The 144,179-nt window shown below is 46.2% G+C and overlaps 2 protein-coding genes across 6 annotated transcripts; one reads left to right on the forward strand and one right to left on the reverse strand.

Moving 5' to 3' along the window:
- Nucleotides 1–9,905: 9,905 nt before the first annotated feature.
- Nucleotides 9,906–88,386, reverse strand: LOC137348029 (glycylpeptide N-tetradecanoyltransferase 1-like). Its single transcript, XM_068013115.1, has 12 exons — nt 88,219–88,386; nt 55,525–55,627; nt 45,287–45,431; nt 41,741–41,859; nt 38,601–38,692; nt 36,123–36,239; nt 33,954–34,124; nt 32,668–32,776; nt 29,378–29,548; nt 20,663–20,830; nt 15,407–15,544; nt 9,906–10,314 (listed from the first exon to the last, which is right to left on the reverse strand). The coding sequence occupies exons 1-12, from the start codon at nt 88,314–88,316 to the stop codon at nt 10,294–10,296; spliced, it is 1,452 nt and encodes a 483-aa protein (XP_067869216.1). The 5' UTR covers nt 88,317–88,386; the 3' UTR covers nt 9,906–10,293.
- Nucleotides 88,387–88,620: 234 nt separating this feature from the next.
- On the forward strand, nt 88,621–120,508 carry dcakd (dephospho-CoA kinase domain containing). Of its 5 annotated transcripts, none has more exons than XM_068013120.1 (5): nt 88,621–88,638; nt 96,446–96,564; nt 104,043–104,246; nt 115,680–115,767; nt 117,349–120,508. In XM_068013120.1, exons 2-5 carry the CDS (start codon nt 96,453–96,455, stop codon nt 117,632–117,634), a joined length of 690 nt encoding a protein of 229 aa, XP_067869221.1. In that variant the 5' UTR covers nt 88,621–88,638; nt 96,446–96,452; the 3' UTR covers nt 117,635–120,508. The 5 variants fall into 5 exon arrangements, with proteins under 5 accessions (XP_067869221.1, XP_067869217.1, XP_067869220.1 ...); XM_068013116.1 differs by lacking the exon at nt 88,621–88,638 and adding an exon at nt 88,763–88,857; XM_068013119.1 differs by lacking the exon at nt 88,621–88,638 and adding an exon at nt 88,864–88,929.
- The last annotated feature ends 23,671 nt before the right edge of the window (nt 120,509–144,179 follow it).

A 144,179-nucleotide genomic window follows, 5' to 3' on the forward strand; every position in this document is an offset into this window, starting at 1 on the left:
CCTCTGCCTCCCCACTTCCCAGCCGATCACTCCCTCCCTCGACACTTTCTCCCACACCACACCCCACTGGCCACTTTCCCCATCAGCCTTTCACTCCAGACCTCGCCACTGCACCCCCTGCTCCCCTAGGCCAAGCGTTCCCCACTCCTCCCCCCCACCCCCTGCTCTCTGGCTGCTTGCCCCCCCACTTCCCCCTCCGCCCGCACCCCCGCCACCGACTGCTCTCTCACCGCTTTGCCCTCTCTGGCCTCTGGTCGCTCGCTCCACGCTTCCACCCCACTCCAGTCGCCAGCTCCAGGCTGCGCCACTTCCCTCCTGTCGGCTACTCGCTTCCACATCGCCCCGTCACCCCTCGCGGCTCACCTTGCTTCTTCGGGTGGTGCAGCAGTGAACGATCAAACATGGGAGCGAGTGTCCGAGAGGAGGGAAGCGGCGCAGTCTGGAGCTAGCGGCTGGAGGGGGAGCTGGAAGCGGTGGGCGAGCGGCCGGAGAGTGGGGTGGGTGGGGGTGGGGGTGGGTGGTGGGAAAGCTGTGGTAAATAAAAGCAAAATACTGCAGATGCTGGAAATCTGAAATAAAAACAAGAAATGCTGGAAATACTCAGCAGGTCTGGCAGCATCTGTGGAGAGAGAAGCAGAGTTAACGTTTCAGGTCAGTGACCCTTCTTTCACCCCCTTGCCTATCAAGAATCTATCTACCTCTGCCTTAAAAATATTCAAAGACTCTGCTTCCACCGTCTTTGGGTGCGGGTGCTGAGGAGATTTACCAGAATGGTTCCAGGGATGAGGGATTTTAGCTACAAGGTTAGGTTGGAGAAGCTCTGGTTTTATTCCTTAGAGCAAAGGAAATTAAGGGGAGATTTGAAAAAGAGTGCCAACACCTTGAAGGAGTGCAGTTCACACCAATGAGCAAGTGACTACACAGTAGGAAAATCAAAGGTAGAAATGCAGTGGTTATAGGAGATTCCATTGTTAGGGGGACAGACAGGCATTTCTGTAACAGTCATTGTGTGTTGATTATGACAGGTTTAGATAAGGTAAAGTTGTTCCCATTAGCTGATGGTGCAAGGACAAGGGGACACAGATTTAAGGTTTTGGGCAAGAAATGTAGGGAGGATGTGAGGAAGAATTTTTTTCACAGTGAGTGGTAATGACCAGGAGCACTCTGTCTATGATAGTGGTGGAAGTGGAGATGACGAATGATTTGAAAAGGAAATTGGATGGGCACTTAAGGGAAATAAACTTGTAGGACTACAGGGATAGAGCAGGGGAATGGGACTGACTGGATTTTCCTACAGAGAACCATTGACCTGATGGGCTGAATGGCCTCCTTCTGTGCCATAATGACGCTATGACTTTATGACCTTAATGGCCTTGATCCTAGGGTTCTGAAAGAGGTAGATACAGAGACAGTGGATGCACTGTTTCTGATTTTCCCCAAATTCCCTAGATTCTAGAACAGCAGATTGGAAGTTAGAAATTCTAACACTGCTATTCAAGAAAGGAGAGAAACAGAAAACAGAGAACTACAGGACTGTTAGCCTGACATCAGTTGTCAGAAAATGCTGGAATCTATTATTCAGCAAGTCTTAACAATGCACTTAGAAAACCATAGTATGATCAGACAAGATCAATATGGTTCGACAAAAGGGGACTCATGTTTGACACATTTCTTAGTTTTTTGAGGATGTTACTAGTCGGGTAGATAAAGGGGTATCATTAGGTGTAGCATACATGAATTTCCAAAAGGCAGTTGATAAGGTGCCACACAAAAGGTTAGTACACAAGATAAAGACTCACTGAGAGTAGAGATAAACAGGGCATTTTCAAGTTGGCAGGCTGTAACTAATGTAGTCATAGTTATACAGCACAGAAACAGGCCCTTCGGCCCATCGTGTCTGTGCCGACCATCAAGCACCTAACTATTCTTATCCCATTTTCCAGCACTTGGCCCGTAGCCTTGTATGCTATGGCGTTTCAAGTGGTCATCTAAATACTTCTTAAATGTTTTGAGGGTTCCTGCCTCTACTACCTCTTCAGGCAGTGCATTCCAGATTCCAACCACCCTCTGGGTGAAATTTGTTTTCCTCAAATCCCCTCTAAACCTCCTGCATCTTACCTTAAATCTATGCCCTCTGGTTATTGACCCCTCTTCCTATCTAACCTATTAATGACCCTCATAATTTTGTATACCTCAATCATGTCTCCCCTCAGTCTTCTCTGCTCCAAGGAAAACAACCCTACACTTTTCAGTCTCCCTTCATAGCTGAAATGCTCCAGCCCAGGCAACATCCTGGTGAATCTCCACTGTACCCTCTCCAGTGCAATCATGTCCTTCCTATAGCATGGTGCCCAGAACTGTACACAGTACTCCAGCAGTGGCCTAACTAGCATTTGATACAGCTCCATCATAACCTCACTGCTCTTATATTCTATGCGTCGGCTAATAAAGGCAATTATCCCATATGCTTTCCTTACCACCTTATCTACCTGTGCTGCTGCCTTCGGTGATCTATGAACAAGTACACCAAGGTCTCTCTGACCCTCTGTACTTTCTAGGGTCCTACCATCCATTGTATATTCCCTTGCCTTGTTAGTCCTCCCAAAATGCATCACCTCACACGTCTCAGGATTAAATTCCATTTGCCACAGCTCTGCCCATCTTCCCAGCCCATCTATATCGTCCTGTAATCTAAGGCTTTCCTCCTCCCTATTTACGACACCACCAATTTTCATGTCATCTGCGAACTTACTGATCACACCTCCTATATTCACGTCTAAATCATTAATGTACACTACAAACAGCAAGGGTCCCAGCACCGATCCCTGTGGTACACCACTAGTCACAGGCTTCCACTCGCAAAAACAACCCTCGACCATTACCCTCTGCCTCCTGCCACTAAGCCAATTTTGGATCCAATTTGCCAAATTGCCCTGGATCCCATGGGCTCTTACCTTCTTAACCAATCTCCCATGTGGGACCTTTTCAAAAGCCTTACTGAAGTCCATATAGACTACATCAACTGCTTTACCCTCATCTACACATTCCGTCACCGCCTCAAAAAATTCAATCAAGTTAGTCAGACACAATCTCCCCCTGACAAAGCCATGCTGGCTATCCCTGATTAATCCCTGCTTCTCCAAGTGGAGATTAATCCTGTCCCTCAGAAATTTTTCCTTTGCTTCCCAACCACTGAAGTTAGACTCACCGGCCTGTAATTACCCAGTTTATCCCTGCCACCCAGTGCCACAAAGATTACGGTGAGGCCTCAGCTATTTAGAATCTATATTAATGAGTTAAAGAAACCAGGAGTAATGTATCCAAGTTTGCTGATGATAAAAATCTAGGTGGGAATGTAAGCTGTAAGGAGGACACAAAGAGGCTTCAAAGAGATATAGACAGGTTAAGTTCGTGGGCAACAAGCCGGTAGATGGAGTATCGGGTCGGAAAGTGTGAAGTTGTTTGATAGTAAGAGTAGAAAAGCAGAATATTTTTTAAAAGGTGTGAAACTTTTAAATGTTGATATTCAGAGATACTTGGGTGTACACATACAAGGAATATAAAGTTAGCATGCAGGTACAGCAAGCAATTTGGAAGGCAAATGGCATGTTGGCCTTTATTGCAAGGGGATTGGATTACAAGAACAAGGAAGTTTTGCTAAAAATGTATCTAGCTTTGGTGAGGCCACACCTGTACGGTTTTGCTCTCCATATCTAAGGAAGGATATACTTGCCTTGGAGGTGGTACAGCCAAGGTTCACTAGATCGGTTCCTGGATGGGAAGGTTGGCTTATGATGAGAGGCTGAGTAAATTGAGCTTATACTCTCTTGGAGTTTAGAAGAATGAGAGGTGATCTTATTGAAATACACAAGATTCTGAAGGGGCTTGACAGGGTGGACACAGAAAGGTTGTTTTCCCTGGTTGGGGAATCTAGAAAATGGGGCACAGCCTCAGAATAAGAAGCTGATCATTTAAAACTGAGATGAGGAGAAATTACTTCACTCAGAGGATTGTGAATCTTTGGAATTCTCTACCACAGAGGGTTGCAGATGCTTCATCATTGAGTATATTCAAAGTTGACAAAGACAGATTTTTGATGTCTCAGGGAATCAAGGGATACGGGGAGTGGGTGAGGACATGGAGTTGAGGCAGATGATCAACCATGATCGTACTGAAGGGTGGAGGGTCATATGGTCTACTCCTGCCCTTATTTTTTATATTAGGTCATGCCTCAGCTTTCTCTTTTCTGGAGAAACGAGCCCCAGTCCATTCATTCTTTTGTGATAGGTAGAAAGGAGTCCTGAACACACTGTTTAAAAACTCCATTCCCTTTAGCTTTTTCCTACCTCTTCTTTCCATTATACAGAGTCTTATCTAAACTAAGCTCGCTGACTTTACATCAGTCTTGGATATTGACGACAACCTCAGCTTCAAATAACAAAAATATGAGTATAATACCAATCTCTGGGGTAAGCAGGATTGCTTTTCGAAGGTATTTGGATATGAACTTGACAGACCAAAACTATTCAACAGGTCTATTTTTCAAATAGGAATTTCACAATAAGGTTTAAACAGGAGCATTATTACTTCCATTAATCTAACAATTCAAATAAAGAAAATGATAAGAACAGTCTTGTTAGGCAAATACTCTAAAGCACAAAGTCCAAGCACTGGTTTTGCATTACTAGTTTATCACAAACTGTGATTCATCACTGCAATATCCTGGGGAACATATGGAAGCTCAAGCCCAACTAATCAGGTTTCACTGCTTACATTATGAAACTGATTGGCACGAGAACATCTGTTGCTTCTTTGTTTCTATGAAGTGATTTAAGGTTCATTCAATTAAATCATAGAAATTTCAGGGAGTGTTTGAACACCCTGCGCCCATGACCCCCATATCCATGATGAAGTCATAACAATGAGAGACCAGCTAATGCTGTGTTCATATGATATACTAGAACTGGCTGTGTAACCTTGGATGTTACAGATGTACTTATGTACCTTGCATGTTCTTACTGTTTGACATTACGGTGTGTTGAATAAGAATGTTGGTTCATGATTCAATGGTCTTTGTTTCCCTTTGGTAACAATGGCAAGGAGAGCTAATTGAATACAATATTGCCTTGCATCAATTACAGTACTGTCTATCATCTTTCCATTTATTACTGCCTTCAGTCTTTCTATTACAATTTCCTATTTATTTTGTTATTGTACTGCTTTCCATTGCAGTACTGACTTGCATCTCAGTACTACCTTCCATCTCTATTGCTGTACTGTTTTCCATCTCTCCATTAAAGTCCTCCCTTCAATCTTTGTTAGTGTACTCTTTCTATGTTACAGTACTGTCTATTGACTTCAATCAATTAGAAAACTGCACTCCCATCTTGCTACTGTACTGCCTTCCGTGTTACAATACTGCCCATTGACTTCCATCTGTTACAAACTGTCTTCAATCTCTAAATTACAGTTCTGTCTTCAGGTTTTCCATTATGGTCAACAACTACTTGTATTTATATAGCCCCTTTAATGTAGTAAAATGTTCCAAGGCATTTCACAGCAGCGTTAAATAAAATTTGACACTGAGCCATGTAAGGAGATATTAAGGCAGATGACCAAATACTTGGCCAAAGAGGTAGGTTTTAAGGAGCATCTTAAAGGAGGAAAGAGAGGAAGACAGGCAGAGAAGGTTAGGGAGGGAATTCCAGAACTTAGGACCTAGACAGCTGAAGGCACAGCTGCCAATGGTGGACTGATTAAAATCAAGAATGTTCAAAAGGTCAGAATTGGAGGAGTACAGATATCTTGGGAGGGTTGTAGGACTGGAGGAGATTGTAAAGATAGGAAAGGCCATGGAGATATTTAAAAACAAAGATGAGAATTTTAAAATTGAGGTGTTGCTTGACGGGGAGCCAATGTAGTTTAGTGAGAACAAGGCTGATGGGTGAATGGGACAGTGTGAGTTAGGACATGGGCAGCAGAGCTCTGGATGACCTCATGTTAAGATAGAAGATAGAACATGGGAGACCAGCCAGGAATTCATTAGAGAGGTCCTCCCTTTATTCTTTCAGGTAGTGTACTGCTTTCCATTGGTATTGTCTTCCATCTCCATTACTGTCCTCCCTTCACGTTTTTTGGTACAATACCACCTTCCATCTCTCCGTTATAGTAGTTTCTACAATCTATTTCTGTACTGCCTTCAACCTCTCCAGTACATCACTGCCAAGCAGATGAGGTACCAGATTCTGGATTTTTTTTGAAGGCAATATTCTAATTTATAGATGCCCTCTTTCTGTCCTTGCTCACTGAAAATACATCCAGACTGAAAGTAAGTTAACTGTTGTGGATGGGTGGGTGGGAGGTACTGTGACATACAAACAGAAGGAATGAGGAGTAGGTCATACTTCCACCTTCCAATGTCTGGTTACAGCTGACACACACACTCAATTTCAAATCATTAAAACTGGCGGTGAGGGAGGAGCTTCATCCATTTGCATTGGGTGCAGGTTGCAGAGGTCATTGGATAGAATCATAGCATGGTTACTGCACAGGAGGCCACTCTTTGGCCTGTGGTGTCCATGTCAGCTCTCTGAAGGAGAAAATCAGCTCGTCCCTCTCCCAGCCATGCAAATCTTTTCTCTTCAGGTGCTTATCCAATTCCCTTTTGAACACCACCATGTTCCAACCCTTTTAACCCAGTTCTGAATCAATGCTATGCTCATTCATTGTGTGGTGTCACCCTCAGCTCCATTAATGGGACTATTTGGTGACTATTCAAACAGCCTGGGGCCTCGCACTGTTCAACAGCTGCTATCCATAATGTCTGGACTTTGCAAACTACCACCTAACACAATCATTTACTTGAAAGATTTTGACAAAATCAGAGCAACAGAGACATATTTCAACAGTCGATACAAAGGCTGGGTTATCCTATAGCTAAGGAATTTTTAAAAACCTCTTGGCTCTTGCCAGGATAATGCTACCTTTTTGCTGTACTATCCTGGCGATCCTCTCTTTATCCAAAGCTGTAATCACATCTGCAGTGATTTAGTTTTTGGCAATGTACAGCATCAACATCTCATCATTTCCTCTCTCGCTTCTGTCAACATTTGAACAAAAAGTCCCTGCAGCAAGAGGTTCAGTGAAGTGTTCAAGGCTCCATGAGCTAATCATTGGGTGAGACTTACAGTTCTTGTTATTTCTAAGACAGATCCCGAAACCTGTGCCAGTGTGTCAAAACACATTGCGTTAATGGAGCCTCAAGTGAACTTTAGAATAATTCCAGCTAACCTAAATCAACTTCATTCTTGTGAAGCGACACTGAGCATCTCACTGAGTGTTCTCTCCTATTGAGATATTCAAGATTATGAATTATTTGTTGAGGATAGAAAACTGATTGAGGAGACTTAAATACTGCGGGTCATTAAAAGCCTGCCAACAGGTTTATAGGCCTATTAACATACCCAGCAATATCCTCCAATTATGTGATGGGACCCACTTTCCTTGGAAGCCTGTGATCCAATTGAAGTCTAAAAGGTAAGGGATCAGAACAAATTGAGAGGCCTGGTGACAAGGTTCAGTCAATGAAGGAAAATGGGGGCTACTCCCAGTTCCTAATAACATTTTTTCTTCATTTATTCATGGGATGTGGGCAATATGGGCAAGGCTGACATTTATATTGCATCCCCAGTGCTCTTGAAAATATGGTGGTGAGCCACCTTGAATTAATTGATTAACTCTTAACTGCCTGTGACGTGGTCTATCACATTGGTGTAGGACTGGAGAATACATAGACGAGACCAGGTAGAAATAGGCTTCCTTCCCTCAAGGGCATTATTGAACCAGTTGGGATTTTAACAAGAGTCTTGTAGCTTCATGGTCACTTTTACTGATAACAGCTTTTTATTTCTAGATTTTTAAAACTGAATTCAATTCTTCAAACTGGTGGGAATTCATGAAATAAAAACAAAAAATACTGAACCTGAACTGTTAACTCTGTTTCTCTCTCCACAGGTGCTGCCAAACCTGCTGAGTATTTCCAACATTTTCTATTTTTATTGCAGATTCCAGCATCCACACTATTTTGCTCTTGTTCTGGTAGGAATTCATGTTCTTTGGATTATTGGCCCAGGCTTTTGAGATAATGGCCCAGTACCATGACCACTACACTACTGCATCCAGTATGCTTTCTTTTTATATATATTCTTTCTTGGGATGTGAGCATTACTGGCAAGGCCAGCATTTGTTGCCCATCTGTAATTGCCCTTGACAACTGAGTGGCTTGCTAAGCCATTTCAGAGGGCAGTTAAGAGTCAACCACATTGCTGTGGGTCTGGAGTCACATTTAGGCCAGACCTGGTAAGGATGGCAGATTTCCTCCCTAAAAGGACATTAGTGAACCAGATGGGTTTTTACGAAAATTGATGACAGGTTCATGGCATCATTATGTTCCAGTTGTAATGCTAGGTAAATATACTGCTCCTGGATAGGTCCCATGTGTAAATTCACTGTGGCTCTCACACCTACGAGTCACAAAAGATTTTGTAGATATGGTGTGCAATCATTTTACAGCTAGAAATGGAATGGGGTGGGAGTGGGTGCGCATACTGGGGCGTTCAGTGAGCTGAGTAAACTAAAAAGTCTCCTCTAATGGAAGAGGGCAGATATACAGCAGTTGAATCTATCGTACAGACCCAATGGAAGGCTAGTTTCTATAACTATGTGAAAGATGGACCCCGAGCTCTATAAAACCTTATACCCGTGGCAATAAATTACAGCAAACAAAATGTAACAAGGTTTGCATTTAAAAAAAAAGGAATGGAAAACTGTCCAAAACTAAAGCTACTTCAGGTGGTTAGAAAGGTCTGGGTAGTTTAGATCTGATGAAAACACAAAAGCAATCCAACTGACTCAGGTCCCACAAGGATAAATATACCCCTCAACATGGTTCATTGACCAGGTTCTGCTAAGGACCATCGAACTTTGCCAACTGCCAATCAATCCCATACTTAGAAATGTACCTGCCCCTACAACACAGGAGTGGTACAGATAATATTTTGATTTTGTACAAAGAGTATTTTACACAAATTATTTTTCTGAACCAGCATTAAAATCAGTCACTTTAGAGCTTTCACCTCAATGTAATGCCATTTAATTTTTCATCAATCTATGAAACTTATTGTGGTTAGCAGAGGAGAAAAAGAATGAGAGTGAAAGGAAACAAAAGGGAGGCAGAGAAAGACAGCAAGTGCATGAGTGAGAGAACGACAACCAGGGAATGAGAATAAATGTGATCACGTTAGATAAGTGCGACATGCAGGGTTACATACAAAAGTGGGGGGGGAAGAAACGAGAGAGAGAAAAAGAGAGATACACACCCACCATGGTGAGACACACACACACACACACACACCCCCACCATGGTGAAAACACTACATGTTAACTGTATTGCTGACTCCTGGATATTGCAACATGTTTAGTTTCCTACAGTCAACAATGACTTACATCAACAGTTGTGTTTTTGCAATTTCTGGTATAAAACCTGATTGTTTAACACAAGGTTTAACCTCTCTCATGCCTGCATATTACTCTTCACATGTTTAATTCTGAAAACTCTCCTTTCCCAAACTTTAAACAGAAAATATATAAAAATGTTGTGTGAAGACAGGACTTTTTGGCAATCTGCAGTTTCAGTGCACAGCATTCACTTTAGAAATTCGTCGAAGCACAGGGAGAACCCTGCAATTTTAAAATCTACAAACACCCAACTGGGTCCCAGCAAACACAACCCTCTGTATTTGAAACGCTGCTCAAGACTGTTCAAAGCATACTCGACGGTGAGAATGCCCAAAGGCTTCACGATAGGACCTTAATCCACTGAAAAGAAATCTACTCCGGTTAAAATGTTAAGCAATTGGATTCTCAGAGTTTTAATAAATGAGACATGTTTTAGTCAATGTTTTTTTTGGGTAAGGGAAATCGTGGTCAAAGCTCAGAGAGAGATAAAAACATGGCTTCAATCTTTGCACACTCTCGACATTGCCTTTTCCAATTTCACTGGTTCTAATCCATTTATTAAAATCATATATAATGCATATATCTTGATTTTGACAGTTGGGCAGGGTAATAAATGTCTGTGGGATGGTATAATCTGTAAACTCTCTCTGAATTCCATGGGCTCCGTTCCCTCCCATTTCTCGTGAGCTTTTAGGTTCAGCAGTGTCAGGCCAGGGGTCTGAGGACTTTTCCGATATGGCTGATTGGTGGCTTTGTCCAGCTCCACTGATGGCAACATTACTGCAGCACGAGCCCAACCTGCGGAGAAAGAACAGTAGGCATCACCATGAGACTGAAGAGTGAACAGCGTGAAGAAGACTCTGAGGATGAGAGTCGGCACCCGTAATGTTTAGTGTCACTTATAACTGTGACTATTGAAGACGAGCTCAGAACCTCACATTTCTTTATTCAAGCTATATTAATTTGGGGGGGGTTTTCCAATCTCCTGCTGTAACTTGGGAGCCGAACAGACGAATTAGGAGCAGGAGTAGGCCACTCAGCCCTTCGAGCCTGCTCCGCCATTCAATAAGGTCACGGCTGAACTGACTGTAACCTTGACTCCACATTCCCGTCTACCCCCGATAACCTTTCACCCCCTTGCTTATCAAGAATCTATCTACTTCTGCCTTAACAATATTTAAAGACTGTTTCTACTGCCTTTTGAGGAAGAGAGTTCCAAAGACTCATGACCCTCAGAGAAAAGGTTTCTCCTCATCTCAGTATTAAATGGGCGACCCCTTATTTTTAAACAGTGACCCCTAGTTCTAGATTCTCCTGCAAGGGGGAACATCCTTTCCACATTCACCCTGTCAAGACCTCTCAGGATCTTATACGTTTCAATCAAGGTGTCTCTTAGTCTTCTAAATTCCAGCGGATACAAGCCTAGCCTGTCCAATCTTTCCTCACAAGATTACTCGCCCACTCATTCCAGGCATTAGTCTAGTAAACCTTCTCTGAACTGCTTCCAATGCATTTACTTCCTTCCTTAAATAAGGAGACAATACTGTACACAGTACTCCAGATGTGGTCTCACCAATGCCCTGTATAACCGAAGCATAACCTCCCTACTTTTGCATTCAATTCCCCTCGCAATAAACAATAACATTCGATTAGCTTTCCTAATTACTCGCTGAACCTGCATACTAACCTTTTACGATTTGTGCACTCGGATACACAGATCCCTCTGCAGCTCAGAGCTCTGCATTCTCTCACCATTTAAATAATGTTCTTTTTTATTCTTCCTGCCAAAATGGTCAATTTCACATTTTCCCACATTATACTCCATTTGCCACATCTTTGCCCTTTCACTTTATCTATATCCCTTTGTAGCCTCCTTATGTCCTCTTCACAAGTTACTTTCCTACCTATCCTTGTGTCATCAGCAAATTTAGCAAACATACCTTCAGTCCCTTCATCCAAGTCATTTATATAAATTATAAAAAGTTGAAGCACCAGCACTGATTCCTGCTGCACACCACTCGTTACATCCTGTCAAACAGAAAATGACCCATTTATGCCTACTCTCTGTTTCCTGTTCGCAAGCCAATCTTCTATTCATGCCAATATGTTACCCCCTACACCATGAGCTTCTATTTTCTGCAATAACCTTTGATGTGGCACCTTATCAAACGTCTTCTGGAAATCTAAGTACAGTACATCCCCTTTATCCACAGCACATGTTACTTCAAAGAATTCCAATAAATTGGTTAAACATGATTTTCCTTTCACAAAACCATGTTGACTCTGCCTGATTACTTTGAATTTTTTTTTAAGTGCCCTGCTATAACGTCTTTAATAATAGCTTCTAATACTTTCCAGAAGACAGATGTTCAGTTAATTAGCCCGTAGTTTCCTGCTTTCTGTCTCCCTCCTTTTTTGACATTTTCCTATCTAATGGAACTTACCCTGAATCTAGGGAATTTTGGAAAATTAAAACCAACGCATCAACTATCTCACGAGCCACTTCTTTTAGGATTAGAGGATGAAGTCCATCAGGACCTGGGAACTTGTCAACCCGCAGCTCCAACAATTTGCTCAGTACAACTTCTCTGGTGACTGGAATTTTCTTGAGTTCCTCCCTCCCTCTCTTCCATTTCCTGATTTACAGCTATTTCTGGGATGTTACTTGTATCCTCAATGCTGAAGACTGATGCAAAATACTTGCTCAATTCATCTGCCATCTCTTATTTTCCCTTATTAATTCCCCAGACTCACTTTCTATAGGACCAATGCTCACTTTGTTAACTCTCTTTTTAAAATATCTATAGAAACTCTTACCATCTGTTTTTGTATTTCTAGCCAGCTTTCTCTCATACTCTTAATTTTTCCCTCCTTATCAATTGTTTAGTCATTCTTTGCTGTTTTTTATATTCTGTCGAATCTTCCAGCCTGCCACCCATCTTTGCACAAATATATGCTTTTTCTTTAAGTCTGATACTATCTTTAACCATTTTTTTAAAATGGTGGGTCCTCCCCTTGGAATTCTTCGTTCTCATTGGAATGTATCTATTCTGTGCATTATGAAATATTCCCTTAAATATCTGCCGCTGCATCTCTATTGACCTATCCCTTAATCTACTTTGCTAGTTCACTCTAGCTAGCTCTGCTTTTATGCCCTAAAAATTACTCTTGTTTAAGTTTAAAATACTAGTCTTGACCCATTCTTCTCTCTCTCAAACTGAACGTAAAATTCAATATTATGATTACTGCTACCTAGGGGCGCCTTCACTATGAGCTCATCAATTAATCCTATCTCGTTGCATCATACCAAGTCTAGTATAGCTTGCTCTTTGGTTGGCTCCAGAATGTGCTGTCCTAAGAAACTATACTGAAAACATTCTATGAACGCCTCATCTAGGCTGCCTTTACCCATCTGATTTTTCCAGTCTATATATAGATAAAAATGCACCATGATTAGTGCTGTACTTTTCTGACAAACTCCCATTATTTCTTCCTTTATACTCTGTCCTACCATTTGGTTGCTATTAGGGACCCTGTACACCACTCCCACGAGTGAATTATTGCCTTTATAATTGCTCATCTCTACCCAAATTGCTTTTACATCCTGGTTTCCTGAACTTAGGTCATCCCTCGTTATTGCGCTAATACCTTCATTAACAGAGCCACTCCTCCATCTTTTTCTAGCTTCCTGTCCTTCCTAAATTTCATGTATCCTTCAATATTCAGTTCCCAATCTCTGTCATCCTGCAGTCATGTCTCTGAAAGGGCTATCAGATCGTACTTATTTATTTCAATTTGTGCTTGCAGTTCATCTGTTTTGTTTCGAATGTTACCAGCATTCAGACACAGAGCCCTTAAGTTTTGCCCTTTCATTATTTTTGTAACATCTAACCTTGACTGCTGATTTACTCTTAGATTTGTACTCTCTGTCTCTTCCGGTCATGGTCTGTTTATCATTTCCCATATTAATACCTTTCTCTCTTGCCTTGTCTCTACATTTTGATTTACCACGTTTCCCCAGAGTGCCTGCCAATATTCCTCTGAGGTTACTGCAGTGGTTAGGGAGAAACCCCACTGGAATTGTACCTCCTCTTATTTTTACAGTGTATATTTCCTGTACCAGGTGTGACACTTGCTTCCCATAACATTCACTCTTTCATAATCAGTCACACAAATCATAGTCAATACCACATCCGCTGGCTTATTCTTTCTACACAGTGGCCTCTCAGCCGTGACTTGCACCTTCAACAGGTGCTTTCACTGCTCCATAGTCTACTGCAAAAGAAACTAAACACAACCAACAGCTCCAAGCTGTAAACGGATGAAAACCTGAACTTTTTTTTTGACAGGTAACATAATTTGCACTTTTTAATCACCTGCACTTGGTTCTACGTTACAGGTGGAAAAATAATCTTAAGCTGTTTACCTCTCTTTTCTCTTCCTCTCCAAGAATTTACTGTCCTACACTGTCTCCACCTTGTTAACTGACTGCAGCCTGACCACAGTAATTACACCTGCCAGCCTTAAAGGGACACATATCAACATTCTGCATGAAGTAGTACAATTCCCCTGTCCTTATAACAGTGAGAGAGAGAAAGACATACAGCATTGAAACAGGCCCTTTGGCTGACCAACAACCACCCATTCATACTAATCCTACATTAGTCCCATATTCCCTACCACATCCCCACCATTCTCCTACCACCTACCTACACTAGGGGCAATTTACAATGGCCAATTTACCTATCAACCTGCAAGTCTTTGGCTGTGGGAGCTTTGCCTTTCGCACCCAGCGAAAACCCACGCGGTCACAGGGAGAACTTGCAAACTCCGCACAGGCAGTACCCAGAACTGAACCCAGGTCACTGGAGCTGTGAGGCTGCGGTGCTAACCACTGCGCCGCCCATCGATTGACTTGATGCGAGGAGCTCCACAGGACATTCACAACTAGTACACTATAAAGACTGACAGCATTTTCATCGTAATGTGTAAGTATAACTATTTATAAGAATAATTGTTCACTTTTACCATTCAATTATAGGGTAACATTAAATGATGTGAGTTACTCCAGGAGATAATGGTTAAAAACAAGGCATTTATGAGTAAGGAGCGAGAATCTTTTCACCCAGAAGGGAACTCTAAGATGGTAATAAGTTACTGGGTAAGGACATGCAGTGGATAGTGTAAATGAGACTGAGAAGCAATCCAATGAGTTTCTAGAGGAGAAAATATTCAGGGATATGTGGAGAAGGTGAGATTGATCTTTGGAAAAAAAGAAGAGATTTCTGGGTCTAATGGGGGAGGGAAGAGATGGTGTGTGCTATCCTGTTGGAAAGTATATGCATGAAGTCATCGTGGTTATGGTACTGGATTAGGACCTAGTGGTAATGGTAAGTTCAAATGGCATCATGGTAAGTTGTGAACATGAGTTTGAAAAAGGTGGCCAGTTGTAGGCTGGCACCAGGAAAAATGGCCAAGAAATCTGACCAAGGGAAAAGATCCTAGCACCCGATCTGATCCTAGCATACAAGCGACTTCAGTCCCACAATATGTGGTTGACTCAGTGCCTAGCATAAATTCAGCTTTGGCACAAATAATGGAGAGCCCAGAATCCAACAGAAATAAATACTGCCCTCTCTAAACACATGAACCGAATACCATTAAGTTGTCCAAATAACTCGCTCAGTGTGTTAGTTCTGGTACAGGTCCAATTACCAATCATGTACTCTCAACTCACCAAGAGACCCCAATGGCCCAACTTCATCAGCAGCAGACACAGGCCTAGACCCAAACAAAGCTTCCTCTGAAAAGAGCTGGCGTTTAACTGGCAGTCAGTAAACAAATGGAGAGTGTGAGGCGACACTCATTCACACTCATTGCTCTAGGTTACCTTCTCAGCAGCCATGCTAGGGCACTTCCAGTTGTATAGATAATACTGCAAGTTGCCATCTCCAATTCCAAATTTCAGCTTTTCTAGGAAGATTTTATTTTCCATGAGATCCAGTGCATTGAAAACATCAAATCCTTTCTGTTAAAAGAGAGAAAAAAGACAATGGAACAGGAACATCAGACATGGGACAAAACTGCCTGCAATATCTGCACAGGGACAAACACTTCCACAGGGATACCTTTAAGGATTAACACTCACATCTGGCTAACATAGGGCTTTTGAACGGTTTTCTGTGTTAGTGCTGAGAATATAATATTTCCAGTTTAGAATGTCAGAATCAATCACTCCCAGTGCAGGTACAACATAGGTTAGATACGGAGTAAAGCTCCCTCTACAATGTCCCAAACACTCCCAGAGCAGGTACAGCACAGATTAGATAGAATAAAGCTCCCTTTACAAGGTACCCTATCCAAACTCTCAGCAGAACATCTCCTATTGTACCAGTTTAATGTTTTCCCACTTCTCACACCATCCTAGGTGTGCTCCAAGTGCGATTTCTTTTTATTCGTTTGAGAGATGTGGGCGTTGCTGGCTATGCCAGCATTTATTGCCCCTGAGAAGGTGGTCGTGAGCTGCCTTCTTGAACCACTGCAGTCCTTGGGATGTAGGCACACTCAGTGCTGTTCAGAAGGATTTTGACTCAGCGACAGTGAAGGAACAGTGATATAGTTCCAAGTCAGGATGGCGTGTGACTTGGAGTGGAACTTGGTGGTGTTCCCATGCATCGGTTACCTTTGTCCTTCTAATTGGTAGAGGTCGCGGCTGTCGAAGGAGCCTTGGTGAGTTGCTGCATTGCATTTGGAGATCGTACACACTGCTGCCACTGTGCATCGGTGGTGGAGGGAGTGAATGTTGAGGGTGGTGGATGGGGTGCCAATCAAGTGAGCTGCTTTGTCCTGGATGGTGTCGAGCTTCTTGAGTGTTGTTGGAGCTGCACCCATCCAGGCAAGTGAAGAGTATTCCATCACACTCCTGACTTGTGCCTTGTAGATGGTGTGCAGGCATTGGGGAGACAGGAGGTGAGTTATGAGCTGCAGAATTCCCAGCCTCTGACCTGCTCTTGTAGCCACAGCAATTATGTGGCTGGTCCAGTTCAGTTTCTGGTCAATGCTAACCCCCAGGAAGTTGACAGTGGGGGATTCAGCAATGGCAATACCATTGAATGTCAAGGGAAGATGGTTAGATTCTCTCTTGTTTGAGATGGTCATTGCCTGGCACTTGTGTGGCGTGAATGTTACTTGCCACTTATCAGCCCAGGCCTGATTGTCCACGCCTGCTGAATTAGGGACTGCTTTGTGCTGTGGGCTCATCAGGACCCAGGCTGACATTGCCCAATTTCATGTCAAGTTCGATCATTTGTCAGTTTTAGCCCAATTGATTGCATCAGCATAGAGAAACAATCTGTGCACAGATTGAAGATGGCATCACTATGGCCAGATTAGACACACTACAGCCTGCCGGACTGAACATTGAGTTCAATAATTTCAGAGCATGACGGGGCCCCCTATTTTACTTTTATTTTAGTTATTTTTTTCTTTTTCCTTTTAAAATTTTTTTTTTGTGTTTATTTTATTTCATCTTAGTTTGTTCAGTTTGCTTACCCACTGTTTTTTTTATCATGTTTGTATTTGCTGCTGTTCAATTTCCAGTCCATTAACACCCTATCTGTACTAATGCTTAGTCTTTCAACACACCATTAACATATTGTTTGCCTTTGCTCCACGACCTTCTGGTCAGCTATTCTGTGACCTTGTCCTATCTACACCTTCTCCTTTGTTATCACTTGCCCCACCCCTGCTTTACTTGCTTATAACATTTTACGTTTCTAATATTTGCTAGTTCTGAAGAAGGGTCACTGACCTGAAATGTTAACTCTGCTTCTCTCTCCACAGATGCTGTCAGACCTGCTGAGTATTTCCAGCATTTCTTGTTTTTATCACTATGGCCAGAGTGTGTGCACCACTGAAAGACACAGGGGCTAGTGCTCTCACACTGCAGGGATCCAGTTGCTTATATGTACCAGCCCTGGACATACAAAGCAGTGTCTATATATAGACCACAATAACAGTATGGAGCCATGATAAACAGATAAACTTAACAGTCCCAGCTCTCCATCTTCTTGTTGACTGTTCAATTACAGTACTTTTGGGAAGACCCCATCCTCGGCCACAGGCAATGGCATGACCAAACATTCAGACCATTCTGACCTGAAACGTTAACTCTGTTTCTCTCCCTACAGATGCTGCCAGACCTTCAGAGCAATTCCATAATTTTCTGTTTTTAATTCATTTTTAATAATTTTTAACTCTTCTGCACCAAAGTGTTCAGGCCCAAAGACCTCCATGGTTTAATTGCCCCATCACCTAACCTGCTGTAGGGGCTTGTCCGAGTGCACAGCTGGTAAACACATGTGGAATGGTAAGCCAGTCCGGAGTAGAGACGAGTACATTTAGCAACTTTCTGTCCCACGTACAGAGTTAATGGGACCCAATAATCACAGGACTTGATCTCAACTTAACGAACTATCAATGCATGTAAGAAATGGTGCAGAAAAACCTGATTATACTCTAGCCTTCTTCATAGCCTTCGACCCACCCTAACCCAGCATCAGACACAGTAGGATGAAGATGTCCTTTTTGCACACTCCATCTTCTGAGAAATCACACACATCAGTTAATTGTATTTTTCAGTCTTCCTTAGACTTGGGGATTGTGCCAGAGGACTGGAGAATTGCAAACATTACATCCTTGTTCAAAAAAGGGTGTAAAGATAAGCCCAGCAATTACAGGCCAGTTTAACTTTGGTGGTGGAAAAACCTCTAGAAAAAATAATTCGGGACAAAATCAATAGATGGGCTGGCAAGATGGGCAGAGCTGTGGCAAATGGAATTTAATCCTGAGAAGTGTGAGGTGATGCATTTTGGGAGGACTAACAAGGCAAGGGTGGTAGGACCCGAGGAAGTACAGACGGTCAGAGGGATCTTGGTGTACTTGTCCATAGATCACTGAAGGCAGCAGCACAGGTAGATAAGGTGGTTAGGAAGGCATAAGGGATACTTGCCTTTATTAGCTGAGACATAGATTATAAGAGCAGGGAGGTTATGATGGAGCTGTATAAAACGCTAGTTAGGCCACAACTGGAGTACTGTGTACAGTTCTGGTCACCATAGGAAGGATGTGACTGCACTGGAGAGGGGGCAGAGGAGATTCACCAGGATGTTGCCTGGGCTGGAGCAATTCAGCTATGAAGAGAGACTGAATAGGCTAGGGATGTTTTCCTTAGAGCAGAGAAAGCTGTGGGGATACCTGATTGAGGTATACAAAATTATGAGGGGCATAGATAGGAAAAAACTTTTTTCCTTTAGCAGAGTTGTCAATAACCAGGGGGCATAGATTTAAGGTAAGGGGCATGAGGTTTAGAGGGGACTTGAGGAAAATTATTTTCACCCAGAGGGTAGTTGGAATCTGGAACACACTGCCTGAAGGAATGGTAGAGGCAGGAACCCTCACAACATTTAAGAAGTATCTTGATGAGCACTTGAAACGCCATAGCATACAAGGTTATGGGCCAAGTGCTGGAAAATGGGATTAGAATAGATAAGTGCTTGAGGGCCGACACGGACACAATGGCCGAAGGGCCTGTTTCTGTGCTGTACAATGCCATGACTCTATGACATGGACAAATGCGAGTTAATTAAGGAAAGACAACATGGATTTCTTAAGGGAAAATCATGTTTAACTCACTTGCTGGAGTTTTTGAGAAGGTAACAGAGTGGGTTGATGAGGGCAATGCTGTTGATGTGTATATGGACTTTCAAAAGGCATTTGATGCAGTGCCACACAACAGACTTGTGAGCAAACTTGTAGCTCATGGAATAAAAGGGATGGTAGCAACATGGATACGAAATTGGCTGAGTGACAGTAAACAAGGTGTAGTGGTTAATGGATGTTTTTCAGGCTGGAGGAAGGTTTGTAGTGGAGTTCCCCAGGGATCAGTGTTGGGACCCTTGCTTTTCCTGATATATATTAATGACCTAGACCTTGGTGTACAGGACACAATTTCAAAGTTTGCAGATGATGCGAAACTTGGAAGCATTGTGAACTGTGAGGAGGATGGTGAGAACTTTAAAAGGACATAGACAAGTTGGTGGAATGGGCAGACAGGTGGCAGATGAGGTTCAATGCAGAGAAATGTGAAGTGATTCATTTTGGGTGGAAGAACATGGAGAGACAAGATAGAATAAAGGGTACAATTCTAAAGGGAGTGCAGGAGCAGAGGGACCTGGGTGCATATGTCCACAAGTCACTGAAGGTGGCAGGACAGGTTAAGAGAGTGGTCAATAAAGTGTACAATGTCCTGGGCTTTATTAATAGGGGCAAGGAAGTTATGTTAAACTTGTATAGTTCGGCCTCAACTGGAGTATTGCGTCCAGTTCTGGGCACCGCGCTTTAGGAAAGACGTGAGGGCACTGGAGAGAATACAGAAAAGATTCATGAGAATGGTTCCAGGGATGAGGAATTTCAGTCACGAAGAAAGACTGGAGAAGTTAGGACTGTTTTCCTTGCAGAAGAGAAGGCTGAGAGGTGATTTGAAAGAGGTATTCAAAACCATGAGGGGTCTGGACAGAGTAGATAGAGAGAAACTGTTCCCACTCGTGAAAGGTTCGAGAATGAGAGGACACAGATTTAAAATATTTGGTAAGAGAACCAAAAGTGACATGAGGAAAAACATTTTCACACAGCAAGTGGTTAAGGTTTGGAAAGTGCTGCCAGAGAACGTGGGGGAGGCAGGTTCAATTAAAGCATTCAAAAGGGAATTAGAGAGTTATATGAAAAGGAAGAATGTGCAGGGTTATGGAGAGAAGGCGGAGGAATGGAACTGAGGGAATTGCTCTTTCAGAGAGCTGGTGCAGACACGATGGGCCGAATGGCCTCCTTCTGCACTGCAACAATTCTGATTTCTGGTAAGTGCACGGAGTGCTGTTAAGTGTCAGCCAGGTTGTGACTGAAACTCAGAGGCATAGGGAACTGGTTTGAAATTGACTGGCTCCAGGCTATTCAAATATTGGGCTACTACACATGGCATGACGTCCTGATTCAATCTTCAACCTCATGCTAAAAATGTATTGTAAACAAACAGGCAATCTGAGGAGGTCCTGAAGTTGTTTGGTGGGTGAACAAAAGAGATACCACGTACCGACTTTGCAAGGATGAGACCGTCATTCATGAGGTCGACGAGAGGAGTCTTGGTGTGGACGTTATAAAAAGAGTAAGCAGCCTTCAGGCTCTTGTGAACAGGATGGTGCATGATGGTAGAAGGAAGCGTGTAAAAGCTGAAGAAGTCTGTCAATTCTCCATCAGGGCTCTGGAGGATCAAGATGGGAAAGAACAGAGAGTTATTTGTACATTAAGCAAAAGAAGCACCATTTACAAATCGCACAAGCAGCCTCGTAAACGTTCACAGAACATCCTGTACCGGGATCGGGCATTCACTGGCAAGCGTCTGTACTTACCACTTCATGAGCTCATCCAGCAACTTAACACAACTAGAAAATCTAATCAAACAACCTGCAGCTTCCACTGTGAACGCAGGAGCAGGTGCTCAGCATTGCACTCCTCTTGCCAGAGAGAAAAGGTGGGGGAGGTGGGAACACGAGAGGGGGAGAGCGTGCGAGCGGGGGGGGGGGGGTGTGGGGGGGGAGAGCGCGAGGTGGGGGGAGAGCGCGAGGTGGGGGGAGAGCGCGAGGTGGGGGGAGAGCGCGAGGTGGGGGGAGAGCGCGAGGTGGGGGGAGAGCGCGAGGTGGGGGGAGAGCGCGAGGTGGGGGGAGAGCGCGAGGTGGGGGGAGAGCGCGAGGTGGGGGGAGAGCGCGAGGCGGAGAGCGCGAACGAGCGAGGGGGGGGGAGAGGGGGAGAGCGCGAACGAGCGGGGGGGGGGGGAGAGCGCGAACGAGCGAGGGGGGGGGAGGAGAGCGCGAACGAGCGAGGGGGGGGAGAGGAGAGCGCGAACGAGCGAGGGGGGGGAGAGGAGAGCGCGAACGAGCGAGGGGGGGGAGAGGAGAGCGCGAACGAGCGAGGGGGGGGAGAGGAGAGCGCGAACGAGCGAGGGGGGGGAGAGGAGAGCGCGAACGAGCGAGGGGGGGGAGAGGAGAGCGCGAACGAGCGAGGGGGGGGAGAGGAGAGCGCGAACGAGCGAGGGGGGGGAGAGGAGAGCGCGAACGAGCGAGGGGGGGGAGAGGAGAGCGCGAACGAGCGAGGGGGGGGAGAGGAGAGCGCGAACGAGCGAGGGGGGGGAGAGGAGAGCGCGAACGAGCGAGGGGGGGGAGAGGAGAGCGCGAACGAGCGAGGGGGGGGGAGAGCGCGAACGAGCAAGGGGGGGGGAGAGCGCGAACGAGCGAGGGGGGGGGGGGAGAGCGCGAACGAGCGAGGGGGGGGGGGGGAGAGCGCGAACGAGCGAGGGGGGGGGGGAGAGCGCGAACGAGCGAGGGGGGGGGGAGCGCGAACGAGCGAGGGGGGGGGAGAGGAGAGCGCGAACGAGCGAGGGGGGGGAGAGGAGAGCGCGAACGAGCGAGGGGGGGGAGAGGAGAGCGCGAACGAGCGAGGGGGGGGAGAGGAGAGCGCGAACGAGCGAGGGGGGGGAGAGGAGAGCGCGAACGAGCGAGGGGGGGGGAGCGCGAACGAGCGAGGGGGGGGAGAGGAGAGCGCGAACGAGCGAGGGGGGGGAGAGGAGAGCGCGAACGAGCGAGGGGGGGGAGAGGAGAGCGCGAACGAGCGAGGGGGGGGAGAGGAGAGCGCGAACGAGCGAGGGGGGGGAGAGGAGAGCGCGAACGAGCGAGGGGGGGGGGAGAGCGCGAACGAGCGAGGGGGGGGGAGAGCGCGAACGAGCGAGGGGGGGGGGGGAGAGCGCGAACGAGCGAGGGGGGGGGGGGGAGAGCGCGAACGAGCGAGGGGGGGGGGGGGAGAGCGCGAACGAGCGAGGGGGGGGGGGAGAGCGCGAACGAGCGAGGGGGGGGAGAGGAGAGCGCGAACGAGCGAGGGGGGGGGGGAGAGCGCGAACGAGCGAGGGGGGGGGGGAGAGCGCGAACGAGCGAGGGGGGGGGGGAGAGCGCGAACGAGCGAGGGGGGGGGAGAGCGCGAACGAGCGAGGGGGGGGGGAGAGCGCGAACGAGCGAGGGGGGGGGGGAGAGCGCGAACGAGCGAGGGGGGGGGGGAGAGCGCGAACGAGCGAGGGGGGGGGGAGAGCGCGAACGAGCGAGGGGGGGGGGAGAGCGCGAACGAGCGAGGGGGGGGGGAGAGCGCGAACGAGCGAGGGGGGGGAGAGGAGAGCGCGAACGAGCGAGGGGGGGGAGAGGAGAGCGCGAACGAGCGAGGGGGGGGAGAGGAGAGCGCGAACGAGCGAGGGGGGGGAGAGGAGAGCGCGAACGAGCGAGGGGGGGGGAGAGCGCGAACGAGCGAGGGGGGGGGAGAGCGCGAACGAGCGAGGGGGGGGGGAGAGCGCGAACGAGCGAGGGGGGGGGAGAGGAGAGCGCGAACGAGCGAGGGGGGGGAGAGGAGAGCGCGAACGAGCGAGGGGGGGGGAGAGCGCGAACGAGCGAGGGGGGGGGGAGAGCGCGAACGAGCGAGGGGGGGGGGGGAGAGCGCGAACGAGCGAGGGGGGGGGGAGAGCGCGAACGAGCGAGGGGGGGGGAGAGCGCGAACGAGCGAGGGGGGGGGGGAGAGCGCGAACGAGCGAGGGGGGGGGGGAGCGCGAACGAGCGAGGGGGGGGGGAGAGCGCGAACGAGCGAGGGGGGGGGAGAGCGCGAACGAGCGAGGGGGGGGGAGAGCGCGAACGAGCGAGGGGGGGGGAGAGCGCGAACGAGCGAGGGGGGGGGGAGAGCGCGAACGAGCGAGGGGGGGGGAGAGCGCGAACGAGCGAGGGGGGGGGAGAGCGCGAACGAGCGAGGGGGGGGGAGAGCGCGAACGAGCGAGGGGGGGGGGGGAGAGCGCGAACGAGCGAGGGGGGGGAGAGCGCGAACGAGCGAGGGGGGGGAGAGCGCGAACGAGCGAGGGGGGGGAGAGCGCGAACGAGCGAGGGGGGGGGAGAGCGCGAACGAGCGAGGGGGGGAGAGCGCGAACGAGCGAGGGGGGGGGAGAGCGCGAACGAGCGAGGGGGGGGGAGAGCGCGAACGAGCGAGGGGGGGAGAGCGCGAACGAGCGAGGGGGGGGGAGAGCGCGAACGAGCGAGGGGGGGGAGAGCGCGAACGAGCGGGGGGGGGGGGAGAGCGCGAACGAGCAAGTGGAAGGTTGGAGAGAGATAAAATGAGCGAGCGAAAGGGGGAGAGATCGAGTGAAAGAGAGAGACAGATAGAAAGAGGGAGAGGGAGAGTGAGAGGAACAGAGGGAGGGTGAGAGGAACAGAGGGAGGGTGAGAGGAACAGAGGGAGGGTGAGAGGAACAGAGGGAGGGTGAGAGGAACAGAGGGAGGGTGAGAGGAACAGAGGGAGGGTGAGAGGAACAGAGGGAGGGTGAGAGGAACAGAGGGAGGGTGAGAGGAACAGAGGGAGGGTGAGAGGAACAGAGGGAGGGTGAGAGGAACAGAGGGAGGGTGAGAGGAACAGAGGGAGGGTGAGAGGAACAGAGGGAGGGTGAGAGGAACAGAGGGAGGGTGAGAGGAACAGAGGGAGGGTGAGAGGAACAGAGGGAGGGTGAGAGGAACAGAGGGAGGGTGAGAGGAACAGAGGGAGGGTGAGAGGAACAGAGGGAGGGTGAGAGGAACAGAGGGAGGGTGAGAGAAACAGAGAGAGTGAGAGAAACAGAGAGAGTGAGAGAAACAGAGAGAGGGAGAGAAACAGAGAGAGGGGCCGAGAGAGAGAGGGGCCGAGAGAGAGAGGGGCCGAGAGAGAGAGGGGCCGAGAGAGAGAGGGGCCGAGAGAGAGAGGGGCCGAGAGAGAGAGGGGCCGAGAGAGAGAGGGGCCGAGAGAGAGAGGGGCCGAGAGAGAGAGGGGCCGAGAGAGAGAGGGGCCGAGAGAGAGAGGGGCCGAGAGAGAGAGGGGCCGAGAGAGAGAGGGGCCGAGAGAGAGAGGGGCCGAGAGAGATTCTTGCTTATCAAGAAACTATCTACCTCTGCCTTAAAAATATTCAAAGACTCTGCTTCCACCACCTTTTGAGGAAGAGAATTCCAAAGACTCACAACCCACAGAGAAAACATTTCTCCTCATCTCTGTCTTAAATGGGCGACCCCTTATTTTTAAACAGTGACCCCTAGTTCTAGATTCTTCCACAAGGGGAAACATCCTTTGCACATCCACCCTGTCAAGACCCCTCAGGATCTTATATGTTTCAATTAAGTCGCCTCTTACTCTTCTAAACTCCAGTGTATACAAGCCTAACCTGTCCAGTCTTTCCTCATAAGACAACCCACCCATTCCAGGTGTCAGTCCAGTAAACCTTCTCTGCACTGCTTCCAACACATTTACATCCTTCCTTAAATAAGGAGACGAATACTGTACACAGTACTCAAGATGTGGTCTCATCAATGCCCTGTGTAGCTGAAGCATAACCTCCCTATTTTTGTATTCAATTCCCCTCGCAATAAACGATAACATTCTATTAACTTTCCTAATTATGTGCCGTACCTGCATACTAACCTTTTTGCGATTCATGCACGAGGACACTCAGATCCCTCTGCAATCTCTCACCATTTAGTTAATATGCTTTTTAAAAAAAAATTCTTCCTGCCAAAGTGGACAATTACACATTTTCCCACATTAAACTCCATTTAACTCCAGGTCTTTGCCCACTCATTTAACCTATCTATATCCCTTTGTAGCCTCCTTATGTCCTCTTCACAACTTACTTTCCTACCTATCTTTGTGTCATCAGCAAATTTAGCAACCATACCTTCAGTCCCTTCATCCAAGTCATTTATATAAATTGTAAAAAGTTGAGGGCCCAGCACAGATCCCTGTGGCACACCACTCGTTACATCTTGCCAACCAGAAAATGACCCATTTATGCCTACTCTCTGTTTCCTGTTAGCTAACCAATCTTCTATTCATGCCAATATGTTACCCCCGACACCATGAGCTTTTATTTTAATTTTAATTCATTCATGGGATGTGGGCGTGACTGGCCAGGCCAGCATTTATTGCCCATCCCTAATTGCCCTTGAGAAGGTGGTGGTGAGCTGCCTTCTTGAACCGCTGCAGTCCATTTGGGGTAGGTACACCCACAGTGCTGTTAGGAAGGGAGTTCCAGGATTTTGACCCATCGACAGTGAAGGAATGGCGATACAGTTCCAAGTCAGGATGGTATGTGACTTGGAGGGGAACTTGCAGGTGGTGGTGTTCCCATGTATTTGCTGCTCTTGTCCTTCTAGTTGGTAGAGGTCATGGGTTTGGAAGGTGCTGTCTGAGGAGCTTTGGTGCGTTGCTGCAGTGCATCTTGTAGATGGTACACACTGCTGCCACTGTGCGTCGGTGGTGGAGGGAGTGAATATTTGTAGATGTGGTGCCAATCAAGCAGGCTGCTTTGTCCTGGATGGTGTCGAGCTTCTTGAGTGTTGTTGGAGCTGCACCCATCCAGGCAAGTGGAGAGTATTCCGTCACACTCCTGACTTGTGCCTTGTAGATGGTGGACAGGCTTTGGGGAGGCAGGAGGTGAGTTACTCGCCTCAGGATTCCTAGCCTCTGACCTGCTCTTGTAGCCACGGTATTTATATGGCTACTCCAGTTCAGTTTCTGGTCAATGGTAGCCCCTAGGATGTTGATAGTGGGGGATTCAGCGATGGTAATGCCGTTGAATGTCAAGGGGAGATGGTTACATTCTCTCTTGTTGGAGATGGTCATTTCCTGGCACTTGTGTGGTGCGAATGTTCCTTGCCACTTATCAGCCCAAGCCTGGATATTGTCCAGGTCTTGCTGCATTTCTACACGGACTGCTTCAGTATCTGAGGAGTCACGAATGGTGCTGAACATTGTGCAATCATCAGTGAACATCCCCACTTCTGACCTTATGATTGAAGGAAGGTCATTGATGAAGCAGCTGAAGATGGTTGGGCCTAGGACACTACCCTGAGGAACTCCCGCAGTGATGTCCTGGAGCTCAGATGATTGACCTCCAACAACCACAACCATCTTCCTCTGCACTAGGTATTACTCCAGCCAGCGGAAGGTTTTCCCCCTAATTCCCATTGACCTCAGTTTTGCTAGGGCTCCTTGATGCCATACTCGGTCAAATGCTGCCTTGATATCAAGGGCAGTCACTCTCACCTCACCTCTTGAGTTCAGTTCTTTTGTCCATGTTTGGACCAAGGCTGTGATGAGGTCAGGAGCTGAGTGGCCCTGGCGGAACCCAAACTGAGCGTCACTGAGCAGGTTATTGCTAAGCAAGTGCTGCTTGATGGCACTGTTGCTGACATCGTCCATCACTTTACTGATGATTGAGAGTAGGCTGATGGGGCGGTAATTGGCCGGGTTGGACTTGTCCTGCTTTTTGTGTACAGGACATACCTGGGCAATATTCCACATTGCAGGGTAGATGCCAGTGTTGTAGCTGTACTGGAACAGCTTGGCTAGGGGCGCGGCAAGTTCTGGAGTACAGGTCTTCAGTACTTTGCCGGAATATTGTCAGGGCCCATAGCTTTTGCAGTATCCAGTGCCTTCAGTCGTTTCTTGATATCACGCGGAGTGAATCGAATTGGCTGAAGTCTGGCATCAGTGATGCTGGGGACTTCAGGAGGAGGCCGAGATGGATCATCAACTCGGCACTTCTGGCTGAAGATTGTTGCAAATGCTTCAGCCTTATCTTTCGCAGTGATGTGCTGGGCCCCCCCATCATTGAGGATGAAAATATTTGTGGTGCCACCTCCTCCAGTTAGTTGTTTAATTGTCCACCACCATTCACGGCAGGATGTGGCAGGACTACACAGCTTAGATCTGATCCGTTGGTTATGGGATCGCTTAGCTCTGTCTATCGCATGCTGCTTACGCAGCTTGGCACACAGATAGTCCTGTCTTGTAGCTTCACCAGGTGGACACCTCATTTTGAGGTATGCCTGGTGCTGCTCCTGGCATGCCCTCCTGCACTCTTCATTGAACCAGGGTTGGTCCCCTGGCTTGATGGTAATGGTAGAGTGGGGGATATGCCAGGCCATGAGGTTATAGATTTTCACAATAACCTTTGATGTGGCACCTTATCGAATGCCTTCTGGAAATCTAAGTACAATACATCCACTGGTTCCCCTTTATCCACAGCGCAGGCAACTCCCTCAAAGAACTCCAGTAAATTGGTTAAACATGATTTCCCTTTCATAAAACCATGTTGACTGTGCCCGATTACCTTGAATTTTTCTAAATGCCCTGCTATAATGTCTTTAATATTAGCTTCTAACATTTTCCCTAAGACAGATATTAAGCTAACTGGCCTGTAGTTTCCTGCTTTCTGTTTCCCTTCCTTTTTAAATAAAGGAGTTACATTTGCTATTTTCCAATCTAACCGAACCTTCCCTGAATCTAGGGAATTTTGGAAAATTAAAACTAACACATCAACTATCTCACTAGCCACTTCTTTTAACACCCTAGAATGAAGTCCATCAGGACCTAATCACTTCCCTGGTGATTGTCATTTTCTTGAGTTTCTCCCTCCCTTCCATTTTCTGACTTACAGCTAATACTGGGATGTTATCTGTATCCTCAATAGTGAAGACTGATGCAAAATACCTGTTCAATTCATCTGTCATCTCCTTATTATCCATTATTAATTCCCCAGACTCACTTTAATCCTCACTGGAGGATTAAAACGCACATCAATTACCAGGAACCATAAGCCATTTCATACCTGGTAGCCCAATATTTTATTATCCTGGGGCCACTGTCAATTTCAAACCAAAACTCTCTGCCTCAGTTCCAGTCACAAATCTGTCTGACACTCAACCTAGAAACTGTATAGGTGAATGGTTTCAGCAATTATTGGATCTACATTAGAACATTTAGGAACCAATTTCCACATCTGAGCAACAGCCCCATTAACACCGGCGCGCTGGAGTTCAAACAGCCCCATTGACAGAGGGCGGCAGAGAGGCAAGTCCGGCCCAGAGCCAAAGCACCCATTTTCAAATTTTCTCTCCTTTTCTACTGAAGATGTTGATTCTCTGAGGTGTGGGTTTCAGAGGAGAGGAACACAATCCAATACAGTCCTCACTATTTATTGCAGACCATTGGTATTCATTAACACAATTCGTCTGCAATAAGCAGTGGGCGAGGAAGAAAGAAGATTCAAGTCGTAATTTTAATAGATACCTTGTGAATAGTGGCTAGATGTAACAAAAGGTATTTTGTGAAGGAAATATTATATTATATGAACTGTGTCAAACCATTAAATACCTACTTTAAGGTTTGCGATACCCCTCTAGAGAAATTTGAAAGTACATAGCTAAATATAACTATAAGACGTATATAGGTGCTCAGAACCAGAACAACAAATAATTTGCTTTGCAGAGCTTTTGAAGTGGTGAGTACAGAGGATTATGGTAATCACCCTTTAACAAGGTACCAAGAGCTTATTGATCAGTTGAGTCTGCCTGTAACAGCTGGCAGGCACCCCTAAATACGTTACATGTGGCACCTTTGGCATTGATTTCTATGGTGATGGAAATTGTTTATGGTTAATTGCCTGCAATGGGGACTGTACCTTCGTCAAGAAACAATTTTCCATGTGTGAGCCTCAGCAGTGAGTCTCAGTATGCTATTCAAACATATAGGGCATCACAGCCAAAGCTGATTGATCCTTACCCAATGCCCATAAATATGAACATTCCAGCAGTCCCCTGACTGATTTTTCAGCTGCAATTCACAGAGTTAAAGGTGCAGTATCAATTATTTGTTGCTCTGGTCAAGTTCACCTTCATTCCCCCAAAATTCAGTGAGTCAGATTTACCTCTACCACATAAGTCTCTATAATATTTTCCTGAGGCATAAACCAGTGAGCGACCTCCTCTTCGTTCATTACTGGGGTCAAATAGAACTGCTTCAGGTATTCTCTCAGCAATCTGCATGCACCCTCCACATCCTTCCGCTCCATTGGCCTCAAACCAGGTGTTTTTGTTGTCTAAAAAGTTTGAAAACATGAGAATTTACAGAAAGAGGCAAAAGACCTGAGCCTGTTCCTTTTGCACAGATTATCCCGACTGTTTCACCATATCCTCAAATCTTTTATGTTTCCAGAAAGGCTACTCAATTGTCCTGACCCTATTTATACCGTCCACTTCAGTAGCCTTCCCTGGTAACTTATTTTATAGCTCTCTGACTCTTTGGGTCAAAACATTCCACCCACCAGTACAACATCACCCCACCTCCAAGTTCCCTCCTTACTCCTGAATTCTTCATTTATTTTTATCTCGTGTCCCCTGGGATTTAAACCTTTTACCAAATGGCACAAATTGCCCTGATCAATTCCCTTTAAACTAATTGAAATCTCTTTTCCAAAACCGAGTACAACTATCTTAACCTTTAACTTAGACCCTTGATATTTAGAATTTCTTTGTTGTCCCTCTCACAGGGCAACAATATCTTTCCGGTCATTAGGTGCCTACCTGTACACAGTATTGAACAATAAACTAAGGAACCATGAACATGCTGTGGGTTTCTACATGTAACTAAGGGAATAAAATTTTGAACATGCTGTGGGTTTCTACATGTAACTAAGGGAATAAAATTTTCAACTGTGGCTCCAATATTCAGTAACAGCACAATCCCAGATATAGATAAACCATCATGCACGGCACGTCATTTGGCAACCTTGAGGCATTAGTGGTTTTCCTACCCCAGGCATTATTCACATTATTACATTATTCACATCATCTCCCTCACCCTTGAAAAACAAAATCAACAAGACTGCTGGTTATGAGAGAATCCCTCTTCCAACAGAAGGTGCTAACTCTTGCTGGGATGCAGTCCCCAACAGCTTTCTCTCCCACCCACCTGTGTAACCATTCCTGGGGCTGCTATGTTGAAGGGGGTGGTAGGTGGTGGGAAGCAACAGCAATAATCAAGGTTCCCCCTGTGCCGGGGCAGTGCACTGTTCGGCCTCAGTGCCTGTCACAATGTAGCACTGCCATAATTTAGTAAACAGGCATTGGTGGGCTCCTTCTTGGCAGTGGGACTCCTGCCTGGAGCCCTCTATGCACCTTAATCACCTTTGACCCAGGAAACTGGGTTGCAGAAACAGCACTATCAGACAGAGGAGTGGACCCCCTGCTTGAACATCGCCATCAGATGAGAAATCCCAGCAATAAATGCTAAATTCCCTGCCTGGCTGTGTGCTTTACAACGTGCAGTCCCACTTATGTCTCCTTGGTGGTGCCATTCATAGCAAAAAAAATTAAATTACTCTCATCAACAGCACCACCAATGGGCAGATGGTTGAACTGCAGCCCTCATTCCCATATCATTTCCATTGTGCCTGCCGAAAGGAAAGGACTTGCATTTATTTAGCACCATTCACAACCATTAAAGTTCTAAAGCCAAGTAATTACTTTTGAAGTGTAGTCGCGGTTGCAATGTCGGGAAAAGTGGCAGCCACATTCCACACAGCTAGATCCCACAAACAGCAATGAGATAATAATCAGACAATCTGTTTTGGGTTGTTGGTTTAGGGATAAATATTGGGCAAGACACAGAGAACTCTGTGCTCTTCTTTAAATAGTGTCATTGGATCTTTGCAGGACTCTGCAGCAGGACTTGAACCAATGACCTGCTGCTTCAATAAAACACAAGTCCCACAGTGTGATTCTTCTCTCTGGGATCAACAGGCAAGAACTAGTTTACTTCAGGCACTTAAGCCTTCCAGTGACAATCAGCATTCTACTCCTTCAGAAAACTCTCAAAAATAAGACTTTTTTTCAGTTTGAACTTTGAGTTGCCCTGACCTGTGTTGAGAAGACAGAGCACCACATCTCCATGGAGATATTCCAGTCAAAAATCCATTAGATCTCTATGCTTACAGCAGTGATGTAAAAAAAGCTTGTAGGAAATATTTAACTGGGTGTGGGGGAGCGGACGGTGATATCATTTAGTACTAGGATGTCTATTTTGACTGTTTACCAGGTATTTAGCCATGTAAAGAAAAAAGGCTGTTACTGAACTACAACAGCACCTTGCACTTATACAGCATATGTAACATAACAAAACAACCCAAGACGCTTCACACGAGCAAAATCAGACAAGAACTGACACCAATCCAAAGAAGATATTCGCAGAGGCGACTAAAAGCTTGGTCAAAAAGGTGGGTTTTAAGGTATGCCTTAAAAGAGAGAGAAGTGGAGAGAATGAGGGAGAGAGTTCCAGAGCTTCAGACCTAGACATGTGATGGCACGACTGCCAATAGTGAACAGAAGGTGGTGGAGGATCTGTAAGGGAATTGGAGGAACACAAAGTTGCCAGAGGGTCGTAGGGCTGGAAGAGGTTACAGAGATAGTGGGGTCAAAAGTGTGTTTCTGTTCATCAGCACAACAACATATTTAACCACGTTAACTGTAGATCAGTGAATCCATTCAGCCATCCTGGGGTAGAGAGTTAGTCTCCCTTAGAGTATCTAACTGCCTCCTGATTGATGCCAGTGTTTTTGCCTCCACTCCCCATTCACTCAGTACACAGTGCTTTCCAACACCAGGTCTGCACTTGCCATTTCTCAGTTTGTGCTCTTGTCTAGCGGTCAGGCCAGGTTTGACCTGAAATGGTGTTCAAGAAGAACCTTTTTCATTCCATTTAGCATCTCATTTTCCTCCCCCCAAGATCCTCCTGGGCAATGAGAAGAAGTGTATACGAGTTGCAGCCCCAGCCCTGAAGAAATATGCCATTGTGGAACAGAGGGAAAGTTGCAAGTTCAAGGTAAGTCTGCAATTCTTTTGGGAATATTTTGTTACACGATCATGTTATTTTTAGGGTGTGTGAGAAGCAGTCATGGCCTCTTATGTCTGAGGGTTTCTGTCAGCAGAATATGACAAATTTGAAGTAGGAAATAAGGGAGGCAAACAATGTGATTGACTATTTGCTGCTTAGTTATTCACCAATTAGAAATGAGAAAGAAATATAGAAACTTAAACAAAGAAGAAAGAAAAAAGGACCAACGACTCATCTGTTCTAAGGAAGGTGACGAATTCAATACACACGAGACACAAGTAATGTTCACAGACAGGTGTTACTGAGACATACAGTGTTAAGGCTTACCTCTGGCAGTCTATATAGTTTCATTGTTCGTTGCATAGTCATGTTTCTGCTCAGATGGGAGAACTTCACCTCTACTAGTTTGCGTGGGTTTAGTGACCTGTGCCAATACCTGCTCAACAGATCGCAGAGTACTTCAATCAATGATAGAACAGACAGCTTTGCACATTGTGATTAGAAGCTTGCCCTAAACCCAAGCTCGGCATTGAATGCAAAGACATTGCTGGAACCACTCCTCCAACAATCTATACTCTACACATCACAAGCCTCACAGAGACAGGGCAAGGTAGCAGCGAAACACACACCACACCACTGACAAGCAAGGCCACAGATGATCAGCCTGCGAACCAATCGCAGATAGATTATACCACAGTGTACTGACAACTACATAGCAGCTAAAGGGATCTTCGAGGGAGAGGTTTATGTGTTGCCAGAGGTGACTTGAAGTTACAATGCACATTCCCTTTAATGTGAAGAACTTACCCAATTTAACAGTGATCATAGGCGAAAGTCTCAAGCCAGACCTTGTTCAAGGGTATTAACAGAAACAGTGCAACATACTGTGCTGCAGAGTTACAGACATATATCCCCCCCCACAAAAAAGGGCTGATCAATCCTTTACTGCTATCTACCCTACTGTGAAAAGAATGGGTTTGTCTAGCCTGTGATGCTGTCTGCTAACACCACCAACTTAATTTCTTTACTGGACACCAGAATGGATTCCCAGGTCAAAAAGACATCCCTTAGCCAAGCAGCCACACATGGAGGCCCAGAAGTTGATGGACTAACAGGTCTGCTGAAGACCACAGCAAGTGGGTTGCAAGTAGACCCCTGGCTGTACAGGGAGCACAGTGCTGTACCACCCAGATTATGGCTATCAGAATCCAAATATGCACCACCCCACAGCTTGCCATATAGCAAAGCCCCCGGCTGCACCCAGGGATCCCTCCATCCACACCTTGGGACACCTCTGACTACAGCTCCACACTGAGATAACCTCCCGCACCAGGGGCCTCCCCACTACACCCAGGAATCCTACCACTCTCTCCTGAAAACTATCCCCTACACCCCCGCCAAATGGAGATGTGACAGTAGGGTATATAATTTGGAGGTCTTTATCTCATTAATCTACCTGCCCTGGGAGTGTTTGATGGGGACAGTGTAGAGGGAGCTTTACTCTGTATTTAACCCATGATGTACCTGCCTTGGGTGACGATTATGATTATACTGACAAGGGGTCAGAAGGGTTACACGCAGCATTGAGCGGAATGGGTTAAACCCAGACCTACCTGCAAGTGCCCACAGGTTTAGGCAGCACCACACCTGCAGTGTACACAGCCTGATAGCTGCCTTCAAGGTTGACTCTCCTGGTGATCTCCCGGATCAGGACAGGTGCCACCCGTTTAGAGCGCAGCTTCTTATGCACACACAGGAAGTTAATCTCCACCATCTTCTTCTGACTGCCAAAAAAAAAATTAGAACAGAATTTTTACCAATACAAACATACAACCAAAAACTGCAAATTCTGGAAATCAAACAAAAACAGCATCTTTGGACAGCATCTGAACAACACCACCCCACGCTCACTGCCCGACAACCCCCCCCACCCTCACTGCCCAATATCCCCCCTCAGCCCCACACACCCTCACTGCCCGACGCCCCCTCAGCCCCACATACACTCACTCCCCAACACCCAACACCCCCAAGCCCCACACAGCCTCACTGCTCAACACCCCCAAGCCCCACAGCCTTTTAAAGAATGCATTTGGAGGCGAGCACACAGTTAATATAAGAAATGGGCGAAGGGAGAGATTTTCAGAGAGTGAGATTGAAATGGGCCATGGCTTCGTAGCCAAAGCAGGGCAAAGGGAAGGGGCAGAAAGGAGGCCAGAAAGGAATGCGTACAGGAATTCTACTGGAGTGTGTATGAGGAGAGCACAAAATGAGAGAGGGGCAAGTCCCGGGAGATGAGGACAGAAACATCAAAACTGATGGAAAGGTGTGTAAGGAAGCCAGTGAAGGTCTGTGAGCATAGGATCGAGTGTGGGATAGAAAGTGGGCAGCAGAGTTGATAAGTTGCAATTTGTGAAGACAAGGGGAGCTTTGAAGTGACCAAATCTGAAGGTAATGGCTAAGCAATGGCAGTGTGGATACAGGAACTTGGTAGGAGTAAGAATGTGGGGTTTGCAGCTCAGCTCAGAAAGAAACAACTAACTTGGCAGACTCAGTTTGAGGGAGCTGCCTGAGAGAGGGAGGAGTGAGTCAGTTGCTAAAGGCGTGGAATTGTGGCAGGAGCATACGAGCACACAATGGCTTCTTACAGTTGTGGAGGTGAAGGCAATTCTTGCTCACCAAGGTTTTAACACCAGCTAAGATGTCAGAGACAATTATGATGGATGAGGTAACTCTGGACATCAGCTGACCCCATACTTACCAATGATATTATGAAGGGCAAGCTGTAGACAAGTGAAAGCAGAGATTGTTCAACACACCCTGAATAAAAGTAAGCTGCTACTATGGAACTTCTGTCTAGATTCTCTCGACTCACTTCATCTTGTCCATGAGGCCTATATCCTGCTCTCTCAACGCTATCATCACTAAACTGCCAACTCCTAATTTCCCTTCCTGGGCCCCACATTAGTTTTATGGCAAATGGTTCCCATTCCTCAGCTACTGTCCTCCTTCCCTTCAAATCTTCCGCCATCACCCTCCATACCCACCCCACAACTCAATAAACCCATTCTTGAACCCTCTTTCCCTGCAATCTACTGCCCCATCTCCAACCTCCCTTTCCTCTCCCAGGACCCAAAAATAGGACATCACCTCCCAAATCTTCATCCATTGTTCCCAGAGCCCCAGGTTTGAATCCCTCCAATCAGGTTTTTGCCACAAAACTAGTTAAAGCCACCAATATATTGCCTCCCTATCCTTCTCGACCTGCCTACAGCCTTCGACACAGATGACCACACCATTCCCCTTCATTGTCCAGCTGGGCGGAACTGCCCTCACCTGGTTCAACACTTACTTATCCAATCGTTGCCAGAAAATCTCCTGCAACGGCTTTTCTTCCTACTCCCTCATGGTTACCTCTGGAGTGTCCTATGGATCTATCTTTGGCCCCCTCCTATTTCTTATCTACATGCTGTCCCTCGGCGACATCATCTGAAAACACAGTCACTTTCCATGTGTATGCTGACAACACCCAGCTCTACCTCACCACCAGCTCTCTTGACCCCTTCATTCCCTCGATGTTATCAGTCTGGATGAGTTGCAATTTCATCCAATTAAACATTAGGAAGACCAAAACCATCCCCCGCCACGAACTGCATTCCCTCAACACTGTCTCAGGTGGAAACAGACTCCGCAAAGACTTACCAGTGTTTGGAAAGTAAAAAGTGCAACTCTGAAAGAAGAGACATTTGCCATTAGTCACAAAAATTAAATACAAGCTTACGTACTGGTCATAAATCTGAATATTTGCTGGAATGGCACTGATGAAACCCACTAATTTCTTGTTGGAGACGACGCGTACACCGCAGTGCCACTGAAGCAGCCAGCCAGGGGGACGCAGAGCCCTAGACAGGGGGTCAAACAACACCACATTTATTGAAATTCATCACTCAGGAAACTAAAGCACATTGTATGTAACCTGAAGGCACTTAAGCACTGATCAATAGATATCAGCAGAGTGTGTTAAAACAGACACTCTCAAACTCCAGCTTTACTTCACTATTGTGCTGGCCAGCATTAGACCCACTGGTGAGTCAACAGGAAGCAGCCTCGCATTTCCCACACCTTCAACAGCTGTTCTTGGGATCCAACATAAGTTGGGCTCCAGGCACAACTGGATGCGTAGAATTCTCCTGGTTGATGGGCATTGAGTGTCTGCCTCCAAAAGCACACATCATTGTTAAACCAGTACCTAATATATAGAGGCAGGAACCCTCACAACATTTAAGAAGTATTTAGATGAGCACTTGAAATGCCATAGCATACAAGGCTATGGGCCAAGTGCTGGAAAATGGGTTTAGAATAGATAGGTGCTTGATGGCCAGCATAGACATGATGGGCCGAAGGGCCTGTTTCTGTGCTGTATAAATCTAATACCATAGAAAGTGTGTGGAACCAATTAGCACCACTAACAACTTACACTCCAGCACAAAATACATTTCAAAGGATTGTTTTTTATTCGCACAAAGCAATGTATGCAGAAAACAGACAATTAATAGTATGTAGGCTATCTTATAGCAGAATTCAAATTTCCTGCTAACCTCTTCAGATTATAGTGTCACGAATGGATTTGAACCCCCTTGTAAATTATGTTGTGCTTTTGAGTATTAGTGTCAACCGCCATTTTATACAGCATGCTTTAAGTTTGTGCTTCTGTGTTCTGATTGTCAAAAATGGAGGAGAGGGGTCAGGTGGGAAGAGTCAGGTGGGAAGGGCCCAGGAGATCCCTATCCAACCTGTGTGGATTTGAAACTGTAATCGTTCGTGAGTCCAGCATGTCCTCCATCATACAGCTGCCATGTACTACAGATACATCTCCCTGCAAGAAGTCACAGCCTGTCTTGAAGCTGCATAGACTTCTGCCCAAGGCCTTTCAAACAAGAAAAAAAATTAAACAGAAGCCACATTTTGAAAGATCCAGCAAGAAGCAAACCATCCCAAATACAAGCTGCAAGTAACAGCAGAAAAGGTCTGATTTCTACCAGTTTCCTCTCCCTCTAAAATAAGGTGACTTCAGCAATTCAGCTGTCTCCACTGCTACCTTTGAGAATGCAAAGAAAAAGGAATTTGCAAGAGAAGAGATATCTCCAATAGCTCCTCCTCTATTCGGCATTTCTAATTGGTGATCTCCAACTTTTGGACACTTTTGTTTTTGATATTCATAGACACTAGTTTTAAATGAAATCCATATGAACTAGTAGTTAAGTTTCTATTTAGTAATGTCCTTGCCTTTATTTTTAATGCCTTTAACCTTTCCCTGAACGTTTGTCAGTGTGTGTGGCCTAGTTAAACTGCCTTCCCGTGTTTAAAAGTGTGTTAATAAACCCTACTTTGTTTTAACTTTAAAATCCATGTTGTTGAAGCGGTCATTTATTATTAGGGTTTAAGGGTGGGAAAGAAATTCAATCACTAATCTGGTTATGGACAGGTAGTTAAAAAAATAGGGAAATTTGATCAGAGGGAAAACAATTAAATTAACTGCCTGTTTGTAACATCATTTCAAGAGAAAGGTCAATTATCAGGCTGCATTTTCAAAACTGAATCACAATGACTTGTTAAATCTCTTTTGTTAAGTTCTTTAATTTCTAAATATTTTTTGTTTCAAGGAAGGGTGGCATCTTCTGGGGTAGAGGTCCTTAACTTCTAATTGATAGTGGCAAGGGAGAAAAATAATAGATAGGAGATTGCAAACTCATTGTAGTAACCCTTCGCCCTTGCACTATATCTCTGTAATTCTCACACTGTAGTTCCATAATCCTCGCACTGTATGGTGCCCTATCAACCTCACAATATTGCTCCGTATTCCTCACATTGGATGGCACCCCATCTCCTGCGCACTATAGTTCAGTAATTCAGACTGTATGGTACTCAAACTCCCTCACAATACAGTGAGCACAAGATGGAACTATATGAAATCCCATATCCCCCACAATATAGCTCAGCAATCCCTCACACTGTACAATACCCCATTCTCCCTCACATTATAGCTCAATAATCCCTTTGAGATTGTGCTGAAGCACGTTGCTGGATGTGCAGAGACAGGTGTACTTTGTATCTAATCATGATGTTACCTTGACTTGAAGAGTGTTAATTGTGATGTTACATGTTCCAAGAATGCTAACATGCCTAGGTCGGAACTGAGACACCTTTCCCATAGATGAAAGAAAATTTATAAATCTAACCATGTAGCCAGTTACTCTACTTACCATAGTAAGAATTCAGGTGAGTAATCAAACCTAAACATGTTGTCATCATCCTCCACATAGTTCTCGTTCAGCAGGGTGTACAGTTCCTTTAACTGGGTGTTCAAACACACACAGGTTAGATTCACCTCAGGGTAGAAACAGAACACTTCAACATAAATCAAGGGGGAACCGCAAACACCAGATTTAAAATCAAATTCAACAGTTCTATTAGTGGTAACTTCTCACATGCAGTGCATGCTGCATCTAAACACTCCTGAGCACAAGATGCTATCCTCATTGCAAGTAGAGAAACAAAGGATTTGTAACAAATCCTATTCTGTGTATATTTAGATCAGACATGGCCACTGAATGACCTCACAATATGCAAACCCTCGAACCCAAACCAAATTCACACCGTTGAAGAGTAAATCCACTGCTTACAATGGCCTGTTTAATTCAGACAAGTGGAGCGCTTTGTAAGCATCTAAATTGGTTAGGTCAAACTGTGCATGCTAGCTCAACAAAGCAGATCCTAGTGCACTACAGCTGATCCCGAACCCAGCTCCCCTGCACACTACAGCTCAGCCTCTGGACAGAGTCTCAAGATCTGCTGGACTATCAATCATAGTGTTGCATCCTAGCATGACAATGCTTCCTGTCAGTGTGTTATAGCTTGTCCCAACAGTCAAAATTTACAGTTCTAGATTAACTGTACCTTCAGTTGCTTATAATGAACAAACATCCTAGGAACAAATCAACGTACCACACATACATAGAATGTTCTAGCAAAACAATATTGACTTCTTTAGCCCACATGTTGTTGTGACAAGCAGCTTTTGTTTGAACCTTGTTCAACACACTCCGAAATAGAGTTCCCATTGCAAACCAACACTGCCCCCATTTAAAATAGAGCCATGCAATATATTCCCAGTAACTTTCAGATTTTCTACAAGCCGTCAGCTGGTAGGGTATTAATCGACCTGCAGATTCAGTCATTTACAGCAACTGCGAAGGTCGAATTCCACAAAGAACAAAATGCCACAGATGCTGGAAATCTGAAGCAAAAACAGAAAACACTGGCAACACTCAGGAGGTCAGGGAGTGTTTGTGCTTGACACTGCTGCTTGACCTCCTCAACTTTTCCAGCATTTCCTGTTTTTGGGTCAGATTCTATGTTTATTGCATGGGATTACACGATTGTTAATGCTGCTGGCGGGGGAAAATAGTGTTCATGATTGTATCTAGTTTTCTGTGATAGCCACAAATTAGTGGCATTATTCGTGGCGCTCAGCTCCATTGAGGCTCCCTGTGCTGCTAGTAACTGGCCTAGCTGGAAGAAAGTCCCATTGTTCACCAGTACTTTACCAGGGATCAGAACTCCTGTACAGGATAATCACCAGAAATCACCCACCATTTTATTGGGTTGCCCTGCCCTTTTACCTTCCCCATCATCATTAAATTTCACCCGCAACAACATAAATGATGTTAGAACTGAAGAATGGAACCCTTTCCATTTCATGCACCCGATATTATCAAATACTCCCGAGTCAGCTACAACGAGTCAGCTAGATGCAGAGCAAAATCTCCCTCTCCCTAAGCAATATGCCTCAGTCTCAATCTTAGGGCAATATCCTCTCTCCAACAGTAACATATATCTCCTTTTCTTACACCAACATCCTGTGGTCTGAGTGGGATTGGCAACCTGGTACCAGCATTATACTATGGGACTATGGCCCTTAGGAACAGCACAAACTCTGTAACTCTTAGAACTGGCAGTTAGAGGAGATTTCATCTCACTGCAGAAGGCATTCGATAAGCTGCCACAAAGTTTATTGCGGAAAATAAAAGCTCATGGTGTAGGGGGTAACACATTGGCATAGATAGATGATTGGCTAGCTAACAGGAAACAGAGAGTAGGCAAAAATGGGTCATTTTCTGGTTGGCAAGATGTAATGAGTGGTGTTTTGTACAATTTATATAAGTGACTTGGGTGAAGGGACTGAAGGTACGGTTGCTAAATTTGCCGATGACACAAAGTTAGGAAGGAAAGTAAGTTCTGAAGAGGACATAAGAAAGCTACAAAGGGATATAGATAAGTTAAATGAGTGGGCAAAGATCTGGCAAATGGAGTATAATGTGCAAAATGTGAAATTGTCCACTTTGGCAGGAAGAATAAAAAAAGGATATTATCTAAATGGTGAGAGATTGCAGAGGTCTGGGATACAGAGGGTTCTTGGTGTCCAAGTGCATGAATCGCAAAAGGTTAGTATGCAGGTACAGCAAGTAATTAGGAAAGCTCATAGAATGTTATCGTTTATTGCGAGGGGAATGGAGTACAAAAGTAGGGCGTATGCTTCAGTTATACAGGGCATTGGTGAGACCACATCTGGAGTACTGTGTATAGTATTGGTCTCCTTATTTAAGGAAGGATGTGAATGCGTTGGAGGCAGTTCAGAGAAGGCTTACTCGACTAATACGTGGAATGGAAGGGTTGTCTTATGGGAAGATTGGAGAGGCTAGAGTATATGCTGGAGTTTAGAAGAGTAAGAGGTGACTTGATTGAAACATATAAGATCCTGAGGGGGCTAGACAGGGTGGATGTGGAACGGATGTTTCCCCTTCTGGGAGAATCTAGAACCAGGAGTCACAATTTAAAAATAAGGGGTCGCCCATTTAAGACAGAGATTAGGAGAATTATTTTTCTCTCAGAGGGTCGTGAGTCTTTGGAACTCTTCCTCAAAAGGCAGCGGAAGCAGAGTCTTTAAATATTGTTCAGGCATTATGTGAGGAGGAGATATTCATGAGGTTCTTGATAAGCAAAAGAGTGAAAAGTCATCAGGGGTAGGAGGGAATGTGGAGTCGAGGTTACAACCAGATCAGCCATGATCTTATCGAATGGCGGAGCAGGACCGAGGGGCTGAGTGGCCTACTCCTGTTCCTAATTCATATGTTCGTATGTATCTGTCTGTGATGCATTTGATCCCAGCCCCAGATGTGAAAAGACAGCATCAAACACAGTGGAGCATGCAACGTACTCCTAGTACTTCAAGATAACACATATTACATTTACATATTTTGACCATCAAGGGCATCAAAGTGCCATCTTCTTGGAGCAAATTTCACATTAAACGCTGTGCAACACTCATCCAACAATGACTCACCACTTCAGCATTCCCAAGGTCCAGGGCATCCCACAGAAATCCCTGTGGTAGACTATAGGGCTCCTGTCGAATATTATCCTTGTCTGGCTCAATAGGGCCATGGACTGTCACTACCTCCCCTGAAATAAGATGAAAGCTTGAAACAATAAGAGGTTTCACTTCAGTTTCTGATGAATCATCTAAATTCTATCTAGCTCAGAGACAGTGTAAGCACACTTTTTTTTTTAAGCACACATTCCCCATTACTGTGCCAGGCATCAGCTGAGGTACAGAGCCATCTGCAGAAGTTACAGGATGGTCAGCATGGTTACCCTTCACTGACCACGGAGGACATAACACCTCTCCTAGTTGAAGGTATAGCAGTGAGATCAGGGAGAGGTTGAGAGGTCTAGACCCAAGGACCAAAAGCAAGGAATGTTAGAGAAAAATAAAGAAGATAGCCATAATGCCATGGCTATTATAATGGGCAATAAGTTGGGAAGAAAGGTGAGCTCCACCTCATGAATATCTCCTCCTCACATAATGTGAACCAATAATTTGTTGCATTGAAGTTCAAGATGGAGACAATGTGACTGCAGTGAAAACCTTGGTAATCCAAGATCAAGGAACAAAAGTGACTGCACCAAAGTACTTGGACTCTCCGTGTATACTATACAAGGTGCTTTGCAGTCAGGACTGGACAGTCTTGGGAGAAAGGCTGTAGGCAACAGTGAGAAAGGCATTCTCTGACCAGAGATGCAATAATCTGTCTACAGATACTGGCAGCCATAAACAGGTACCAACCACGTGAATGGATACAGAACCAAGATGCTAGAAGTCAGCTCAGCTGCTTGTCCATGGTGTCCAAATCTAACAAGATACTTTGGATGCACATTCAAAAACAAATTTGAGGCACTCAATGCCCTGAAACACCAATATCAGAGCACGGCTGCCCAATCCCTTTACCAGGGATTCAAACCAGAATCCTCCTTTTTGCTAAACAGTCTCTCCAGCTCTATTGCCCTCCAAGAACTCTGCATTCCTCGTCCATCAATAATACTGCTGCTGAAGGGAAGCAGCAAGAGCAAGTACAGCCACAGTCTTGAAAATTCCAACTGATCCAGCATCCACAACTTTTTGGGGGGGGTGGGGGGGGGGGAACAGTTGCAGATTTCCAGTATCACTTGTGCTCCTTGATTTCACTTCTAACTGGTCCCTACAGTGCCAACTCTGAAGGGAACACTAAACTCCTGTCAAGTTTAACAAGAATACACAAATGGTGAGGAAACAATGTTAGAGAACCATATTTAAAAATGCAGGGTCTTCAGTATTGGATTTTCAAAAAGGAATTCAGGGCAGCAATGTTATCTAACAGAGATAGGAAAGACTTACTGGAAGTGACATGCACAGTCTGCCCACTTTTAAAAAGAGTCCAGTCCTGAGTGAGTGCTAATGCCTTTACAATTTGATTTTAGCTAGCAACCTGCATGCACAGAGCCCCTTTTAACATAATAAAATATCTCAAGGTGGTTCGCAGGAGCATGATCAGACAAAATGTGACACCAAGCCACATAAGCAGATATTACACTAATAATAACGTCTACTAATATTCATTATAAGCCCACCGACTCCCATAGCTACTTCGACTACACTTCTTCACACCCTGCCTCCTGTAAGGACTCTATTCCATTCTCCCAGTTTCTCTGTCTCCGATGCATCAGTTCTGATGGTGCAACCTTCCATGATAGCGCTTCTGATATGTCTTCCTTTTTCCTCAACCGAAGATGCCCCACCCCCACACTGTGATTGACAGGGCCCTCAACCGTGTCCGTCCCATTTCCCGCACCGCTACCCTCACTCCTTCCCCTCCCTCCCAGAACTGCGACAGGGTTCTTGTCCTCACTTTCCACCCCACCAGCCTGCACATCCAAAGGATCATCCTCCGCCATTTCCGCACCTCCAGCGGGATGCCACCACCAAATGCATCTTCCCCTCCCCTCCCATCAGCATTCCGAAGGAATTGTTCCCTCCGCGACACTCTGGTCCACTCCTCCATTACCCCCACCACCTCGTCCCCTTCCCACTGCATCTTCCCCTGCAATCGCAGGAGGTGTAATACCTGCCCATTTACCTCCTCTCTCCTCACTATCCCAGGCCCCAAACACTCCTTTCAGGTGAAGCAGCGATTTACTTGTACTTCTTTCAATTTAGTATGCTGTATTCGCTGCTCACAATGCGGTCTCCTCTACATTGGGGAGGCCAAACACAGACTGGGTGAACGCTTAGCGGAACACCTCAACTCAGTTCGAAAGCATGATCCCGAGCTTCTGGTTGCTGGCCATTTCAACACCCCACCCCCCCACCCCCCGCTCTCATGCCCACATCTCCGTCCTGGGATTGCTGCAGTATTCCAGTGAACATCAACGCAAGCTCGAGGAACAGCATCTCATTTATCGATTAGGCACACTACAGCCTGCCGGACTGAACATTGAGTTCAATAATTTCAGAGCATGACGGGCCCCCCTTTTTGTTTTTAGTTATTTTTTCTTTTTTATTTATTTTATTTTGTTTCTACTGTGCCTACCCATTGTTTTCTTTTTCATGTTTGTGCTTGGGGCCAGGCTGTTCAGTTTTCTGTCAATTAAAACCCTCTCTGCACTAACGCTTTGCCTTTCACCACAACATTAATATACCATTTGCCTTTGCTCCATGACCTTCTGGTTAGTCATTCTCTGTGACCTTGTCCTATCAACACCTTCTCTTTTGTTATCTCTTGCCCCACCCCCACTTTACTTGCTTACAACCTATTACATTTCTAATATTTGTCAGTTCTGATGAAGGGTCACTGACCTGAAACGTTAATTCTGCTTCTCTCTCCACAGATGCTGCCAGACCTGCTGAATATTTCCAGCATTTCTTGTTTTTATTAAGGAGATATTAGGTCAGATGACCAAAAGCTTGGTCAAAGAGGTATGTTTTTAAGGAGTATCTTAAAGGAGGAGAATGAGACAGAGAGGTTTAGGGAGGGAATTCCAGAGCTCAGGGTCTTGGCAGCTGAAGGCAGGGCTGCCAGTGGTGGAGCGATTATAATCCACGATGTACAAGAGGCCAGAATTGGAAGAGCAAACATCTCAGAGGTTGCAGGGCTAGAGGAGATTATGGAGAGCGGGAGGGGTGAGGCCATGGAAGCATTTGAAAACAAGGATAAGAATTTTACAAATCAAGGCGTTGCTGAACCAGAAGCAATTTTATAGGTCAGTGAGCACAATGATTATGGATGAACGGGGATGTTATGAGTTGGGATGTGGGCAGCACAGTTTTAGATGAACTCAGGTTTACGGAGGTGGCTGCATGTATTAATATATACAAGAGCACGGGGTTGAGGGGGAAGCAAGGGATTTGAATTTCTATGAAAGGAAGAGTTTCATCAACATTAAAATTTTCAATGTAGTCAGAAACATTGCTCCATCCCTTCAAGGGATACTGCAGATATGCTGGCTATATTACATCCAACCTGAACACACCTAATATTCCCTTCAAAAAGCTTTCTATTTTGCAGATACGTACCAAGCTTTGGCACTGGCTGGGTGTCCCAGAACTGGTAACTGCGTTTGGTTGCCTCCTCCATGCTCTTTGCTGGACCCTGGGCAACAGAAAATAGCTCAATGGCCTTCTGGATCTCTTGGAGCTTCTCTGCAGGCAATGAATTAACCTGAAAGACAACATTTAGGACAAAAGAAATCTGAATACCTCAATCTTGTAACCATTCCGCAACGCATCCTGTGACATAGGGAAATGTGCTCTCAAACTGCAGCATTTCAGATCCAGCCTTTCCATGAATTCAGTAGCAGGCCAACCCCAGAATTCAAACCTAAACCCCAGTGGGAATGATTACTGATGGTATGATTGACTGTCAGAGTGCAGTATAATCTGCAATATACCCCTCCAAGTAACCATTTTCAGAATGCTAACAATTTTCCCAGTGCTCGTACAGCTGTCACTTAACTATCAAACTTTCAGATGTTCAGCTCTGTAATTAGTTGTTTATACAGCTAAATTTTTATCCATACATAACAGTAACTGGGTAAAGTAGCAAATCTACTAGTAATAATATCCCTCTCATTCCCATGGTATGCAGACTAAACTCTCTACCTAGTTGTTAATAATGATAATCCTGATATATTCAAGACTGCCACAAACTGCAGAACCATGGGTTATGAGCTCAAGTTTCAAAAATGGGGTTGGGGAGGGGGCAATTGGAACTTAACTATTCTATATAGAGTGGTGAACACATGGAATGAACTACCCACAGGGCAGTTGATGTGGAAAGATTTACAGGGAAAATTGGATGATATTTGAAAAAGCAGGAGATTTGAGTTTGTAGGGCTGGTCCAATGGTTATCTGACCCTGAAACAAGCTGGAAACGGTTGAGGCAGTGATATCAGCAGAAGTCAGTCAAGACTGTGTTAATAGGGTGGGTTAAAACCCATTTGTACAGTGCATTGCAACTATATCTGACAATACAACAGATCGCTATATATAAAATCTCAGGTGTTTCAAACCCTAATGTAGGGGTGAGGAGTCTGTAATATGTGTAACAAAATCACAAACTTAAAGAACATTCCTGTGAACATTTTAGCCAATATTTCTTCCCAGAGACATACCGGTGGGAGAACTCTACCTGATTTGTGAAGTGTGCAAATGACTCCAGAGATCCAGCAACTGCTATTTACTCTGTACGTGTGACATCCCGATGAGGAATGTACATTATAATGGTCTTGGTCACTGGGTCCTGCACTGAGTCTCCCAAATCTATCGACTGTATCAAAATAAACACCGTCTCAGCTGTTGATCGTCCTGCAGCCAATGCATGCACTGAGTGGTATGGTGGCACCGCTGTGATGTAATCACTGTGCCCACACTCTGGCCAAAATGGTTAGTTGGCTCATATGGACTGCCAGGTCTCCTTGGTGCCACCGGTTTATCAGGTGAATGCAGGAGAACAGTGCCATTAGCTTGCTCTCCCAAGACTGGGGGCCCTAATATAAAAGTAGTTTATAGAAGCTTTCAGCAGAATACCCAGAGACCACTGATAGATAATGAGTAGCCTTCAAACATCCCCCTCCCTTGAGTGTTGCTCGAGAAGTCTTTTTTAGGGAAAGGAAGAGTACGCAACATTAACAGCCAGTATAAGACAATTAATAACCTTTTCAAAATACGAGTCTGTCATTCTGTTACCAGCAGCTCGAGCCCAGTGATGACAAGTGCAAGTTAAAAACTGACAAAAATATGGAAAAACTACAGCTTCCAGAAGGTCAAAGAAACAATTGTTAACATTTCTATCAGTGATTCAGAGACTTACATTTCAAACTCTCTAGTAGGACTAAAATGATAACAATGAAAATCTCTTGATAGAGTTCAGTCTAAAATAACTAAAACCTTTCCTTTTTTAAAAATGTAATACAAGGCTATAGTTAAACCATACAGTGAAAAAGAGCATAGTTCTCAGACATTACTCAAGGGCTTTAGTGCAAAGATTTAATACAGAGATTAGAATGCACACCAGACAACACTTCCTCCTGCAATCTTCAACTGCTTTTCTTCAGGATCAAGTCATAATTTTTATTTCCCTCCCCCACACACCCCCACCCTGCCCCAAACTTGCTGGGGGTAATGTGCTCATGGCTAGATGTGTGGTTTCACCCAGTTTCACACTGAAGGATGCGGGGAATTTCAGGGTGTGTTTCAATGGAGCCTGGCCCAGGGAAAGTGCAACAGAAATCAGGAAAAGTGCATCAGGAGGAAACTTAGCATAATGTACACAGAGAGGCTTCATTCAACAGATCACTCTTAGCTGGTCAATTAAATATTTATTAAAAATAAATCTGTAATTAATTTAACAATTAGTCAATCTCTGGTTATTTTGCACATGGAGAGTCAAGACCAAGTCTAGAGTTCAGATGAAGTCAATTGGACTAGTGAAGTAATTGGAAAGGGCACACAAGAGTTATTCAGTCCCCACATTAAAGTAATACATTTTGTCCTTGTTTTTATATATTGTGCAGACTGCATTCTATACAGCTGACCTGTTGAATGGACTGTTAGTGTGCTATGACTTTGAATTCAAAGCTTTTTTCCCTGACTCAGTCATTTACTGGAAATGAAACTAAAAGCTCCAGAGAGCTCTGGGAAAGACAAGGCTGGTCCTAACCATTTTTTATGATCAGAAGTTGTGACCAGAAACATGTTTCTAGAGCTCAGGTTTCAGTTTAGAATAATACTCTGCAGTGGGTGGAAGCAAAAACAGCCAGTTGTTCTTTAAAAAGAGATAAGGTGGGATCTGTTGGCAGCTGTTCTTAAAAGACAGACTGCAGACTGAGGAAATCAAACTCAGAACTGACTATTGGTGAATATAACTTATGGCAGTTGTCTTCGGTGACTCAGAGTTATCAGTGGAACCACACCGTCAGGACAGTTGTGGGTGAGGCCAAGGCTGTTCGAGAGATGACAAGACCGAACCATTAAAGGGAGGATTGCATCACTCGCGATCGACGGGACATCATTACTTCCGTTTCTGCATCCTGGAGGACAGGACGGAGAACTACATGAGAAAGTCCCTGCTTTGATGCACTTTGGGACTGTTCGGTGCCCTCTTGCTGATAGGACTGCTCAGAGGATTTGTACGGACTATCTTTGTTGCATTCGCTAACTAACATGTAACCTTTAAGATATATGTCGACTGTAATTTAACTGTTAGTTCATGTTAAATTTGTTAGTTTTGGAATGAGTGTTAAAGTAAAATTTGTAAAAGTGAAATCTTGTCTGTTTTTTTAGTTTCCTAAATTGGGATCAATTGGTAGATTTGATTCTTCTGGTTTGTTGGTGGAATCCACGGGGGTCACAATCATATTCTAATTTGATATCATTTACAATTAAATAGGAAAGCTTAGGGCAGTCTGGGGAATAGAAATGTAGAGTTGGTTGGAGTGTAGGAGTTTCTGTGCAGCACAGGCTGAGGAGCTAGGAGATGTAGCATTGAGGCTCTGCAGTGCCATACCAAATACAATAGCAAAGTATTACAGATGCTGGAAATCTGAAATAAAAACAGAAAATGCTGGAAATACTCAGCAGGTCTGGCAGCATCTGTGGAGACAGAAACAGAGTTAACGTCAGTTCTGTCCTGATGAAAGGTCATCCACCTGAAACATTAACTTTGTTTCTCTCTCCACAGATCCTGCCAGACTTGCTGAGTATTTCCAGCATTTTCTGTTTTTATCTTTACAATGCCACCAGTGGTGGCATTGTAGTCAGTGTGTCAAGTTTATTGAGGCAGTATCCATTATAAATGTGGACTTTAGAATTTAGGATGGAAAAATTGACACAGAAGCATGACAACAGGAAGTAGGTTTTGTAGCAGGAAGTGTGTGAAGGCACAAGATTTTTTACTGAGAAGCTGTAAACAAGGCAGAAATGGAATGTTCAAATTATGTGGCATCATGCGAACAGTATGTTTAAGCATCTCACGCTGTTTTAGTGTACGTTAATGATTTGGACATGAATATAGGAGGCATAAGTTTGCAGATGACATGAAAATTGGTGGTGTTGTAAATAGTGAGGAGGAAAGCCTTAGATTACAGGACGATATAGATGGGCTGGTAAGATGGGCGGAGCTGTGGCAAATGGAATTTAATCCTGAGAAGTGTGAGGTGGTGCTTTTTGGGAGGACTAACAAGGCAAGGGAATATGCAATGGATGGTAGGACCCTAGGAGGTACAGAGGGTCAGAGGGACCTTGGTGTACTTGTCCATAGATCACTGAAGGCAGCAGCACAGGTAGATAAGGTGATTAGGAAGACATACGATTTAAGGCAAGGGGCAGGAGGTTTAGAGGGGATTTGAGGAAAAATGTTTTCACCCAGAGGGTGGTTGGAATCTGGAACGTACTGCCTGAAGTGGTGGTAGAGGCAGGAACCCTCACAACATTTAAGAAGTATTTAGATGAGCACTTGAAACGCCATAGCACACAATGCTATGGGCCAAGTGCTGGAAAATGGGGCTAGAATAGTTAGGTGCTTGATGGCCAGCACAGACACGATGGGCCGAACGGCCTGTTTCTGTGCTGTATAACTCTATGACTCTAAATGAATAGATCAGTACGCTATACTGTTCTCTCCTCATTGGAGCAGCCATTTAATAGCATGCAAGCTTGGCTCAGTCGTGGTACCCTTGCTTCTGAGACAACAGACTGTGTATTCAAGCCTCCTCCAGGATCTGAGCACACAGTATAGGCTACAATACAGACAGAAATGACAGAATACAGTGACCAGGGGAGATAGAAGGAAGAATTTTAAAATGTAAACCACTGGGCCTTGAGAAGTGGGCACATATTTGATAGCACACAGGTTAGTAAACGAAGATGCCAGCTGTTGAGGACGCTCATGTTTAAATCCCCAAGGTTTCATCTCTCCGTATCCTGCTACAGATCTGCAACTGACCCCACACTCTCCATTCCTCTTACTCCAGGCACTTATCCATCCGCCCTCCCTTTGCTCAGTCATTGACAGGTTTCAGCCTTTTTGCCCCATGCTCTAGAATTCTCTCCCTAAGCCTCCAGCTCCCTCTCAAGAACATCCTTGAAACCTATATTTGACCACTACCATTAGAGTCACCATTCCTAATGCCTCTTTAAAAAAATGGATGGGGAAACCAAAAGATTATGTCTCTGTTCAGCACTTTGTTTCATTCTCCTGTATTAAAAGGTGCTAGTTAAATGCAAGTTGTTGTTCTTGTTGATATTAAGTTGTGAAAAGAGGCAAATGACAGGAGGAATAGAAGAGACGGAGTAGAATTGTAAAGGTTAATGCACAGCACCACTAACTAAACCAGGTTCATAGAATCGTGGAATTACACAGCACAGGGCCTATCGTGCCTGCTCAAACCAAAAGAACATAAGAAATAGGAGTAGACCTTGAGCCTGCTCTGCCATTCAATAAGATCATAACTGATCTTTTACCTCAATTCCACTCCCTGCTCTTTCCCTATATCACTGGAAATTGTTCCCCTTCAAGAATTAAATGAATTCCCTTTTGAAAGGTAGCGAACCTGCTTCCACCACTATTTTAGGTGGCGCATTCCAGACCGTAACAATTCACTGTACAATTTATTTTGATCATAGAAACATGGAAAAATAGGAGTAGGCCATTCGGCCCTTCAAGCCTACACCGCCATTCAATACGATCATGGCTGATCATCCAAACTCAGTACCCTGTTCCCGCTTTCTCCCCGTATCCCTTGATCCCTTTAGCCCTAAGAACTATATCAAACTCTTTCTTGAATATATTTAATGGTTTGACCTCAACTGCTTTCTGTGGTAGAGAATTCCACAGGTACATCACTCTCTGGGCAAAGAAATCCCTCCTCATCTCAGTCCTAAATGGCTTACCCCTTATCCTTAGACTGTGACCCCTGATCCTGTACTCCCCTGCCATCGGGAACATCCTTCCTGCATCTAGTCTGTCCAGTCATGCAACCTCTGGTTCTTTTGCCAATTACCTTTAATCTGTGTCCTCTGCTTACCGACCTTTTGCCACTCTCTTATTTACTCTATCAAACCCTTTCATGATTTGAACATCTCTATCAAATCTCCTCTTAACCTTCTCAGCTCTGAAGAGAACAACGCCAGCTTCTCCCGTCTCTCCATGTAACTGAAGTTCCTCATCCAAAACCGTTCTCGTAAATCTTCTATGTACCCTCTCCCAAGTCCTTGACATGTTTCCTAAAGAGTGATTTCCAATACTCCAGCTCAGGCTTAACCGGTGTTTTATAAGAGTTTAGTATAATTTGCTTGCTTATGTAATCTATGCTTGCAAGTATCAAGCCAATGATCCCTTTTTTTTTTAGAAAAACAGCCTCTCAACTTAGCCACCTTCAAAGACTTGTGTATGTGCACTCCCAGGTGTCTCTGTTCTTGCACCCCCTTTAAAACTGTACCAGTCAATTTATACTGCCGCTCCTCATTCTTCCTACCAAAATGTATCACTTCGCACTTAAATTTAATCTGCCATGTGTCTGCCTATTTTATTAGCCTATGTCCTACAGAGGTCTGTTGCTATTCTCCTCAGTGTTTTACATTTGAGTTTCACATCATCTGCAAACTTTGAAATTATGCCATGTATACCCAAGTCCAGGTCATTAACTTATATCAAAAAGAGCAGTGTTCTTAATACCAACCCCTGGGGAACACTAGGGTCATAGAGTTATACAGCACAGAAACAGGCCCTTCGGCCCATCGTGTCCATGCTGGCCATCAAGCACCTATCTATTCTAATCCCATTTTCCAGCACTAGGCCTGTAGCCTTGTATGCTATGGTGTTTCAAGTGCTCATCTAGATACTTCTTAAATGTTGTGAGGGTTCCTGCCTCTACCACCTCTTCAGGCAGTATGTTCCAGATTCCAACCACCCTCTGGGCGAATTTTTTTTCCCCACAAATCCCCTTTAAACCTCCTGCCTCTTACCTTAAATCTATGCCCCCTGGTTAACGACTGTTAACTTTCCTTTGGTCTGAAAAACTGTTCACCACTACTCTCTGCTTTCTGTCCCTTAGCCAATTTTGTATCCACACAGACACTGCCCCATTAATCCTATGGTCTTAAATTGCTAATAAACTTGTGGTACTTTATCAAATGCCTTTTGAAAGTCCATATGCCCAATCGCAATACCCTCATCAATCCTCTCCATTACTTCAACAAACAGCTTAAACCAAGTTAGTCAAGCATGATTTGCCATTAACAAATGCGTGCTGGTGATCAGTTATTAATCTATATTTTTCAAAGGATCAATTTTTTTTCCCCTGGATTACTTGCTTAAAAAAAATTTCTCCAGGAGTTAAACTGACTGACTGTAGTTGCCAGATTTATCCCACTCCCTTTTTTTGAACATGGGTGTAATATCTGCAGTACACCAGAACCACTCCCATATCAAAGTAGGGTTGGAAGAATGTGGCCAGCGCCTCCGCAATCTCCTCTCTCAGCAATCTACAATGCATCCCATCCAGACCAGCTGACTCTTCTACTTTGAGCACTACCAACCTTTTAAGTATCTACTCTTTACCTATTTTTATTCTATCTAATTTGTATACTGCTTCCTTCTTCGCTGTGACATTGACAGCTGCTCCACAAAAAGATCTCCTTTCAGGTCCCCAATCAGCTGCACCCTTCCTTTGACAATGCTTTCATGTTACCTGCTCACCTATTATCACGCACTCCCTTTGCCCTTCTTGTTCTCTATTTCAGTTCTGCTCTGTAGGACAAAAGGATACAGGTACAAACTGGTAGTAGCAAGCTCAGGACGAATGTCAGGAAGCACTTTCACATGGAGTGAACAATGCTTGGAATTGACTCTAGCCGAATAGTGGAGTCAAACACTGAAATCAAAGAGAAATTGGATGCTATGATGGATGGAGAAATGGCGTCCACTAGTCTGCTACTTGGTAGAGCATCTTCACTTGGGGAAGACCCAGGTAAACAAATGGATGGAACATGGGGAGGCCTCTGCTAGAAGAAACATAATGATTTTATAGAATCATAAATATTACAGCACAAAGCGAGACCACTCAGCCTACTGCACCAGTGCCAACTCTTCAACTCTACTCTCATTCAGTTTCCCTGCAATTCCTTCATAGTTTTTCACATTTTTATTTTTGAAATACTTATCTAGTTGCCTATTAAATGATGTTTATAGTCTCCGCCTGAATAAACACTTCTAATGTTCTAACAACATGTTTAACTATTAGTTAAACTTAAAAGCTGTGGAGATTCAAGGTGAATTTTGGAAATAAATAGGAAATTGCCTGAAGAGTAGAAAGCAATGGGTGTGTGTTAAAGGAGTTATATCTGAGTGAGGGAGGGCAGTGCACTGAGTGGGGTACCCAGGGCTCATGAAGCAAAAGGATTCATATCTGGGATCTGACCATTATTATTTCTAATTTATATTAATGACCTGCATTTAGAAGCTTAATGCAAAAAGATGATACCAAGCTAGAAGGAGCAGCATAATTGTTGGAGGTTGTCCAGAAATTACAATTTTGGATTTTGGTAGAACATCTAGAAAGGAGATATCAGAGAGGTGAGCCTAGAGGTTTAGAAGATGGTTAGAGGAATGGAAAAGATAAATCTAGGATTTTATTTTAAATTGGATCAAAAGACTAAGCAAGGCAAGAGATTCAAATTTAAGATTGACATCAGGAAATTCTTCTACACACCAAGAATGATCAGCTCATGGAACGGGTTTCTGCATAGGACAGTGGAGGCAAAAGCTCTATTAGAAGCCACTGGATGCTTGGGCAGAGGAGAAATTCCTTGTCCATAATTATCTTACAAACTTCACCCTCTGTTCGTTTGAACAGAAAGGAGACAAAGCTAACCTGGGTTATTACAGGCCAGTCAGTTTAACATCTGTGGCAGGAAATATTTTGAATATTTAATTAAAGATGAAATTACTAAATATCTAGATGAATAAATAATTAGAAGCAACCAACACGAGTTTCAGAAAGGATGATCCTGATAAAGATGCGCATGAGTGCGGCCATGTGGAAACCTTAAAGGAACCCTGCAGCACAACAAGCGAGTGGAGCACAGAGGGGCGACATCAGAGGGAACATTGGTCTACAACCCTTATTAGTGATTCACCAACAGATGAAATAACCTTTCATTATTCATTCTGAAAGCCTTTCACAATTTTGAAAAGTTCTAATAGATTCTTCCTTCCTAGCCTTCCCTGTTTCAGTGAAAAGTTCCCATTTTTTCAAGCTCTTTATAACTGTAACCTCTCACTCCTTTTCATGACTTCAATATCCTTCCTATAATGGGTTGCCCAGAGCAGCTCAGAAATTCCAACTGTGTCCTAGTCAATGTCTTATATAAATTCAGCATCATTTCCTTGTTTTCATATTCAATAGTCATATGTATAAACCCTTGAATCTTATTTTGTGTGAACTTTTCTAACTGCACCTCTACCTTTAAAGATCTATGTTTCTGCATCTCAAGATCTCTCCATTCCTCCGGGATGCTAAGGATTTTATCATTTAGGTTGCAGCTTCTTTCACTGCTCTTCAGCATAAAATGTTGAACTTGACATTTCACTGCAATTAGCTAAGTAGGCAATATTGGCAGAATCAATCTCCTGCAGTGTTTCTCTAATTTAGCACCAGCAAATTTCAGCATCATTCTTCTTACACCTTACAAGTGCAGGTCATTCATATAAACGAAAATGTTTTTTGTCAGAATTGTAAAATGTTATCTGGACAGCTCCATGTTCAGTAGGATCAGATAGAACAGTAGCAGCAGAAACCACAAGAAAACTAATTTAGCAATGTGATTGGTTGAAACTGCAAGCTTTCAGATTCCTGATGTGTATCCAACCAAGCAGAAGAGTTAGGTTAAGTAAAGAGAATATTTCTGTAAATTTGAAATAAAAAGCAAAGAATGTTAAAAATACACAGAGTAGTCGCAACTGTAAAGAGAAAATAGACAGGTTATGACTTCTCAGGTGTGTGCCCCTCATCACAACTATGATTAAATTCAATATCTGACCAAATAACACATTTGATTTTTCTATTCAGACGGATTTAATCTGCCATCTTTTGTGTATACAAGATTTAATTATATAGAAAGGAGTCAAATCAGAGAAAGTATGCATTGGCCTTTTTATAATTGCTAAGCTTGTTTTTTATTCCTTCAAGAAAATGGTTGCGGGTAGCACTGAGATTCCTGGATGGTACAAAACACGTTTTACCCTGAACCATACCTTTGATTGACTGTCCGAGTCTAGCTTCCCTCCACCCTTCTCCTTCTTCCGCTTTGGTTTCTTTTTCTTCTTCTTTGCTCCCGTTTCATCCCCTGGACTCTTACTGTTTTAGAAAGAAAACCGGTTGGAAAACTTCAGAATTGAGAAAAATGGTACGGCTGGGATGGTGACGTTTTAAAGAAAAAAAGAACCCAGCCAGACTTTAGATACAGTGCAAGGCACAGCGGTAGCAGAAAATGTTTTCAAACTGAGTCAGAGGTGCTTGATAAATTGCTGCAATGATAGTCTCGACAAAACACAATTCAAAATATAGATTGTTAGAATTTTTTTACAATATTTTCTAATTTCGAACTCAAGAGGAAGTAATCTGCTAAAATGAAAAATTCAACCAATGTGATTCGGTTTTACTGAAACATGTGATACGGATATAGGAACCATCATTGGCTTCAATAATGGACAAGTGGTATCCTGCCAATGGGTTTTAGTGATTTTGGGTTCATTTATCTGTTCATTCCCATAAAGAGTCGTTTCTTCATTTGGGGTCTCAGACCAACAATTCACCCATTAGGAACCTACCATATGGGAACTGTGGTAATAGTGTGCTGGTCCACAAATACACTGCACTATTAAACGTTTCAGTGCATCGTACTCCAGAGAGGCACCACATGTAAGGACCCCGGAGCTATAATGGAACAGAAATTCTTCTTGTGGTTCCCCAATGCAGCAGCTGGTAAAGGTAGTGTGGAAGTGACCCATACTGCCCTCAGTTTGGCAGGTCGGTGCCAATCTCAGATGGGGTAGAAATAGAGGGCCAATCAATCAGTCTCAGCGCCCCTGCATCCCCACTCCAGAGGACGGTCCAGCAACCCCATTGTGGAAAATGCATTGTTGTGGGCATCAGGTAAGATGAGGTAGAGGTGCTATCGTGACATCCTCACAGTTGAATAGCCGAAACACAACATCTCAGCTCACGTGTGAATGGCCACTTGGTGTGCCTATTGGAACCAGGAATCAGCATCTTTAGGAGAGAAGGGATTAAGTTGACATAAAAGAAACTTATTTGAGCATAAACAAAATCAGAATCTGTAAATGCAAACATATTTATCCAAGATCACCAGAACTCATCTTTCACCTTCAAGATTTTTGGATCATTCTTTTCACAATTTGAAGGTTTTTTTTTTAAAAGCAGAGCATATTTTCAGAAGTTAAAAGGCACTAAGACAATAGGTGGGAAAAATTCTAAGTTTTGATGTTGTTTTCTTAAACTGTAAATAATAATCATTAGCTTGCTTGACCAGCAATAAACATTTCACAATCACTGTATTGGGAAATAACTGTTTCCTTCTGGCTGTAAACAGAAGGTAATAAAACACACAAGACTGAAGCAAGCAGACACAAAGTTGTCAGGGCAAGTGTTGGCCTAGCTCGGAAACATAGCATGCGGAAGGGTAGGAAAGAGTAATTTGTTTAAGCAAGATCACCACTTACCGATGTAAGTGAGGAAGCATATCATGCTCATTATTTTGTACCATGCAGATATAAGCTGCACTGTTTGAACCAAGTGAATTCAATTCAAACAGTTGCTCTGTCAGTTCACTCGCTTTGAAGCAAGCAGCTAAAGCATACACATCTGGTATCTGACCACACCCTGCCTTTGAAGAGACTGAAGAAGCACACGTGAAAGACACAGATCTCACACAGAACCACAGAAAAATTACGGCATAGAAGGAGGCCATTCAGCCCACCGTGTCCATGCCGGCCGATAAGAACTAGCCACCTCATCTAATCCTACCTTCCAGCACCTGGTCCGTAGCCTTGCAGGTTATAGCACTTCAGATGCAAAGGTACCTTTTAAATGAGTTGAGGGTTTCTGCCTCCACCACCGATCCTGGCAGTGAATTCCAGACACTCACCACCCTCTGGGTGAAAAAGTTTTTCCTCATGTCCCCTCTAATCCTTCTGCCAATCACCTTAAATCTGTGCCCCCTGGTAACTGACCTCTCTGCTAGGGGAAACAGGTCCTTCCTGTCTACTCTATCTAGGCCCCCCATAATTTTGTACACCTCAATTAAGTCACCCCTCAGCCTCCTCTGTTCTAAGGAAAACAACCCCAGCCTATCCAATCTTTCCTCATAGCTGCAACTTTCAAGCCCTGGCAACATTCTTGTAACTCTCCGCTGTACTCTTTCCAGATCAATTATGTCCTTCCTGTAATGTGGTGACCAGAACTGTAGCAATACTCCAGCTGTGGCCTAACCAGCGTTTTATACAGTTCCAGCATTACATCCCTGCTTTTGTATTCTGTCTGGCGCAAAAGTAAAATGGGAAAGGTAGCCAAACCATGGCTTACAAGGGAAATTGGAGATAGCAATAGATCCAAGGAACAGGCATATAAATCTGCCAGAAAAAACAACAGACCTGAGGATTGGGAGCAGTTTAGAATTCAGCAAAGGAGGACCAAGGGATTGATTAAGAAGGGGAAAATAGAGTATTAGAGCAAGCTTGCGGGGAACATAAAAACTGACTGTAAAAGTTTCTATAGGTATGCGAAGAGAAAAAGATTGGTGAAGACAAATGTAGGTCCCTTACAGTCAGAAACAGGAGAATTTATTATGGGGAATAAAGAAATGGCTGACCAACTAAATGCATACATTGGTTCTGTCTTCACAAAGGAGGGCACAAATAACATACCAGAAATGTTGGGGAACACAGGGCTGTGAGGGAGAGGAACTGAAGGAAATCAGTATTAGCAGAGAAATGGTGTTGGGGAAATTGATGGGATTGAAGGCCGATAAATCTCCAGGGCCTGATGGTATGCATCCCAGAGAACTTAAGGAAGTGTCCCTAGAAATAGTGGATGCATTGGTGGTCAACTTCCAAGATTCTACAGACTCTGGAACAGTTCTTACAGATTGGAGGGTAGCTAATGTAACCCCACTATTTAAAAAGGGAGGTAGAGAGAAAACAGGGAATTACAGACCAGTCAGCCTGATGTCGGTAGTGGGGAAAATTCTAGAGTCCATTATCAAAGATTTTATAGCAGAGCACTTAGAGAACAGTGGTAGAATCAGGCAGAGTCAGCATGGATTTACGAAAGGGAAATCATGCTTGACAAATCTACTAGAATTCTTCGAGGATGTAACTAGTGGAGTTGATGAGGGGGAGCCAATGGATGTGGTTTATTTGGACTTTCAGAAGGCTTTCGACAAAGTCTCAGATAAGAGATTAGCATGTAAAATTAAAGCGCAGGGATTGGGGGTAGTCTATTGCGATGGATAGAAAATTGGTTGGCAGACAGAAAACAAAGAGTAGGGATAAATGGGTCTTTTTACGATTGGCAGGCAGTGACTAGTTGGGTACCGCAGGGATCGGTGCTGGGACCCCAGCTATTTACAATATATATTAATGATTTAGATGAGGGAACTAAATGTAATATCTTCAGATTTGCAGATGACACAAAACTGGGTGGGATGGTAAGTTGTGAGGAGGATGAAGAGAGGCTTCAGGGCGATTTGGACAAGTTGAGTGAGTGGGCTAATGCATGGCAGATGCAGTATAATGTGGATAAATGTGAGGTTATCCACTTTGGTAGCAAAAACAGGAAGGCAGATTATCTGAACGGCTATAAACTGAGAGAGGGGAATACGCAGCGAGACCTGGATGTTCTCGTACACCAGTCGATGAAGGTAAGTATTCAGGTGCAACAGGCGGTAAAAAAGGCAAATGGTATGTTGGCCTTCATAGCGAGAGGATTCGAGTACAGGAGCAGGGATGTCTTGCTGCAATTATACAGGGCCTTGGTGAGGGCACACCTGGAATATTGTGTCCAGTTTTGGTCTCCTTATCTGAAGAAGGATGTTTTTGCTATAGAGGGAGTGCAGCAAAGGTTTACCAGACTGATTCCTGGGATGACGGGACTGACGTATGAGGAGAGATTGAGTCAGTTAGGATTATATTCGCTGGAGTTCAGAAAAGTGAGGGGGGATCTCATAGAAACCTATAAAATTCTAACAGGACTTGACAGGGTAGATGCAGGAAGGATGTTCCCGATGGTGGGGGAGTCCAGAACCAGGGGTCATAGTCTAAGGATACGTGGTAAACCTTTCAGGACTGAGATGAGGAGAAATTTCTTCACCCAGAGAGTGGTGAGCCTGTGGAGTTCGCTACCACAGAAAACAGTTGAGGCCAAAACATTGTATGTTTTCAAGAAGGAGTTAGATATAGCTCTTGGGTCTAAAGGGATCAAAGGGTGTGGGGAGAAAGCGGGAACAGGTTACTGAGTTGGATGATCAGCCATGATCATAATGAATGGCGGAGCAGGCTCGAAGGGCCGAATGGCCTACTCCTGCTCCTATTTTCTATGTTCCTATACCTCAGCCAATAAAGGAAAGCATTCCTTAGCACTCTATCTACCTCTCCTGCCACCTTCAGGGACCTGTGGACATGCACTCCAAGGTCTCTCACTTCTTCTACCCCTCTCAGTATCCTCCCATTTATTGTGTAGTCCGTCGCTTTGTTTGCCCTCTCCAAATGCATTACCTCACACTGCTCTGGATTGAATTCCATTTGCCACTTTTCTGCCCACTCAACCAAACTGTTGATATCATTCTGCAGTCCACAGCTAACCTCTTCACTATCAACTAAAAGACCAATTTTTGTATCATCAGCAAATTTTCCAATCAGGCCTCCCACATTGAAGTCCAAATCATTAATATTTACCACAAACAGCAAGGGACCCAACACTGAGCCCTCTGGAACACCACTGGAAACAGCTTTCCATTCACAAAACATCCATCAGCTACTACCCTTTGTTTCCTGTCACTGAGCCAATTTTGGATCCAACTTGCCACATTCCCCTGTATCCCATGGGCTTTCATTTTACTGACCAGTCTGCCATGCGGGATCTTGTCTTACTAAAATCCATGTAGACCACATCCACTGCACTACCCTCATCAATGCTCCTTGTTACTTCCTCAAAAAACTCAAACAAGTTCGTAAGACCTGATCTTCCCTTAACAAATCCATGCTAACTATCCCTGATTAATCCGTGCCTTTCTAAGTGGCAGTTTATCCTGTCCCTCAGAATTGATTCTAATAATTTACCCATCACCGAGGTCAGACTGACCAGCCTATAATTATTTGGCCTATCCCTTGCACCCTTTTTAAATGATGGTATAACGTTCGCAGACCTCCAATCCTGTGGCACCTCACCCGTATCCAGTGAGGATTTGAAGATGATCCTCAGAGCATCTGCTATTTCCTCCCTGGCTTCCTTTAACAACCTGGGATGTAGTCCATCTAGCCCTAATGATTTATCTACAATCAAGGATGTCAGACCCTCTAGTACTTCCTCTCTCATTATGCTTATACATATTGGGTTGCACAGAGTTCGAGGGCTTGTAAGTCTGGAGAAGGTTCCAGGGAAACTGAGGGGTGAGGTTATGAAGGGATTTTAACACGTGGATGGCAATTATAAATCTGAAACAAAAGGGGGTTTGAAGCTACTGTAGGTCAGCATAGACAGGAGTGATGAGCTAGCAGGACTTGAAGCTGGGCAGGATACAACCAGCAATACCCTCCTGTGAACTGAACTGGATAGCTGTGTCTTTTGCACACCTGCTCCTTCAACATCTTTGGAGGTAGACTGAAAAAATAATCTGGGAGACAAGGCCAGACATGAATCATTCAGCTGTTTTGGTTCAGAGTGAATTTCAAAGCAGCAGTTCTGATCAGATTCACTGAGTCTAAACAGTAATCTTTGCATAATACAAAATAATGAGGATGTCACACTTCCCCACAAACTTCTGAATCTTACTAAAAGTTTTTTTTAATTTCCAAAATATACTTTATTCATAAAAATCTGTAAAAAAATACATCAAACAGTTTCAAACAGCACCAAGTCAAAAAATACAAACAGTGCAAAGGTGATCAGTTTCCTTCAATACAATCATGAGTTGTCTCACAACCCTTCCATTTCATTTGTCATGCCAAATACATTTTCACGTTTTACAGCAAACGAAAATATTCCCGATACAGTTCGAGGGGTTTCCCATGGATCCAGCCCCTCCGTTCGGCTTGGTGAGGGGACCTTACACAGTGGTCGTTCCCCATTGAGCCTTTGCTGCGGCTGCCCCAAGCTTTAGTGCGTCCCTTAGCACCTAGTCCTGGGCCTTGGAATGTGCCAGTCTGCAACATTCGGTCATGGACAACTCTTTACGCTGTAAGACCAGCAAGTTTTGGGCAGACCAAAGGGCGTCTTTCACCGAATTGATAGTCCTCCAGCAGCAGCTGATGTTTATCTCGGTGTGCGTCCCTGGGAACAGCCCATAGAGCACAGACTCCTGTGTTACCGAGCTGCTTGGGATGAACCTCGACAAAAACCACTGCATCTCTTTCCACACCTGTTTTGCAAAGACACATTCCAGAAGGAGGTGGGCAACCGTCTCTTCCCCACCACAGCCACCGCGAGGGCATTGTACGGAGGGGGTGAGACTTCGGGCGTGCAGGAAGGATCTGACGGGGAGGGCTCTTCTCACCACCAGCCAAGCTACATCTTGGTGCTTGTTTGAAAGTTCTGGTGATGAGGCATTCCGTCAAATGACTTTGGCAGTCCGCTCGGGGAACCATCCGACAGGATCCACCTTCTCCTTTTCCCATTGGGCCTTGAGGACATTCCGTGCAGACCACTGCCTGATGGATCGGTGGTCAAAGGTGTTTTCCCGCAGAAACTGCTCCACGAAGGATAGGTGGTATGGCATGGTCCAACTGGATGGAGCGTTCTGCGGCAATTTGACCAGGCCCATCCTTCACAACTCCGGGGACAGATAGAACCTCAGCACGTAGTGATACTTGGAGTTAGCGTACTGGAGGTCTACACACAGCTTGATGCTGCCGCACACGAAGGTAGTCATCAGGATGAGGGCCATGTTGGGTACATTTTTCCCGCCCTTATCCAGAGGTTTGAACATTGTGTCCCTCCGGACCCGGTCCATTTTGGATCCCCAAATGAAGCGGGAAATGGCTCGGGTGACCGCCACAGTGCAGGAGTGGGGTATGGGCCAGACCTGCGCCACGTACAGCAACAACGTGAGCGCCTCGCACCTGATGACCAGGTTCTTACCCACAATGGAGAGAGATCGCTGCCCCCACATGCTCAGCTTGTGTTGTACCTTGGCTACTCGCTCCTCCCAGGTTTTGGTGCACGCCTCTGCCCTTCCGAACCATATCCCCAGCACCTTCAGGAAGTCTGACCTGACGGTGAAGGGGACAAAGGATCGGTCAGCCCAGTTCCCAAAGAACATGGCCTCGCTCTTGCCGAGGTTAACTTTGGCTCCCGAGGCCAGTTCGAACTGGTCGTAGATGCTCACCAAAAGTTGTTCTTGCAGCTTTTACTTTCAGGCCTGACTGACCTGGCAGACTTGATACACCCAACCGCATATGTAAGTATCTTTTTAAAAAAAAAAAGTAAAATCACCCTGCTCACATCCCAAAAAGACAAAACTTTTCCCAACACAGTGGGTGCAAGGTATTTAGCTATTACCAAGAAAAGCTCATTAATTGCTTATTATTTGTAGACAATGGGGAAATACCATCAAAGCTTAGCTCATTAACATTTTAACCATCTACTGTCACTCTGTCTTTATGCTTCTGCGAATACAATTTGCTTTAAAACTTCAACCTTTCAAAGTAACTTTCCTCCAAGTCCTTTCTGTGGAAAAATGAACAAAAAAATAAATTCCCACACTCCTGCACTGTATCCAGGCTGCATTCAACACAACGGACTGAATTTTCCCAACTTGGAAACTATTTGGGAGGTGGGACCGACCCCGCTCACTACTAGCGCACCTGCCAGCTTAGCTTTATAGGAGCTGGCTAATTAGCAACCCCACTGTGAAGGCTGTGTGATGCAGAATTACATAGGGCAGCACAAGATGGAGGCAAGATACGGACGATGGGACTGGCAGGCAATCACTCATGCCCATCACTATCCGGTGAATTCATCTGCAGGTAAAACATGCAGATTTGCAGGCTGATGGCCTGAGGCTCGTCAAATTTGGTCCTTCAAAGTGAACACTGCATCTGTATCGCATGGCACTCTGATCACCTGCTGTGCTTTCACCTCCTGTGAGTAGGCGAGCTGCAGACAAAGCAAGGCTCTTGTGCACCACTGGCAAAATTCGAATCTTTTCTAAAAATGGCCACTAATTGGCTCAATTACTACCTTCATTGGCTTCCTGCTGCTGCCAGGCAGGTAGCTGCTAGTTCCCTGAAGCTGCCTCCAGAAAAATCGCGAGGAAGTGGGAACATGTCAGGGAGCCATCCCAATGCTTTATCTCTAAATTTCTCAGCCCCTCCCCCGACCTCCAAAGCTGTCTTCATGGGGCTGGGAAAATTCTGCCCAACATGACTGAGTGGGTCTTGGCGTACTAGTGACAGAAGGTTTTAGATCTGAATTTTCCTTGCTTACACAGTACGGCCTGAACTAAAAAGAAATCTAAGGATTGCATTCCATTTTCCATGGATACCACGCAATTTCAGGTGTACTTCAATGTGAAAGTGACAGTATAACTGTAGAATCAGGTACCAATCCTGAGCACAAAACACACGCCGTCAAGAGGCTGCCTCACAGCAGTGTGAGTTTGTGCCGTGTCGGATGATTCCGATTTAAATGGAAGGGAATGGCAGAGGGTGAGAGAAAAAGTTCTGAGCAACGGGCAGATCTAAATTTACCGTAGGCAATTAAAAACAAGATTAAGGCGGCACAGTGGCGCAGTGGTTAGCACCGCAGCCTCACAGCTCCAGGGACCCGGGTTCGATTCTGGGTACTGCCTGTGCGGAGTTTGCAAGTTCTCCCTGTGTCTGCGTGGGTTTCCTCCGGGTGCTCCGGTTTCCTCCCACATGCCAAAGACTTGCAGGTTGATAGGTTAATTGGCCATTATAAATTGCCCCTAGTATAGGTAGGTGGTAGGGAAATATATAGGGACAGGTGGGGATGTGATAGGAATATGGGATTAGTGTAGGATTAGTATAAATGGGTGGTTGATGATCGGCACAGACTCGGTGGGCCGAAGGGCCTGTTTCAGTGCTGTATCTCTAAAACTAAAAACTAAAAAAACTAAAATGCTAATTAGTTATTCACAATTCAGACACAGCCCTATCCACAACTGATATTAAAGGATCACCTTTGTTGGTAAGAAGACACACAAAAACAAGTGTAGACAAGTATGATTAGTCCTCTCTGAAGCACTACATCTTAAAAACTGCTGGACAGGATATTATTGCATTTAAGCCATACACATTATTTGTGATATTCTGAATTTATCCCAGATATCATTCCCACCATGAGCAACAGACCTGTACCCACGAGTACTTCACCCTAGTGTAGCACAGCTCAAAACTCTAACTCCATACACTAACCACATCTCGAAGGACAGAATCTGGAGATGTACTGCTCCCTGCTTTTTCAGCTTAAGTGCTTTAAATACATGATCATTTGCACATGCTTTACTGAAATCCTCATGGCAATACTGAAGGAGGATGGGTTTACAATAAGCAGTAGGTACTTCCTACAGGGGCAGAGTGAAAATCCCATTACATATCACCATCCTCAATTTCCTATCTCAAACAGGAAAAATATTTAGGAGTCAAACTCCCCACATCCATCCAAAACATTGCTATCAAAAAAAAAATTCGAACACATCCATCCCTATACCACTTACAGCTTTGGCAGAATTGAGGGTTTTAAAAAAAATATCAATGTTTTTTTAAACTACTCTTCCCTGTACCAGGTGATTGGATAAGATACTTTGTTTTACTCCCGGAAAAATTATTTCAGGAAAAAGGCAGCAACCCTTGCATAATTAATTAGGATCCTCTCTCTATCCCACGAGCAATATTCACTTCTCCTAATGGCCACAATCTCGGTTCGTGAACTTTTCCTTGGACATACAAAGCATTCCAGTACCTCAACAAATTCTTCACATTTGAGTTTAGACAATCAGTGTTAACATGCTATTCCACCCTGGGGAGCATCCTGTCTTCATCACTAATCCACACCTCTAGGAATTACTGGAAAGTAATCAGGAGCAAGAACCCTGATTGATTTTCACCTTTATTAATGTAGGAGCTGCGAGGCTAACTGCAACACCCCAAAACACCACCACGACTGAGGTCAGCTGACTCAGAGCAGGGTTCTAGCTAGAGGCTATCCCCATCTGCCTGACTCACCTAAGAGGCTGCACCAACTAAACCACAGGGGGAGCTGCTCGATTTTTGACTCGACTAACAACTTCCAAGTTCACGTGCTTAGCGTGGTGGGCCTGAACAGCACCTCGAACATCACTGCAGCATCTGGCCTTACACCTTGGTGTTAAAAATAGAAATTAATGCTTCAAATGAAAAATATTTTGGAAAGGTTCATCGTAGTCAGAACGTCAAATTCAATATCCACTCAACATCCAAGAGTATTAGTAATTCCACGCAGGTGCCCTGATACCACATGTTCATAGTTGCTCTTGCTCATCCTATTTTCGAATTCTCTACAAACTTAAAGCTCACTATACTCTGCTCCAGCAACGCTTCTCAGTCATTACATTGCAACAAATTCCAGGCTAGCATATATTCTATATAACATACACAGAACAAGCAATCCCTATTAACGTTACAGTTGAGCAAAATAGCTCAAAAAAATTCTTCAGTCCGGTGAAGTAATTTCAAAGCAAAATCTAGTGGTACTTCCAACTGAAGCCCTAATCCATGCAGATCTGAGAGTCTCAAGTGCAATTCTCAGTCTGCTCTATTAGCAGTGGGCAAACATAAGAATAAGAGCAAGCACGTGCACACACAAGTTTGCGCGATCCCGATTGCAATCCAGTAGCTGGTGCATGTGGACAGAACTGGCTTCAGTTTCATTATCAAATTCACCTGCTGTCTAAGCTCACACATGGTCATTTGGAAGTAGGGCTACCAACTCTAGTTGGACATAGACCTGGAGGTTTGATCAGGTGACAGTTGCCTGTTTGTGAACGTTATTGCATTTACATTACAAAAGATTGGGTCTGCTGTGGCTCAGTGCCTTTCTTCTTAAACTGTACTTAAGTTGGCTTCTTGCTACTTTCAGCAATCATGGAGACAACAACCCTGAGCCATTTTCCTGGGCTGGGTCACTTCCCATGCAGATGGGCCCCAATCAGAATTCCCACCAGCAACAGGAGTTTGGAGTAGAAAATTGATGTTTCAATTGTGTACAGCCTTGGTCAGGTTCCATCTCGAGCACCTCGTTCAGTTAAGGGCATCACACGACAAGAAGGATATACTGGCCTTGGAGGGGGTATTTCCTCTGGTGGATTAATTCGGAGCCTGGGAGCATAATCTTAAAATTACAGATAGACCATTCAGAAATTAAATCAGAGTGCATTTTTTCAACAAAAAAATGTTAGTGGAATTCTGGAAGTCACTCCTCCAAAAGCCTGTGATTTCTGGGGGCCAGCTGGAGTTTTCAATACCGCGATTGATAAATTTTTGTTTGGTATGGATATTATAGGATATGGAGCAAAGGCTGGCAAATGGGTTTGAGGTACACATCAGCTGTCATCTGACCGGCTGGCAGAGCAGGATCAAGAGGACTCTTCCTGTTTATATTGAGTCTGAGGCCTAAAAAGGTCGGAGAGTCCTCCCACCCACTGCTCTATTCCATTAAAGCAGAACCCTGCAGTAAAGTGCATGAAGAAATGGGCTTGCAGAATATTTACACACTGTGTCAGTAAGAAACAAATCAGCAAGAGTGGAAGAGCAAAGGAAGATGACATGGGCTTGGTTGCAGAGATGGTTTTATGAGTCGTGGAAAGAAAGCCAGACTGAGGGATTTGGGGAGAAAACATTCAGCCTAAAAGCCACGGGCCATAATTTGCCATAGGAATGAATCGAATGGTGTCTGTCGTTAGCTAGACTTGCCTTTGTGCATGTGGCCTTTCTTTTTTTTGCATGGCAAGTTGCTGAAAAAGTGTGAGCTGAAAGCAGCACAGTGAAGGGAAAAAGGGCAAGCGACTGGGTACTGCTGGAAACATTCAGCAGGTCAGCCAGCATCTGTGGAGAGAGAAAAGGCAACTGGGTTTCTCCTTAACAAATCAGATTGAAGCATTGAGAAGTAAACAACTCAAGGGCTGAGAAGGAAGCTTAAATTCAAGTGGGTGAATTCCATGTCAAATCAGGTGTGGAAAGTGAAATTAGAATTTTAAATTTTATGTTTTTAAGAGTAATTACTAGTTATCATGCCATGGGGCAGCACAGTGGCGCAGTGGTTAGCACCGCAGCCTCACAGCTCCAGCGACCCGGGTTCAATTCTAGGTACTGCCTGTGTGGAGTTTGCAAGTTCTCCCTGTGTTTGCGTGGGTTTCCTCCGGGTGCTCTGGTTTCCTCCCACATGCCAAAGACTTGCAGGTTGATAGGTAAATTGGCCATTATAAAAATTGCCCCTAGTATAGGTAGGTGGTAGGGAAATATAGGGACAGGTGGGGATGTGGTAGGAATATGGAATTAGTGTAGGATTAGTATAAATGGGTGGTTGATGGTCGGCACAGACTCGGTGGGCCGAAGGGCCTGTTTCAGTGCTGTATCTCTAAACTAAACTAAAAGGGTACTTGGACTGAAGTGGGCAAGGCTTAACTTTCTGTGGTGAGTTTAGTTCATAACTACCATGCAAATACTGCAACTTCACACTTTTTCTTCTTCTTTGGGCCTCTGTTCAATGCATTATCAATGGTGAGGCAGACATCAAAATGCCATTTCTGTGAAGCTTACTGCAGAGTAGCGCAACTCAAGCAGCAACTTTTGGATTTAAACATTTAACCATGCTTGAAGTTGCTATGGTATTTTCATATAAATAACAGCAAGCACCATTAGCCTCACCATTACTTTGACAGTGAATTATGGGTCAATGAGTTAAAGTCATTCAATGGTTACTGCAATTTGCAGTGCATTTCTACAACATCTCTGCTAAATCACTAGGATTCCATTTTTGGCCTTAGTAAGACTAGAAAAATTTGATTTGCTGCACTCTGTCAGTGTCCTGTACGAACATCACTAAGTGACTATCAGCCCCAGTGACACTCCTCAGGCCTCCGCCAAGCCACTGTGTTTGGGAAGCAGGGAATTCCGGGAATTGAAGTTCTGCCCTCCCAGAGACCTCCCACCACTGAACAGCTGAAACAAGCCAAGAACTACAACTCCCAGGAAACGTGCTGCCTATCTGCCATGGTGGCAATAACTTTAAAAATTCCACAGGCACAATGTGCAAACTCCTCTTTCCTATTTTGCTCTAGGCGCTCGTTCCAGTACCCAGGAGATTAATTTAACATTCTGGGAGATTCCAGACAATCTGGGAGGGTTTAAGCAACTTGACTGGGAAGATCCCAGTCTCAGCTATGTTCCAGGGTAGCATTGCAGTCCTGAACCGGAAAGTCACGGGTACAGTCCTCACTCTGAAACAGGAGGAATACTGCACTGTCGAAGGTGCCATCTTTTGAATGGGATGTCAAAGCAAGATGCCACCTGCTTGTTCAGGTGAATCCAACAAACCCCATGGCGCTAATCAAAGAACAGCAAGTTCTCCTGGTATCTATTCTGGCCATCACTCACCCCCTTGACTAAACGGCAATAAATTATCTGACTCGTGTGTCTGCTGCTTGTACGTACGAACATACAAACATACAAATTAGGAGCAGGAGTAGTCCGCTCAGCCCCTGAAGCCTGCTCCGCCATTCAATAAGATCATGGCTGATCTGAATGTAACCTCAACTCCACATTCCTGTCCACCCCCAATAGTCTTTCACCCCCTTGCTTATCAAGAATCTATCTACCTCTGCCTTAAAAATACTCAAAGACTCTGCTTCCACTTCCTTTTGAGGAAGAGAATTCCAAAGACTCATGACCCTCAGAGAAAAAAAATTCTCCTCATCTCTGTCTTAAATGGATGACCCTTAATTTTAAACAGTGACCCCTAGTTCTAGATTCTCTCACAAGAGGAAACATCCTTTCCACATTCACCCTGTCAAGATCTTATATGTTTCAATCAAGTCGCCACTTACTCTTCTAAACTCCAGCGGATACAAGCATGGCCTCGCCAACCTTTCCTTAAAAGACAACCCACCCATTCCAGGTATTAGCCTAGTCAACCTTCTCTGAACTACCTCCAATGCATTTACATCCTTCCTTAAATAAGGAGAAAATACTGTACACAGTACTCAAGGCGTGGTCTCATCAATGCCCTGTATAGCTGAAGCATAACCTCCCTACTTTCGTATTCAATTCCCCTCGCGATAAACGATGACATTCTATTAGCTTTCCTAATTACTTGCTGAACCTGCATACTGACGTTTTTGCGATTCATGCACGAGGACACCCAGATCCCTCTGCATCTCAACGCTCTGCAATCTCTCACCATTTAGATAATATGCTTCTTTTTTATTCTTCCTGCCAAAATTTCACATTTTCCCACATTATACTCCATTTGCCAGATCTTTGCCCACTCACTTAACCTATCTATATCCCTTCGTAGCCTCCTTATGTCCTTTTCACAAGTTACTTTCCTACCTATCTTTGTGTCATCAGCAAATTTAGTAACCATACCTTTGGTCCTTTCATCCAAGTCATTTAGATAAATTGTAAAAAGTTGAGGCCCCCACACAGATCCCTGTAGCACACCACTCATTACGTCTTGCCAACCAGAAAATGACCCATTTATGCCTACTCTCTGTTTTCTGTTAGCTAGCCAATCTTCTATCTATGCCAAAATATTACCCCTACACCATGAGTTTTTATTTTCTGCAATAACCTTTGATGTGGCACCTTATCAAATGCCTTCTGGAAACACTGTGGAACCATTTCCAGATTTTTACTAGGTTCATATGACAGGATTAATCAAGTTGCACAGCAACTGTAACACAAGATTCATAAAGCAGAACACCCCACATCTCCAATGCACATATTATGAGTCTGATAAAACAGTTCACCGTCAGTTGACAGTGCGGAAGATCACCAATGTGGATATTCCAGTATAGCCATTCTGCAGTTGCTGGGGCAAACTCCTGTGCAATGGATTTCCAGCAGCCACTGCAGCTATTTAACCTTGTTTCTTCTTTGAAATTACTTGACAGCAAACACAGATCAGCCCAATGTCTAGGTATCAAATGATGAGATACTAATTAGCCCCAACACTACTTACATGTCATCAGGTAGGAGGTTAAACTCATTAATGGTCCATGGGGAGAGGGATCACTAATTCACTAGTATTTGTACAGCAAAACTATATGATGCATCACATGAGAGGGAGGGAACAATGACAGAACAAAACTGGAATGCACTTTGCACATTGGTTAGGGTGTGTCCATGCAGCACTGTGTTCAGACAATTCCAGAACACACAAACACACTCATCCTGCAATATTATTAGGCACCACAGTTTAAATTGCTGAATTGTTATAATCTTACTGAAAAGTCTATTGAAACACAGAGTTGACTGTTTATTTAATGTAAAACAGTAACTACACTTCAAAAATACTTCATTGGGTGTAAACTACTTTGGAATGACCTGAAATGATGAAAGGTGCTATATAAATGCAAGTTCTTTATGGATTATATATCTTTCCACCCTGCCTTGTCCTCTCCTTGATATAATTCAAGGTTAGGGTGTCCAAGCTTTTGTCATTTAGGGCCAGAGTGGTAAGAACATGGAACCCAAGGGTCCACATATAAATGTGTAGATTTCTCATATTGCTGATGCTAACACAAGGGGGGGGTTCTGATTGAGAACTTGAGGCAACACCACTAAAAACAGCCATTTACAAACTTCCAGGTCACAAAAAAACACAACAAACTAGTGGCTACAAAATCTAGGTGCTGTCTATTATCTGAGCTTCAAAGGATGGTTTGCCCAGGGTTTAGAGGTATTAACTCGCTTAAAATAACTGGATAAATGCTGCCACACTGAAACAACAGAGATGGGAATTTCAGATACTAGTACTGAATGATGCAATCTCAGGACTGTAACCGTTCTCTCATTGGATCACATTTCTGTAACCAGCCATTCTTGTAAGTGTTGGCGGGCCGGGCTTCTCAATTGAGAAGCGCATTGGAGTGCGTCTGATTGTATCCTAAGCTGATGGCCAAACAGACTCATCACTTAGTGATAGACCTATACACACCAGTACTGTACCACAGTGTTATACAGCAACAGACCTGTACCCATCAGTACTGTACTTCAGTGTTATACAATGATAGACCTGTGAATTCCATCTGCCATATATATCCCCTTGCAGCTTGCTCTGGTCCTCTGAATTATTTAACATGCCTCTGTGGCTCAATGGATGGTACTCTTGCCTGAGTCAGAAGGTTATAGGTTCAAGTTCCACGCTGGAAATTTGAACATATATTCCAGGCTGACATCAGAGCAGTACTGAGGGAATTCTGCATGACTGGAGGCGTCGTCTTTTAGATGAGGCATTAAACAAGGCCTTGTTTACCCTCTCTGGTGGCCGCAAAAGATCCCATGGCACGAAGATGACCAGAGGAGTTATCCCTGGTGCCCTTAGCAATATTTATCCTTCAATCAACATCTGGTTATCTGATTATCTGGCCATAATACTGCTTTGTGGGATCTTGTTGTACACAAATTGGTTGCTGTGTTTCTACATTACAACAGTGATTACACTTCAAAAGTACTGCATTGGCTGTAAAGTACTTTGGAACACCCTGAGGTCGTGAAAGGTGCGACGGAAATGCAAGAATTTCTTTTCTTATTTTAGTGTCATCTGTAAATTTAAACACCACTACCTTTAGCCCCTATCCAAATCACTGATGTGCACTCTGAACAGAGAAGGTCCCAGAACCAAACCCAGTGGGTTAACACTATCACTTTCAAGTACTCTGAGAAACTGTCTTTAACTCTTGATCTTCATTCTAACCCATTTTAAATCCAACTTGTTATCTTCTCTCTAAATCCATATTTTTTTTATTTCCAAAATATACTTTATTCTATATAAAAATCTGTAAAAAAATACATTACCAAACAGTTTCAAACAGCACCAAGTCAAAAAACACAAACAGCGCAAAGGAGTCAGTTTCCTTCAATACAATCATGAGTTGCCTCACAACCCGTCCATTTCATTTGTCATGCCATATACATTTTTACATTTTACAGCATATCCTCTAACCTTTCTCAATACCTTGTCAAAGGCTTACTGAAAGTCATCTCCACAGCAGTTCCCCATCCACCACATCAGTCACTTCCTCAAAGTAAACATGACCATTGTACTGCTGGCCACTTTTCATGATCCAAGTGGACACTGTCCAAACATTATGCTTAACTAAAACCCGACTGATAACATTGCAGTAAAGAGACGAGGGAGGAAATTTGATAGCTATTGTCACAACATTAGGGTATTGTAGATCTAGAAGCAAACTTAGCATCTATGCTTCAAATAAAATAAATCTGACCCAGGCAACGACAGGTCCATTAGCATGGCATCACAGGCAAAATAATGGAAATGATTCTAAGGAGTACCATTTGCATGCCAATAATTAATAAGGACAAGCTAGCATCGAATTAGAAAGGCAAGATCCTGCCAGTCAAACTTTGACTTATTTTGAGAACATGACAGATAAAATACGTCAGCCATGGCTCAGTGGGGAGCATTCTTCCTTCTGGGTCACAAGGTCGTGGGTTCAAGTCCCGCTCCAGTGACTTCAGCACATAGCACAGGCTGACACTTCAGGTAGTGAAGGTGTTGTGCTGTTGGAGGTAACATCTTTTGGATGAGAAGTTAAACAGAGGCTACAGCTGCCCTCTCAAGTGAACATAAAAAAGTCCAATGACATTTTCCAAAAAAAAAAGCAGGGGAATTTTCCTGGTGCCAATTGCCCAACATTTATCCCCTAACTAATATCACTAAAACAGATTACGTGGTCATTATCTCACTGCTATTTGTGGGACCTTGTTGTGTACAAATTGGTTGCCACGTTTTGAAATTACAATAGTGACATGCTAGCTTGTGCTTCAGTTCAGCATTGAAATATTTTCAGAGTATCACAGAATGGTTTTAGCACAGGAGGAGGCCATTCAGCTCATTGTGTCCATTCTGGCTCCCTTGTAAAAGCAAATCAGCTAGTCCCACTCCTTTGTCTTTTCCCCGTAGCCCTGCAAATGTTTTCTCTTCAGGTGCTCATCCAATCTCTTTTTGATTGCCGCGATTGAATCCACCTCCACCACACACTCAGGCAGTGTATTCCAGATCCTAGTCACTCCTATATAACAAAAAATGTTTTTCTTTATGTCGCCTCTGGGTCTTTTGCCAATCGCCTTAAATCAACGTCCTCTGGTTCTCGACCCTTCTGCCAATGGGCGTAGTTTCTCTCTATCTACTGTTATGAAAGTGCTTCCATTATTTTTAATTATTTTAAATCCCGCTGACACTGCATCCAGCCAATAATGTGACTTTTTTTTAAAAATTCATTCATGGGATGTGGGTGTCACTGGCTATACCAGCATTTATTGCCCATCCCTAATTGCCCTTGAGAAGGTGGTGGTGAGCTGCCTTCTTGAACCGCTGCAGTCCAAGTGAGGTAGGTACACCCACAGTGCTGTTAGGGAGGGAGTTCCAGGATTTTGACCCTGGAACAGTGAAGGAACGGCGATATAGTTCCAAGTCAGGTTGGTGTGTGACTTGGAGGGGAGCTTGCAGGTGGTGGTGTTCCCATGCATCTGCTGCTCTTGTCCTTCTAGGTGGTAGAGGTCGCGGGTTTGGAAGGTGCTGTCTAAGGAGCCTTGGTGCGTTGCTGCAGTGCATCTTGTAGATGGCACACACTGCTGCCACTGTGTGTCGGTGGTGGGAAGAGTGAATATTTGTAGATGGGGTGCCAATCAAGTGGGCTGCTTTGTCCTGGATGATGTTGAGCTTCTTGAGTGTTGTTGGAGCTGCACCCATCCAGGCAAGTGGAGAGTATTCCATCACACTCCTGACTTGTGCCTTGTAGATGGTGGACAGGCTTTGGGGAGTCAGGTGAGTTACTCGCCGCAGGATTCCTAGCCTCTGACCTGCTCTTGTAGCCACAGTATTTACATGACTACTCCAGTTCAGTTTCTGGTCAATGGTAGCCCCTAGGATGTTGATAGTGGGGGATTCAGCGATAGTAATGCCATTGAATGTCAAGGGGAGATGGTTAGATTCTCTCGTGTTGGAGATGATCATTGCCTGGCACTTATGTGGCACAAATGTTAATTGCCACTTATCAGCCCAAGCCTGGATATTGTACAGGTCCTGCTGCATTTCTACATGGACTGCTTCAGTATTTGAGGACTTGCGAACGGTGTTGAACATTGTGCAATCATCAGCGAACATCCCCACTTCTGACCTTATGATTGAAGGAAGGTCACTGATGAAGCAGCTGAAGATGGTTGGGTCTAGGACACTACCCGGAGGAACTCCTGCAGTGATGTGCTGTAGCTCAGATGATTGACCTCCAACAACCACAGCCAGGTATAACTCCAACTAGCAGAGAGTTTTCCCCCCCGATTCCCATTGACTTCAGTTTTGCGAGGGCTCCTTGATGCCATACTCGGTCAAATGCTGCCTTGATGTCAAGGGCAGTCAGTCTCACCTCACCTCGAGTTCAGCTCTTTTGTCCGTGTTTGAACCAAGGCTGTAATGAGGTCAGGAGCTGAATGGTCCTGGCGGAACCCAAACTGAGCAGTTTATTGCTAAGCAAGTGCCGCTTGATGGCACTTGGTGGCACCTTCCATCACTTTACTGATGATTGAGAGTAGAGTGATGGGGCGGTAATTGGCTGGGTTGGACTTGTCCTGCTTTTTGTGTACAGGACATACCTGGGCAATTTTCCACATTGCTGGGTAGATGCAGTGTTGTCGCTGTACTGGAACAGCTTAGCTAGGGGTGCAGCAAGTTCTGGAGCACAGGTCTTCAGTACTATTGCCGGAATATTGTCAGGACCCATAGCCTTTGCAGTATCCAGTGCCTTCAGTCGTTTCTTGATATCACGCGGAGTGAATCGAATTGGCTGAGGTCTGGCATCTGTAAAGCTGGGGACTTCAGGAGGGGACCGAGATGGATCATCAACTTGGCACTTCTGGCTGAAGATTGTTGCAAATGCTTCTACCTTATCTTTTGCACTGATGTGCTGGTCTCCCCCATCATTGAGGATGGGGATATTTGTGGAGCCACCTCCTCCAGTTAGTTGTTTAATTGTCCACCACCATTCTCGGCTGGATCTGGCAGGACTGTAGAGCTTAGATCTGACCCGTTAGTTATGGGATTGCTGAGCTCTGTCTATTGCATGCTGCTTATGCAGTCTGGCATGCAAGTAGCAGTGGGCTGTAGCTTCACCAGGTTGACACCTCATTTTGAGGTATGCTTGGTGCTGCTCCTGGCATGTCCTCCTGCACTCTTCATTGAACCAGGGTTGGTCTCCTGGCTTGATGGTAATGGTAGAGTGGGGGATATGCCGGGCCATGAGGTTACAGATTGTGGTTGAGTACAATTCTGCTGCTGTTGATGGCCCACAGCGCTTCATGGATGCCCAGTTTTGCATTGCTAGATCTGTTTGAAATCTATCCCATTTAGCACGGTGATAGTGCCACACAACATGATGGATGGTATCCTCAATGTGAAGGTGGGACTTCATCTCCACAAGAACTGTGTGGTGGTCACTCCTACCAATACAGTCATGGACAGAAGCATCTGTGGCAGGCAGATTGGTGAGGACAAGGTCAAGTATGTTTTTCCCTCATGTTGGTTCCCCCATCACCTGCCGCAGACCCAGTTTAGCAGCTACGTCCTTTAGTACTCGGCCAGCTCGGTCAGTAGTGGTGCTACCGAGCCACTCTTGGTGATGGACATTGAAGTCCCCCACCCAGAGTACATGTTGTTCCCTTACCACCCTCAGTGCTTCCTCCAAATGGTGTTCAACATGGAGGAGTACTAACTCATCAGCTGAGGGATGGCGGTAGGTGGTAATCAGTAGGAGGTTACCTTGCCTTTGTTTGACCTGATGCCATGAGACTTCATGGGGTCCGGAGTCAATGCTGAGGACTCCCAGGGCAACTCCCTCCCTACTGTAGACCACTGTGCTGCCACCTTTGTTCGGTCTGTCCTGCCGGTAGGACAGGACATACGCAGGGATAGTGACGGCAGTGTCTGGGACATTGTCTGTAAGGTACGATTCCGTGAGTATGACTATGTCAGGCTATTGCTTGACTAGTCTGTGGGACAGCTCTCCCAACTTTGGCACAAGCCCCAGATGTTAGTGAGGACTTTGCAGGGTCGACAGGGCTGGGTTTGCCGTTGCCGTTTCTGGTGCCTAGGTCAATGCCGGGTGGTCCGTCCGGTTTCATTCCTTTTTATTGACTTTGTAGCGGTTAGGTACAACTGAGTAGCTTGCTCGGCCATTTCAGAGGGCATGTAAGAGTAAGACTATTCCAGGGTCCAGGCTGTGTGTCATCCTGAAGTCTTTAAGGGACTCCAGCACGCCCAGTCACAGACATCATACAACAGCCTAGCAGGGAAGAAGGCCTGATGAGTGCGCCTGATAAACAACAAGAAAACTACCATTTGTGAAAGTTTAGTCCGATAGAATTGTTGGAGTATAGCAGCTTTTAAAGGAAAATTATACACTCCTGACTTAGTTCGAAAACATCCTCTTGATCATGTGATTAAAAGGTTTCTACTTTATTTCTCTCCAGGAAGCAAGCTGCAGAGCTGGCTGACCGAGAAGCAAGAACAGCCTCCTGGCACTGTCACTCTCAAGGTAGCTCGGTTTCCTGGAAAATCCTGACTGATACAAAGTTTCTCCCACCTCTGCACATTGTCAGGAAAATGTAGAACCTGGTCTCAAACAAGATTTCCAGGATTCTGTGCCATATTGTGACCATAGGAGAAAATCCCCAGATATGTACCTTCCCCAAAGTTGTAACACATGAACAGGAGTAGGCCCCAAGATGGACCATTAGCCTTGGAGGAGGTTCACTAGAATAACAGCAGGGCGAAAAGGGTTAAATTACGAGGACTAGTTGCATGCACTTGGCTTGTATAATCTTGAGAATAAAAAATTGATGAATGATTTGATTTGAGGTGTTTAAATTGTTAAAAAGGATTTGATCAGGAATAGTTTCTCTGTATCTACCCTCGAATGGGGTAAATCAAGAATCGGACGGGGGGGGGGGGGGGGCATAATATTAAAATTAGAGCTGGGTTGTTCAAGAGAAAAATCAGGAAGCACTTTTTCCACACAAAGGGTAGTGGAAATCCAGAAGTTTCTTCCCCCCAAATGCTGTGGGTACTGAGGGACAATTGGAGGTTTAAAGATAAAAAAATTGGCTTAAGGACAAAAAACAGTGAGTCACAGTTAATGGTTGCTTTTCAGACTGGAGGATGGTAGACAATGGTGTTCCCCAGGAGTCAATGCTAGGATCAATGTTTTTTTTTGATATATATAAATCACTTGGATATTGGAATGCTAATTTGCCAATGATATCAAACTTGGAGGTGTGGTAGACAGTAAGCATACCACCAATCGACTGCAACAGGACATAGATAGGCTAGTAGAATGGGCAGACAAGTGGCAGATGGCATTTAATATAAAGAAGTGAGGTGATGCATTTTGGCAGAAGGGACAGGGAGAGACAATATAGACTTAGTGGCACAGTTCTAAACAGTGTGCAGGAACAAAGGGACCAAGGGTTCATGTGCATCAATCTTTGAAGGTGACAGGACAGATTGACAGAGTAGTAAGCAAAGCATATGGGATCTTGGGCTTCATAAGTATAGATATTGAGTTATGCTGAAGTTTTATCAAGCTCTGGCTAAGCCACAACTAGAGTACTGTGTCCAGTTCTGGTCACCACACTTTAGGAAGGATGTGAGGGTACTTGAGAGGATGCAGAGATTTACCAGAATGATTCCAGGGATGAGGGAGTTTAGCTACAAGATTAGGTTGGAGAAGCTGGGATTGTTCTGCTTGGAACAAAGCAGATTAAGGAGAGATTTGATAGAGGTATACAAGATTATGACAGGATAAGGTAGACAAAGAAAAGCTGTTCCTATCAGCTGATGGTACAAGGACCAGGGAAAAAAGATTGAAGGTTTTGGGCAAGAGATGCAGGGGGAATGTGAGAAAGAACTTTTTTTTTTACACAGCAAATGGTAATGACCTGGAACTCACTGCCTATGACAGTGATGGAAGCAGAGATGATCAATGATTTCAAAAGGAATTTGGATGGGGTCTTAAGGGAAATAAACTTACAGGGCTATGGGGATAAAGCAGGGAAACAGGACTAACTAGATTGCTCTACAGACACAGCCGGCATGGACTCAAAGGGCCGAATGTGCTGTAATGAATATATGACTCGATGACTTGGGGATCGATAGTTTTTTTTTGTCACGTCAGGGTATCAAAGCATATAGTACAAAGACGGGAAATGGAATTCAGGTACAGGTCAGCCATGAGTGTTTGATCTTGTCCCAACCTGATGGCCAAAAGGACCCAATAGTACTGCACCCAGGTGTTATACAGTGACAGCCCTGTATGCACCAGTAATGTATTCCAGTGTTATAGTGACAAACTTCTACCCACCAGTACTGCACCTCCATATTACATAGTACTGCTAGGTAAAGTTATGTCACTATGTTCCAGTGTTGCACAGTGATAGATCTCTACCCACCAGTACTGTACTCCAGTGTTATGCAGTGATAGGCTTGTAGCCACCAGTACTGTACCCATGTTATACACTGACAGACTTGTACTTCATATAATTATCCAGTTCAAAATCCTCTCTCCAGATACAAATAAAGTTTGGAAATTTTAAGTCTGTAATTATATTGCTGGATGTTTTTCCACAGCTGAACTACACCCAATACCAACAATACACATTACGGAAGTCTTAACGACAACATTGTTAGTGTTGTTGAAATCAGGGTAAGGAATTAAATTTTAGACTTCAGTGCATGATCTATGTTGATATTTCAGTGCAGCAGTGAGGGTGTTCTGCATCCTGTAAAAAGCAACAGTGACTACACTTCAAAAGTGATCCATTTTAAATGTGCTTTCACAAGTTGTGAGGCTATGATAAGATGCTAAATGAATCTATGTTCTTTCTTTCCTAAAGAGGAAAGAGAGATCAGCCCAGACCAGTAGCTAGGAAATGCAGGTAGGGTTTGCTCTATATGTCCAAAACATTCTGAGGTTATTCCCAGTAAAGAAGACTCGCCCTGAGCAGCTGAATTCTGTGGCTTCCTAACACAATCATCAGAGTTCCAGCAGGAAGTACAGCACGCAGTAGCTTTTATTCATCACACTAAGGACATAAATGCATGAACACGTGTGGGTGCGACCAAGATAGATGACAGCAAGAATGACTCGCTGACTTGACATGGACAGCTTTAATTGGCCTGGTACTAAAGGAGCCTGAATGCACCTTCCCTAAACACTTAAAAACAGATTATCTGGTCATTATTGTACTGCTGTTTATGGGAGCTTGCTGTAAACAAATTGCTTCCACAGTTCGTACATTACAACAGTGAACAAACTTTCAAAAGTACTTCATTCGCGATTAAGCGCTTATCGACTTCCTGAGGTCACAAAAGGAACTATATAAATGGAGTTGTGAATCTTTGGAATTCTCTTCCCAAGAGAGCTGTGGATTCTCAGTTGTTGGGTATATTCAAGACTGAGATTGCTATATTTTTGGGCACTATAGGAATCAAGGGAAATGGTGACAATGCGGGAAAGTGGAGTTGATGTAGAAGTTTAGCCATGATCTTAGTGAATGACAAAGCAGGCTCAAGGGGTGAATGGCAACTCCTGCTCCTTATACCTATGTTCTTAAATCTTCATTAAACTAGCTTTTGGACTTCCATTGGAGTTCATGATCATACAAGATATTAATGTACTTTGTCTTGCCCACCGATTTTTAAAAATTCATTCATGGGACATGAACATCGCTGGCAAGGCCAACATTTATTGCTCGTCCCTAATTATCCTTCAGAAGGTGATCGTGAGCCATCTTCTTGAACTGCTGCTGTCCATGTGAGGTAGGTAAGGTCAAAGTACTGTTAGGGAGGGAGTTCCAGGATTTTGACCTAGCAACAGTGAAGGAATGGCAATATATTTCCAAGTCAGGATGGTGTGTGGCTTGGAGGAGAACTTGCAAGTGGTGGTGTTCCCATGCATCTGCTGCCCTTGTTCTTCCAGGTGGTAGAGGTCACGGGTTTGGAAAGTGCTGTCTAAGGAGTCTTGGTGCGTTGCCGCAGTGCATCTTGTATATGGTAAACACTGTTGCCACTGTGCAATTGTGGTCGAGGGAGTAAATGTTAAGATGGTGGATGGAGGGCCAATCAGGTTGCTTTGTCTTGGATGGAGCTGAGCTTCTAGTGTTTTTGGAGTTGCACTCATCCAGGGAAGTGGGAAATATTCCATTACACTCCTGACTTGTGACTTGTAGATGGCTTTGGGGAGTCAGGTGGCGAGTTACTTGCCACTGAATTTCCAGCTTCTGACCTGCTCTTGTAGTTTTTATATGGCTGCTCCAGTAAAGTTTTTGGTCAATGTTAACCTGCAGGACGTTGATGGTGGGGGATTCAGGGATGGCAATGCTGTTGAATGTCAAGGGGAGATGGTTAGATAGTCTCTCGTTGGAGATGGTCATTACCTGGCATTTGTGCAGCACATGTTACTTGCCACTTATCAGCTGAAGCCTGCTTGTTGTCCAGGTCTTGCTGCATGAAGGCTTTACTATCTGAGGAGTTGTGAATGGTACCGAACACTGCAATCATCAGTGAACATCCCCACTTCTGACCTTATGATGCAAGGTAGGTCATTGATGAAGCAGGTGAAGATGGTTGGGCCCTGGACTCTACCCTGGAGGAACTCCTGAAGCGATGTCCTGGGGCTGAGATGATTGGCCTCCAACAACCATAACCTTTGTTTGTGCTAGGTATGACTCCAACTAGTGGAGAGTTTTCCCCTTGATTCCCATTGATTTTAATTTTACTGGGGCTCCTTGATGCCACACATGGTCATCCTTATTGCCAGCTCATAACCCACTCCTAAATATTTTCAGGATCAAAGTTTCCCTCCTTTTCGCTCTCCAGGAGAAACAAATTCTCTTGCTCAAAGTTCTCTTCCTTGGAGGCTTTTCTTTTCTCTGGGGTACAACTGCACAGATGCTGGCAGCCTTCCCATAGCTTACTTGAATGTGCAAACAAGAACAAAAATCAGTGTTAACAGGCTGTTCTACTACATGGGAATACAGTTGCCTCCTTGGTGTTCACACAACGTACAAACCGATTGAGTGGCAACCCTGGTCACTTTTCCTCTTTTTAACCCAGCAACACCCCAGCTATTGCCGTGCTTAACATCAACAAACACCACACAGGCCTATGAACAAACCTGGAATGGCTCTTGAGTTACACCAAGCAGCCTTCATACAAGAAGGCCAAAGCAGTGCAATGGGTTGAAGAAGGTACATTTCTTGTAAGCTACTGAAAGCTTGGCACTTCAGCAGAAGGTTGAACCCTAGTATATTGGAGGGGATGGAAAATGAAACTTAATACTGTGCTCCCTCAACAGGAAATGCATTGAGTGTTCTTATTAAACACAATAAATTCTTTGAAGAGTATTCACTGGGAGATGGGAAGAAACAGATCACCAGAGTTTCTGACAGCCAAAACCTGAGAGTTTAAATTCTTCAGCAGAAAGCACAATCAGATCATTAAAGTTACCAGAATCCAATAAAATACTTTGGGTCTCTATTATTGTTTTTCTGAATTTTTTTAAAAATTCATTCATGGGATGTGGGCGACGCTGGCCAAGCCAGCATTTATTGCCCATCCCTAATTGCCCTTGAGAAAGTGGTGGTGAGCTGCCATCTTGAACCGCTGCAGTCCATTTGGGGTAGGTATACCCACAGTGCTGTTAGGAAGGGAGTTCCAGGATTTTGACCCAGCGACAGTGAAGGAACGGCAATATAGTTCCACGTCAGGATGGTGTGTGACTTGGAGGGGAACTTGCAGGTGGTGGTGTTCCCATGTATTTGCCGCCCTTGTCCTTCTAGTTGGTAGAGGTCGCGGGTTTGGAAGGTGCTGTCTGAGGAGCCTTGGTGCTTTGCTGCAGTGCATCTTGTAGATGGTACACACTGCTGCCACTGTGCGTCGGTGGTGGAGGGAGTGAATGTTTGTAGATGGGGTGCCAATCAAGCGGGCTGCTTTGTCCTGGATGGTGTCGAGCTTCTTGAGTGTTGTTGGAGCTGCACCCATCCAGGCAAGTGGAGAATATTCCATCACACTCCTGACTTGTGCCTTGTCGATGGTGGACAGGCTTTGGGGAGTCAGGAGGTGAGTTACATGCCTCAAGATTCCTAGCCTCTTACCTGCTCTTGTAGCCACGGTATTTATATGGCTACTCCAGTTCAGTTTCTGGTCAATGGTAGCCCCTAGGATGTTGATAGTGGGGGATTCAGCGATGGTAATGCTGTTGAATGTCAAGGGGAGCTGGTTAGATTCTCTCTTGTTGGTGATGGTCATTGCCTGGCACTTGTGTGGCACGAATGTTACTTGCCACTTATCAGCCCAAGCCTGTATATTGTCCAGGGCTTGCTGCATTTCTACACGGACTACTTCAGTATCTGAGGAGTCACAAATGGAGCGGAACATTGTGCAATCATCAGCGAACATCCCCACTTCTGACCTTATGATTGAAGGAAGGTCACTGATGAAGCAGCTGAAGATGGTAGGGCCTAGGACACTACCCTGAGAAACTCCTGCAGTGATGTCCTGGAGCTCAGATGATTGATCTCCAACAACCACAACCATCTTCCTTTGTGCTAGGTATGACTCCAACCAGCGGAGGGTTTTCCCCCTGATTCCCATTGACTTCAGTTTTGCGAGGGCTCCTTGATGCCATACTCAGTCAAATGCTGCCTTGATGTCAAGGGCAGTCAATCTCACCTCTTGACTTCAGCTCTTTTGTCCATGTTTGAACCAAGGCTGTAATGAGGTCAGGAGCTGAGTGGCCCTGGCGGAACCCAAACTGAGCATCACGGAGCAGGTTATTGCTAATCAAGTGCCACTTGATGGCACTGTTGATGACACCTTCCATCACTTTACTGATGATTGAGAGTAGGCTGATAGGGCGGTAACTGGCTGGGTTGCACTTGTCCTGCTTTTTGTGTACAGGACATACCTGGGCAATTTTCCACATTGCAGGGTAGATGCCAGTGTTGTAGCTGTACTGGAACAGCTTGGCTAGGGGCATGGCAAGTTCTGGAGCACAGGTCTTCAGTACTATTGCCTATGCTAAATTTTGCATCAAATGGAGTAACTCGGTAGAGGTTCATTGCTACTCACATGTTAAAATATCCAATCGGGGCTGAAACTCATGTTTCAAGTCCTTAAACTGTGGATTAGCAGAAAAGGCTTTGCACATAAAGTGTTCGAGCTTTATACCATTTGTACTACTCACAAACTGATCACCTGCACGGAGTCATATCCAGGACGTCTGCGATATTCTCCATTCAAAAATCACACTGCCAACTACAGTGGAACCTATACTTTGGTCACCTCTCTGCAGCAGAAAGTGTTTTGCCAGGACCCTGGAGTATAATACAAGTCATGCAATTCCAGATGGAACATTCAGTTAGTGTACATTGTAAAAACACCCATTTGCATCTATAGAAAGCCATTAACGTAGTAAAACTACCCAAAGTGCTTCACAGGAACAAAAAACAGAATTTGACACAGAGTTATTAGGTCAGGTAACCAAAAACTCAGTCAAAGAGGGAGGTTTAAGGAGTGAACATATGAATTAGGAGCAGGAGTAGGTCACTCAGCCCCTTGAGCCTGCTCTGCCATTCAATAAGATCATGGCTGATCTGATTGTAACCTTAACTCCATATTCCCACCTACCCCCAATAACCTTTCACCCACTTCTCAAGAATCTCTGTCTTAAATGGGCGACCCTTATTTTTAAATAGTGACTCCTAGTTCTAGATTCACCCACAAGAAGAAACATCTTTCCACATCCACCCTGTCATTGAAACATAGGAAAATAGGAGGAGGAGTAGACCATTCGGCCCTTCGAGCCTGCAACGCCATTCAATACGATCATGGCTGATCATCCAAACTCAGTACCTTATTCCCACTTTCTCCCTGTATCCCTTAATCCCTTTAGCCCTAAGAACGATATCTAACTCTTTCTTGAATATATTTAATGATTTGGCTTCTGTCAAGGATCTTATATGCTTCAATCAAGTCGCCTCTTACTCTTCTAAACTTCAGCCTTTCTTCATAAGAAAACCCACCCATTCCAGGTATTAGTCTAGTAAACCTTCTCTGAACTGCTTACAATGCATTTACATCCTTCCATAAATAAGGAGTACACAGTACTCCAGATGTAGTCTCACCAATGCCCTGTATAACTGAAGCATAACCTCCCTACTGTTGCATTCAATTCCCCTCGCAATAAATGATAACATTCTAACAGCTCTCCTAATTACTTACTGAACCTGCATACTAACCTTTTACGATTCATGTACTAGGACACACAGATCCCTCTGCATCCTGTCACCATTTAGATTATTTTATTTTGTTTATTTAGAGATACAGCACTGAAACAGGCCCTTCGGCCCACCGAGTCTGTGCCGACCATCAACCACCCATTTATACTAATCCTACATTAATCCCAAATTCCTACCACATCCCCACCTTCCCTCACTACCTACCTATACTAGGGGAAATTTATAATGGCCAATTTACCTATCAACCTGCAAGTCTTTGGCTGTGGGAGGAAACCGGAGCACCCGGCGAAAACCCACGCGGTCACAGGGAGAACTTGCAAACTCCGCACAGGCAGTACCCAGAATCGAACCCAGGTTGCTGGAGCTGTGAGGCTGCAGTGCTAACCACTGCGCCGCTGTGCCACCCAAAATGGACAATTTCACATTTCACAGCTGAAGGCAGGCCATCAATGGTACAGTGATTAAAATCAGGAATATTCAAGAGGTCAGAATTAGAGGAGCCCAGAGATCTTGGAGGGTTGTAGGACTGGAGGAGGTTATAGAAATAGATGGGATGATGCCGTGGGGGGATTTAAACACAAGGATGAAAATCTGTAAAAATCGAGACGTTGTTGAAATAGGCTCCAGTGTAGGTCAGCAAGCAAGGGGTGATGGGTGAATGGAACTTGATGTGAGCTAGGATATGGGCAGCAGCGTTAACACAGCTACTGAATCAGCCATTGAGGTACACCTGACAAACAAGGAAATTGAGGCCGCTGGCAATGAATGGAACAGAATTAATACAGGGAAACTGGAAAGAGGAACCACATACACTTCACCTTCAATATCTAGCTAAGGTGGTAAACGATTTCAAAACAGAATGTTGCTATGTATAGCCGGAATGACTGAGTACAAGTCCAGACATAGTTGTTGAATTAGTTTGGGAGGGTGTGGGTGATGCCCTGAACAATATAGTTACGTGTGGTTATTGCCTTCCAATTCATAATTATATTATATTGGGCGGCACAGTGGTTAGCACTGCAGCCTCACAGCTCCAGGGACCCGGGCTCGATTCTGGGTACTGCCTGTCCGGAGTTTGCAAATTCTCCCTGTGACCGCGTGGGTTTTCGCCGGGTGCTCCGGTTTCCTCCCACCACCAAAGACTTGCAGGTATAGGTAAATTGGCCATTGTAAATTGCCCCTAGTATAGGTAGGTAGTGAGGGAAGGTGGGATTACTGTAGGGTTAGTATAAATGGGTGGTTGTTGGTCGGCACAGACTCGGTGGGCCGAAGGGCCTGTTTCAGTGCTGTATCTCTAAATAAATACTGTGTGTTTTTGCAGCCTCCTGCTCTTCAGTCTACTCCAGTGTAGCAGTGAATGGAATGTTGCATTATTGGAGTTCCTATCCTTTGGATGAGGGATTGAACTATTCTGTTCCAATAGGCATTAAAGGTCGGGTGACACTGCTTGAAGCAAAATGGGAACTTTTAGACATGTCCTAGCTAAATTCTCCTGCAACCAAAAATATTATATGGTCTTATCTTATTGCTGATTTTGCGCAAAACAGCTGCCATATTTTCTACATTACAACAGTGACTACAATTCAAAGTGCTTCATTGGCTATCCTGAGGTCGAGAAAGCTGCTGTACAAGTGCAAAATTTTCCTTCTTTTTCTGTATATTTGCCTACATACCAATTTCATGCTATTAATCTAAAGTGCTTTGAGAATTTTCCAAGAGAATGGAATATTTATATAAATCTGTAAGTTATTAGTCTTATTAGTAATATATTTCTCAAATTAATACTCTTCATTACTGCAAATTACTCCCTCCATCACTGACAAACTTTCAGCCTATAGTTCCACACAATGCGGAACTTCAGAATGATAAAATTCTGGGATTTTCAGTTCAAGCACACAGACAACAGAAATGTCCAGTTACACCCCACTTAAGTTCTGATGGCAAATATTGAATAAAGTTTGAGACAGACACAGTGACCATCACCTGTCACTCACCACCACCGATCACTTAATGTGCCAAAAGGAGATTTTCATTAAGAAACTGTTCATCAGGCTATTCATTACTGGCTTGGAAACTCACAACAAAATCCAAAAATACATTTGCATATCAGCACAGAACAAATTCTAAAACGGTCCTCTCCCCGCCCCCCCACCAACCCCCATCCGTCCTTAAAGTATGCCACTTTTTGGGAAGACAGTGGTCATTTAATGTCAAGACACACAGAATCTTACATCTGCAAGTGGTATCACAGCCACATACAAAATGGCATGTTATTAACAGGACAAATGTCAGTCTCGGTTCAGTGGTGGAACACTTGCTCCAGACTCAAAAATTTTTGGCTCAAGCCTCACATCAGAGACTGGAACACATAATCCAGGCTGATACTCCAGTGCAGCAGTAAGGGAGTGAGTGCTGCCTTTCTGATGAGGCATTAAACAGAAGCTCTATCGATCTGCACAGGTGGAAGTAAAAGATCCCCTTGCACTATTCAAAATACAGGGCCAATCTTTATCCCTCAATCAACAGCATCAAAACAGGCTAAATAGTGTTTAATCTCATTTGCCGTTTATGGGACCTGGCTGTGTGCAACTTGATAGCTGTGCTTTCCTTCGTGATTATAAGTACTTTACTTTGGGACGTTTCGAGGACGTATAAAGAGTTACATAAATGCAACTTTTTTCCCAATTAAGGATTTGAACAGCAAAGGGAACATTTCACCTTCAAATAAAGCTCTGTTTACTGTACCAGTAAAGGTGCCCTATTGTCCTAAGTAAATCCTTCCTATAAGGGGGCCGATACCAGTAAAAAGAGCCCAGAGCCTGAATCCCATGCCTTGTAACAAGGAAGAAACCTTGTGCTCCCATTAACAGCCTAACCTGATAGCGGAAGCTTGCTGTCCTGATGGACACAAGGACCAGCCAACCAACAGCCGCCATTCCAGCGGCTCACACCCACTGCAGCTGCCAATCGGACGGATTGACCAATGACCTCGTGCAGGAGGCGGGGCTTGTGCTGTCATGCTAAGGTGAGAGGTAGACAGCGCCGTTTCCCCGGGAGCCAGGCTTGGCGGAAAACTGTCACAGGCAGCTGTACGGCAGGCAACAACACCCTAACATATACCCTTTACTGTGTGCGTAGTCCTCTTCATTCTCACAGTCGCTGCCACACTCATCGTGCTCTTCAATTTCTTTTGTTGCTGTCTCATTATCGTCTGCCATGATTCAGGAGGAACCACGATAAGGCGACTCACGCAACAACGCTGCAACCGATTGGTTGGAGCCTCCGCCCCCTTTCCCCATCTACTTCACCGATTGGTCAGTCGATCTGGGAGACGTCAGAGTTGCATGACGACACGCGCGCGGAAAGACAGGCGGCATGCTGGGACTTGTAGTTCTCCGGCCGCGCGGCGCTGAGGTGAAGAACGGGTGGAAGGTCATCCAGAACTACGAGTTCCAGGATGCAACGTGGTCTTTGGGAGAGGAAATTGATTTTTAACTCTTTAATTCATGTGTGATTAAATATATTTCTATTAGCGTGTTGGTGAGTTCCACTTAGCACATGCAACTGTACCTCTGGAATATATTTGTACGGCACACACTCCCTGAGTGCAGCGCCTGTACCTAGCAACCCGGCTGCTAGGGGCCGAGTAATAGCCACAGCGATTGGTCGGCTCTCGGCACCATGGCCAATGAACGAGCATCGTCTTGCGATGTTCTGTGGGTAAGGTGGAGTGGTCGAGGTGGCGGGAGCTTCATTAAAGTGAGTAGGGAGGGGCAACTTCGGATGGAAAAGTGGCAATACTGATGGTGGAAATCGCCCGACATCAGGGGAGTCAGTACCCGGTTATTGTTAGCGGTAATCTAGGTTCTAGGCTGAGTTGCACTTTGTCCCCTTCCTCAATCTATCTCCTGAGGCACTATTTCATGGGGCATTGGCTAATCTGACATCTCATCCAAGTGGTATTGGAGAGCGATTCCTGAGGCTATTCTACTGCGGAAGGTATCGCAGGTGAACTCAAACCTGTCTGACTGGCACATTTACCAGGCAGCTGTCAGTAACAGGAGCCCTAGTTGGTCATTCAGCTTTCTCACTTAGGCACGTTAAGCCCAGTTATAAGATGCCTTCCTTAACTCAGCAGAGGCCAAGTTTCAATCTGTTACAATTATAGAATGGTTGTAGCATCGGAGGCCGTTCAGCCCGTTAGTCCTATTAAACAAGATGTCTCGATTGACAGTCATTGGGTCTTCGGTACTTTTAATATAGAATTCTAGCAGTAGGTACTAAAGGCATCTTGTGTGCATCTGCTTAAAATTTGCTTTGCTTTGGGAATCTCCATTTGTGGATGCAAGTATTTGGCTCCGGGGCAGTGAATGATTAACCATGGTAAATACTTCACACACTGTACAATGCAACCTTCTAATCTCATTCTTTTTCCAACACCCTTATATTTTTACTGAGCATAACCTGTTTCCTGCAACAATCTAGTTTTATTTAGCCCATTGATTTAGTATGGATTTTACAATAGATATTGTAGAGTAACGTATTATCCTTGATCTTTGAACCATACAAATATTAGTCAGTTTCTTAACTTGGGAAAATACTACTTTGTCTTACCCTATCTAAATGGCTTTCCTCAATATCTTCTGTAGGGATAATTTTGTACAGATGTGTTAAGCACATGAGAGAAAAAGGGAAAGTTTGCTCTTTGTTTGTGTTACTTTTGAAATGGCGGCTGAGATATGTGCAAAATTGAGGGAGGTTTACTTTGTCTAACCATTTGATTCTGACGTTCTAATATCCGATATAGAAAGTATTGCGTTCTCCAGCAACATCCTGTAGATCAATGAATACAAAAAAGATAGAAAATGGAACAACTTCAACATATTTATAGTGCAGCAAGTACATCAACTGCAGTGCAATCTCACCTTGGTGCCACTAGAATAGTGTTTTTGAACTTGACTGCTTGCAGACTGTTATGCCCCACTTATTCTGCAGGTTCAAAGAATTCTGTGTGCCCAACTGTTCTCCAGATTCATTCCTATCTCCCTGTAGGCATTCTCAATTGAAACTGAAGTATCAGCTAGCCCAGTGGCACATGCCAGCATAGGCAATCTTTGCCTTTAGAAAACCCAAAGCAAATTGGTGTAAAAAGATGATGCCCCTCACCAAGTAGACCATTTTATTTATAATGCACAGTGACCTCTGGAGACAGGACTGTAATATAAATGGATGCAAGGTAGGCTGTGTCTGGTTGGCCCCTGTGGATTTCCCACACCTTGGCAATGAAGCTGCGGCATTCTCCAAATTTGATAAGTTGAGGTCAGGTATAAATTGTTTCAGTATCCCCCCAGAGTCTTGTCTTGTATTTTTCCACCGAGAAAATCAACGGAACTTCTCTATTTATTGATACTGAAACTGAACTTTTCAAATTGATTGATCAATCTACTGTGCTGTGCCTGGCCTGATAATCTTGTTTGTGGCCTTTTCTCCCTCCTTCTGGACTCTCGGCCCTTCTGTTATGTGTAATTCTCCTGGAAGCTCTAATCTTGGCTGCTTGTGTAGGCACTATGAGGGTAATATGCACTTGAAGATAGTTAAAAATTTAACTGTTCATGGGGAGGATAAACTCAGCAGCTGTTTTGCCTGCCTTGTTCAATCCACACATGGACTTTTAATTTCCCTATTTGCCATTTATATTGCTGTCCGGAGTGTCAGCTGACTATGATAAAAAGAAAGAATAGTATTTCTGTAGTGCCTTTCATTTCCTGAAGATATCACAAAGAGCTTTACAACTAATGGAGTAATCTTTGCAGTGTTGTCACTGTTTTAATGCAGGAAACACAGCAACCAATTTGTGCACAGTAAGCTTCCACAAACAGCAAAGCGCTAATGATCACCTAATCTGTTTTAGTGATACTTGTTGAGAGGTAAATATCAGGCAAAAGACCAGGGAGAACTTCCCTGCTTCTCTTTTACATCCACCCAAGAGGGCATATGGGGCCTCTGTTTAAAACCACGATATCTCTGACAGTGCAGTTCTCCCTCAGTGCAAGGAGATCTTGGCTCCCCACATCCCCATTCCCACTGCACATCCTCCCTCGCCCCCCCTCCTCCTCCCTCGCCCCCCCTCCTCCTCCCTCGCCCCCCCTCCTCCTCCCTCGCCCCCCCTCCTCCTCCCTCGCCCCCCCTCCTCCTCCCTCGCCCCCCTCCTCCTCCCTCGCCTCCCTCGCCCCCCTCGCCGCCCCCCTCGCCTCCTCCCTCGCCCCCCTCGCCTCCTCCCTCGCCCCCCTCGCCTCCTCCCTCGCCCCCCTCGCCTCCTCCCTCGCCCCCCTCGCCTCCTCCCTCGCCCCCCTCGCCTCCTCCCTCGCCCCCCTCGCCTCCTCCCTCGACCCCTCGCCTCCTCCCTCGCCCCCCTCGCCTCCTCCCTCGCCCCCCTCGCCTCCTCCCTCGCCCCCCTCGCCTCCTCCCTCGCCCCCCTCGCCTCCTCACTCGCCCCCCTCGCCTCCTCCCTCGCCTCCTCCCTCGCCTCCTCCCTCGCCTCCTCCCTCGCCTCCTCCCTCGCCTCCTCCCTCGCCTCCTCCCTCGCCCCCCTCGCCTCCTCCCTCGCCCCCCTCGCCTCCTCCCTCGCCCCCCTCGCCTCCTCCCTCGCCCCCCTCGCCTCCTCCCTCGCCCCCCTCGCCTCCTCCCTCGCCCTCCTCCCTCGCCCCCCTCGCCTCCTCCCTCGCCCCCCTCGCCTCCTCCCTCGCCCCCTTCGCCCCCCCCGCTCCTCCTCCCCCTTCGCCCCCCCGCTCCTCCACCCCCTTCGCCCCCCCCGCTCCTCCTCCCCCTTCGCCCCCCCCGCTCCTCCTCCCCCTTCGCCCCCCCCGCTCCTCCTCCCCCTTCGCCCCCCCCGCTCCTCCTCCCCCTTCGCCCCCCCCGCTCCTCCTCCCCCTTCGCCCCCCCGCTCCTCCTCCCCATTCGCCCCCCCCGCTCCTCCTCCCCCCTCGCCCCCCCCGCTCCTCCTCCCCCCTCGCCCCCCCCGCTCCTCCTCCCCCCTCGCCCCCCCGCTCCTCCTCCCCCCTCGCCCCCCCGCTCCTCCTCCCCCCTCGCCCCCCCGCTCCTCCTCCCCCCTCGCCCCCCCGCTCCTCCTCCCCCCTCGCCCCCCCCGCTCCTCCTACCCCCTCGCCCCCCCCGCTCCTCCTCCCCCCTCGCCCCCCTCGCCCCCCCGCTCCTCCTCCCCCCTCGCCCCCCCCGCTCCTCCTCCCCCCTCGCCCCCCCCGCTCCTCCTCCCCCCTCGCCCCCCCCGCTCCTCCTCCCCCCTCGCCCCCCCCGCTCCTCCTCCCCCCTCGCCCCCCCCGCTCCTCCTCCCCCCTCGCCCCCCCCGCTCCTCCTCCCCCCTCGCCCCCCCCGCTCCACCTCCCCCCTCGCCCCCCCCGCTCCTCCTCCCCCCTCGCCCCCCCCGCTCCTCCTCCCCCCTCGCCCCCCCCGCTCCTCCTCCCCCCTCGCCCCCCCCGCTCCTCCTCCCCCCTCGCCCCCCCCGCTCCTCCTCCCCCCTCGCCCCCCCCGCTCCTCCTCCCCCCTCGCCCCCCCGCTCCTCCTCCCCCCTCGCCCCCCCCGCTCCTCCTCCCCCCTCGCCCCCCCAGCTCCTCCTCCCCCCTCGCCCCCCCGCTCCTCCTCCCCCCTCGCCCCCCCGCTCCTCCTCGCCCTCCCCCCTCGTCCCCCCCCGCTCCTCCTCCCCCCTCGCCCCCCCCGCTCCTCCTCCCCCCTCGCCCCCCCACTCCTCCTCCCCCCTCGCCCCCCCCCGCTCCTCCTCCCCCCTCGCCCCCCCCGCTCCTCCTCCCCCCTCGCCCCCCCCCCGCTCCTCCTCCCCCCTCGCCCCCCCCGCTCCTCCTCCCCCCTCGCCCCCCCCCGCTCCTCCTCCCCCCTCGCCCCCCCCCCGCTCCTCCTCCCCCCTCGCCCCCCCCGCTCCTCCTCCCCCCTCGCCCCCCCCGCTCCTCCTCCCCCTCGCCCCCCCCGCTCCTCCTCCCCCCTCGCCCCCCCCCGCTCCTCCTCCCCCCTCGCCCCCCCCGCTCCTCCTCCCCCTCGCCCCCCCGCTCCTCCTCCCCCCTCGCCCCCCCCCGCTCCTCCTCCCCCCTCGCCCCCCCGCTCCTCCTCCCCCCTCGCCCCCCCCGCTCCTCCTCCCCCCTCGCCCCCCCCGCTCCTCCTCCCCCCTCGCCCCCCCCGCTCCTCCTCCCCCCTCGCCCCCCCCGCTCCTCCTCCCCCCTCGCCCCCCCCGCTCCTCCTCCCCCTCGCCCCCCCCGCTCCTCCTCCCCCCTCGCCCCCCCCGCTCCTCCTCCCCCCTCGCCCCCCCCGCTCCTCCTCCCCCCTCGCCCCCCCCGCTCCTCCTCCCCCCTCGCCCCCCCCGCTCCTCCTCCCCCCTCGCCCCCCCCGCTCCTCCTCCCCCCTCGCCCCCCCCGCTCCTCCTCCCCCCTCGCCCCCCCCGCTCCTCCTCCCCCCTCGCCCCCCCCGCTCCTCCTCCCCCCTCGCCCCCCCCGCTCCTCCTCCCCCCTCGCCCCCCCCGCTCCTCCTCCCCCCTCGCCCCCCCCGCTCCTCCTCCCCCCTCGCCCCCCCCGCTCCTCCTCCCCCCTCGCCCCCCCCCGCTCCTCCTCCCCCCTCGCCCCCCCCGCTCCTCCTCCCCCCTCGCCCCCCCCCGCTCCTCCTCCCCCCTCGCCCCCCCCGCTCCTCCTCCCCCCTCGCCCCCTCGCCCCCCCGCTCCTCCTCCCCCCTCGCCCCCCAGCTCCTCCTCCCCCCTCGCCCTCCCCCCTCGTCCCCCCCGCTCCTCCTCCCCCCTCGTCCCCCCCGCTCCTCCTCCCCCCTCGCCCCCCCCGCTCCTCCTCCCCCCTCGCCACCCCGCTCCTCCTCCCCCCTCGCCCCCCCCGCTCCTCCTCCCCCCTCGCCCCCCCCCGCTCCTCCTCCCCCCTCGCCCCCCCGCTCCTCCTCCCCCCTCGCCCCCCCGCTCCTCCTCCCCCCTCGCCCCCCCGCTCCTCCTCCCCCCTCGCCCCCCCGCTCCTCCTCCCCCCTCGCCCCCCCGCTCCTCCTCCCCCCTCGCCCCCCCGCTCCTCCTCCCCCCTCGCCCCCCCGCTCCTCCTCCCCCCTCGCCCCCCCGCTCCTCCTCCCCCCTCGCCCCCCCGCTCCTCCTCCCCCCTCGCCCCCCCGCTCCTCCTCCCCCCTCGCCCCCCCGCTCCTCCTCCCCCCTCGCCCCCCCGCTCCTCCTCCCCCCTCGCCCCCCCGCTCCTCCTCCCCCCTCGCCCCCCCGCTCCTCCTCCCCCCTCGCCCCCCCGCTCCTCCTCCCCCCTCGCCCCCCCGCTCCTCCTCCCCCCTCGCCCCCCCGCTCCTCCTCCCCCCTCGCCCCCCCGCTCCTCCTCCCCCCTCGCCCCCCCGCTCCTCCTCCCCCCTCGCCCCCCCGCTCCTCCTCCCCCCTCGCCCCCCCGCTCCTCCTCCCCCTCGCCCCCCCCGCTCCTCCTCCCCCCCCCGCTCCTCCTCCCCCCTCGCCCCCCCCGCTCCTCCTCCCCCCTCGCCCCCCCGCTCCTCCTCCCCCCTCGCCCCCCCGCTCCTCCTCCCCCCTCGCCCCCCCCGCTCCTCCTCCCCCCTCGCCCCCCCCGCTCCTCCTCCCCCCTCGCCCCCCCGCTCCTCCTCCCCCCTCGCCCCCCCCGCTCCTCCTCCCCCCTCGCCCCCCCCGCTCCTCCTCCCCCCTCGCCCCCCCCGCTCCTCCTCCCCCCTCGCCCCCCCCGCTCCTCCTCCCCCCTCGCCCCCCCCGCTCCTCCTCCCCCCTCGCCCCCCCCGCTCCTCCTCCCCCCTCGCCCCCCCCCGCTCCTCCTCCCCCCTCGCCCCCCCCCGCTCCTCCTCCCCCCTCGCCCCCCCGCTCCTCCTCCCCCCTCGCCCCCCCGCTCCTCCTCCCCCCTCGCCCCCCCGCTCCTCCTCCCCCCTCGCCCCCCCCGCTCCTCCTCCCCCCTCGCCCCCCCGCTCCTCCTCGCCCCCCCCGCTCCTCCTCCCCCCCCGCTCCTCCTCCCCCCTCGCCCCCCCGCTCCTCCTCCCCCCTCGCCCCCCCGCTCCTCCTCCCCCCTCGCCCCCCCGCTCCTCCTCCCCCCTCGCCCCCCCGCTCCTCCTCCCCCCTCGCCCCCCCCGCTCCTCCTCCCCCCCCCGCTCCTCCTCCCCCCTCGCGCCCCCCCGCTCCTCCTCCCCCCTCGTCCCCCCCCGCTCCTCCTCCCCCCTCGTCCCCCCCCGCTCCTCCTCCCCCCTCGCCCCCCCCGCTCCTCCTCCCCCCTCGCCCCCCCCGCTCCTCCTCCCCCCTCGTCCCCCCCCGCTCCTCCTCCCCCCTCGTCCCCCCCCGCTCCTCCTCCCCCCTCGTCCCCCCCCGCTCCTCCTCCCCCCTCGTCCCCCCCCGCTCCTCCTCCCCCCTCGTCCCCCCCCGCTCCTCCTCCCCCCTCGTCCCCCCCCGCTCCTCCTCCCCCCTCGTCCCCCCCCCGCTCCTCCTCCCCCCTCGTCCCCCCCCGCTCCTCCTCCCCCCTCGTCCCCCCCCGCTCCTCCTCCCCACTCGTCCCCCCCCGCTCCTCCTCCCCACTCGTCCCCCCCCGCTCCTCCTCCCCCCTCGTCCCCCCCCGCTCCTCCTCCCCCCTCGTCCCCCCCCCGCTCCTCCTCCCCCCTCGTCCCCCCCCCGCTCCTCCTCCCCCCTCGTCCCCCCCCGCTCCTCCTCCCCCTCGCCCCCCCCGCTCCTCCTCCCCCCTCGCCCCCCCCCGCTCCTCCTCCCCCCACGCCCCCCCCCGCTCCTCCTCCCCCCACGCCCCCCCCCGCTCCTCCTCCCCCCACGACCCCCCCCGCTCCTCCTCCCCCCACGCCCCCCCCGCTCCTCCTCCCCCCACGCCCCCCCCCGCTCCTCCTCCCCCCTGCTCCTCCTCCCCCCTCGCCCCTCCCGCTCCTGCTCCCCCCTCGCCCCCCCCGCTCCTCCTCCCCCCTCGCGCCCCCCCCCGCTCCTCCTCCCCCCTCGCGCCCCCCCCCGCTCCTCCTCCCCCCTCGCGCCCCCCCCGCTCCTCCTCCCCCCTCGCGCCCCCCCCGCTCCTCCTCCCCCCTCGCGCCCCCCCCCGCTCCTCCTCCCTCCTCCCTCCTCGCGCCCCCCCGCACCTCCTCCCCCCCTCGTCCCCCCCCCCCTCGCCGCGGCCCCCTCGCCTTCCCCCCCTTCGCCCTCGCCCTGCTCCCCCCCCCCTGTGTGTTGTACGCAATGGCTAATGACCCCCAACACCGTTCTGGAGACTTCCAACCTGGCAGCGTATATACCTGGGCTCCCCTGCATTCTGTACAAAACAGTAACTCAACTTTTCTCCTGTCATCTTAGAAAGAAAATGTTCTTGGTCGGCTTGACAGGTGGGATTGCCTCGGGTAAAAGTACAGTTGCGGCTGTGTTCCGTGAACTTGGGTGCCCAGTTGTGGACGCTGATCAGATAGCAAGACAGAGTAAGTTTTGAATATCATCAAGATCGCTGAGCTTTTTATGACATAAATTTAAAAAAAAAACATATCCTGTGACATTGTGAAATGTAGAGATTATTGTTTCTCTTTCCAGATGTTGTACCCTCTGACAAAGTACATGGGTCTCTTTGTGATATTTGGTTCATGAATAGGCTGAAAAATTGAAATGCCTGGTCTGGAGGGGTTATTACTTTAACCTGACCTTTAGGTTCAGACTTGGTGTTGACAATTACTACCACTGCAATGAAAATCGAAGCACAGTTCTTGTAATTTTAATGCTAGTCGGGCAGCACATAGCCAGTAGCCAGAATCTGCCCTGAATGTCATGAACAAACCACCTGCAGGAAGGAAACCCAACAGCACATGAAATTTGGCTAATTTTGTGCGAACAAATGTGGAGGTCGTTAGTTTGATTAGAAAATTAACCATCATCCTTTTCCGGTCTGATTGGCCTGCTGTGTCCGTGACGGTTCTCTGCAAGACCAACTCACCCAGTCCTGCTCCCCCGCCTTTTCCCTGTAGCCCTGTAATTTTTTTCTCTTCCGCTAATTGTCCAATTCTCTTTTGAAAACCACAACTGAATCTGCCTCCACTATGCTCTCAGGCAGTACATTCCAGATCCTAACCACTCACTGCATGGAAGTATTTCTCCTCATGTCACCGATGTTGGGCCTACTTCACCTTAACGGGTACATGTTGGCTCTGAACTCTCACTATTTCCTCTTTGGATGACTCCCACTAATCTGATGTAGACTTTCCTACAAGTGGCTGCTCCCAGTCCCAGTTTTGTGGCACTTTATCAAATGCCTTTTGGAAGTCCATGTACACCACATCAACCACATCACCCTTGTCAATCCTCTCTGTTAGATCATCAGAAAACATAATCCGGTTACTTAAACATGATTTGCCTTTAACAAATCCATGCTGGCTTTTCTTAATTAATCCACATTTGTCCAAGTGACATGCTGTATCTGCTCTCTAAGTGTTCGTGACATTGTACAGGGAACTTTACTTTCTCTTTAACCCATGCAGTTCCTGTACTGGGACATTATAGAGGGAGTTTTTTTGTACCTAAACGCATTGTTTCCTGGCCTGGGAGTGTTTGAGACAATCGCAAGAGAAATTTACTCAACATATAAGAAAATTTCATAATTGGGGAATATAATTAATAATGAGGAAGACTGTGACAAAATCCGAGGACATTAATAAGCTTGTGGAATGGCTATGTAATTGGCAAATAACTTTCAATATAGATAAGTGTGTGGTCTTGCTTTTTGGTAGGAAGAATAAGGAGGCCACATAATGCTTCGAAAATGAGAGTCTAAGTGAAGCAGAGTAGCAAAGAGATCTAAGGGTACACGTTCACAAATCAGCTAAAAGTATTAATGTAAGTTAACAAGGCACGCAAAGCACCGGTGTTTATTTCTAGAGGGATAGAACTGAAAAGCCTAGAAGCTATGCTAAACTTGTACAGAACTTTGGTTAGACCACAGTTGGAGTACTGTGTACATTTTCGGTCTCCATATTGTAAAAAGGATACAGAGGCATAGAAGCAGGTCCTCAAAAAAGATTTACAAGGATAATACCAGAACTGAAAGGTTATACTTATCAGAAATAACTAGGACTCCTTTTTCTGGAAAGGAGAAGGCTGAGGTGGGATCTAATAGAGTTCGTGGAAAAAATATGAAGGGGTAGACGCAGGGAAGATGTTTGCACTTGTTGAGACAAAACTAAGGGTCACAAGTATAAGATCATCATCAATAAATCCACTCAGGAATTCAAGAGAAATATATTTACTAGTAGAGTGGAAACAATGTGCAACTCAGTGCTTCAGGCTGGTAATCTGTTTCGTTCAGTGCTTCAGACCAGCAAGATGCAGCCACTCATACTGGATCATCCTGGCCTGAACTAAGTACAGTTTGATAGGCTCTTGCCGGTTTAAGGGTATAATCTCAATAATTTCCGACAGAACAGAGTTCTGTCCTTTTCACAAACACCTGTTCAGTTATAAAAGCAAAATACTGCAGATGCTGGAAATCTGAAATAAACCAAAAAATGCTGGAAATACTCAGGTCTGACAGCATCTGTGGCGAGAGAAGCAAAGTTAACGTTTCAAGTCAGTTCTAATGAAAGGTTAGAGACGTGAAACGTTAACTTTGCTTCTCTCCACAGATGTTGCCAGACCTGCTGAGTATTTCTAGCACTTTTTGGTTTTATTTTATTCAGTTCATATCATTATTCCAAAGCATACTTTTAAAAATTATTCACAGGATATGGGCATTGCTGACAAGGCCAGCATTTATTGCCCATTCCAAATTGCCCTTGAGAAGGTGTAGGTACACCCACAGTGCTATTATATAGGGAATTCCAGGATTTTGACCCAGCGACAATGAAGGAACTGATAAATTTCCAAGTCAGGATGGTGTGTGACTTGGAGGTGATGGTGTTCCCATGTACCTGCTGCCCTTGTCTTTCTAGATGATAGAGGTTGTAGGTTTGGAAGGTGCTGTTGAAGAAGCCTTGGCGAGTTGCTGAAGTGCATCTTGTAGATGATACACATTGTAACTACAGTGCACTGATGGTGGAGGGAGTGAATATTTAAGGCAGTAAATGGGGTGTCACTCATGTAGGCTGCTTTGTTCTGAATGGTGTCGAGCTTTGAGTGGGGTTGGAACTGCACTCATCCAGGCAAGTGGAGAGTATTCCATCACACCCCGATTTGTGCCTTGTAGATGGTGGGAAGGCTTTGGGGAGTCGGGAGGTGAGTCACTTACTGCAGAATTCCCAGCCTCTGTCCTGCTCTTGTCATCATGGTCGGTTCAGTTATGTTTCTGGCCAATAGTGACCTCCAGGATGTTGATGGTGGGGTATTCGATGATGATAATGTCATTGAATGTCAAGAGAATATGTTTATACTATTGTTGGAGATAACCATTACGTGGCACTTGTATGACCACAAATGTTACCTGTCACTTTTTCCCCACATATTGACGTTGTGCACCATGCATAAAGGTTCCAGCAACCAATTGCTGGTTGTCTGTTCCCTTCACATGTTCCAATCTTACTGACCTAAGAAAAGGTGATTTGATTTTACTTTGCCACAGATGTACTCTTGGTGTTACTGTTCCATTTCCTGTTTCTGTGGACAGAATTGAAGAAGGATCCTCACCTGAATCATGAACCCATCTTTTCTCCTTTCTAATTCTAACGGACTGGCTGTGTATTTCTAGCATTTGCAGTTTTTATTGCAGATTTCCATTTTAAATGTTGCTTTGCACTTCCTGTGTATAATGGTGCAATTTTCCACTCCCAATACATTTGAGATGAGATGCAGTATATGATTCATCTTCACATGTTTGAAAAATGATTTTGCGTGTATGCATTTCACAGCTGGTGATGAACGCAACATTTCTGATTTTATGAGGAGAAAGAATGAAGCCTGTATGACATGAGGTGATGCAGGGCCATCTGAGCACATCAGGTTTCTTACTTGAGCCAGTCAGAACAAGTACCAGATGCACTTGCGCTACACAACAGAATCACCCGATATTTGCATTTGATTGATGTGTCTCTGAGCAGTCTCACTGCAAGTACATTCTAATTAGCTCCTTGTTTGTGCATTAAGTTCAGTGAATCCCATCATACATGAAGCACACTGAGTAAAGGGCAAGCTTGTTGGTGCAGTAACGACCATTTAGCACAGCCAGCACACAAAATAGAAATGAACCCTCGGAGGGCAGCCAGAAGTGTGATGTGATCTGATGCTAGAACAAAGCCGAGTGAGACTCCCTGAATAGGAGAGTCTCCATCTACTTCACGTCAGGTCTTCATGCTCAACATGTACACCAAATATTGAGCAGTGGTGCAAGCCTGTACCTCGGTTTGTGTGCTTAGAGAGTGCTTCTGTCCCTCTGTGTGAGGAGAGAACCGGCCCCTGCTCCTCGGACTATGTGCGGAGAGAACCGGCCCCTGCCCCTCGGACTGTGTGCGGAGAGAACCGGCCCCTGCCCCTCGGACTGTGTGCGGAGAGAACCGGCCCCTGCCCCTCGGACTGTGTGCGGAGAGAACCGGCCCCTGCCCCTCGGACTGTGTGCGGAGAGAACCGGCCCCTGCCCCTCGGACTGTGTGCGGAGAGAACCGGCCCCTGCCCCTCGGACTGTGTGCGGAGAGAACCGGCCCCTGCCCCTCGGACTGTGTGCGGAGAGAACCGGCCCCTGCCCCTCGGACTGTGTGCGGAGAGAACCGGCCCCTGCCCCTCGGACTGTGTGCGGAGAGAACCGGCCCCTGCCCCTCTGACTGTGTGCGGAGAGAGTGGGTGTAGTTTGAGCTTTAACATGATTTGAATTAGAGATGAAGATCTGTTGATTGGTGTCTCCACGTATCTGACGCCTGTCTGACCAAAACTGCACCCTTTTGCTGGCCTGTACCTCGCTATCACTGCACAGCCAATGTAGGGAGACTAACTCCACCTTAATTTTCTTAAATTTCAAATCTAATTCCACAAATTGTATAACATAAAATACACTATTGAAGATCAATATAGGATTCTGTAAGTCAGCCAAGAACATTAGAAGCACACATTTAACATGCTGTGTCGAGCAGCTGTTCGCTGCCTCAGCTGCAATGGCGAAGCCAGTAACAGCAGCAGCTACCTCTTGTGTGGATGGTTCTGAGGTGAGCACATCACAGCCTGTTTAAAAAAAAAATACAATACTAGGGGATCCTTCTTAATTGGAATGCCTGATTTATGTAAGAAAAGTAAATACAATTATGCTAAGATAATGGGTTGAATATCAGCAGTTTAATAAATGTAATCAGTCCTGCTCATAAGCTTGATGACCCTAAATACACAAATGTTCAGACTGCAGTGTAATGGATTTATCCAGTAATGCTCCTTGTTATCACAGAAACAGAACCAATGGAACACTTGTCCCAGGTACTCACATGATGGTCACCATGTATTTTCCAGCTCAGTCTGGGGTTTTCTTGGCTTTCTGTGTTACTCTTTGCATTTGTCTCGGCTTCCCAAAGATCCTTTTTGTGTTTTTTTTGTCTTTTTTCAGTTACCTTCCACACTTTCTGGTTCCCTTCAAGGCCCTGACCCTGCTTTGCATAGTTGAGATAAACTCAATGTATGTCGGTAGCCTAAGGCTGTGAAAGTTTACAAATTCCCTTTCATTTGACCTTTTAAATCCCCTTCAAATCTATCATCACCACACCCCCTCAAAAAAACCTACCCTTGACCCTTCTATCCTTGTAAACTACCACACCATTTTCAACTTCCCTTTCCTCTTCAAAGTCCTTGAACACATTGTCAACCTCCTAATTCCTTGCCCATCTTTCTCTAAGCTCCATATTTGAACCCCATTTAATCGTGCTTTCCCTCAGTACGGCACTGAAACAGCACTTACCAAACTGGACTGTTTACAATCTTGGCATCCTGTTTGATCCTGAGCTAAGCTTTGTACCCTATACCCTCTCCATCACCAAGACCGACTAATTATACCTCCGTAACATTTTCCGTCTCCACCCTGCCTCAGCTCATCTGCTGCAGAAACCCTCATCTATGCTTTCCTTAACTCTAGATTCTGCTATTCCAATGCTGTCCTGGCCTGTCTTCCTCTTTGTACCCTCCATAAACTTGAGGTCATCCATATCCGAACCCACACCAAGACCTGTGCTCATTGACCTACATTGGCTCCCAGTCTGGCAACATCACAATTTTAAAATGTTCATTTTGGTTTCAAATCCCTCCGTAGCCTTGCCCCTTCCCTATCTCTGAAATCTCCTCCATCCCTACAACCCTCCAAGGTTACTGTGCTCCTCCAATTCTGTCCTCTTTCCGTCCCAATTTTAATTATTTCACCATTGGCGGCCATGCCTACATCTGCCGAGGCACTAAAGTTGGGACTTCCCTTCTTCCTAAACTTCTCTCTCTCATGCTCCCCCTCGCACCCGCAGTTGGAATGGGGTGATAAATGCTGGCCTTGCCAGTGACACCCACATCCCATAAATGAATTTAGAAAAAGTAATCATTGTTTTTAGATAGGTACAGAACCATATAGATCAGAGGACTCTGGTTCGATCCTTGCTGTGTGCCGTTTCAGCCAGGGCCGGAGTTCGGTTGCTGTTCATAGATGAGTGAGTAGAAGCAGCTTGGCTCCCAACTGGTGAGCTCTGCCTCAAGCTGTGTGTCTGTGGACAAGAGAAATTTGCTCAGCTATGAACTATGATGCCCTCAGTGGTATGATCAGTTCAGATTATGTTCACATGTGAATAATGGTTGCTTGGTCAAGACATTGGGGGCTGCTGCCACTTGGGGACTCCCCTGCCCCAGTAATTTTCAGTGTGTTGAGAAGGAGGAGGTAGTCAGGGGAAAGTGTTGAATTCACATTAATTTTATAGTTGCCAAGTTATGAAGGACCTGATGAAATTTTTTTTATTATAGAAACTGAAAGAATTTCAGATTGGGGATTTGGAGTGTTGGCTTTCTGGACAAGAGTCACAGTATTCATAATTTCGAAGGGTGAATTGCTGGAAAATTCAATGCCACTTTTAAGCAAGAAGAATAAGGAGGTCACATTCTCCTTGGGAAACAAGTGTTTAAATGAGGTAGAGGAACAGAGGGATCTGTGGGTACAGATACACAAATTACTAAAAGTAGCAATGCAGGTTAATAAGGCCATAAACAATAGAATTGAAAAGCAGAGAACTTATGTTAAGCTTTTGTAGAACCTTGGTTAGACCACACTTGGAGAAACATTCTGATCTCCATATTATAAAAAGGATACACAGGCACTCTAATTAACCAGTAAAAATGTTAAGTTCTTTTAGTTAGTGGTAATTCCATCTGATGGGGATTTCGATCCCTAATTTTGGAGGGAAGATATTCAAGCATGTTCCTTTTTAATTTTTTTGGTAATTTTATGATCATGCGAATCAAATTGTAATTTATTTTTAGTTTACAAGGATGATACCAGAACTGGGAGGTTCTACCTTTCAGGAAAGGTTGAACAGACTGGGACTCCTCTGTAAAAGGGAAGGCCAAAGGATGACCTGATAGAGGTCTTACAGATTATGAAAGGGTCTGATAGGGTAGCTGTAGAGAAGATGGTTATGGTTGCAGGTGAGACCAAAATTAGGGACCATAAATAAATCCAATCCAATAGAGAATTCAGGAGAAATGTCTTTACCCAGAGAGTGATGAGAATGTGGAACTCACTACCACATGGCATAGTTGAGGTGAATAGTATAGATTTATTTAAAGAAAAGCTAGATAAGCACATGAGGGAGAAGGAAATAGAAGAATATGTTAATAGAGTTAGAAGAAGAGGGGTGAGAGGATGCTCATGTGGACTGTAAACACTGGCAAGGATCTGTTGGGCTGAATGCCTGTTTCTGTGTGTAAATACTTTGTAACTGTACAAAATATACAATGAGTGCTTGTATTTATTTCCCATAAGTTGTTGAACCGGACACACCAGCATACTGGGCAATAGTGCGTTCCTTTGGTGAGGAGATCCTGCTGGAGGACAGAAAAATCAACAGGGAGAAGCTGGGCAACATCATCTTCTCTGATGTGGAGAAACGCCAGCTCCTGAATTCCATCACTCACCCAGCAATCCACAAAGCTATGCTCAAACAGATTTTTAAATACTTTATACAAGGTAAGGCGTGAGCAGCACTTTCTTTTTACTTTTTGTTACTTTTATGCTGCAAAAATGTGAGTTCTCTCATTATAATAAGTACTTCGGCCTACAATTTTGTTTATTTTAATTTTTATTCCTGCGAATGTAAGAAAATGTCAGATGGAAAAGACCTCCTGGTTCATCCAGCCTGTCCCCTTTAGTCATGAACCGTTATCCATCACAATACAAACACTCTTTACCCACCCAGAGCCATGTAATCTACTGGGAGAGGCAAAAAGACAGAAACTCAGGCCAATTAAGAGCAAGAAAAAGTCTGAAAATTTCCCCCATTCTGGGTGATCAAAACTGATTCAGGAGATCACATTGACACTGAATGATATTACAAGTTACCTACCTGTTGTATGAGATGAGTACTTAGGCCGAGCCAGAAACAGGTCCCGCTCTCACTTGAATATGTATAGTGAATGAGTTGGGAACCCAAACAGGTCCACTATACCCTGAGAAAAGAAGAACTGCCTAACAACTAACAACCCCTGGTCCTCCCTAACCGATTCAGTTACAGTTAGAGTTGGAGAGATACAGCACTGAAACAGGCCCTTCGGCCCACCAAGTCTGTGCCGCCCATCAACCACCCATTTATACTAATCCTACATTAATCCCATATTCCCTACCACATCCCCACCTTCCCCAAATTCTCCTACCACCTATCTACACTAGGGGCAATTTATAATGGCCAATTTACCTATCAACCTGCAAGTGTGGGAGGAAACCGGAGCACCCGGCGGAAACCCATGCAGTCACAGGGAGAATTTGCAAACTCCGCACTGGCAGTACCCAGAACTGAACCCGGGTCGCTGGAGCTGTGAGGCTGCGGTGCTAACCACTGTGCCGCCCCAAAGAGGTTACCACCTTTGAGGTTCTAATAATTGGTCTACATAAATACAATCTAGCCCTGTCATAATTTTAGAAACCTCGGTCAAATTGCTCCTGAATCGCATGTATTAAGATTGGTAGAGAATATTACATGTACACTCACTCAATGCAGGTAAATATACTCCATATGTGTAAATTTTCTTAAGAAATATCTACCACGATTAGTAACCAATGAAGTAAAGCACTCCAACAATCAAAAAACTTTCGGTGCTCCGCTCTTCATTTTGCTAACAATCACACAAATAGGTTAAAGTTCATGTGTACACCATGCAAATATGATTGAAATTATATGCCCAATGATGGTATCTAGTACTCATTTTTTATTTACTGATAAATATAATTAGTCACCTTTGCTTCCCAATTAGACCCAAGGATAGTGGTTTGGCTAGTAACGTAACTATTGCACTGCTGTATGTACTTTTCTGTCAATTTCTATGCCCATCAAGGTAAGGGAAACTGATGCCATTGCTGGAAACTGGGACATTTTTTCCATTTTGCCAGCATCCAGCACGTACAGGCAAGATACAGAGCTATTCTCCATTTACACTGCCCCAACATTACTTGCTTCCAATCTCAGAACAGAACCCGCAACTGCATTCGACATGTCCCCACTTCTCACAAAAGGCATCCTTTCACTTCTCTGAACAGGATTGGCAGTTGATGCTGAACTGGGAGGGGGATAATTGAGTTATTGTGGTCCATGCAGGAACCAAGACACGGAGAAACAAAAATGAGATTCTACAGTCGGAGTTTGAGGCGCTAGGTTCTAAATTAATAAACAGAAACTCACGGGTAATAATCTCTGAATTGGCATAGGGTCAAGCAGATCAGAGAGTTAAATGAATCTTTCCACAGATGCTGCCAGACCTGCTGAGTGATTCCAGCATTTCTTGTTTTTGTTTCAGAGAGTTAAATGTATTGGCTGAAACAGTGTTGAGCTTTCAGTTCATGGGACACTAGTACCAGTACTGGGGAAAGAAAGAACCGTTCCTTTGGAACAGCGTCCACTTAAACCGGGCAGGGTGTCCGTGTGAATCGAATTAATAGTACTGTAGATATGGCTTTAAACTAAAAATTGGTGGGAGGACGAATCAGGTGAAGGGAAATTTAGAAATCTAAAGAGAAAAGTCAAAGCAATGTAATGATGTGGGTAAAGATAAACAAAGCATGGCAGGATGGGGCAGAGAGTTTAACTGTAATAGTGCATCAGCAATAAAACTCTAAGCAGGGAAAAATGGTAAAAAATTAAAATTAAAGGCACTTTATCTGAATGCAGGAACCATTCGTAACAAGGTAGAAGAACTCTCGGCACAAATAAATATAAATGGATTTGATCTAGTAGCCATTACAGAAACATAGTTGCAAAGTGACCAAGGGCCAAACTAAATGTTCCAGGGTACTTGACATTTCGAGAAGACAGGCGGAATGGAAAAGGAAGGGGGTGCTAGTCTTGATGATGAAGGATGTCATGAGTCCAGTAGTGAAAAAAGATCTTGGCTGTGAAGATGAAGAAGAAGAATCAGAATGGATAGCGATAAGGTCTAATAAGGGGCGTAAACACTGGTGGGTGGAGTTTATCTCATAGTAAAGGATCCTATGAGACAGAGTGATCATAGTATGATAGAATTTCACATTGAGTTTGAGAGTGACATATTTAAGTTTTAAACTTAAATAAAGCCAATTACTTAAGCACGAGAAGCAAGTTAGCTAAGGTTTATTGTGAAAATAAATTAAAAGAAATGGAGGTATGCGTTCTGCCAACGCTACTCAGCTCCAGACCTCATTACAACCTTGGACCAAACATGGACAAAAGAGGTGAGGTGAGAGTGACAGCACTTGACATCAAGGCAGCATTTGACGAAGTGTGGTATCAAGGAGCCCTAGAAAGATTGAAGCCAATGGAAATTGGTGAAAACTGTCCACTGCTTGGAGTCAGACATCGGACAAAGGAAAATGGTTGTGGCTGTTGGAAGCCAACCATCCCAGCCCTAGGACATCACTGCAGGAGTTCCTCAGGGTAGTGTCCTAGCCCCAGCCATCTTCAGCTACTTCATCAATGATGTTCCGTCCATCATAAGGTCAGAAGTGGAATGTCACCGATGATTGTATAGTGCTCAGTACCATTTGCGATTCCTCAGCTTCTGGAGCAGTCGGTGCCCACATGCAGCAAAACCTGGACAACATTCAGGCTTGGGCTAGTAAGTGGTTAAGTAACATTTGTGCCACACAAGTGCCAGACAATAACCATCTCCAACAAGAGAGAATCTAACCATCTGCCCTTGACATTCAATTGCATTACCATCAGTGAATCCCCTATCAACATCCTGGGGGTTACCATTGACCAGAACTGAACTGGACCAGCCATATAAATACCATGGCTACAAGAGCAGGTCAGATGCTAGGAATCCTGCTGCGAGTAACTCACCTCCTGACTCCCCAAAGCCTATCCACCATCTACAAGGCATAAGTCAGGAGTGAGATGAAATACTCCCCACTTGTCTGGATGACTGCAGCTCCAACAACACTCAAGAAGCTCGACACCATCCAGGACAAAGCGGCCCGCTTGATTGGCACACCATCCACCACCAAGAACAGCGTGTACCGTCTTAAAATGCACTGCAGCAACTCGCCAAGGCTCCTTTGACAGCACCTTTCAAACCTGTGACCTCTACCAGCTAGAACAAATGCAGCAGGTGCATGAGAACACCACCACCTGCAAGTTCCTCTCCAAGTCACTCACCATCCTGACTTGGAAGTATATCTTCGCCCCCTTGACTGTCGCTGATGAAAGTCATGGAATTCCTTCCCTAACAGCACTGTAGGTGTACCTAAACCACATGGACTGCAGCAGTTCAAGAAGGCAGCTCACCACTAAGTGAGACGCCGAGCAGGGCGGGAGCAAGAAAGAGCGAGTCTTTGAATGGTGCGGGGGTGAGAAAGAGCGGGACATCGAGTGTGGGGGGGTGGCAAGAAAGGGCGAGACTTCGAGTAGGGCGAGGTTGAGAGACCGAGATTTCGAGCAAAGTGGGTCTATAAAGACTGAGACTTCAAGCTGAGGGGGGGGGGGGGGGTGCTGTAAAGAGCGAGACTTTGAGCAAGGCGGGGGGGGGGAGGTTTATAAAGAGCGAGACTTTGAGCAAGGGGGGGGAGGTTTATAAAGAGCGAGACTTTGAGCAAGGTGGGGGGGGTATAAAGAGCGAGACTTTGAGCAAGGCGGCGGGGGCTATAAAGAGCGAGACTTTGAGCAAGGCGGGGGGGCTATAAAGAGCGAGACTTTGAGCAAGGCGGGGGGGCTATAAAGAGCGAGACTTTGAGCAAGACGGGGGGGCTATAAAGAGCGAGACTTTGAGCAAGGCGGGGGGGCTATAAAGAGCGAGACTTTGAGCAAGGCAGGGGGGCTATAAAGAGCGAGACTTTGAGCAAGGCGGGGGGGGTTTAAAGAGCGAGACTTTGAGCAAGGCAGGGGGGGTATAAAGCGAGACTTTGAGCAAGGTGGCGGGGGCTATAAAGAGCGAGACTTTGAGCAAGGCGGCGGGGGGTATAAAGCGAGACTTTGAGCAAGGTGGCGGGGGCTATAAAGAGCGAGACTTTGAGCAAGGCGGCGGGGGGTATAAAGAGCGAGACTTTGAGCAAGGCGGGGGGGGGCTATAAAGAGCGAGACTTTGAGCAAGGCGGGGGGGCTATAAAGAGCGAGACTTTGAGCAAGGCGGGGGGGGGTATAAAGAGCGAGACTTTGAGCAAGGCGGGGGGGGGGCTATAAAGAGCGAGACTTTGAGCCAGGCAGGGGGGCTATAAAGAGCGAGACTTTGAGCAAGTCAGGGGGGTATAAAGCGAGACTTTGAGCAAGGCGGCGGGGGGTATAAAGAGCGAGACTTTGAGCAAGGCGGAGGGGCTATAAAGAGCGAGACTTTGAGCAAGGCGGCGGGGGGGTATAAAGAGCGAGACTTTGAGCAAGACGGGGGGGCTATAAAGAGCGAGACTTTGAGCAAGGCGGCGGGGGCTATAAAGAGCGAGACTTTGAGCAAGGCGGCGGGGGGTATAAAGAGCGAGACCTTGAGCAAGGTGGGGGGTGGTATAAAGAGCGAGACTTTGAGCAAGGCGGCGGGGGTTATAAAGAGCGAGACTTTGAGCAAGGTGGGGGGGGGGTATAAAGAGCGGGACTTTGAGCAAGGTGGGGGGGGTATAAAGAGCGAGACTTTGAGCAAGGCGGAGGGGGCTATAAAGAGCGAGACTTTGAGCAAGGCAGGGGGGGTATAAAGAGCGAGACTTTGAGCAAGGCAGGGGGGGGCTATAAAGAGCGAGACTTTGAGCAAGGCGGCGGGGGCTATAAAGAGCGAGACTTTGAGCAAGGCGGGGCTGACCAGGAGCCTGTCTGTAGGTTCGGGGCAGGGTGGGCTGACCAGGAGCCGTCTGTAGGTTCGGGGCAGGGTGGGGCTGACCAGGAGCCTGTCTGTAGGTTCGGGGCAGGGTGGGGCTGACCAGGAGCCGTCTGTAGGTTCGGGGCAGGGTGGGGCTGACCAGAAGCCTGTCTGTAGGTTCGGGGCGGGGCTGACCAGGAGCCTGTCTGTAGGTTCGGGGCAGGGTGGGGCTGACCAGGAGCCTGTCTGTAGGTTCGGGGCAGGGCGGGGCTGACCAGGAGCCTGTCTGTAGGTTCGGGGCTGACCAGGAGCCTGTCTGTAGGTGCGGGGCAGGGCGGGGCTGACCAGGAGCCTGTCTGTAGGTTCGGGGCAGGGCGGGGCTGACCAGGAGCCTGTCTGTAGGTTCGGGGCAGGGCGGGGCTGGACCAGGAGCCTGTCTGCAGGTTCGGGGCAGGGCGGGGCTGACCAGGAGCCTGTCTGCAGGTTCGGGGCAGGGCGGGGCTGACCAGGAGCCTGTCTGTAGGTTCGGGGCAGGGCGGGGCTGACCAGGAGCCTGTCTGTAGGTTCGGGGCAGGGCGGGGCTGACCAGGAGTCAGTTTATAGGTTCAGAGCACACATTCGGAAACGAAAATCCAGGTGTGACATCATAGGGAAGCAGGTAGGTGATTGGCTGGTGAGTATTTCCTACTTCTCTAAATTAGGAAATCTAAATTGGGCTAAGTAGAACATAAATTGAAATAATATAATCACAATTAAGACTTAATTAAGATAACTAGTTAGGTAATTAAAACAGAATAAGGATGTCAGGGCAGATGTGTTACAGCTACAGTATGTGGGAGCTGGTGAATGCCAGTGTGATCCACAGCAAATACATCTGCAGTAAGTGTCTGCAGCTCAAGGAATTTCAGCTCAGAGTCACTGAGCTGGAGACCGAGCTACGGACACTGCGATGCATTAGGGAGAGGGAAAGTTACCTGTACACTTTGCTCCAGAAGGCAGTCACACCCCTTAGACTGTGATTTATGATTTTGTCCATGGTCAGGTTCAGGAGGGTGTGACTACAAGTGAGGCAGGTACGGGGATCAAGAAGATAGAAGTGGAGGAGCCTCAGCCCTTGCAATTGTCCAACACTTTCAAGGTTCTTGCAGCGTGTATGGATGTGAGCGAGGGCTGCAAGGTGAATGAGCGAACTGACTGTGGCACCATGGTACAGGAAGTCATTCGAGCAGGGGAAGTTAATAGGAATATAGTGGTAGTAGGGTACAGTATAGTTCGGGGGTTAGACATAGTTCTCTGTAGCGGAGAGCAAGAGTCCAGGTGGCTGTGTTGCCTGCCTGGTACAAGGGTTTGGGACATCTGTTCAGGGCTGAAGAGAAACTTGCAGTGGGAAGGGTAGGATCCAGTTGTCATGGTCCATGTATGTACCAACCACGTGGATAGGACTGGGAAAGAGATTCTGCATGGAGAGCATGAGCAGCTTGGTGCTAAATTAAAAAGCAGAACCTCAAAGATGGTAACCTCTTTGGGGCGGCACAGTGGCGCAGTGGTTAGCACCGCAGCCTCACAGCTCCAGCGACCCGGGTTCAGTTCTGGGTACTGCCAGTGCGGAGTTTGCAAATTCTCCCTGTGACCGCGTGGGTTTCCGCCGGGTGTTCCAGTTTCCTCCCACACTTGCAGGTTGATAGGTAAATTGGCCATTGTAAATTGCCCCTAATGTAGATAGGTGGTAGAAGAATTTGGGGAAGGTGGGGATGTGGTAGGGAATATGGGATTAATGTAGGATTAGTATAAATGGGTGGTTGATGGGCGGCACAGACTCGGCGGGCCGACGGGCCTGGTTCAGTGCTGTATCTCTCTAACTCTAACTCTGGATTGTTACCTGAGCCACGAGCAAATTGACATAGGTAAATAAGATTAGGGAGTTAAATACGTGGCTCAAAGATTAGTGTGGGAGAAATGAGTTTTGATCCATGGGGCACTGGCACCAGTACTGGGGAAAGTGGGAGCTGTACCGTGAGATAGTCTTCACCTGGACCAGTGTTCTGGCGAATCATACAAGTAGAGCGGTAGAGAGGGCTTTAAACTAAATAGTGGAGGCGAAGGATCATGTGAGGTAAGATGTAAATTTAAGGAAAAGGACAAGGCAAGAGAGCAGGGTAATAATAATCAGAGCATGGCAGGAAGGGACAGAGCGTATAAGCTTAAGGGTGCACCAGCAGATAAGGCTAGAGTTTGCAAAAATAGTAAAAAGACACAACTGAAGGCTCTGTATCTGAATGCCCGTAGTATTCATAACCAAACTGATGAATTGTCAGCTCAAATAGAAATAAATATGTATGACCTGATGGCCATTACAGAGACATGGCTACAAGGTGACCAAGGCTGAGACCTGAATATTCAAGGGTACTTTGCATTTTGGAAGGACAGGAAGCTAGGTAAAGTTGGAGGGGTACCTCTGTTAATTAAGGATGATATTTGTACGTTAGAGAGAGATGACCTTAGTTCTAAAGATCAAGATGTAGAATCAGTTTGGATAGAGATAAGAAATATCAAAGGTCACTTGTGGGAGTTGTTTATAGGCCCCCTAACAATAACTGCACTGTAGGAAAGAGTATACAGTAAGAAGTAATGGGGGTTTGTGAGAAAGTCACGGCAATGATCATGGGTGATTTAATCTAAACATAGATGACAAAGGTCGTCTGGAAGATGAGTTCATGGAGAATTTTTGGGACAAATTCTTAGTGGCATGTTCAAGAGTCAACCAGAGAGAAGGCTATTCTAGAACTGATAGTGTGCAATGAGGCAGAATTAATTAATGACCACATAGTAAAAGAGCCACTTGGTAGCAGTGATCATAACATGATTGGATTTCACATTCAGTTTGAGGGAGAGAAGAATGGGTTCAAGACTAGTGTTTTAAACTTAAATAAAGGCAATTACAAGGATATGAAGACAGAGCTGGCTAAGGGGTGGGTCAATAGAGATGCAGTGGCAGACATTTAAGGTGATATTTCATAACACTGCACAGTGGCGCAGTGGTTAGCACCGCAGCCTCACAGCTCCAGCGACCCGGGTTCAATTCTGGGTACTGCCTATGTGGAGTTTGCAAGTTCTCCCTGTGTCTGCGTGGGTTTTCTCCGGGTGCTCCGGTTTCCTCCCACAGCCAAAAGACTTGCAGGTTGATAGGTAAATTGGCCATTATAAATTGCCCCTAGTATAGGTAGGTGGTAGGGAAATATAGGGACAGTTCGGGATGTAGTAGGAATATAGGATTAGTGTAAATGGGTGGTTTCAGTGCTGTATCTCTAAAACTAAAAAAACTAAAGATACATGCCAGTGAAAAAGAAAAAATCTAGGAGAATGATGCACCATTGGCTAACTAAGGAAGTTAAAGACAGTATGAAATTGAAAGAAAAAACATATAATTCTGTGAAAATTAGTGGTAGGTCTGAAGATTGGACAGAATTTATAAACCAGCAATGAATTACTTAAATAAGGAGGGAGAAATTAGAGCATGAGAGAAAACTAGCTAGAAATGTAAAAACATAGTAAGAGTTTCTACAAGTAGTGGGTCCTCTAAAGAGAGTCTGGGGAATAAATAATGGGAAATAAGTAAATGGCGGAAGCGTTGAACAGATACTTTGTGTCTGTCTTCACTGTAGAAGACACAAGTAACATCCCAGAAATACTTGTAAATCAAGAGGTGAAAGAGAGGGAGAAACTTAAAACAATTACAATCACCAAGGAAAGGGTACTGAGAAAACTATTAGAACTAAAGGCTGACAAGTCCCCAGGACCTGATGGACTTCATCCTAGGGCCTTAAAAGAATTGGCTACAGAAATAGTAGATGCATTGGTTGCAATTTTCTAAAATTCCCTAGATTCTGGAAAGGTCCCGTCAGAATAGCGAATGTAACTCCTCTATTAAAGAAAGGAGGGAGGCAGAAAGCAGGAAACGACAGGCCAGTTAGCCTAACTTCTGTCACAGAGAAAATGCTGCAGTCTGTTATTAAGGAGGTTACAGCAGGGCACTTAGAAACTCTTAATGCGATCAGGCAGAGTCAACATGGTTTTGTGAAAGGGAAATGATGTTTGACTAATTTATTTGAGTTTTTTGAGGAAGCAACAAGCAACACGGATAAAGGGGAACCTGTCGATGTGTACTTGTGTTTCCAAAAGGCATTTGATAAGGTGCCATATCAAAGGTTACTACACAAATTAAGAGTTTATGGTGTAGGGAGTAACATTAGCATGGATAGAGGATTGATTAGCTAACAGGAAACAGAGTAGGGATAAATGACTCATTTTTGAGTTGGCAAGATGTAACTAGTGGAGTGCCACAGGAATCAGTGCTGGGGCCTCAATTATTTACAATCTATATAAATGACTTGGATGAAGGGACTGAATGTATGGATGACACAAAGATAGGTAGGAGACTAAGTTGTGAGGACATAAGGAGTCTGCAAAGGGGTATGGTTAGGTTAAGTGAGTGGGCAACAATTTCAGACGGGAGTATAAGGTGGGAAAATGTGAACTTGTCCACTTTGGCAGAAAGAATAGAAAAGCAGCATATTATTTAAATGGAGAAAGGGATCTGGGTGTCCTGGTACATGAATCACAAAAAGTTAGTATGTGGGTACAGCAAGTGATTAGAAAGGGAAATGGAATGTTGGCATTTATTGCAAGGGGAATGGAATATGAAATTAAGGAAGTTTTTCTACTGTTGGTGAGACCACATCTGGAATATTGTGTATAGTTTTGGACTGCTTACTTAAGGAAGGATATAATTGCATTTGAAGCAGTTTAGAGAAGGTTCACTTGACTGATTCCTGGGATGAAGGGGTTATCTTATGAGGAAAGGTTGGACAGGTTGGGCCTGTGTCCATTGGAGTTTAGAAGAATGAGAGGTGATCTTATTGAACCATGTAAGATCCTGAGGGGACTTGACAAGGTGAATGCTGAGAGGATGTTTTCCCCCTTATGGGAGAAAAGAACCAGGGGACACAGTTTCAAAGTAAGGGGTCTCCTATTTAAGACGGAGATGAGGAGAAATTCTTTCTCTCGGGGGTCGTTAGGCTGTGGAATTCCCTTTCCCAGTGGAGGCAGGGTCATTGAATATTTTTTAAGACTGAGTTACATAGATTCTTGATTGACAAAGGAGTCAAGGGGTATAGCAGGTAGACAGGAAAGTAGAATTGAGGCCACAATCAGATCAGCCATGATCTTATCAAATGGCAGAGCAGGCTTGAGGGGCCAAGTGGCCTACTCCTGCTCCCAATTCATATGTATGTATGTTTGTGTTATATAAAGAAGGTGTTATATACTTGCCTTGGATACAGTACAGCAAAGGTTCACTAGATTGATTCCTGGGAAGAGAGGTTGTCCTATGATGAAAGGTCGAGTAGACTCAGTCTATACTCTCTGGCGTTCAGAAGATTGGGAAGTGATTTCACTGAAACATGTAAGATTCTGAGGGGGCTGAGAGGTTGTTTCCCTTGGCTGGAGAGTCTAGAACTCGAGGGCACAGTCTCAGGGTAAGGGACCAATCATTTAGGACTGAGATGAGGAATTTCTTAATTCAAAGGATTATGAATCTTTGGAATTCTGTTCCTCGGAGAGTTATGGATGCTCAGTTGTTGAATATATTCAAGGTTCAGATAGATCTTTGGGATCTGGGGGAATCGAGGGGAATGGAGATCTGGCAGGAAAATGGAATTAAAGTCAAAGATCAGCTGTGAACTTATTGAATGGCAGTGCAGGATTGAGGGGCAGTATGGCCTACTCCTGTTCCTATTTCTTACGTTCTTCTGCATTGGAGGAGGGATTGTCAGTTAATGCTGTATTGGTGGTGGATGGTTGTTTGGGACACAATTATGGCTGGTTTGTGCTGTGGGATTATGGTCACTGGGGACAGCCAGCAGAGAGAAAATACTCGCCATCCATGAATTAGAGCTGAACCAATTTGCTGAGGTGAAAAGGCCATTATCTAACCAATAGCACCACCCAGCCCTCCCCCTCATTAATTTACCAATCTATCTGGATTTTTTCTCTAAAATTGTAATCAGTGGAAGAAACAAGGTTATCTGAGGACACAGAGTTCAGAAACTCATTCATTTTGGCTCTCACAGTACAGGAGTGTAACTTTTTTTTTAATTTGCAGGGTACCGGTATGTTATCCTCGATGTCCCACTCTTGTTTGAGACTAACAAATTGGCCAAGTTTATGAAGCATACTGTAGTTGTTTATTGGTAAGTTTGGGTAAAGCCAGTGGCTTGGTCATACCTAGCAGTCTGTGTACCAGTGAATTGCGGCTATCCTGTATTCTCTTCCTGAAGTTCCCAGTTTAAGTTAGGGCAGCACAGTGGCGCAGTGGTTAGCCTCACAGCTCCAGCGACCTGGGTTCGATTCTGGGTACTGCCTGTGCGGAGTTTGCAAGTTCTCCCTGTGACCGTGTGGGTTTTCGCCGGGTGCTCCGGTTTCCTCCCACAGCCAAAGACTTGCAGGTTGATAGATAAATTGGCCATTGTAAATTGCCCCTAGTGTAGGTAGGTGGTAAGAGAATTGAGGGAAGGTGGGGATGTGGTAGGAATATGGGATTAATGTAGGATTAGTATAAATGGGTGGTTGATGGTCGGCACAGACTCTGTGGACCGTAGGGCCTGTTTCAGTGCTGTATCTCTAAAATAAAAAATAAAGTTGGTGCTGAGGAACTGTGCCCAGAAGCACAGGCTTGTAAAATACAGCTCTGTATTGTGAGTGGCCACTTTGGGGTCAGGCTTGGGGGGGGTGGAGGGATTATGGAGCACTGTACCCTGAGTGCCATTTCCATGCCCAGGGAGTGAGCATGGCTGCCTGCTCCTGCATGAAAGAAATTACAGAGAAGCCCTTTATAGCCTGAAGGATGGGGGTTGAGGAGCTACATACTGAACAGGAAAAGGATCCTGTCTGACCGTTAGTTTTCCCCCATGAAGAGTTGGCATCTACTCCGATCAGCTCACTCAGCACAGACCAGGAACAGGACCTGTGCTCTTCCTGCTCTGTGCAGATCAGTACCAAACCACTCAGACATACCCATTGATCGACTGGGACAGCTTGTAAAATTGGCAATCAATGAATGATTCCTGGAATGATACTGCACAGAAAGTGGCCGTTCAGCCCACCATGCCTGTGCTGGCTCTTTGTGAAAGAGCAATAATGCCGCTCCTCCCTGTTCTTTCCCATGGCACTGCAAATTTTTTCTTTTCAAGTATTTATCCAATTCCTATTTGCAAATCCTTGTTTATGTTTAGAGATACAGCACTGAAACAGGCCCTTCGGCCCACAGAGTCTGTGCCGACCATCAACCACCCATTTATACTAATCCTACACTAATCCCATATTCCTACCACATCCCCACCTGTCCCTATATTTCCCTACCACCTACCTATACTAGGGGCAATTTATAATGGCCAATTTACCTACCAAGCTGCAAGTCTTTTGGCTTGTGGGAGGAAACCGGAGGACCCAGAGGAAACCCACGCAAACACAGGGAGAACTTGCAAACTCCACACAGGCTGTACCCAGAATTGAACCCGGGTCGCTGGAGCTGTGAGGCTGCAGTGCTAACCACTGCGCCACTGTACAGCCCCTTATTAAATCCGCTTCCACAACCCTTTAAGGCAGCACATTTCAGATCATACAATCTCATCACATTAAAAAAAATGTTCATCTTTCTTTCCCGCCGCCACCCCCCCCCCCCCCACACTCCTGGCTCTTTTGGTGGAGAAGCCTTGTGTCACTGTGCCTGTGCTTGTGGCGTATGGCTGACGGCTGTGTTTGTTGTGCCACAGTGACCCTCAGGCCCAGCTGACCCGGCTGATGAAGCGGAATAATTTGAAGCAGGCGGAGGCGGAGCAGCGCATCAGTGCCCAGATGCCATTGGAGCAGAAGCGGAAGCTGGCAAGCCATGTGATTGATAATTCTGGGGACAGTGCCAGTACGTACCGGCAGGTTTGCAAATTGCACTCTCAGCTGGAAGATTCCCTGGACTTCTTAGCAGTCCGGTTGCTAGCTGTGGTCACTCTCACAGGAATCGGAGGACTTTTCTGCGTGTTGATAAAAAGGTGCATTTTTTAAAATGAAGGTTTGCTCCAAACCAAGATAAAGTCAGGACGGATGCTTCATTTTCCCCCAAGAAGGTTCTCTGTAAGATTGGCCTATAAAGCATAGGGTGGAATTGCTGCGTGCCGAACAATCTTTGGTTGTACCTCTTTCCCTTTCTTTCCATGATAATTGTCATTATCGCCTTCTATCTATCTCTGATACCGCTGTAAAACAGAGGTCAACTCTGTCATCATTATGGATAATCAGACTCCTGCTTCTGCTTTTCTCAGGGCTGAGATGTGCCAATCAAGTAATAGATTTTCCAGTGTGTAGAGATACTGATTGCAGCACTGCAGCTTTTAACCACAGTGAGCCTTTACTTGGATATCAAAGATGAGCAATTAGATACTGTTTACTTGTTTATTCTAAGCGTGCACTCGGGAGATGTTTGTGAAACTTGACTTTGTGTAAGTTGCATCTATGGCCCATAGATAATGGAGACCGTTGCTGCCTCTTTAACTAGAGTGACTGAGGTGAATCCAAAGCAGGCCAGTGTCATTGCACCAAGCTAATGCCAGGATTTCTGATCCATTGCCTGTATATTCCTGAGAAAAGTGCGGCTTGGTCGGGGGTCAAGTGTAATGCATATGAGGGCACACTGTCTGGATTGCCGCTTAACCACATCATCTGTCTGGTGCTGTGATTTAGAATTACACTGTTGGCTGTGCTTTCTTTTATTTCAGTAATGTCATTCACACTTTGCAGCAACTTTATTTAGGTGGCTGTGGTTGGATGATGGTGATTTACACATTTTTAGTGGCGTACTTTATTTTATCTGTTGGGTTTCATTCCCATCATGTGCAGAGCAAGTTTCGAATTTTGATTAAATGAGAGATCAGAGAAATGAATCTGTGTCCTAAGTTCTCTGTCACTGTGCACTGGATCAGCAGTGTGCTGAATCCTTTAAGTAGTCTGGTGGGTGTGCATGAAGCAGCAGCAACCACATACAGCCTAAACAACTTTGTAATATCATATGGAAGAATTTCTTGCTTTTGATTTCTAATTCAAAAAATGATATGGCGAGTCCTGACACATGGATTTTTCTACTAAGTTGCTGACATCATGAATTTGGGTGAAATTGGCCTTTGGTGATGGCGATCAGCAGCCTGTTTCGCACTGCTCTGATTTACTTTTTCCATTGGAGTTGATGCAAATTGGGCACGGTGAAAAACAGGCTGCCTGTCTGCTGTAGGGCTCAGTGAAAAACAGGCTGCCTGTCTGCTATTGTCCATTTTACTCTATTGCCAAGGACCTGCGTCACCCCCAATGCCTCCGAAAGCATTGCTGTTCATCATACCTGTCTACTGTAAGTGTCATGGTACTTGTGGGATTCATGTTTAGTCAGGCTGGGTGAACACAGCCAGTCTCCAATCAAATTAAGACTTGGGGCTGCATTTTACATGTCCGCTGCCACGTTGCGAAAATTCCGCGATATTAAATTTAAATGGCCGGAGTGGATCCCCCCCCGATTGATGTGGAGGGGGCAGGAGGTCCGTCCCCGGCAATGGCGTCAGGAGCCTTTGTGCAGGCGCTGATGCCATTTTTAAAGGGCTTCGAACCCTTCCATTTAACTCAAATTTTTAAAGCGAGATCTTGCAAAATATTTTTAAAACGTTTAAGTTGCCCCTCCCCCACTCCAATAACCATTCAATGCATTAGTTGCCCTCTTTCCCCCCTCCCCCCCCACCTGACCTTCCCTCCGCCGCCCCTCCAAATAAACTTTAACCCTTCCCACCATCCCCTCAACCAATGAAATTACTTTGACGCCACTCCCCCCACCCCACCGCCCTGAAAGACTTGCCTGCTCCTCCTTACTCACCAGTGTCCCACCTTGGATCACCGTATGGGTACCTGAAGGCATGGGAGTGCCGGCCACCGGCATCAATATCCTCCTGGAATGGACAGCTGGTGCGGGTAGGTCATTTATCCATTCATTTTAAATTTATTTAAATATGTAAATTTTACTCCCATTGCCAAGCTGTGAGGGGTGGGGGGGGCGTCATGAGGCCTTGCAGTCAGCAGCAATATCGGGCCGGGCCTTCCCCATGTCGAGGCCCGTGGCGGGATTCTGCCGGAAGCATTTTCCGCCGGCCCCGGCCCCGGCCACGGCCTCCGACATCAGGGGGAGCTGTAAAATTCAGCCTTGAACTTAAAATAAAATGAATGTGTTTAATACTACCCTTGTGCTGCCAGTATCACCAAGACTTTCTTTCCCAGCTGCCATCACTCTCCAGTCACATACCCAGCTTGATTGCCAGCTGGCCAACCATGGGCAACATCACATCCGAGTCCCATGTTCTCCTCACACAACGTCAGTGTGCACTTTCCACCAAGGTTACTGGATAAGATTATCTTACCCCCAGTCCCAGAGGAGCTGGTATCAATTGCCACCCTTTTACTGCCAGCTGAAATTGGCTATTTCCATGCACGCTGACTCCGTTTTTTGCAAAGAGATGTTGTATGCTTTTCTGGAACAACAAGGCTATACTAATTAACTTCTCATTTACAGGCCAAAGTGAAAGTCCTGAATTGTCTAAATATACACAAGTGGAATATCTCCTCCAGGGATGATGAATGTCCTTGCCACTTCAGTTCAGGCTGCATTCTTGGTTTCAGGGCAAATGACAAATAGATAGAAATTAAAATCAAACAACAGGGCCTTGAGGCTTCAGTTTCTGTCTATCTGGTTTAAGCCTCATGATGCCCTGAGTGTATAGAGATGCAGACGTGTTCCCCACATGAGCATTCTCTAATTGCCAGTATAGGAAGCCTGTAATTGGGTTGCTCTCCCTGATGATGTCTTTGTAAATGATGTCTGACATATATAAATAAACCTGCATTGTCCTGCCTTTGAATCATTGAAAAGAGTGGTGTTTGAGACTGAAAGATCTGTTGAAATTATTTCCTACTTTGCTGATGCCATGGTTTTACCAAAACAAATCTCTAAGATACTGCCTCCTGCTGTGTGTGTCAGTGTGGGTGTAATATTGAAATAGTGTGAGCTGATGCCATTTGGCATTTTCTCTCCCTTGACTGTGACAGCAGGGCAAGGTCTGCTGTGTAATCAGATCAAAGTGCTGTAGGCTGGCCACATTATCAAGGCCAGGCGAAAAGAACAGCAAATGTGGACTAGCTTCGTCGCTATGGAGTTCAGTTGCCACTTTATTCCGAGTCTAAAGCCCCAGTTTTGCCTAATCCTTGACGGCCACCTTTCATTCAGTGACCTCCTTCTACAGACTGGCTGGGGCAGACGCTAAATGCACAAAACTCAGCGAGCTTCAAATCTGTCACAACAAATCACAGCTCAGACTAAACATAGTTTTCATTTGCAAATATATAGCACCTTTCACTACCTCAAAACATCCCAAAGCCCCTTACAGTCAATGCATTGCCTTCAAGTGTAACCACTGTTGTACTGCAGGGAAACGTGGTAGCCAAATTGTGCACAGCAATGTTCCACAAATAGCAAAGAGAGAATGATCAGATAATCTGTTCCAGAAGCTGTAAATTGAGAGATAAGTATTAGCCAGAACATGGGGAGAACTCCATTCCTTTTCAAAATCATGCTATGGGGTCTTTCACATTCACCTGCACAAGCAGGCAGGGCTTCATCTGGGTTCCCATGTGATGCCTAAATGTTGCCGTGAGCATCGGCTGATTTTTCTGGAAACAACATTTATATTTTAGAGACACCTTGCTCAAGAATTGGGCCACACTGAAACAAGGCACTTGGCATGTCTGGGCATATGGAGGCCTGGGACACTGCTGCATTTGGCTCCTTGAGGTGTCAATCATGGCTCAATGTGTAGCATGCTCTCCACTGAGTCAGAATGTTGTAGCTTCAAGACCCACTGTAGAGACATGAGTACAAAATCTACGCTGATAGTCCAGTGCAGTACTTTGGGGATGCTGCATTCTGTGAGGTTCCCTCTTTTGGATGAGACGTTAATCAGAGGCCCCCATCTGCCCTCTCGGGTTCACATTAAAGAATCCTATGGCTCTTTTTCAAAGAAGAACAGGGAAGATTTCCTGGTCAATATTTATCCCGCAATCAACAACATCACAAAAGAATATCTGGTCATGATATCATTGCTGTTTGTGGGATCTTGCTGTGTGCAAATTGGCTGGCAAGTTTCCTACATTACAGCAGTGACTAATTTAAAAAGTACTGCATTCACTGCAAGGCGGTTTGGGATGCCCTGAGGTTGTGAAAGTTACTGTAGAAATGCAAGTCCTTTCTTCCTCTTCCCCTTTTCTCCTGTAGCTGCCCATGATGCACATCATTCCAACAGAAAAGGTGAATAAATTGCACCAATCCATAGAAACGAGTAAGTGCATGTTCCCACTCGGCCTTTGCTGTTTCATGTTTCTTTGACTGTTTTCCTTAATATTTCAATGCATGAACTTCATTTACATTAGAAATGAATCGGTTAGATATGAGAATAGTTGAAAAATATTTGGGAGTTTACATCGATTTCCTTGGAAAACTTTGGCAGTAACTTAGAAGCATATGGTACAGCCTTTCATGCCTGATCTGGCTCTTTGAAAGAAATATCCAGTTAGCCCCACTCCCCTGCTCTTTCCCCATAGCTCTGAAAATTTATCCATTTCAAATATATAATCCAATTCCTTTTTCAAAGTTACCATTGAATCTGTTTCTACCCACCTTTCGGGCAACGCGTTCACAATCTTAACTTCAGGCCACTTTCCGTACACTTTCCCATCAGAGAGGCTTCACTCGAAACAAAGGGTTTGCAATCTGATGGGTCTAACCCTAGCTTCTAACAGTAGTTTAGCAATATTGAATATCATTCAATTTTTGAAGACCAGTAGCCTTTTTCTTCTCTGCTTCCTATTGCTAAAGGATATTAATAAAGAATCTTTTGCCATGTGCAGAAAACAGTGAATGTAAATTTGTTAGTTTTCCTTCAAAATTACTGTTTATTTTGCCGCAGTAATAAAGCAGTCGGACATAGTTTGGCTGTTAATGAGGCTGTTCACAATGCAAGAGTTTCCAATTTATTTTGTTTTTAATTGGACATTGTCTTAGTGAAAAATAGTTGGGTAATCCTTCTCTGTATGTTTGCGAAGCACTGCTGTGCAGTGATGTAAAACTTGACACTGAGCAGTTTCCTAATGGCTCAGCTGGTTATCATAGTGAGTAAATTGAACCGCACAGACCAGAATGTTCTGCTGTATTTCCAGTTCTGTGCCGGCTTATCTCTCCTGGAGGATCTCGCATAAAACTGGCCTCCACTCCCTTTAGTCAGGGAGGTAAAGATCAGCCAGAGTTCCTGTTCCTGATCAGTGACATTTGTTGGGAAGTGTGAAGATTGTGATGATGCTCTCGGTTGAATTGCCTATTCTCAGCCTATGCTCAGAGACGAAGGATGGTCATTTTAGTGAGGTAACATTGGGCACCAGTGTCTGTGGAACTGTACCCCAACAAAGTTTGAAGAGAGAAAATATACATGAGCACAAGACCTGCATGGTACATCTGCATGCCCCTTCTTGCTGGAACTGCTACTATCTGTAAGGTACCCTGGTAACTGAGACTCTGCCTCATTAAAAAGCCTGAATGTCATTGTGTACCATGAAATGTAACTGCTTTAACAATATGTAATGTCAGATTAGAGTTTTCTATCATTATTTATGAAAATTAAACTTTATAAGTATGAATGATATTCCAGAGTCTGCTCTATTGCTGTTAAATCACTGCAACTGATACACTAAACTGCATCAACAAAAATGTTCTGTGATACTAATGAGTAGCAAAGGGCGGAATGTCATGGTGCAACTGATGCAGTCATTTTGGCTTTGGGATTGGGGTTCAGATTCAGCCCAACCCTGTCTGCTGTATGTAGGTGACATGAGCTTGGGTAGTCCCAGTCCAGTTCCCAGTGGTATTAATCGGCAATCGTACTTTCAGCAAGACCAGTTGCTTACCACTAAAAGGATGGGACAGTCAACCTGGGCTATCTCGGTCTCTTCTCAGCTTATGTGAGCTGTTTGACGCTGGCATCGGTGGAATAGTTATTATCAAGTTGATTATGACCCACTGAGATCTGGACCACCTTTGAAGATCATCTCTGAGGTGAAAGGTAAATGTCTGTTGCATAACAACAGTAGTAACTTGCATTTATATAGTGCCTTTAATTTAGTAAAACATCCCAAGGTGTTTCGCAATAGTGTTGCCAAGTAAAATTCAATACTGTGCCGCATAATGAAATATTAGGACAGTTAAAGAGGCTTGGTTAAAGAGGTAGGTTTTAAGGAGTGTCTCAAATGAGAGAGTTAGAAAGATGTAGAGATTCAGGGAGGAAATTCTAGAGCTCAGGGCCCAGATAGCTGAAGACGCTCCATTGATGGAGCAAAGGAAATCGGGAATGCACAACAGGCCAGAATTGGAGGTGCTTTGAGATCTCAGAACGTTGTAGGGCTGGAGGAGGGAGAGATGAGGATATAGATGACTCTGCAAACCAGGATGCAAATTTCAAAATAGAGTGGTTCCCAGGTCGTCAACTGGTACAAGATCAACCTGTATTTATATAGCGCCTTCAACATGGTGAAATATCCAAAGGCGCTTCACAAGACTTATTGGACAAAATTTGACATCAAGCTACATAAGGAGATACTAGGTTTGGTCAAAGAGTTTTTAAGGAGCATCTTAAAGGAGGTAAGCGAAGCGGAGAGGTTTAGGGAGGGAATACTGGAGCTTAAGGCCTTTGCAGCTCCAAACGCAGCCGCCAATGGTGGAATGATTAAAGTCGGGGACACTCGAGTGCAGACATCTGAAGGTTGAAGGGCTGGTGGAGATTATAGAAATTGGGAGGGGGATGGAGGGATTTTAAAACAAGGATGAGAATTTAAAAACTCATTGCTGAACAGCGAGCCATGTCAGAACTCATTGCTGAACAGCGAGCCATGTCAGTCAGCAAGCACAGGGGTGATAGTTGAACAGGACTTGGTGCGAGTTAGGTCACAGGCAGCAGAGTTTTGGATGATCTTTACTTTAAGGCGGGTGAAAGATGGGACACCAGCCAAGGGTGTGTTGGAATAGGCAAGTCTAGAGGTGATAAAGGCACGGATGATGGTTTCAGAGTTGAGCTGAGGCGGGGTGGAGGTGGAAATAGGCAGTTTTAGTGATGATGTGATTATGTGGATGGAAGCTCACCTCTGGGTTCAATATGAGACCAAGGTTGCAAACAATCTCATTTAATTTCTGGCAGTTGCCAGGAAGAGGGAAGGATTTGTTGGCTAGGGAACGGAGTTTGTGGCAGGGACCAAAGACAATAGCTTTGGACTTTTTAAAATTCTTTCATGGAACGTGGGCCAGCATTCATTGCTCATCCCTAATTGCTATTGAGAAGGTGGTGGTGAGCCTCCTTCTTGAACCGCTGTAGCCCATGTAGTGTAGGTATACCCATTGTGCTGTTAGGGAGGGATGTCCAAGATTCTGACCCAGCTACTAGGAACCAGCAGTGATGCAATTCTAAGTTGGGATGGTTGTGACTTGCAGGAAGAGGAACTTGCAGGTGATGGTGTTCCCGAATGTCTGCTGCCCTTGTTCTTCTAGGCAGCAAAAGTTGTGTATTTGGAAGGCACGATCAAGCCTTTGTGGATTGCTGCAGTGCATCTTTCAAAGATAGATAAGCAAGCAGTTGTGAGGAGAACACAAAGTGTCTCCAAAGAGATATAGATAGGTTAAATGACTGGGAAGAAAGTTGGCAGATGGAGTATAATGTGGGAAAATGTGAGGTTGTCCACTTTGGCGGGAAGAATACAAAAGCAGAATATTATTTAAAAGGGGAAAGATTGCAAAATGCTGCGGTACAGACAGATCTGGTTATCCCCGTACATGAATCACAAAAAGTTAGCATGCAGGCAAGCAAGTAATTAGGAAGACAAGTGGAATGTTGGCATTTATTGCAAGAAGGATGGAGTATAAAAGTAGAGAAGTCTTGCTACACTGTAGAGGGCTTTGGTGAAACAGCACCGAGAGTACTGTGTGCAGTTTTGGTCTCCTTATTTAGGGAGGAATATACTTGCATTGACAGCAGTTCAGAGAAGGTTCACTAGGCTAGTGCTTGGGATGAAGGGGCTGTCTTATGAGGAATGGTTGAGCAGGTAGGGCAGATACTCATTGGAGTTTAGAAGAAAGAGAGGTGATCTTATTGAAGCATATGAGATTCAAAGCGGGCTTGACAGGGTAGATGCTGAGAGAATGTTTCCCCTCATGGAGGAAACTAGAACTAGTGGAGACAGTTTCAAAATAAGGGGTCTCCCTTTTAATATGGAGATGAGGAGGAATTTCTTCTTTGAGGGTTATTAATCTTTAGAATTCTCTTCTCCAGAGAGTAGTGGAAGCTGGGTCATCAAATATATTTAAGGTTGAGTTACAGATTTTTGATCTTCAAGATTATGGGGGTAGGCAGAAAAGTGGCGTTAAGGCTACAATCAGATCAGCTATGATCTTGTTGAATAGCGGAGCAAACTTGAGGGGCCAAATGGCCTGCTACTGGTCTTATTTCTTATGAACTTGTAGATGGTAAACATTGCTGCCGCTGTGTGCTGGTGGTGGAGGAAGTGAATGTTTAAGATGGTGAATGGGATACCAATCAAGAGCAAGCTGCTTTGTCCTGGATGGTGTTGAGTTTCTTGAGTAATGTTGGAGTTATACTCATCCAGGCAAGTAGGGATTACTCCATCACACTCCTGACTTGTGCCTTGTATGTAGTTGAATGGCATTTGGGAATCAGGAGGTGAATTAATTGTCTGACCTGCTCTTGTAGCTGGCGTATTTATGTAACTGAAACAAAAAACAGAAAATGCTGGAAATACTCAGCAGGTCAGGCAACATCTGTGGAGAGAAAAACAGAGTTAACGTTTCAGCTCTGTGACCTTTCATCAGAACAGGCAAAAGTTAGAAATGTAATAGGTTTTGAGCAAGTGAAATGGGGGAGGGAGGGAAGAACAACAAAAGGGAAGGTCTATGATAGGGTGGAGGGCAAGAGAGATTAAATGACAAAAGGTTTCAGGATACAAAGCCGAAGTGGGTAGTAATGAGACAAGTGAAGAAACAAAAGATGTGTCTGGATGACGTGCAAATGACAAGATAGCAGCCATCTGAACACAAAGTGAAGGTATTAAGAAAGAAGCAAGGGGTGAGGGGGAGGGGGGGGGAAGAAACATGAACCAAAAGAAAAAGATGGAGACAGAGATTATGATTTAAAATTGTTGAACTCAAATTTGAGTCCAGAAGGCTGTAAAATGCCCAGTCGAAAGATGAGGTGCTGTTCTTTGAGCTTGTGTTGAGCTTGATTGGAATGCTGTAGCAGGCCAAGGACAAAAAGGTCCGAGTTAACTTTTTTTTTCCTTTCCACAGATGCTGCCAGACCTGTTGATTATTTCCAGCATTTTCTGTTTTTGTTTCAGATTTCCAGCATCCGTAGTATTTTCCTTTGTAAAATACTGGCCAGTTATGTTTCGGATCAATGGTGACTCCAAGGATGTTGATGATGTGGGATTCAGCGATGGTAATGCTGTTGAATGTCAAGGGAAGATGATTAGATTCTCTCTTGTTGGAGATGGTCATTGCCTGGCACTTCTGTGGCGTGAATGTTACCATTTCTCAGTCCAAGCCTGAATGTGGTCCAGGTCTTGCTGTATGAGATGTGAATTGAACTGAATACTGTGCAATCATCAGAGAACATCCTCACTTCTGACCTAATGATGGAGGGACAGTCATTGATGAAGCAGCTGAAGATGGTTGGACCTAGGACACTACCCTGAGGACGTCCTGTAGCAATGTTCTGCGGTTGAGATGATTGGCCTCCAATAACCACAACCATCCTCCTTTGTTGTTCTAGGTATGACTCCAGCCAGTGATTAGCTTACTGCCTAATTCCCATTGACTTCAATTTTGCTAGGCCACTTTAATACCACACTTGGTCAAATGCTGCCTTTATGTTAAGGGCAGTCACTCTCACCTCACTTCTGGAATTCAGCTCTGTTGTCTGTGCTTGGACCAAGGCTGTGATGAGATCTGGAGCCAAATCTAAACTGAAAAATTTACATATAGATTGGGTAAACACTAATGCTATGGAGGACGAATTCCTGCAGTGTGTACAAGATGGGTTTCTGGAGCAGTATGTTGAAGAATCAACTTGAATAGGGCTATTTGAGATTTTGTATTCTGTAATGAGAAAGGGCTAATTAATAACCTTGCTATAAACGAGCCATTAGGAAATAGTGACTGCAATGATAGAATTTTACATGAAGTTTGACGAGCAGAGTAGTAATCTCAGGATTGTTACCGGTGCCATGTGCTAGTGAGGCTAGAAACAGGGAGCGAGTGCAGCTGAACACGTGGCTACAGAACTGGTGTAGGAGGGAGGGATTCAGATATGTGGATCATTGGGATACCTTCTGGGGAAGGTGGGACCTGTACAAGAAGGACAGTTTGCATCTGAACTGGAGGGCCACCAATATCCTGGGCGGGAGGTTTGCTAGAGCTGTTCGGGAGGGTTTAAACTAGTTTGGCAGGAGGATGGGAACCGGAGCCACGGATCACTGGATAGGGTAGCTGTTGAACAGGCAGATACAGAGTGCAGAGAGTCTGTGAGGAAAGTTAGACAGTTGACAGGGCAAAGTTGCAGCCAGTATGATGGGTTGAACTGTGTCTATTTTAACGCAAGAAGTGTCAGGAATAAGGGTGATGAACTTAGAGCATGGATCAGTATTTGGAGCTACGATGTTGTGGCCATTACGGAGACGTGGATATCTCAGGGGCAGGAATGGATGTTGGATGTTCCGGGGTTTAAATGTTTCAAAAGGAATAGGGAGGGAGGTAAAAGAGGTGGGGGAGTGGCACTGTTAATCAGGGATGGTATCACAGCTGCAGAAAGGGAGGTCGTCGAGGAGGGTTTGTCTACTGAGTCATTATGGGTGGAAGTCAGAAACAGAAAAGGAGCAGTCACTTTGTTGGGAGTTTTCTATAGACCCCCCAATAGCAACAGAGACATGGAGGAACAGATTGGGAGGCAGATTTTGGAAAGGTGTAGAAGTAACAGAGTTGTTGTCATGGGTGACTTCAACTTCCCTAATATTGATTGGAACCTCCTTAGTGCAAATAGTTTGGATGGAGCAGTTTTTGTCAGGTGTGTCCAGGAAGGTTTCCTGACTCAATATGTAGATAGGCCGACTAGAGGGGAGACTATGTTGGACTTGGTGCTTGGCAACGAACCAGGCCAGCTGGCAGATCTCTCGGTGGGAGAGCATTTCGGTGATAGTGATCACAACTCCCTGACCTTTACTATAGTCATGGAGAGGGACAAGAGCAGACGGGATGGGAAAATATTTAATTGGGGGAGGGGGAATTACAATGCTATTAGGCAGGAACTGGGGAGCATAAATTGGGAACAGATGTTCTCAGGGAAACGCATGACAGAAATGTGGAGGTTGTTTAGGGAGCACTTGCTGCGACTGCTGGATAGGTTTGTCCCAATGAGGCAGGGAAGAGATGGTAGGGTGAAGGAACCTTGGATGACAAGAGATGTGGAACAGCTAGTCAAGAGGAAGAAGGAAGCTTACTTAAGGTTGAGGAAGCAAGGATCAGACAGGGCACTAGAGGGTTACAAGGCAGCCAGGAAGGAACTGAAGAATGGATTTAGGAGAGCTAGAGGGGGACATGAAAAAGTCTTGGCGGGTAGGATTAAGGAAAATCCCAAGGCGTTCTACACTTATGTGAGGATCAAGAGGATGGCCAGAGTGAGGGTAGGGCCGATCAGGGATAGTGGAGGGAACTTGTGCCTGGAGTCGGAGGAGGTAGGGGAGGTCCTAAATGAATACTTTGCTTCAGTATTCACTAGTGAGAGGGACCTGGTCGTTTGTGAGGACAGCGTGGAACAGGCTGATATGCTCGAACAGGTTGAGGTTAAGAGGGAGGATGTGCTGGAAATTTTGAATGATATGAGGACAGATAAGTCCCCGGGGCCAGACGGGATATACCCAAGGATATTACGGGAAGCGAGGGAAGAGATTGCTGCGCCTTTGGCGATGATCTTTGCGTCTTCACTGTCCACTGGAGTAGTACCGGATGATTGGAGGATGGCAAATGTTGTTCCCTTGTTCAAGAAAGGGAATAGGGATAACCCTGGGAATTATAGACCAGTCAGTCTTACGTCGGTAGTGGGCAAATTATTGGAGAGGATTCTGAGAGACAGGATTTATGATTATTTGGAAAAGCATAGTTTGATTAGAGACAGTCAGCATGGCTTTGTGAGGGGCAGGTCATGCCTCACAAGCCTTATTGAATTCTTTGAAGATGTGACAAAACACATTGATGAAGGAAGAGCAGTGGATGTGGTGTATATGGATTTTAGCAAGGCTATTGATAAGGTTCCCCATGGTAGGCTCATTCAGAAAGTAAGGAGGCATGGGATTCAGGGAAAGCTGGCTGTCTGGATACAAAATTGGCTGGCCCATAGAAGTCAGAGGGTGGTAGTAGATGGAAAGTATTCAGCATGGAGCTCGGTGACCAGTGGTGTTCCACAAGGATCTGTTCTGAGACCTCTGCTGTTTGTGATTTTTATAAATGACTTGGATGAGGATGTGGAAGGCTGGGTGAGCAAGTTTGCCGATGACACGAAGGTTGCTGGAGTTGTGGATAGTGTGGAAGGCTGTTCTAGGTTGCAACGGGACATTGACAGGATGCAGAGCTGGGCTGAGAAGTGGCAGATGGAGCTCAACCTGGAAAAGTGTGAAGTGATTCATTTTGGAAGGTCGAATTTGAATGCGGAATACAGGCTTAAAGACAGGATTCTTGGTAGTGTGGAGGAACAGAGGGATCTTGGGGTCCATGTCCATAGATCGCTCAAAGTTGCCACCCAAGTTGATAAGGTTGTTAAGAAGGCGTATGGTGTGTTGGCTTTCATTAACAGGGGGATTGAGTTTAAGAGCCACGAAGTTATGCTGCAGCTCTATAAGGCCCTGGTTCGACCACACTTGGAATATTGTGTTCAGTTCTGGTCGCCTCATTATAGGAAGGATGTGGAAGCTTTAGAGAGGGTGCAGAGGAGATTTACCAGGATGCTGCCTGGACTAGAGGGCATGTCCTACGAAGAAAGATTGAGGGAGCTAGGGCTTTTCTCATTGGAGTGTAGAAGGATGAGAGGTGACTTGATAGAGGGGTACAAGATGATGAGAGGCATAGATAGAGTGGATAGTCAGAGACTTTTTCCCAGGGTGGAAAGGGCTATCACCAGGGGGCATAATTTTAAGGTGATTGGAGGAAGGTTTCGGGGAGATGTCAGAGGTAGCTTCTTTACACAGAGAGTGGTGGGTGCGTGGAATGCGCTGCCAGCAGTGGTAGTAGAAGCAGATACATTAGGGGCATTTAAGTGACTCTTGGATAGGTACATGGATGATAGTAGAATGAAGGGTAGGTAGTTAGTTTGATATTAGAGTAGGTTAAATGTTCGGCACAACATCGTGGGCCGAAGGGCCTGTACTGTGCTGTACTGTTCTATGTTCTATGTTCTATGATATAGTTCATTCTGAAACTCAGGTCTTAAATCTAAACAAAGGAAACTGTGAAGGTTTGAGGGCAAGTAGGTTATGGTGGATTGGGAAAATACATCAAAAGATTTGATGGCAAACAGGCTAGTATTTAAAGAAGTGTTATATGGTTTACAACAAATATGCATTCCTCTAAGCCACAAAAACCCAACTGGAAAGGTGAATCAACTATGGCTAACAAAAGAAGTTAAAGATTGCATCAGGTCAAAGGAAGTGGCTTATAAGGTTGCCAGAAAAAATGGTAAGCCTGAGGATTGGGAGCAATTTAGAGTCCAACATAGGAGGACCAAAAAACTGATCAAGAAAGGGAAAAGAGATTATGAATGTAAGCTAGTGAGAAACATGAAGGCGGACTGTAAAAGCTTTTTTAGGCATGTGAGAAGGAAAAGATTAGCAAGGACGAATGTGGGTCCATTGCTGGCAAAGACAGGAGAGTTTGTGATGGAGAATGAGGAAATGGTGGAGAGACTAAACCAATACTTTTTCATGGAGGAAGACGCAGAAAATCATCCAGAAAAACAAGGGAACCAAGGGACTTGTAAAAATGAGGAACTGAAAGAAATTAGTATCAACAAAGAAATGGTACTCGAAAAACTAATTGGATTGAAACTTGATAAATCCCCTGGACCTGATGAGCTATCTCCCAGAGTATTGATGGAGGTGACGATAGAGATAGTAGATGCATTGGTGGTTATCTTTCAAAATTCTATAGATTCTGGAAGGGTTCCTGCAGACTTGGAAGTAGCAAATGTAACCCCACTATTTAAGAAGGGAGCAAGAGAGAAAACAGAACTACAAACTTGTTAATTTGACATCAGTAGTAGGGAAAATGTTAGAATCTATTATAAAGGATGTGATAACTGGATACTTGGAAATAATGATATGATTAGGCAGAGTCAATATGGATTTATGAAAGGGAAATCATATTTGACAAACCTGTTGGAGTTTCTTGAGGTTGTTACTTGTAGTATAGATAAAGGAGAACCAGTGGATGTGGTATATTTGAATTTTCAGAAGGCTTTTGATAAGGTCCCACACAGGAGGTTAGTGAACAAAGTTAGAGCACATGGGATTGGGGGTAATATACTGGTATTGCTTGAGAACTCAGGTGCGATCTCACCGAGGCTTTATATAATTGCAACAAGAAATCTTTACTCCTGTAACAGACAGAAAGCAGAGAGTAAGAATAAATGGGTCATTCTCAGGATGGTAGGCTGTTACTAGTAGCGTACAGCAGGGATCAGTGCTGAGGCCACAGCTGTTCACAATCTATATAAATGATTTGGATGTTGGGACCAAATGTAATATTTCCAAATTTGCTGATGACACAAAACTAGGTGGGAACGTAAGTATTGAGGAGGATGCAAGAAGGTTTAAAGGGGATTTGGACAAGCTAACATGGGCGGCACAGTGGCGCAGTGGTTAGCACCGCAGCCTCACAGCTCCAGGGACCCGGGTTCGATTCCGGGTACTGCCTGTGTGGAGTTTGCAAGTTCTCCCTGTGTCTGCGTGGGTTTTCTCTGGGTGCTCCGGTTTCCTCCCACAAGCCAAAAGACTTGCAGGTTGATAGGTAAATTGTCCATTATAAATTGTCACTAGTACAGGTAGGTGGTAGGGAAATATAGGGACAGGTGGGGATGTTTGGTAGGAATATGGGATTAGTGTAGGATTAGTATAAAGGGGTGGTTGATGTTCGGCACAGACTCGGTGGGCCGAAGGGCCTGTTTCAGTGCTGTATCTCTAATCTAATCTAATCTAAGTGAATGGGCAAGCAGATGGAATATAATGTGAATAAGTGGTAGCAAAAATAGAAATCAGAGTAATCCTTAAATGGTGAGAGGTTGGGAAGTGTTGAGGTCCAAAGGGATGAGTGTCCTTGTTCATGAGTTACTAAACGCTAGTATGCGTGCAGCAAGCAATTGGGAAGGCAAATGGTATGTTGGCCTTCATTGCAAGGGGATTTGAGTACAGGAGTAAAGATGTCTTGCTGCAATTATGTTAAGCCTTGGTGAGATCGCACCTGGAGTATTGTGTACGGTTTCAGTCTCCTTATCTAAGAAAGGATGTACTTGCCATAGAGGGAGTGCAACTGAGATTCACCAGACTAATTCCTGGGATGGCAGGATTGTCTTATGAGGAGAGATTGCAGAAACTGGGCCTGTATTCTCTATTGTTTCAAAGAATGAGAGGTGATCTCATTGAAACTTAGAAATTTTTTTACAGGGTGTGACAGGATGGAGGTGGATAGGATGTTTCCTCTGGCTAGTGAGTCTAGAACCAGGGGACACAGTCTCAAAATAAGGAGCAGACCATTTAAGACTGAGGTGAGGAAGAATATCTTCACTCAGAGGGTGGTGCATCTGTGGAATTCTTTACCCCAGAGGGCTGTGGAAGCTCAATCATTGAGCATGTTCAAGACAGAAATCGATAGATTTCTGGATATTAATGACATCAAGAGGTAGGGGGATAATGGGGAAAAATGGCGTAGAGGTAGATGATCAACCACGATCTGTTTGAATGGCAGAGCAGTCTAGACAGGCTGAATGGCCTACTCCTGCTCCTATTTGCTATGATTCTATGATCATGAGTGAGCAGGTTACTAGTAGTAAGGGCCACTTGATAGCACTGCCAACAACACCTTCCATCACTTTGCTGATTATTGAGAGTGGACTGATGAGGTGGTAATTGGCTGAATTGGATTTGTCCTGCCTTTTGGGAACAGAACAAACCTGGACAATTTTCCACCTTGTTAGGCAGATGGTGTGTGTGGTAGCTGTACTGGAACAGCTTGGCTAAGGCCACAGCTCGTTCTGGAGCACAGGTCTTCAGCAGCACAGCCAGAACTTTGTCAGGGCCCATAGCCTTTGCAGTATCCAATGCCTTCAGTCATTTCTTGATATCATGTAGAGTGAATTGAATTGGCTGAAGACTGGCATCTGTGATGCTGGGGACCTCAGGAGGAGGCTGAGATGGATCATCCACTTGGCACTTCTTGCTAAAGGTGGTTGCAAATGCTTCAGCCTTTTTGCACTGATGTGCTGGGCTCCCCCATTATTGAGGATGGGGATGTTTGTGGAGCCTCCTCCTCCGGTTAATTGTTTAATTGCTCACCACAGTTCACGATTGGATGTGGCAAGACTACAGAACTTTGATCTTATCCATTGTTTGTGGGATTGCTTAGTTTTGTCTATTGTATGCTGCTTCTGCCGTTTAGCATGCATGTGTGTTGTAGCTTCACTAGGTTGACACCTCATTTTTAGGTATGTCTGGTGCTGCTCCTGCATGCTCTCCTACACTCCTCATTGAACCAGTGTTCACTACTGGCTTGATGGTAATGGTAGAGTGAGGTATATGCCAGGCCATGAGGTTACAGATTGTGGTTGAATATAATTATGCTGCTGCTGATGGCCCACAGCGCCTCATGGATGCTTGTAGTTGAGGTGCTGGCTCTGTGAAACAGGGCTGTGTTCTTGCACCTACACACTATTTGGGATCTTCTGCTCCCTGCTGCTCTCAAATGAATTCAAGTCTTCAGAGGAAGGAATTTTCCTCCACACAAGATCAGGTGGCAGGTTGTTCAACCTTGCCAGTCGAAGAGCGAAGACCAAAGTACGGAAAGTCCTCATCAGGGAACTCCTCTTTGCTGATGATGCTGCATTAACATCCCACACAGAAGAGTGTCTGCCAAGACTCAGCGACAGGATTGCGGCTGCCTGCAACGAATTTGGCCTAACCATCAGCCTCAAGAAAACGAACATCATGGGACAGGATGCCAGAAATGCTCCATCCATCAGTATCGGCGACCACGCTCTGGGAGTGGTTCAAGAGTTCACCTACCTAGGCTCAACTATCACCAGTAACTTGTCTCTTGATGCAGAAATCAATAAGCGCATGGGAAAGGATTCCACTGCTATGTACAGACTGGCCAAGAGAATGTGGGAAAATGGCGCACTGACACGGAACACAAATGTCCGAGTGTATCAAGCCTGTGTCCTCAGTATCTTGCTCTACGGCAGCGAGGCCTGGACAACGTCTGTCAGCCAAGAGCGATGTCTCAACTCATTCCATCTTCGCTGCCTCCGGAGAATCCTTGGCATCAGGTGGCAGGACCGTATCTCCAATGCAGAAGCCCTCAAGGCGGCCAACATCCCCGGCATATACACCCTACTGAGCCAGCGGCGCTTGAGATGGCTTGTCCATGTGAGCCGCATGGAAGAAGGCAGGATCCCCAAGGACGCATTGTTCAGCGAGCTCCTCACTGGTATCAGACTCACCGGCCATCCATGTCTCCGTTTTGAAGAAGTCTGCAAACGCAACATGAAGTCCTGTGACATTGATCACAAGTCGTGGGAGTCAGTTGCCAGTGATCGCCAGAGCTGGCGGACAGTCATAAAGGTGAAGACACTTGGTAGTTGGCAGGAAAAAAGGCAGAAGGTCAAGGAGAAAGTCAAATGTGTAACAGCCCCGACAACCAATTTTATTTGCAGCGTCTGTGGAAGAGTCTGCCACTCTAGATTTGGCCTTTGTAGCCACTCCAGGCGCTTCTCCACAAACCACTGACTACCTCTAGGTGCTTACCCATTGTCTCTCGAGACAAGGAGGCCAAAGAAGAAGAACAACTCAGGGGAGAGACAGCATGATGATCACAGAGGATGAGAAGTCATTCGGTGCAGAGGCTGAGGGAGAAAAGCAGTGAAGATATCTCAGAGAAAATTCTGCCCAGGACATCAGGTCAAACAATCAGATCAGCAGGAAACCTCCTGCTGATTACCATGTCCCACCCTCCCTCAGCTGATGAGTTAGTGCTCCTCCATATTGACCGCCTCTTGGAAGAAACACTGTGAGTAGCAAGGGCCCAGAATGTACTCTGGGTGGGGAACTTCAATGTCCATCATCAAGAGTGGCTCAGTAGCACCTCTACTGACTGAACTGGCCGAGTCCTAAAGGACATATCCTTCAGACTGGGCCTGTGGCAGGGGGTGAGAGAACTAACATGAGGAAAAAACCTACTTAACATCATCTTTGCCAATCAGCTGTCACAGAAAATTGCTCAGGTATATCCAGTCCAGAAAAAGCAGGACAAATCTAATCCGGCCAATTACCACCCCATCAGTCAACTCTCAATCAGCAGCAAAGTGATGGAAGGTGTCGTCGATAGTGCTATTGAGCATCACTTACTCAGCAATAACCTGCTCACTGATGCTCAGTTTGGATTCCAACAGTGCCACTCAGCTCCTGACCTGATTACAGCCTTGGTCCAAACATGGACAAAAGAGCTGAACTCAAGAGGTGAGGTGAGAGTGACTGCCCTTGACCTCAAGGCAGCATTTGGCTGAATGTGGCATCAAGAAGCTCTAGCCAAATTGAAGTCAATTGAAAACAGTGGGACAACTTTCTACTGGCTACAGTCATACCTAGCACAAAGGAAGATGGCTGTGGCTGTTTTAGGCCAATCAGCACAATCTGTAACCTTTATGACCCGGCATATCCTCAACTCTACCATTACCATGAAGCCAGGAGACCAACCCTGATTCAATGAAGAGTGCAGGAGAGCATGCCAGGAGCAGCACCAGGCATATCTCAAAATGAGGTGTCAACCTGGTGAAGCTACAACCCAGGACTACTTGCGTGCCAAACTGTGTAAGCAGCATGCGATAGACAGAGCTAAGCGATCCCATAACCAATGGATCAGATCTAAGCTCTGCAGTCCTAGCACATCTATGGTGGTGGACAATTAAACAACTAACCGGAGGAGGTGGCTCCACAAATATCCCCATCCTCAATGATGGGGGAGCCCAGCACATCAGTGCGAAAGATAAGGCAGAAGCATTTGCAACAATGGGCGGCACAGTGGCGCAGTGGTTAGCACCACAGCCTCACAGCTCCAGCGACCCGGGTTCAATTATGGGTACTGCCTGTGTGCAGGTTATTGATGAGCAAGTGCTGCTTGATAGCACTGTTAACAACCCCCTCCATCACTTTCCTGATAATCAAGGGGATAGACTGATCGGGTGGTAATTGGCGTGGTTGGATCTTCACAGTAATTCCTTGACCTTGCCATCTCATGTGGTCTTGCTAGTCCCATCGTATCAATTACAGATAAGGCCATCTCTGATCATTTCCTTATATCATTCTCCACACACATCTCCCTTACACACCCCATCCTGACTTCCTTCTGTATCCCTCCCGGAAAAAACTATCCCTCAATTCACTTACAACTGCACTTTCAAACTCCCAACTGTCTTGCTGCTGATTGGTCACCCACACCCTCACCTCCACCTTTAGTGCTCCAGTCCACAGTAAAACTATTACTTTCTCTCACCCTGTCCATTCCCCCGATACAGCCCTTATCTCCACTCCCTTAAGGTCAAGGGACGCAGACTTGAAAGGATATGGTGGTTTAGCCATTCACCGCCAGATCTGTCTGGACCACATAAAACACTATTGAGTCCTGCTCTCATCTGTTAAAACTGCTCACTATTCCAGGATTATCCTGGAATATAAAGATAACCCTTGGCTTCTTTTCTCTATTGGCAACCGTCTTCTTAAACCACTCTCCACGTCCCCTCCACCCTCATCGCCAACAATAAGTGCAAGGAGCTCATGGAGCTCTTTGTCACTAAGATCAAGACCATCCAATCAGCTGCTTCTGCCGCGTCCCCCCCACCCTTGTCCTGAACTCGCATCTTTCTCTAGTTTCTTGCCTACCTCCCCTCATGCCGTCACGGAGCTCATCTTGTTCATGCAAACCCACCTCCTGCTCCCTCGATCCTATTCATAAACTGCTGATCACCCAACTTCCCCTCCTTGTCCCCATGTTAGCTGATATTGTAAACAGTTAACTCTCTTCAGGAGTTGTCCCCCTCTCCTTTAAATCTGCTGTTATCACCCATCTCCTCAAAGAAACAACCTTTGACCCCACAGTCCTTGCAAATGTCTGTCCCGACTCCAACTTATCTTTCCTTTGCAAAGTCCTTGAACGTGTTGTCACTTCCAAAATCAGTTGCCATCTTTCCCGGAACTCCATGTTTCCCCTCCACAGGGGTTTCCTGGCAGGTGTGACCACTGTTGCTTTTATAAAGGTACAAACCTCTTCAGAGGGTGCCTCAAGATGGAGGCGCCCTCGCGGTCCCCATCCTTTAGCGGCAATGCCCACCTCTGCCATTGGGGCTGCTGTCCTTTCAAGGCTGAAGGCCCTCTGATTGGGCCCACAGCTGCAGGAACCCGCCCGCCATTCTGACTTGGACGGCGGTTGCGGAGGAAGCCACTTAGGAGGCTGCCTCCCATAAGATCGCACTAGCAGGTGTGCTAACAGCAAGTGTGGGCTCGGGACCCGGAAACGGGCCCACTCAGCGATTATTTTTTAAAGGGCATAAAATTCTGCCCCATGAGACTCCCTGGGGTCTGGAATCAATGTTGAGGACTCTCAGTGCCATTCCCTCCATTCCCAATGTTTAATTGGAGGGAAATTTCTTCTCATCTAGTGCTGGATGTTGAACAGGCGATCTGATAATTTAGAGACCGTGAAGGAACTTAGGGAGGTGGTGGTGAGGTCAGGGAACACGGGTGAAGGGTGAGCATGACTTGGAGCAAGTTAAGATGCAGCAGCAGATTTTGTATGAGCTTATATTTATGGAGAAACTATATCACTTAGTTTCCTACACAAGGCAATCTGAAGGGTGATATAGGAGGGTGATCCCTACAATTGGTCTGTAATAATCAGTCAGTTTGTTATTTGATCAGCATTTTAGCCACTGTCTCTTTTTTTCCAGACCACTGCTGATTTCATATTCCATTGGCCTTTCTGAGCCAGCAGGCAGAGATAGTAGTGCAGAATGCTTCATTACGGATGAACAGATGCAGCAGAGGTTCATTGTATGACATTCCACTGCATCTTGAAGCACTTTGAATGAGCATGCTCATTCAGGCCTGAGGGCTAAAGTTAGAAATTATTGCCTTCAGCCTATTAATGCATTGCAAGTTTAAGCACTACGATTCAGTAAGACATGAGACTCCCATGTGGTATGCTGCTGAACCAGAAAAAGTGGGATACAGGTTTGATCTTTCGTGTGTGCTGAATTTTCAACCCTCAGTTGAGGCCGCTGTTCAGGTACTAGAACCAGCTTGTGATGTAGGGAGGGGCAAATCAGGCAGAGTTCCCACTCTCATTCAACTGCCAGTGCCCCAAAGGAGATGGCATGTCTTCCTCTGGCCTCTTGCGTTCTCTAGATCTTTTCGTTAAGAACTGCTGTTGTGACATTGGCCATCTCAGTTTTTCTGCTGGGGTTGCATGAGAAGGTGGAGGGGACGGTAGCATAGTGGTAATGTTACTGGACTAGTAACCCAGAAGCCCAAGCTAATGCCGTGCAGACACGAGTTCAAATCCCACCACAGCAGATGGGGGAATTTAGATTCAATTAATTAATCTGGAATAAAATGCTGGTCTCACTAATAATCATGAAACTACCGGATTGTTGTAAAAGCTCATTCGGTTCACTAAAGCTCTTCAGGGGACAATATTTGCCATCCTTACCTGATCTGTCCTGAATGTGACAGCAATGTGGTTGACTCTTAAGTACCCTCTGAAATAGCCCAGCAAGCCACTCAGTTGAACAAACTGTGACAGAAAAGTTGAATAAGAATAAAACTGAGTGAACCACTTGGGATCAATCTAGGCACTGGAAATGACAAAGGCATACCCTGCCCAGTAGACCCTGCAAAGTCCTCCTCATTACCATCTGAGGACTTAGAGTCAAGAGACACAGCACTGAAGCAGGCCCTTCGGCCCACCAAGTCTGTGCCGACCATCAACCACCCATTTATACTAATCTTCCATTAATCCCATATTCCCTACCACATCCCCACTTTCCCTCAATTCTCCTACCACCTATCTACACTAGGGGAAATCTACAATGGCCAATTTGCCGATCAACCTGCAAGTCTTTGGCTGTGGGAGGAAACCGGAGCACCCGGCGGAAACCCACGCAGTCACAGGGAGAACTTGCAAACTTCACACAGGCAGTACCCAGCACCGAACCCGGTCACTGGAACTGTGAGGCTAAAGTTTATGTCAAAAGTTGGGAGAGCTGTCCCACAGACTAGTCAAGTAACAGCCTGACATAGTCATACTCATCGAATCATAGCTTACAGCTAATGTTGCAGACTCCTCCATCCTCATCCCTGGGCACAGAATATGCTTCAATGTCCATTACCAAGAGTGGTTCATTAGCACCACTGCCAGCCGGGTCATGAAGGGCGTATCTGCCAGACTGGGCCTGCGGCAAGTGGTAAGGGAACCAACAAGAGGGGAAAAACCTACTTGACCTCATCCTCACCAATCTACCTTTCACAGCTGCTTCTGTGCAGTGTTGGTAGGAGTAACCACCGCACAGTCCTTGTGGAGACAAAGTCCCATCTTCACACTGAGGACACGCTCCATCGTGTTGTGTGGGACTACCACAGTGCTAAATAGGATAGATTTAGAACAGATCTAGCACCTCAGAAACAGACATCCATCAGGCCCTGTGGGCCATCAACAGCAGCAGAATTGCATTCAACCACAATCTGTAACCTCATGGCCTGGCATATTACCTTACTCTACCATTACTATCAAACCAGTAGACCAACCCTGGTTCAATGAGGAGTGTAGGAGAGTATGTCAAGAGCAGCAGCAGGCATACCTAAAAATGAGCTGCCAACCTGGTGAACATAGGACTACTTGCATGCTAAACAGCAGAAACAGCATGCTATAGACAGAGCTAAGTGACCCTACTACAACAGATCAGATCACAGCTCTGCGGTCCTGCCACATCCAGTCATGAATTAAACAAGTAACCGGAGGTGGAAGCTCCACAAATATCCCCATCCTCAGGGATGGAGCAGCCCTCACGTCAGTGCAAAAGACAAAGCTGAAGCATTTTCAACCATGTTCAGCAGAAGTGCCAAATGGATAATCCATCTCGACCTCCTCCTCAGGTCCCAGCATCACAGATGCTAGTCTTCAGATAATACAATTCACTCCAGGTGCTATCAAGAAACGGCTGAATGCACTACATACAGCAAAGGCTATGGGTCCTAACAACATCCCAGCTGTAGTACTGAAGACTTGTGCTCTAGAACTAGCCAGGCCCCTAGCAAAGCTGTTCCAGAACAGCTACAACACTGGCATCTAATCAAGAATGTGGTGAATTGCTCAGGTATGTCATGTCCACATAAAACATAACAATTCCAGTCTGGTCAATTACAGCCTCATCAGTCAACTCTCAAATCTTCAGCAACATGATAGAAGGTGTCATTCACAGTGCTATCAAGTGGTACTTACTCAGTAATAGCCTGTTCACCGATGCTCAGTTTGGGTTCCACCATGACCACTTGGCTCCTGACCTCATTACAGCCTTGGTCCAAACATGGACTAAAGAACTGAATTTCCGAGGTGAGGTGAGAGTGACTGCTCTTGACATCACGGCAGCATTTGACCAAGTGTGGCATCAAGGAGCCCTTGTACAATTGAAGCCAATAGGAATCAGGAAAAAACTCTCCGCTGGTTGGAGCCATATCTAGCACAAAGGAATAATTGTGGTTGTTGCAGGCTAAACATTTAAACCCCAGGACATTGCTGCAGGAGTTCCTCGGGGTAGTGTGCTAGGCCCAACTATCTTCAGCTACTTCATTAGTGACATTCCCTCCATCATGAGGTCAGAAGTGAGGATGTTTGCTAATGATTGCACAATATTCCGTACAATTCGCAACTCTTCAGACGCTGAAACAATCCGTGCCCATATTCATCAAGACGTTGGCAACATTTCAGGCTTGGGCTGAATACTGGCAAGTGTAAGGGTTCTTCATATGAACCTGGACCATGAGCATCAATGAAGAATCTGCCCATATGGGGACGTATAGCCTCCTGCCTTCACTTGATAAGCACACACACTTTCCAAGATAATGATTGGGAGTGGGACACCAGCTACTGTATAGGACAGTGTTTCAAAATACAAAGAAATGAGGCAGCTTGGAGGTTTTAGTTCACACATCACTCATTGCATTTATATATAAAAGCATAGCTTTTATTGTTAAATTATGTTTTCGCACATGAAAATCTGGAACCAATTCTTCAAATAGAAACTTGATAAAAACAGTGCTGTCAAAAACTATTGTACAATCGCCAGAAATTACCACAGGCGTGGGGAGAGAGTAACAGAGCTGATGAGGGGATATGGATCACACAGTTACTACTATCATCAGAGCCAGGGAGGGATCAGCAGATGCAACAACTGAGACTCATAGTCAACAAGCCCAAAACAGGAAGACTGCTACATTTGACAAGTTAAGTGCTACATATCAAAAATCCTTCAGGGTAATAAATGGATGTAAACAGTACAACATTCAGATTCAAATACCACACTCAACTCTTTTTCAACCAAAGAAAAAGAAATTACAGATGAGTGAGCTCATTCAACCCATTTTGTTCCATCCAATCAGAATCCTACAAGCTCCCATCACAGCCTCCAAGTGACTCTTGAATTTTTCGTTCATGGGTCTTTGCATCCACTGCCCTATTTGGAAGTCTACTCTAAATGTTGATTGCTTTTTGTCATGCCTTACCTTTGGATTTTCCTTTTCCACACCATGTACATGTTGCATACTTCTGTATGAACATGTTGCATACTTCTCAGTCACCTCTCAAGGACCATGTTCCACAGTTTTCTTAGTCTTCCCTCCTAACTCAATCTTCTCAGGCTTGGGGTCAAGACCATGATTATTTTCTGCACTGTCGTCAGGGCTTAGAAATGCCTCCCTTGTGTCTTGGTGATAATATGAAAGAGTAGAGAAGATAAGAAAGATTATGGGTTGCAATTGCAGAGGGACAGAATACAAATCAGAAGAGATAGTATTGCTGTCTACAGCATTGGTCAGACCCCAGCTGAAACAAAGGGCAGGTTTCAATGGTCACAGGAGGATTGTACTAATAGCTGATGACCTACACTGTACCTTTAGTCAGGATCAATTGACAACTATAATAAAAGCAAAATACTGCGGATGCTGGAAATCTGAAATAAAAACAAGAAATGCTGGAACCACTCAGCAGGTCTGGCAGCATCTGTGAAAAGAGAAGCAGAGTTAACGTTTCGGGTCTCCGGAACTCCGGAGTTCCGAAGAAGGGTCACTGACCTGAAACGTTAACTCTGCTTCTCTTTTCACAGATGCTGCCAGACCTGCTGAGTGGTTCCAGCATTTCTTGTTTTTATTTAAATTGACAACTATATGGTTACATTTGGATCTGGCCATGGGCCATTGGATGAAGGAATATCAATCCCCAATCTGGTGAACTAGCTGATCTCGGACAGATGAGCAGCAAGGATGCTACAATTGAGATGGGTTCACCAGCCAGTGATCCTGCTCCTGAGCACTATCCCATCAATCTTGCTGCAAAATGTACTTGGATGTTGAGTGTGGACATGATTCAGTTCAGCTGGGATGGCAAGGTTACTGTTGACCAACCTGCCGAAAATTGGGTGAGGTGTTACCCAACATCCAATACCATAGCAATGGATCCACAGAGAGGAGAAATAATTTATAAACAGGAAGAAATTCTACTATTCACTGAGCATGGTTAGTATATACTGAATGTGCATTGCATTGTATTAGCTCAGTGGTAACACTCTGGATCAGAAGGTTATTCATTCAAGTTCCACTCCAGAGCCTTGAGAACATAACCTAGGTAGATGTTTCAGCACAGTACTGAGGGAGCACTGCAATGTCAGAGGTGCCATCTTTTGTATGAGCCATTAAACCAAGTTGAGACGCCTGACATCTCAAGTTCTCCCTGGTGTCTTGGTCAATATTTATTCCTCAATCAGCACCTAAATCAGGCTCTCTGGTCATTATCTCTTTGCTGTCGTTGGGTCTTATTGTGCACAAGTTGGCTGCTGCCTTTTTCCTA

Source organism: Heterodontus francisci, chromosome 33 (genome assembly GCF_036365525.1).
Source record: "Heterodontus francisci isolate sHetFra1 chromosome 33, sHetFra1.hap1, whole genome shotgun sequence".
Lineage (NCBI taxonomy): Eukaryota > Metazoa > Chordata > Chondrichthyes > Heterodontiformes > Heterodontidae > Heterodontus > Heterodontus francisci.

Excerpts from the sequence above, each read along its gene's own strand:
- LOC137348029 (XM_068013115.1), bottom strand. The coding sequence starts at position 88,316 with ATGGCAGACGATAATGAGACAGCAACAAAAGAAATTGAAGAGCACGAT. Across the intron at positions 41,860-45,286 it reads CCAGCCAGTGCCAAAGCTTG|GGGAGGTAGTGACAGTCCAT; the intron begins GTACGTATCTGC and ends ATCTTATTTCAG. Across the intron at positions 34,125-36,122 it reads AATATTCAGATTTATGACCA|TCAGAAGAAGATGGTGGAGA; the intron begins GTACGTAAGCTT and ends TTTTTTTGGCAG.
- dcakd (XM_068013120.1), top strand. The coding sequence starts at position 96,453 with ATGTTCTTGGTCGGCTTGACAGGTGGGATTGCCTCGGGTAAAAGTACA. Across the intron at positions 96,565-104,042 it reads TGATCAGATAGCAAGACAGA|TTGTTGAACCGGACACACCA; the intron begins GTAAGTTTTGAA and ends ATTTCCCATAAG. Across the intron at positions 115,768-117,348 it reads CATACTGTAGTTGTTTATTG|TGACCCTCAGGCCCAGCTGA; the intron begins GTAAGTTTGGGT and ends GTTGTGCCACAG.